Consider the following 143870-nt stretch of genomic DNA (forward strand, 5'->3'; position numbering starts at 1 on the left):
CCGCCCCCCGGTCCCGACGTTTGGAGAGGCTTGACTGGGGGGGGGGGGAGGAGGAAAAGTCTTTCGTGGAGCCCTAAAGCTCTCGCATTCGCAAAGGGCTGCACCGAGAAGACCGCCGAAAACGTGACACATAGTCTAGAAACGTAATATATCACATATAACGTTAAAGGGGACGAGGGGTGGACGGGGAGGGGGGGCCATACGTCTCAACTGGCCAATTAGCTAGCCCGCTAGCCAGCAGTGGTCACACGTCAAGCTGGCGAGAAGAACGTTAGCTTCGGGCGGCGGCGGGGGGGGGGGCTGCTACTCACCTTCGGCACCGAACTCCCGAGAAGGAAGAAAGAAAACCGTCCCCGAAATAAAAGAGCCGCCGCCGCGGAAATCTGGCACGTCTCTCGCCTCGGTCACCGGTCCGACTAGCGCGTCTGCGTCTGCGCTCGGTGCGCCGCTACGTCGCCTCTCGCGGCGCGATTAAAAGCTGCACCGTCGGCGAGGCGGCCGAGCGAACAGCGCCGCCGCAAAGCATTCTGGGAGACGGCGCTGATCGGCCGAGGTAGCGTTGGGGAAGCGCCCTATCTAGCGGCTGTTAGCGGACGGTCTCGTTTTCCACGCTCGTGTCGAGGCGCTTTTGCTGTGGTTTTTTGCTCTTCTCCCCCTCCCCCCCCCCCCCGCGCGTGTGGCTGTTTGATTTGTTTCTTTCAAACGTGCAAACACCGCCAGCTGCTTTGCATGCATGAAACAGATAAATATACACGTGTGTTGCACACCGCTTATCCTGCCCGGGGGTCGCGGAGATGCTGGAGCCTATTATTATTTTATTATCGTTATCTTTATTATTGTTGCTGTTGTTGTCATTATTATTGTTATTATTATTATTATTATTATTATTAGTAGTAGTAGTAGTGGTGCAGGTACTATATAAAACTATACATGCATGTCGAGGCCAAGCAATAAATATCTGAAAATGGTTTTGTCACAGTTTGATGCAGACTTCTGATGATTTTTCTCGTAAGATAAACCTCCTTGAAGAGGACAGCGTCTCAAACGCAACGCCTTCCGCGTCAGTCCGCCGCGACGCCGAGGGCGATCGAGCGCGCTCGGTTTCACGGCTGCGGGACCCGCTAGCGGTCGCGGGGTGATGACGTAGCCGTCGGAAAATGGAGAAAAAACACATGTCCGCTTTTGAATTGTATCGCATGATATCGGCGCCTTTACCCCCCGCCAAGAAGACTTGCTTGCAGGTACAGGTTCTTATTCAACACGGTATACACTAGACTGGTATGCTTGTCGTAAGAAGAGTGTGCCCACACATTGAGTGTTAGTTACGCAAGCTGCGTTGGGATCATAACCCAGTGAAACGCGCCGCATTCAAGTGATGGCAGAATTTCAGTGACCAGCGTCTCAGTCAAAAATAATCCGCTTTGCATTCAAGACACGGCGTTCAGCCTCTTGCTTCCAAACGTCTCTTTCAGGTGTCCGCTAAGAAGAAAAAGCGAAAGGAAAATGGTGTCGCAGCCAAGACAGCCAGCAGCAAAGCTTTCACCAAGACTGAAAAGAAGAAAAGGGGAAAGAAGATCTTAAAAGCTGCTCAGACGGTTAAGAAGACCAACAGAGTTGAAAATGTAAATGTTCAGGTCATATTTGAATTGATGTTGGGGCAAAGGGCCTTGCAAATGATTCTCCCTCACAAAGCCGAACGAGTTGTGTGTGAAATTCAGTAAACATTTCCTGCTACAAGAAACGCATATATAAGGAGTTGTAAAGATTTGGTGCTGTAACATTTCTTGTTTTGTTTATATGAATTCTTGAAATGATTGAACCGTTGGTCAAAAGATAAACCTTGCTTCTTCCAGGAGGAGGATTGTGAAAATGGAGATGATGAGACGCTAGAATCTGTATTGACTGACTTGGCAAAAGTCAACAACAGCAGGGAGCGAGCAAGCAAGATGTTCCAATGGCTTATTCACCCCATTCCCTCCAAGACCTTCTTCAGGTACTGATGGATGTAATGGCATTGTTTCCCCTGCACTCATTCAACAGTGGTTGTCTGTCAACCACATTATTGCCACTTTTGTTGGAGCTGTAACAAGCTTTGAAATTTCAGCCCTAGAAATCCAAATATTCATTTTACGCATATAATCAGCACTTTCAGAATCATGTTTATTGGCCATGTATGTTTACACATACATGGAATTTGACTTTGGTTTCGTGGCTCTCTCGGTGTACTTAACATAGAATAACAACACTACAACACAGCAATCTTATGATATATACACAAGGATTGAGTTTGTGTGTGTGTGTGTGTGTGTATATATATATATGTATATGATAGTATAAATGGTTAGATTTATTTGACAGTGTTAAGCTTTCATTTGAATGACAGCCTGCAGAAAAAAACTTTTTATACCTGATTGTTTTGGGTACAGTGCTCTGTAGTGCCTACCGGAGGGGAGGAGTATAAGTCCTGAATGGAGGGCGAGTTGGCATCAATGATTTTCTCTACAGACCTAACTGTCCATTGTAGTCTGTCCCTGTCCTGTTTGGTGGCCGAACCAAACCAGACAGTGATGGATGTGCAGAGGGCAGACCGAATTATTGCAGTGTAGAACCGAATCAGCAGTTCCTGAGGCAGGTTGAACTTCCTGAGCTGGTGGAGAAAGTACATCCTGTGCTGGACCTTTCTGATGATTGTGTCTATGTTGGATGCCCACCTTAGATCCTGGGAGTTCGTGGAACCCAGAAATCTGTAGGTTTTCACTGTAGACACCATACTGTTGAGTATGGTGAGGGGGGGCAGTGTTTGGGGACACCTCCTGAAGTCCACTGTCATCTCCACTGTTTTGAGCGTGTTCTGCTCCAAGTTGTCATGGCTGCACCAGAGGGCCAGCTGATCAACCTCTCATCTATATGCAGACTCATCACCTTCCCAGATAAGGCAAATGATGGTTGTGTCATCCGCAAACTTCAGGAGTTTAACAGATGGGTCACCTGAGGTGCAGTCATTTGTGTAGAGGGAGAAGAGTAGAGCACACATCCCTGGGGGGTGCCAATGCTGATTGTCTGGGTGCTGGATGTGATTTTCCCCAGCCTAATCTGCTGCCTCCTGTCTGTCAGGAAGTTTTTAATCCACTGGCAGATGGGGGCTGGTACAGTGAGCTGGGTGAGTTTGGAGTGGAGGATATCTGGGACGATGGTGTTGAATGCTGAGTTGCATATGACCCTGTGGAGTTGAGGTGTTGGAAGATGTAGTGAAATCCCATGTTGACTGCATCCTCCACCGACCTGTTTGCTTGGTAGGCAAACTGCAGGGGGTCGAGCAGGAGGCCTGTGATTTCTTTCAGGTGGGCCAACACCAGTCTCTTGAAGGATTTCATGACCACAGACGTTAGGGCAATGGGCCCTAAGTCTTCACCAAAGACTTAAGTGGATACACAAACAAGAACGTGAGTTTATGTAGTTGTTAGCATTCATTCATTCATTCCTTCCTTCCTTCATTCATTCATCATCAGCCACTTTTCCGGGGTTGGGTCGCGGTGGCAGCAAGCTAAATAGGGCACTCCAGACGCTCCTCTCCCCAGCTCCTCCTGGGGGATCCCAAGGTGTTCCCACGCCAGATTGTTGACATGTTGTCCCTCCAGCGAGTACTGGGTCTACCCCGGGGTCTCCTCCCAGTTGGCCGTGCCCAGTAAACCTCCAAAGGAAGGTGCCCAGGAGGCATCCTAATCAGATGCCCGAACCACCTCAACTGGCTCCTTTCGACACGAAGGAGCAGCGGCTCTACGCCGAGCTCCCCCCAGATGTCTGAGCGCCTCACCCTATCTCTTAAGGCTGAGCCCAGACACCCTACGGAGGAGACTCATTTCAGCCGCTTGTATCAGCAATCTCACCCTTTCGGTGAACAAAGATTGACAGGTAAATTGAGAGCTTTGCCTTCCGGCTCAGCTCCTTCTTTACCACAATGGTCCGGTACAACATCCTCATTACTGCTGATGCTGCACCAATCCACCTGTCAATCTCCTGCTCCATGCTACCCTCACTCATGAACAAGACCCCGAAATACTTGAACTCCTTCACTTGAGGCAACAACTCATCCCCAACCTGGTTGTTAGCAGTTAAACTAAATCTGTGACTAGAACAGGGATGGATATGGACCCAAACTCTTTAATAAGTAACCATGTAACACTGCCTCAAAAATAGGTTATAACGATGTTTGTGTATGCTTGTTTTATCATTGAAATATCCTCAGGCTAACATTTATTCACCTCTCTTAAGGGATACATGGGAAAAGAAGCCCATTCTTGTCAAACGTCAGAATCGAGATTACTACAAGGGACTATTCTCCACTGCAGTGTTCGATCAAATATTGAGACAAGTAAGAATCACAAACATTAACCTGGCACACACCTGACACGCATAGATCCTGTATGTATATATGTATATTGAGAAATTTGTTTGTAAACTGTGATGCCATGAACATATACTGTATTTGTCTCAAATGCCCCTTTTCCACTACATGGCACCAGCCCGACTCGACTCGACTCGCAGAGTGTTGTTTTCCTTTACGATAACAGTACCCCCTCAGTGTAGCTGGTCTGCATTGATTTTGGTACCTGCTCCAGTTCTTTTGGACCCTTGACAAAGGTGGTACCAGAAAAGTGGTAACAGTTACCAAAATGCCGGTACTTTCCAGTAATGGAAAACGAAAAAGTCGAGTTGAGTTGAGCTGGTGCCATGTAGTGGAAAAGAAGCAAAACTGTCATATATTGACTAACTGAACTGCATGTTTCTTTTGTTTGTGTAAGGATGATGTCCAGTACGGAGTGAACTTGGATGTCACTAGTTATACCAATGGCAAGAGAGAGACACACAATCCACCAGGGAGAGCCTTGCCTTACACTGTATGGGACTTCTATGAGGTAGAGGAATCTGCTGGAATTCTGACTATTCTACAGCAAGAATGAATCATTTAGAGATGTGATTTTATTTTCTGTAACATTATTTGTAATCCCTTTACCCTTATCACTATCTAATGGGAAACTCAGCTCCTCATGCTTTTTTCTGTATAGGACCACATCCCTGACAATGAGGTTCCGTACAAAGAAAATCCTGCAAAATCATTGTTAATAAGAACATTCTCGTGGGCGTCCGGGTATCGAAGCGGTCTACTCCGTTGCCTACCAACACGGGAATCCCGGTTCAAATCCCCGTGTTACCTCCAGCTTGGTCGGGCGTCCCTACAGACACAATTGGCCATTTGGAAGCCGGATGTGGGTATTTGTCCTGGTCGCTGCACTAGCGCTTCCTCTGGTCAGTCGGGCCACCTGTTGGGGGGGGGAGGGGTACTGGGGGGAATAGCGTGATCCTCCCACGCGCTACGTCCCCCTGGTGAAATTCCTCACTGTCAGGTGAAAAGAAGCGGCTGGCGACTCCACATGTATTGGAGGAGACAGGTGGTAGTCTGCAGAGGGGGTGGAGGAGCAACTGGGAAGGCTCGAAAGAGTCGGGTAATTGGCCGGATACAATTGGAGAGAAAAAGGGGGGGAAATTAAAAAAAAAAAAGCAATTTATGGGGAAAACAGCAGAATAACATTCACAAATCATGCTATGTCAAATGCAGGTATTTTGAAACCTTTCAGTCCAAGGTGTTGAAAGTCAATAGTCGTTGAATTTGAACATGAGCAAGAACACCAGATCTGGTCGTGCATTTGCCTTATAGCAACCAAAAAGCATGCAACGGATACCACAGAATGACGTCGGTAAGGAATGAAGTCAACTCTGATAGCCTGTTTGTTCATTTGATGCTGCCTCCTGCCTAGTTGCAGTTGGTACATCCATACACCTCACCGGTTAAATTATAATACTGACCGCTACTTTCAGCCAGTGGCAGGAAACTAAGTCAGTGTTTCCCAACCCAGTCCTCAAGGACCCCCCCCCTATCCTGCAGATTTTCTTTGCAACCCTGAATAGGTATCTCTTTGTAGTTATTCAACCAATTAGCAATGAATTATGTCAGGTTTTGCACACCTTGCATAATTAAGTGCTATGAGATGATTGGTTGAGTAAGTACAAGCAGGGCTACCTATGCAGGGTTACAATGAAAATCTGCAGGATAGGGGGTCCCTGAGGTGGCTACCTATGCAGGGTACCTTTGAGGTGGCTACCTATACCTATTCTTGAGGTGGCTACCTATGCAGGGTTACAATGAAAATATGCAGGACAGGGGATCCTTGAGGTAGTCCTTGAAGTGGCCCACCTTAGCAAGGAAAATCTCGTGTTCTTTCATTTTATGTTCGACATCCCAGTGCACAGTGTGACGGTACAATGTTTTTTGATAATTTTTACAGTGCAAACCAGAGGTGATTTTTATGTCTGATGTATTACCGGTGCCTGCACAACATCAGCAATTAAATTTAGATTTCCTCAATGAATTGGGGTTCTCCGCCTTTCCCCTTTTCTTTTCAGAGCGGCTGCTCCCTCCGCATGCTGAATCCCCAGGCCTTCTCCTCCATCGTGTGGAACGTTCTGTCCATCCTTCAGGAGCAGTTTGGCAACATGGCCGGAGCCAATATGTGAGTGCTTGAGTAAGGAAAAAAAAAACAAAAACAAAAAACTGATGGTCCAGGTTTCAAAAGTGCGGGGAGGGAGAGACCCTGGTCAAATAGGTTTTTATTTTTTTCCTCAATCAGGTATCTGACGCCACCCGGAACGCAGGGCTTTGCTCCACATTATGACGACATTGAGGCATTTGTGGTTCAGCTGGAGGGAAAGAAACGTTGGAGAGTGTACAGTCCTCGGTGAGTTAGAGAACCTCTGTTAAGCTCAGTGTTGATTCCCGTCATTGGATTTGTTGTTGCCAAACAGAAAAAAAGGCAAACGTATCATTATGCATTTGGTAGAGTAAAATTGCTTGGACATGGTCTCTGGTCAGATACATTGAAGTTGTTTATTGAGTCATGTAAGAATGGTGTTTCATGTTGCCTACCAACACGGGGATCCCCAGTTCGAATCCCCGTGTTACCTCCGGCTTGGTCGGGCGTCTCAACAGACACAATTGGCCGTGTCTGCGGGTGGGAAGCCGGATGTGGGTATTTGTCCTGGTCGCTGCACTAGCGCCTCCTCTGGTCTGTCGGGGCGCCTGCTTTGGGGGGAAGGGGGAACTGGGGGGAATAGCGTGATCCTCCCATGCGCTACTACGTCCCCCTGGTGAAACTCTTCACTGTCAGGTGGAAATGTGCGGCTGGCGACTCCACATGTATCGGAGGAGGCATGTGGTAGTCTGCAGCCCTCCCTGGATCGGCAAAGGGGGTGGAGCATTGACCGGGACAGCTCGGAAGAGTGGGGTAATTGGCCAAGTGTAATTAGGGAGTAAAAGGGGGGGGGGGTCCAAAAGAAAAAGAATAATGGTGTACATGTGACTTTTTTCCCCTGGTAAACATGGTTCTTGATGTGTTGCGTTAAAGCACAAAACCAGCTGTCGTTGACTTTTAGTGCTGAATAGCATCAATAACAATAATAAAAAGAATGAATAAATAAAAGGGAGAACAGAAAGAACAGTGCAAACTGCGAGGACAAACGCCAAACAGATATGACAAATGCAACACGAGGTCACATCAGGAGCAACCAAAAGCCACAGAGTAAAGGTGAGTTTTTAGGAGAGCTTTAAAAGTAAACAGTAGGGGGGGCAGTTCTGATACATGGAGGTAGACTTCTCCATAGACTCTGGGCAGCAATGGCAAAGTTGTGGTCGCCCTTCAGCTCCATCTGAGAGCCTGGAGTCGACAGGAAAAACTGCTTGGATGATCCAAGTGCCTCGATGTGGAAATGGCCATTGTCCGTGTATTATATTGATCTGTTTTAACCAGAAGCTCACTCCAAAGTCTGTATTTTTGTTACTTTTTTAGGACAGAGGAAGAGTTCCTGCCTGTGTTTTCAAGCCGTAAGTACAAAAACACTTTATACTTACTGGTAGTTTTGCTAATAGACTACAAGTCAGTCTCATAGCAGGCCTGAATGAAAGAGCAGTTTCCCATAATTCTCAGCAGCTGCTTTTAATTTGCTTGGCGAGGACACAGGTTTCACCAGAGGAGACAGGTTTCACCAGGGATACTTTGTGTCTGTTATCAAGTATTGGTTAAGCTTGATTTGATTGGCTAAGCTGGGTAAGATTTCTGGCATTTTCTTTTCTGCCACTTCATTCTATGTGGACAACTCCACCTTACTGGCACCTATGTATATTAAAGCACACTGTAAAATGTAAAATTGTGGCGTCCGGGTAGCGTGGCGGTCTATTCCATTGCCTACCAATAAGAGGCTCGCTGGTTCAAATCCCCGCGTTACCTCCGGCTTAGTCAGGCGTCCCTACAGACACAACTGGCCGTGTCTGCGGGTGGGAAGCCGAATGTGGGTGTGTGTCCTGGTCGCTGCACTAGTGCCTCCTCTTGGCAGTCGGGGCGCCTGTTCAGGGGGGAGGGGGAACTGGGAGGAATAGCGTGGAGATATATGGTAGTCTGCAGCCCTTCCCGGATCGACAGAGGGGGTGGAGCATTGACCAGGACGGCTTGGAAGAGTGGGGTAATTGGCCGGATACAATTGAGGAGAAAAATGGGGAAAATTCCAAAAAAAATAAAAATTGTAGCAATTTTTGAGTGTGCCGTCGTTCTCTCCTTGAAACCCAGAATTATGCGGGCCTGTCTTCTAATTGGCTCTTTTGTATTTTCTCTCAGCTAACTTCAGTCAGAAAGAGATTGGGAAGCCCATCCTTGAGGTGGTCCTGGAGGCCGGGGACCTCCTCTACTTCCCCCGAGGGTTCATCCATCAGGGCGACTGCCTGCCAGATGCACACTCCCTTCATATCACTATCTCCTCTTACCAGAAGAACAGCTGGGGAGACCTGCTCATGAAGGTTGTGCTTTCTGCGTTGTTCGTTGTGTAGATACCAAAAAGTCAGTAATGATCGCAAGGGCTCTTGTCGTCAAAGGTACGACAAAACACAACAACCCAAACAGTACTGGCAGTGTAAAGGCATGAGTATGACAATATTATCACATGCTAAAAGGGTGTTTTTGATATTAAGTGAAATTGCTCACATTATTATAATTCCCTTTGCAAAGTGTTATGTGCTAGTTCGTTAAATACAGGTTGGTAAGCACTTAATGATATGAATGATACAAAGACATTTGAGACATCATATATACTTTATAACATATAGTAAGGCTGTATAAGTGTATTATTTTTTATTAATTTTATTTATATTTATTATATTTATCCATCCATCCATTATACGAACCGCTTATCCTGCTCTCAGGGTCGCGGCGATGCTGGAGCCTATCCCAGCAGTCATTGGGTGGCAGCCGGGGAGACACGCTGGACAGGCCATCAAGCCATCACACACGCGCACACACACACACACACACACACACATTCATACCTAGGGACAATTTAGTTTGGCCAATTCACCTGACTTACATGTCTTTGGACTGTGGGAGGAAACCGGAGCACCTGGAGGAAACCCACACAGACCCGGAGAGAACATGCAAACTCCACACAGAGGATGACCCGGGACGACCCCCTATGGTTGGACTACTCCAAGGCTCGAACCCAGGACCTTCTTGCTTTGAGGTGACCGTGCTAACCACTGCGCCACCGTGCCACCTATTATATTGATATCTATTATATTTATTTATTATTATTTCATTATTTTATTTTATTCATTTATTATTATATTTTTTGGGTGGCACGGTGGTTAACGCAGTTGCCTCATAGCAAGAAGGTCCTGGGTTCAAACCCTGGGGTAGTCCAATCTTGGTGGGTCATCCCGGGTCGTCCTCTGTGTGGAGTTTGCATGTTCTCCCCGTGTCTGCGTGGGTTTCCTCCGGGTGCTCCGGTTTCCTCCCACAGTCCAAAGACATGTAGGTCAGGTGGCTCGGCTGTACTAAATTGTCCCTAGGTGTGAATGTGTCGGCCCTGTGACGGCCTGGCAGCCTGTCCAGGGTGTCTCCCCACCTGCTGCCCAGTGACTGCTGGGATAGGCTCCAGTATCCCCACGACCCAGAGTAAGGATGGGCGGTTTGGGTGATGGATGGAAATGCATTATTTTTACTGCTTACTCAGTATTCAACATGTAGTCTATTGCAGGGGTGAGACAATTTTATGTCACACGTGTATTGTTACAGGAATTAAGATGTTAATGATGAGCGTCTGTGGGAAATGAACTTCTAGCACATTAAGTCTAAACAGACTCTCTCAAACCTAAACCCAAATGTCTGCAGCAGTCTGCCGGTGTCTGTTCACTGGGTTACATTTATAAAAGAGCTTTCGGAGTTCAGCTGCTGACAGCCTCCATTTTGAATTCCAGGTGGTCCCGGCAGCATTAGAAGTAGCAATGGAGGAAGACGTGGAGTACAGACGAGGCCTGCCGCTGGACTACCTAACATACATGGGAGTGCAGAATTCTGACAAGGTACGTCACTCCACCGAAAGGACATTTCAGTTTGTCACTACCGACGCAACTCTGTTATGCGCCGGTTTCAAAAGACTTCCGCGTTTCCTCAGAGGAACTGACCCGAGTTTTCCACTGTGTAGGATGATCCCCGCAGGTCGAAATTCTTGTCTCAAATTGAGAGCTTGATGAAGAAGCTGGCAAGTTACGCTCCGGTGGATGCTGCTGTGGATCAGAAATCCAAGGGTTTCTTCCATGACTGCCTGCCCCCCGTGCTCACTCCAGGTGTACATCAGTGAATATGTTGGCATTAGAAAATGTCAGCTAAATTGTCTTAACGCAATGTTTGAATGTCAAAAATGAATTGCAACGAACTTTTGATGAGGTGTTAAAACCTTCATTTTATGGGAAAATATCTCTTAAGTTGTGTTGAAACCAACTGCTTCAATTGACTGAATTCACCCTAACCGTGAGATATTTATTGCATACATCAGTGTTAAAAGTGTTCCTGTTTCGTTGTCGGTCTTTCCGACCATGAAACTCATTTCATGCCATCTCTAACAGAGGAACTGGCCAGCAGTGTGCAGGGAGCCCCCATCAGATGGGGACACGACGAGGTTTTGGACGTTGGGGCAACTATCAGAAACCAGACCCGGGTCCGACTCATTCGCGCCGGGTGTGCCAGGTAACACGGTATTAAATGAAACCCTTGTGGGTGTCCAGGGGGGCAAGGGCACAGTATACCACCTGTCACTTTCTACTGTATACTGCGTTGTATGTTACTGCGTACTGACCGCCATCCATCTTTAAAGTACTCCCTGCTATAACAGGCCCTGCGTTAAGCAAACCAAAGGTGCTCATGCCGGGGTGCCTGCATTGCCGATACACAGCTCTGGATCTGTTTATTTTATAATCTGTTATCTCCTTACCTGGTTTTGTCATACATGTTGGTCTACGTGCTGAAGTAGTTATCAGGCATCTCAGCGTGGGAAGTTGGTCAAAACTGCCCGTAAATTCTCAAGTGACAAACTTTGGTCCTGTTTTTGCAAATGGGACCAAAATGAAATAAAAATATCAAAATGGAGTGAGAACATATTTTCCTAATTTCAACCCTAGGAAAGGACTACCAAGTCCATCAGTATTTAGAGGAGCATGAGAGGTGTCAGAACCCATTAGGCGTTCCCGGCAGATGGCGGTGAGATAAAAGATGCGCGCCTGCAGGAAGGGTGTAAAACTCCTACAGAAAATCTACGTCCACAGTGTTGTTGTTTTTTGTTTTTCTTGCCCTTTTGTATCTGTTTAAGTCGGAGAGTACTGCTGGCGTCGTGTGTGGCTGCCGCTTCTCCCTCTCGTAGCCCCCCCTTCCCATCCACCCCTGTATGTCTGCGCTATGTTTATCAGTTTTCTTGTTTCACCGCCATTTATTGTAAAGCGACTTTGAGTGTTAGAAAAGCACTATATAAGTTTAATTTATTATTATTATGTATTGGGAACACTTGGCAGTGTGGGAAAAGAAATTGATTTGATCCAAATGGAATACTTTTTGAGTGACACTATCCAGGGTGCAGTCTCTCCGTCAACGTGTAGCTTTTGCACCATCTCCTTGGAAACGAAAGTTCTTGCAACTTCATGCTTCTCGGCAACCGGACAAGCGCAGCAATGCGAGTGATGATTTAGGTCCCTCACAAACATCCATCAGTAGAATTATGAATCATAACTTTTTTTTGGGGGGGGGGGGATTTTTCCCCTTCTTTTTTTCTCCCCAATTGTACCTGGCCAATTAATTACCCCACTCTTCCAAGCCGTCCTGGTCGCTGCTCCACCCCCCTCTGCCGATTCGGGGAGGGCTGCAGACTACCACATGACTCCTCCAATATATGTGGAGTTGCCAGCTGCTTTTCAGCTGACAGTGAGGAGTTTCGCCAGGGGGACGTAGCACGTGGGAGGATCACGCTATTCCCCCCCAGTTCCCCCTCCCACCCAAACAGGTGCCCCGATCGACCAAAGGAGGCGCTAGTGCAGCGACCAGGACACATACCCACATCCGACTTCTCACCCGCAGACACGGCCAATTGTGTCTGTGGGGATTCAACCAGCAATCTGTGTTAATTGGCAACAGAATAGACTGCTATGCTACCCAGACACCCCATGAATCGTAACTCTTGACTGCCCTAATTCCTAGATTATTGGCCCAAGCAAAGATAAGGATACATTTGTGAATTGCAGGCGTTACCAAAGCAAACTATTGTCCATTATCGGTGCGGTTGCTAGGTGGCCTGGGTATAAGCCTGACTCAAGACAGCTGAGGAAGAGCAGTCTCAACTTTGAGAGCACTCACATAACCCCTGCAAGTCACTTGCTTGCTGACAGTGGGTATTTCCTTAAGGTCCATAATTATGAGTCACAGAGCATAATGCAGAGAAAACTACAATTTGCCATCGTAAGATCACTTTGCAGTTTGAAGCGTCATAAAATAATGTCAGTTTCTCTTAAGAGTAATTCCCCTCCTGGTTGGGTGTGTAGAAGGCTTCATAAGTAATCCCCTAGTCTTACTCTTAGGTAAGTATTTTTAGTCCTAATACTACTTTTAGTGTGATTCCTCTGAGTAACTTGAGACACTATGGCTAATCTATTACTTTTGTTATCGCTATGTTGGACCATTTTTCTCCTTATAGTAACACAATTTCTCCTGGAGGCTCATCGGTGTTTCATCTGACTCTCTCTCTCATCATCATCGCTCTCAAGCATCAAGGCAGAAATGTACTCTCAAAATTGTACACGTGCAACCCTATCTCTCTCTCTCTTGGTCTATCTAGGCTGTGTTGTGATGGAGAGACAGTTCATTTATACTACACCACTGAAAACTCCAGAGTTTACCACAAAGAGGAGCCGAAGAGTTTTGAAATAAAAACAGAGGTAGGAAAAATAATTCAACCTGCGTCAAGCCCTCACTTTGTTTTCTGTATTGTTCAACATGATGTTGGCTCACTCATACTTCTGGTGGGTGTTTTTTTTTCAGCACACAGACGCCGTTGAGTTTCTGATCCACTCATATCCCAAGTTTGTGACGGTTGGAAGTTTTCCATGTGATTCACCAGAGGACAAAGTATGTTTTCAAAATGGGAATTGTTGACATGTGATAACCACAAATGCATGCTCTGTTCAAACTAGCAGTGATGGCCGGGTCAGTATTCAGAGGAGTGTGCTGGGGCTTCTGAGATGACAGAAATAAAAGCCGGGCTTTATGGGGCCAGCAAGGGCCTCAATTGACCACAAATTCGGTACAAGGTGCCCACTAGATAACCCCATCTACATGCCTTCTTTTACCCGCCCCACTTTCTGCAAAATCAAGCCAGGTTTCAACATAGGGGCTCACAGTGGTTGTGTTGTTCAATTTAATTGCGTTATCATCCCCAGTGGTGCACCGGTTCTCATGGAAATGTCATCTTTGTTTGCAGATCACTTTGGCTGAGCTGCTGTTTGAGAGGGGGATTATCCACACCGCGGAGCCTCTGTAATGGACAGAGTTTCGTGACAGTATCTGTCAATAAACGTATCCAGATGAACGGATTCAACTTTCTGTTATCTGTTATGGACGTAGACATTTTCAATTCTGGCAGCTGCATAATTGCGGTTGTACAAAGAGGTTTTGAATTCAGAATATTTCTGGTGACAATTGACCTTTTGCAAAGTCCCGCCCCCCCCCTTAGTTACTGTTGCTATGCCCATCAAGCGTTTCAGAACCATCCAGGAAGTAGCCGGAAAACACCAAAACGTGAAGGAAGAAATCAGCGCATTCCCAGAGAAAATAAGTGATGTATTTTGGAGTAATTCATCCTTAATATCATCCCGTGAAAGGCAGAAGGGGTTACAGTATGCAGAAGGGATACTTTCAGAATATTAAAAGTAAAACTGACTTGCGTGGACTCCGGGCTGCCGGGTGCGACTGTAATTGAGAGTAAAGCTTACCGGTCGCAATCAGAGAAACCCCATCAACTAATTCTGAAACACACTGTGGACCAATTGCGCTCTTGCACTGTAGGGTAAGTTAAATATTTCAGCTATTATTGGTATATTTTTAATAATCCATTGTCAACACTGTATTACAGTGTTGACTTTGGCCAAGGTGCCCCATGGCGTTCTCTTATCCAGGCTTTTTCGGGGGTTCTGTACGGGCTCCTGGGGGTCGGCGGTTTGGCAAAGGACATGCCCTGGGGCCAGGGGAACCGCCCCATGATTTTTTTATTTTTTTTTACCTTCAGACCAGAACCGGTATTTTCAACAAAATAAGGCAAACGAGATGCCACCACAGGCGGGATGCCTTTGCCGAAAGGCCAGTCCCCACCTGAAGCTCACAGAGGGGGAGAAACCTTTAAAAGAGGCCAGATATGGGGAGGTCAGACTGGCCAGAGACCATCCCAGGGCCCAGCCAACCCTGCCAGCGGGTCTTTATGCTCTGAAAAGGTGGAACCTGGCTAACCTGGGGCTAGGATAACAAAGTTATGTTCATGGGCTAGCTATCATTAGCTATCGTTAAATTAGGTATCTCTGGCCACAGACTAGGCTGGTTACATTCAGCAGGTAACAGTAATAATACGTTAGCTATATGAGCTATCAATAATGGCTAGTAGCAAGCTTAGCTTGGAGCAGACAGGTATTTTTGTTGATTTTGGGTGGATTAAGCTGGTCATGGGGTCTGCTATACTGCGAAATCCATTGCCGGCATTGCGCTTCTTGCGTTCTGGGTTTCGGGAAGGGAAAGAAAATTACACCCCCTCCAAACTTTTCACATAGAGTATCCGATTTGCAGATCCCATAGGCACACCGTTTCAGCATTTTGCTGTCTGTCTGAAAGCTTGACGGACCTCCCTCACATAGGAACCGTTGCTAAGGTAGGATTGGACAAGCCCCGTTCTGGGGCGGTACTTTGCAAAAGGTCAATTACCCTTCATAAGATCATACATATTTTAAGAATTTACTGTCCCATTCAGCATCAAATAACAGATTTTTGTAAATCCGTTTTTTTTTTAAATAAAAACACAACAACAAAGATACACTGAATGTCTGGCATCTTTTGATGAGAAAGACATGTTTATGACTGGTTGAAACCACTCAACAATGAAAGCAAAGAGTTCGTCTTAAATAATCTGACTTGAGGGCCACCCAGCGTCCTTCACTTTACAGATGACGAAGCTTGGGGACAGTGGGACAGTTAACATTCCAGGGCTGGGTGATCTATCTCCAGGTGACTTCCTCGCCAGGCTTCAGTTCCCTGAAGAAAGGAAAAGATTAGAACTTTTCACTATGCTAAGCATAAATTGGTTAAAATTGCCATATTTTAATTGTTTTTAAAAATCTGTGGGTAACCACACCAGTATGTGCGCACTGTTTCATTATTAACCTTCAGAGAGCTTAAAAGAAGTGGCGTGGCTTTATGATGAAGTAGTATGTCCAAACAGTCATAGTTTTTACTCGCATACTAATAGTATGCTGGAAGATGGTACACATATGTATAAGTAGTATGCGATTTTGGACCTAACCTCTGATGTTAGCATAGCAGGATAAACCGATACAGCTAATAACACTAATAATGGCTCTATTTGATTTAGGTGTACCAGCACACTCATCAGCATTGACAGACAGAGCCAGAACTAAAAATTCTCAATAGTACTCTCAATGCTGGTTCTTTGACATACCTACGTCCAACAGAGCAATGTGTATCTGCAGCTGTGTTTATCTTGCTATGCTAATATCACAGTAAAGACTAGCCTGCCATGTTTTAACCTTTACATGGTTTTTAACCCTGCTTATCATACGCAGGGTCGCGGGAAGCTGGAGGCTATCCCAGCAGTCTGGACGGCAGACGGGGAGACACCCTGGACAGGCCACCAGCCCATCACAGGGCCGACACATTCACACCTAGGGACAATTTAGTATGGCCCTTTCACCTGACCTACATGTCTTTAGACTGTGGGAGGAAACCCATGCAGACACAGGGAGAACATGCAAACTTCACACAGACGACGACCTGGGACGGCCCCCAAGGTTGGACTACCCCAGGGCTCGAACCCAGGACCTTCTTGCTGTAAGGCGACCGCGCTAACCACTGTGCCACCCGATCTAGGGTATATTTACTTTTTAAAACGTAGGAATAACTTGTGGTGTGAGAAGACAGCCAATCTCTTGAGAAAGGGCTCTATCACATGAAATGGTTTACAAACTCATTGAATTGACAGCCCGGCCCCAGTGCTACACTTACAGCCCTATGCATTTGCTCAAGGCTGTTTGAGTTACACGATTCATACAATGACAAAATGGGCATAAATAAGACTATAATGAACATTTTTGCATTTACTTTGAAATATCTCCTAGTGTCTGGCATTAACGTGTCAACAAAGATCTGCTGTGCATTCTTGGTAGTTATTTAGCTGCTTTTTTGTCCTTACCTGCGGTACAAAATACTTTTGTTTCTGTAAGCAGTCAGTTTCTCATCCTGTCGTCGGTCCAGGTACATTCCAATCACGAAGCCCATGGGCACCAATATGTTCACCCAGTATTCACGCACAATTGCGCCGAAGTTGACCATGATTCTTTCAGAAACAAGGGAAACACAAACAGACAAAACACATATAGCTGGAAAAAAACGCTATGCTTCTATAAGCAGAATTCCTGTTCATAGATGCTAATAACATTTCTATTCACTGTACCAACAAGACTGACCCCCTCACATGGTTACAAACCAAAAACTGGTGTAATCTCACCAAACCTTATTTTTTCTCTTGCAGAAAATATTGATTTAATCTCTGATTAGCTCCTTGAAATCTCTGCTTCTATTAGCACCACAAACTTCAACTGATTTATGTTAACAGTTGGGATCATGTCCTGCCAAAATGTAAACGCAGTGTCGTTAAAAATTGGCAAGGGTTGTCGTTAAACTGCTTAACCTTGATCATTATAATTAACAACAATGTTTTGTCAGATCTGCAGGACTCTGGGGTAATTCTAGCGCCTTACACACAATCATTGACTCCATCGGGGAAACAGACCATTGATCCAGTGGCATATTGTACATCTGGAACTAGCTAGCGTGGAACAGCTGCAGCTACAAAGCAGCCTATATCATTAAAGTAGTCCCACACGAGAGAAGTAAAAATTCAACTTAAAAAAAAAAAGTAAATCCGCTACCACACACAGCATGCACCACGTAATCGTCTTCACACTAATATGCAGCTAGCTGTAATCACAGCAGCAAAACGCCAGCTCTCAACAAGCTAGCTAACGGACTAGCATTAGCGCATGGATAATCGATAACTATTTCCAGAAAGGTTCTATAACAGGTCCTACTGCAGCTGTACACTGGCAAGCATATTACAGCTAAATCGCACAATAGTGTGACAGAACACGTTACAGTATATACAGTCAAGCTACTACCTAGTATCTGTGCCAAGCCAACGTCTTTAGCAGCTACCGAACCAGGCAGAGGACATTGGACGATACCAACTGTGTAAACAAGGCGTGGGTGCCTGAAAAATATTACCACTATTTTTCGCCTTTGGCGTCTCTCTTCGCGTTTTAATGTTGATCCTATTTAAATATTTCACATAGTTATTGAAGTTCAAAACGCCAACGTGATTGTTTTCAGTTTGAGAAAAAAAATGTTTTTGTTTTGTACTTTTATATCGCCCCGCGCTTGGGCTGGAGGTACGCTCCGCTGACCTTTCACCTGTGACGCGCGACAAACATGTCTGGTTGCGAAAACTGTAAATCCCAACGCGGGGGAAATGTCGTAATATTGTAATTTATTGACTGTTTACGTCACTCTATTTAATTTTTAAAAAAGAGCTGTAAAGTTACATTGCCTTAAATATATGGTATGTTGCGCTTGCTTTTTTAAAACAAACTCACTTAAATATACGCGTTAGAGTGTTGCTAGCATGCTAAATTTGCTAACGCTAGCTAGCCAGCGTTGCTATCGAAGGGACCGTTCATATTCATTGAACCAGTGAGCTATATCTGGCTAGCTAACCAGTCCAGATCACAATGAGTGGATCTCGCCTTACTTTCACTATTAAGTTATATATCCAGATATATGATCTACCATGGTTATTATATGGTGCAATTAATCATAAGTCCGTTAGATCATTTTTTATTAAGTTTGCTCGTTACTGTAGGTTCGACTTTTAATTGATAATTGTGGCCGGTTTTCATGTTGCATCTTTTAAAATTTAATCAACCTCTTCATCCGCCTTATCGTATCATATTTATATATGCTACTGGAGGTAGCACGTGTGTTTCTAATGCTTCTCTTTGTTTGAAACATATACGTTGGTGCAGTATGACAGCTGAGGAGAATGACGTCCATTATCAAGTTGACAGCCGTGTCTGGAGTTCAGGAGGAGTCAGCCCTCTGCTACTTGCTGCAGGTGGATGAGTTCCGCTTCCTGCTGGACTGTGGGTGGGATGAGAACTTCTCCATGGACATTATCGATGCTATGAAAAGGTATCAACAGTAGCCACCATCTGACCACCATTAAGTTTGCTGACTTTCTGAGCAGAAACAAGAGCGTGTGCCTTTGTGTAATGTTCCTTTGTCCCACAGATATGTTCACCAGGTTGATGCTGTGCTTCTCTCCCACCCTGATCCAATACATCTTGGAGCTCTTCCATATGCTGTTGGGAAGCTTGGTCTAAACTGCACAATCTATGCCACAATACCTGTCTACAAGATGGGCCAGATGTTCATGTATGATCTGTATCAGGTGAGGTAGTGCTTGGGTAAATGTAATACATGCACTCAAGGTCACTTTTTAACTAGGCTTGAATGCAAGTCTTTCATTGCTTCCTCATTCCCTGTTGCCTCTTCACTTAGTCTCGAAACAACAGCGAAGACTTCAGCCTGTTTACCCTCGATGATGTAGACAGTGCCTTTGACAAAATTCAGCAGCTGAAATACTCACAGATTATTAATCTGAAAGGTAAGTAAATTGAAAATGACAATAGCTTGGAGGTCAGTCTCATGATGTGACCTGGTTTTTACTTTTATTTTACTCGACCTGACAGGGAAAGGACATGGTCTGTCCATCACTCCGCTTCCAGCAGGTCACATGATTGGAGGGACTATTTGGAAAATTGTGAAGGATGGGGAGGAAGAGGTAGTTTACGCCGTGGATTTCAACCACAAGAGAGAGATGTAAGCAGATGGAAAGGTTTACAAATTACACCTTTTCACTTTTATTTGTTTAACTGAGATGTTTTTCATGTCATGATATTTTATTGTTTTTCTGTTCTAGCCACCTGAATGGCTGTACATTGGAAAGTTTGAGTCGCCCCTCTCTGCTTATTACAGACTCTTTTAATGCTACGTATGTACAGCCCCGTCGCAAACAAAGGGATGAGCAGCTTCTCAGTAAGTCAGCTTTCAAATAATTTCAAAACTTAATCAAAGATGTATATTGTGTTTAAAATAAGCTCATGCTCCCTGAAAGATTTTTTTTCCCCAGTTCGTTTCAAAGGTTATGTTATGGTGTTTCTCAAATGTGCTTCTAAATTTCCCAACACCTCTTACATTTCCTTGAAAGACACCTGGATCGTAAACCACTTGCACCTCTGCTATGTCAGTCAGGTTACACTTGAACTTTTCCCTTCTTTTTATCTTATTCTGTATTTCTTAGTTAATGCCTTTTTTATACCTTATGTAAAGTGCTTTTAATTGCCTTTGTGTATGAAATGTGCTATACAAATAAACTTGCCTTGCCTCTTGTGAATCCACTTCTTTATATCATTGATGTTCCCCCTCTGTTTTAGAAAAAAAGAGAAGAAACTTGCACTGTCTGCACAAAGTCAGTGATTGTTCTTCCTTTTCTCTTTTTTTTCACTTTAAGCTAATGTGATGGAAACCCTCCGTGGTGATGGCAATGTTCTTATTGCTGTGGATACAGCTGGTCGTGTTTTGGAACTGGCTCAGCTTTTAGACCAGATCTGGAGGACCAAGGACGCTGGGCTGGGCGTCTACTCTCTGGCTCTGCTCAACAACGTCAGCTACAACGTGGTTGAATTCTCCAAGTCACAGGTCTCAGACTCAATCAATCATTACTTTTCTTTTTTAATAGCAAGTTTTGTACACTAAATAGAGTCCGCTTTACATGAAAACAAATAAAAATTCATAAAAAAATGTATCTAGAAAAAAGAGATGCATAGAATATAAAATACCATATATGAAAATATCTGCAAATAAAGAAATGCTACAAGAGAGAATACGAACACTGGTTAGGAAAGGGGCTAAATGCATGTACATATGCATGTGTACAAGTGTACTGATGGACAGGATATGGACTCAGGGTAGGTAAGAGGGTTGGGCTGTGCGTAAAAAGATAAGAACAAATACAATAAGCAAGGAAATGTACATAGAATAAGAGAATATACAAAGAATAATCATTTACAATATGCCAGATATATGCAAGAAATACACAGTCAGTTAAAACCAACCAACCACAGATTTTCCACCAAAATTAATATTCTTTGGTTTTTGTTTTACTCTTAGTTCTAAATCTGATCAAATTTCAGGATTAAGAAACAGATTGTGAACTGATTTTGTTTTATCAGCATTAATGAAGAGACAAATTAAATAGTATCAGGGTAGATAACACATAGTTACACAGTTTCCAACCTGTCCATAAATGCAAAGTACTGTAAGATGGGGCAAAGTGTACAAAAGTACATCAGGTTGCCATATCATAATAGAATTTGTTGTTGTTGCACCCTTTCTACATTTAAATGACTCACCCTACAGGGATCACTGAATCAATTGGTATGCAATGGTTTACATATGGGAATGGGATAGCATAAGTATTCATATATGTTTGTAAATGTGGGGGGGGGAAGCAAGAAATTTACAAATAACCTGAGAAATTTAAAGATTTCCAGGTGATGTGGGCCATCTGTAAATATCTGTTCATGTCTAGATTATAATTATAATGAAAGAATTAGTATAATATATTATATATTATTGGCCCTAGGCGTGTGTGTGTGTGTGTGTGGGTTGGCCCTGCCCAGTGACTGCTGGGGATAGGCTCCAGCATTCCCGCAACCCTGAGAGAAGGATAAGTGGTTTGGATAATGGATGGATGGAGGGTAGATAAGTAGTACGGTGGACAGTGTGATTCAGACGGTAGAATTGTCTCACTTGTTTCTTTTCAGTACCACCTGTGCTTTAATTTCTTGGTCAGCATCCAAAAATGATGACCCCTTGTCTCGTTGTAGGTAGAGTGGATGAGTGACAAGCTGATGCGGTGCTTTGAGGACAAGAGAAACAACCCTTTCCAGTTCCGCCACCTGTCCCTGTGCCACAGCCTGGCAGACCTGGCGCGGGTGCCCAGCCCAAAAGTGGTGCTGTGTAGCCAGCCGGATCTGGAGTCTGGTTTCTCCAGAGAACTGTTCATACAGTGGAGCCAGGATGCCAAGAACTCTGTCATCCTGACTTACCGCACCACACCTGGAACCCTGGCCCGCTATCTCATCGACAACCCTGGGGAAAAGACGCTGGATCTGGAGGTGAGACTAGGGCACAAGCAGCTGCGATGCTGGCTCAGTGCACCAGGGGGTTGGGATTTATCTCTTTGAGCAGCATGTTTCCCGTGGGCCTTTCCTGTTTCAGACGCTCGGTCTTAGATGAAGAAACAGCTTGACATGTCTCTTCAGCATCACAAAGTTTCCATTTTTCATTTATCACATCATTACAGATTAGAAAACGAGTGAAACTTGAAGGAAAAGAACTTGAAGAATACCTTGAAAAAGAGAAAATGAAGAAAGAGGCTGCCAAAAAACTTGAACAAGCAAAGGAGTAAGTCCCTTTAGAAACACACACCTCATCTGTGATATTTAAAGGTGTAGCTAACATACTAATAATGCCACCAGTCTTTTATTTATGTTATGCTGTTTATAATGTTGCAAATTAATGAATTCTTCCCATTTTACAATTTTGTACAGCAGATACGACAGGCTAACAAAATAGATATTTGAATTTTTTGTTGCAAATCTAAATAATCAGTTTGGTGAGAATCTTTGAACATGGTATGATTTCTAAATCTTCTAGCCCCCACCCCCACCCACACACACTACTAAACCCCATCTCCATCTGTATCTGTCTGCATTATATGTATTAGATGATAGTAACCCCTAAGGAATCAGAAATATGTTATGATCTGATTTTAGCCCTTGAGAACATGGATTTAGAGCATACTTGATGTGTGTTTGATTTGTTGTGCTTGTGGCAGGGTGGATGTGGACTCCAGTGATGACAGTGACAGCGAGGACGACTTGGATCAGCCAGCAGTAGTGAAAACCAAACACCACGACCTGATGATGAAAGGAGAAGGCAGCCGGAAGGGCAGCTTCTTCAAACAGGCCAAGAAGTCTTACCCAATGTTCCCCACACATGAGGAGAGGATCAAATGGGACGAGTATGGGGAAATCATTAGGTACTTCAATCTGCCAAAACTTGTCCTGTTTTTGCCAGGGTCGGATTGTTTAAATATCGCTTGCACAAATTGTATATATTTGCAATCCAAGTCCTCTACCAAACTGAGATCAGACTTCTCTGTTTTTACTACCATTGTCACATATACATAGGCCAGAAGACTTTCTGGTTCCTGAACTGCAAGCCACAGAAGAGGAAAAAAGCAAGCTGGAAGCTGGGTTGGCTAACGGAGAAGAGCCCATGGACCAGGACCTTTCGGTGGTACCCACCAAATGCACCTCCAGTGTAGAAAGTATAGAGATCAGGTCAGTGATTCTCTCATAATGGCTTTCTCAGTGAACATATCACTGACATTTACAGATTTTCTGTTCAGTCATATGAGACATGTAGGTCAGGTGAATTGAACATACTAAACGGCCCCTAGGTATGAATGTGTGTGTGTGTGTATGTGTGTGTGTGTGTGTCTCAGCCCTGTGTGATGGCCTGGCGCAGTGGCGCCAGCAGCCGTAATCCTGTACGCACCTGGTGGCCTGTCCAGGGTGGGCTCCACCATCCTGCTACCCTGACAGCAGGATAAGCGGTTCAGATAATGGATGGATGGAAATGGAACAATGCCTTCAGCATGGCTCCCTCAACTGCTTCACCTAGAAAGTATTGTAGTTGACACCTAATAGGTTTTAATGTGTAAGTGTATGAATGTGAAGGAAAAGTCTCCCGGATGGGTAAAAGTTTAAAAAAATTTAAAAATCTGTCAGGAAATATCCTTGATTGGTGGCTTTTCTTGCCATTTGCAGTAGGATTTGAGATATCAGGAATACCAATCACTTGTTTCCTTTTTTTTTCTTTTTTTTTGTTCTCCACAGAGCCAGAGTGACATACATAGACTATGAGGGGCGCTCTGATGGAGACTCCATAAAAAAGATCATCAATCAGATGAAACCTAGGCAGCTGGTCATCGTTCATGGGCCACCCGAGGCCAGTCTGGACTTGGCAGAGTCCTGCAAAGCTTTCACCAAGGACATTAAGGTCTATACCCCCAAACTACAGGAGACTGTAGATGCTACCAGTGAGACACACATCTACCAGGTCAGCCAAATTGTTTGGACAAATCAAGCCATTTGCTCATTTTATTTGTTACGAATCAGAATAAAACCAGAAGTATGACATTTGAACTATCTGCTCTCTTTTTGAACTAATAAAAGTAATCTTGAATTTACTTTTGGATAGATTGCTCCAAATAGATTGAGCCATACTCATTGTTTACCTCTCCTTTTTTTGCAACATGTTATACTATAGGTGCGTTTGAAAGACTCCTTGGTGAGCTCCTTACAATTCTGTAAGGCCAAAGACACAGAGCTGGCTTGGATCGACGGTGTGCTGGACATGCGGGTGGTGAAGGTGGACACGGGGGTGCTGTTGGAGGAGGGCATGAAGGATGAGCCTGAGGACAGCGAGATGACTGTTGACGTGACGCCCGACTTGGCCACTGAGCACAGCGCCGCGGCGGCAGCAGCACAACGCGCCATGAAGAACTTGTTCGGGGAGGATGAGAGGGAACTGACGGAAGAAAGCGACGTCATCCCCACTCTAGAGCCCCTGCCCTCACAAGAGGTGAGAGGAGAACTTCAGAGGGAGTTTTGCTTTCAATTAGCTGAGACCGCCATGGTGAATGAGATTAGGATGGGAGGTCTTTATCAGCCAAGCTTTTGTAAGTTTTACATGTGGCTGGTCAATTTTCCTTTTCTGTGTGTGATTTTGGCAGGTAACTGATTGATAGTTCAAAAGTGCCTCTCTATTTTGGCAGGGGAAACTAAAAATATGCTTACAAGTCACCAACCACTGCTGCTGGTAGACAAAAACGAGCAATCTCACCGTCCCGAGAGATTCATGATGTTTGTCAGTATGCCACTGAGTTGGCCTCCGGTGAACTAAAGAGAAGCGAGTTGATCTCAGGACAACTGACCTTGGGATTCATACCGGGAGGCAACCAGAGGTGGCACTGATAAGAGACTGACAGGAAATTGAATCAAAATAGACAGTAAGGGATGATAGCCTTCAGTCTTATTGATGGAGAGCAGGGAAGAAAGATACAAGCGCAGGGATTCTTCAGGTTTAAGATGATCTTTGACCATATGTTGTTTTTTGAAATCAGTGTCGTTTTGTTTTCTATTATGATTGTCAATGACTTTTAATGATTTTATATTGAAAACACAAGAAGAAAAAATAAACTTGAAACAATATTAAAAGAACACCTAAGTTACTATACTTGCCAATGGCAAAGTAATGTGGTGACATTCATGGAACGATGGAAAGAAGGAAGAAAGCCATTTTATTTTGTCATTGTAGGTTACAACAAAATTGTAGGCTACAATGAAATGTGTTCTCTGCATTTAACCCATCCTATTGTATAGGAATAGTGGGTAGCTGCAGCGCCCGGGGACCAACTCCAGTTCTTCTTTCCATTGCCTTGCTCAGGGGCACAGACAGGAGCATTAATCTCAACATGCTTTTTGATGGTGGGAGGTAACTGGAGCACCCGGAGAAAACCCACGCAGCCACGGGGAGAACATGCAAACTCCACACAGAAAGGACCTTGGGTGGCCTGGGGTTCGAACCCAGGACCTTCTTGCTGTGAGGCAACACTGGGCCCCCGTGCTGCCCAGTGAAGGCCTGAGATTATACAGGAAACCTGTCAACCTTTTAAAAATGTATGTTTTTCACCTGTGATTATCGTCCATATTGCCTGTGTCACCCACAGATCCCGGGCCATCAGTCAGTTTTCATCAACGAGCCTCGTCTGTCAGACTTCAAGCAGGTCCTGCTGAGAGAGGGCATTCAGGCAGAGTTTGTGGGAGGAGTGCTCGTGTGCAACAACATGGTGGCCGTTCGCAGGGTGAGTGTCCTTCCCTCCAGCGCAGTAAGCCTGCTGTTCGTCTGCTTTGTGTGACAACAGTCGTCAGTAGCCCTAGAAAGTGAGACTGGCTTGCATTTCTCCGAATGATGCAGTCACAAAGGTCATTTAACAGAATACCATATTTCTTGATATTTATGTTTTTTTTTTGTGAAATGCAGGGTATGTAGTTTATACTTTTTAAGTAATGAAGTGTCTCTTAAATGCTCAAATGAATGAACAAGGCTTCATTTGCATGGCTGCAAAGCTCTCATAATCCGTTGTGTATGCCAGTATACAAAATAATACAGCTACACTGGTCTTCTTTTGTTTTTGGGTCATTGTCAGCTACAGCAAAATTAGACCATTGTTGCAATTTAGGCTTTGCAGTCGGCCTCCCAGTGGGGCATTTGGAATCAGTTAATGTGTAGGTCAACACTGGTTGTAATAGCCTGAGCAAAATGTGTGTGTCAGAGAGGATATAACCACAGAGTAGCCACTGGAGGCAGTATTTCCCCCAACAACATTCAAACTTTTTTCTGCCGAAAAGAAATAAGCCAGCATCCAATAAAACGATCCAAAATAAAGTGGTTTGTTAAAACGTTAAGATTGCCATAGACTAATACACTGATACGGTTGTGTGGTATAAATGAACATTTTGAGACTATTCAGAGCAGACAAAACCTGCGTTCATTTGCCAGGTCAGTTTACATGTGCAGGGAATACGAATTAGTAGGCTTCTTAAATGCAAAACATCATAAAATTTGTATATCTAAGTAAGAAAGGGAACTAAAGGAATTTAAAGACAATTGACTCTTCTATATCCTGAACAACTAGTAGATAAGTGGTCAGTAAAAGTCTGGAGTATGGAATAGGTACAAGGATTGGGATCCAACATGTTTACAAGTGGAAAAAGAAAAAAAAATTAAGTAGCAGGTCTCTAAATTACAGGGTTTGAGAATATTGCAATGATTTTTTATTTTTTTTTATTTTGAGATACTTTATTAATCCCCGTGGGGCAATTCAGCGCTACATTTAACCCATCCTAGTTGTGTAGCTAGGAGCAGTGGGCAACTCCAGTTCATCTCACCATGCCTCGGTCAGGGGCACAGACTGGAGTACTGACCCTAACATGCATGTCTTTATGATGGTGGGGGAAACCGGAGCACCCGGAGAAAACCCACCGCAGACAGGGGGAGAACATGCAAATTCTTAAACCCTATGATGGTGCTGTAGGCCAGTGTGTGTGCGAGAGAGAAGAGAGGGGGGTTGTCTTTTCCCCAAGAAGTCCGTTTCATATATGATAGATCATGGCTAGGGTGAGCCGGTGTACCTCCGAGACCTCACAGAGGTCGGGAAGTTTTCGTTTGGAGATATCCTCTGCTGACTGGACATCTCATAATCTGGTGATGATGAAGTGGCTGACTCAGATCAGTTATCAAACGGGTGAATTTAGAGTCAGTAATGTCTGTGTAGACTCATGCAGTCCATTTACAGCAAGTTAACTTAATTAGCTGCTGTAGAAAGGGAGTCATCTGCCGGGCCCTTTTGATCATGCAGTCTGTGTTGTCTTACCACTTGAGGTCCTGGGGGACTGGTTTTCAGGGACTTGAATGACTCCACAAGGGGCACTATGGACCCATTGATGTTGAGGGTGGGGGGGCTTTTACATAAATGCCACAGTCATCTCTGCTATCTCAAGAGCATTCGGCTTCAGGTTGCTGTGGCTGTACCAGGAGGCTGCAGGCTCTGACCCCCACATCTGTATGCCGACTTACTACCGTTTCAGACGAGACCGATCAGTGGTGTGTCTTCAGCAGCTTTTGCAGAGGGATCTGTGGAGGTGGAGTTATTAGTGTAAAGCACAGGGGCAAGTCCTGCGTCTTCATGGAGCGTGTCTGATGGGTGCTTATGCGGTCGCAAAGGCTGGTGGAGGTCCACCCAACAGCCTGGCAGCTACTTATTCTTAATTTACTTAGCTTTTTTGAGTTTTTATGGATACATTTTTTTTTTTAAACGAGGACTATAAAAAGAATCCAACTCAAAAGAAAAAAAGAAATCAAAAAAGTTACAAAACTAAATAACAAAAAGAGACGAAGGACAAACCCAGCACAACAAAAGTAAAATCTATAAATGATGAAGAGAGACAACACAGGATATTAAAAACGGAGGGCTTTAATGAGTAGTAGGGTTTTTGGTGTGTGTGCAGCTGAGGAGACAAGTGAGAATGGGGGGAGATTGCGTGGCGCAGTCGGGAAAGTCGAAGGATTTTGGTGTCCAGACGAGCCGTGGGTCTGTAAATGTGTACGGAAGATGAGGAGAACAGAACACACTGTAAAAGTCCGGAATGTGCCGCATACAGGCCCCGGTGTCGGTGACGGCGAAAGCCGTGGTGTATACCGTTTCAGATAGGGTTGCACGAGGACCCCACTGACCTCGGCGTTTCTGTCCTTTTCTCTCTGCACAGACGGAGGCGGGGCGCATCGGCCTGGAAGGCTGCCTGTGTGACGACTACTATAAGATCAGGGAGCTGCTGTATCAGCAGTACGCCGTGGTATAGGAGCCGCAGCAGAGCGGGCGCCACTGCCATACAGAAACATTCCTTTTTGAGGACTTTACCCAGAGGAGGAGCATGTACCACACTTGTGCTCCCTCTGCCCCTCGGGCGGCTCCAGCTGTTTCATTTCAAACCTCATTGTACATTTTCCTTCTTTTTATTACTCCCCCCCCCCCCCCTTTTTAGTCTTTTTTGTCGACAGGCAGATGCTCATTTCTGACTGACCTCTCGATGTGAACACGCGCTGTAACCCTAAGGGTCTCCTCCTCACTCCTCACTCCTCACACTGCCCAGTGTCATCCTGCTGCAGTGGGCGGATGAACACACGGTTTCTTCCTCATGTTGTAATAAAACCATCATTTTCAAATGTGCTTGTGTTGTGAAAGGTTTGTTTCCAGAGTCGTCTCACGTGGTTCTCGGACAGTAACCCAGGCGTGATGTGTGGCGCTCGCTGTGTTAAGCGGTTCCGCATGAGCCGCGGTCCCTCCCAGCTCAACTAGTTCGCACAGCAACACCAGATGGAGACATTTTTCAGCCGTCCGCCTGCCTGCCTCAGACCGTCCCGTGTCAACTCCGTCCATGCAGCACGGCTGTCCAAGACCGGGCCGAGACTACAGCATCATGAGGGGATAACTGACAGCCGGTATGTCTCGGTCTACCGTGGAACCGTGAAGAGGAAGGGATAATGATACGCACGAGCGGTTTTGTTTTCTTATCCTTTCCGAACACGTGGATGTTGGGTGGCAGCGCTGCGCCCCGGCGAGGTGGCGTTGTGTCAGTGACTGGGGCGAGGTGGCGTTGTGTCAGTGACTGGGATGAGGTGGCGTGTCAGTGACAGGGGCGAGGTGGCATTGTGTCAGTGACTGGGGCGAGGTGGCGTTATGTCAGTGACTGGGGCGAGGTGGTGTTTTGTCAGTGACGGGCAAGTGGCGTTGTGTCAGTGACTGGGGCGAGGTGGCGTTGTGTTAGTGAGGGTGAGGTGGCGTTGTGTCAGCGACTGGGGCGAGGTGGCGTGTCAGTGACGGGCGAGGTGGTGTGTCAGTGACTTGGGCGAGGTGGCGTTGTGTCAGTGACTGGGGCAAGGTGGCATTGTGTTAGTGAGGGTGAGGTGGTGTTGTGTCAGTGACTGGGGCGAGGTGGCGTTGTGTCAGTGACTGGGGCGAGGTGGTGTTGTGTCAGTGACTGGGGCGAGGTGGCGTGTCAGTGACAGGGGCGAGGTGGCGGCATGTCAGTGACTGGGGCGAGGTGGCATTGTGTCAGGGGCGAGGTGGCGGCGTGTCAGTGACTGGGGCGAGGTGGCGGCGTGTCAGTGACTGGGGCGAGGTGGCGTGTCAGTGACGGGCGAGGTGGCGGCATGTCAGTGACTGGGGCGAGGTGGCATTGTGTCAGGGGCGAGGTGGCGTGTCAGTGACAGGGGCGAGGTGGCGGCATGTCAGTGACTGGGGCGAGGTGGCGGCATGTCAGTGACTGGGGCGAGGTGGCGGCATGTCAGTGACAGGGGCGAGGTGGCGGCATGTCAGTGACTGGGGCGAGGTGGCGTTGTGTCAGTGACTGGGGCGAGGTGGCGTGTCAGTGACAGGGGCGAGGTGGCGGCATGTCAGTGACTGGGGCGGCGTGTCAGTGACAGGGGTGAGGTGGCGGCGTGTCAGTGACTGGGGCGAGGTGGCGGCGTGTCAGTGACTGGGGTGAGGTGGCGGCGTGTCAGTGACTGGGGCAAGGTGGCGTTGTGTCAGTGACTGGGGCGAGGTGGCGGCATGTCAGTGACTGGGGCGAGGTGGCGGCGTGTCAGTGACTGGGGCAAGGTGGCGGCGTGTCAGTGACTGGGGCGAGGTGGCGGCGTGTCAGTGACTGGGGCGAGGTGGCGGCGTGTCAGTGACTGGGGCGAGGTGGCGGTGTGTCAGTGACTGGGGTGAGGTGGCGGCGTGTCAGTGACTGGGGCAAGGTGGCGTTGTGTCAGTGACTGGGGCGAGGTGGCGGCATGTCAGTGACTGGGGCGAGGTGGCGGCGTGTCAGTGACTGGGGCAAGGTGGCGGCGTGTCAGTGACTGGGGCAAGGTGGCGGCGTGTCAGTGACTGGGGCGAGGTGGCGGCGTGTCAGTGACTGGGGCGAGGTGGCGGCGTGTCAGTGACTGGGGCGAGGTGGCGGCGTGTCAGTGACTGGGGCGGCGTGTCAGTGACTGGGGCGAGGTGGCGGCGTGTCAGTGACTGGGGCGAGGTGGCGGCGTGTCAGTGACTGGGGCAAGGTGGCGGCGTGTCAGTGACTGGGGCGAGGTGGCGGCGTGTCAGTGACTGGGGCGAGGTGGCGGCGTGTCAGTGACTGGGGCGAGGTGGCGGCGTGTCAGTGACTGGGGCGAGGTGGCGGCGTGTCAGTGACTGGGGCGAGGTGGCGGCATGTCAGTGACTGGGGCAAGGTGGCGGCGTGTCAGTGACTGGGGCGAGGTGGCGGCGTGTCAGTGACTGGGGCAAGGTGGCGGCGTGTCAGTGACTGGGGCGAGGTGGCGGCGTGTCAGTGACTGGGGCGAGGTGGCGGCGTGTCAGTGACTGGGGCGAGGTGGCGGCGTGTCAGTGACTGGGGCGAGGTGGCGGCGTGTCAGTGACTGGGGCAAGGTGGCGGCGTGTCAGTGACTGGGGCGAGGTGGCGGCGTGTCAGTGACTGGGGCGAGGTGGCGGCGTGTCAGTGACTGGGGCGAGGTGGCGGCATGTCAGTGACTGGGGCGATAGACGCCCCGTGCTCAGCGGCGTGTCGCTGGCAGAGCCACGCGTCCGCTGCAGCAGTGGTGGCACGTTGACTCGGCTGATTAGAGTTGCAACGCCGTGTGAATCCCCCGGGTAGTCCCCGCTCGTGAGGCAGCTGTGGAATGCCCACTGTAAATGGCTACACCCCAACCACCGTCACCCCCACCCTAACACCCCAACCTCACACATGCACCGGCCGAGAGTGTGACATCACGCTAGATCACGGAGACTCCAACCCGCACCCACTGCCTGTTAGGCACGCATGGAGAGGAACACACACACACAAGTAGTGTAGTGAGAGTGAGCACCAGTGTAGAGTGTGTGTGTGGGGGGGGGGTGAGGGGAGGAAAGGGAGGAGAGGGGGGAGAGGGGGTGGTCCTGCACACAGCTGGAGGAGTTGGGCTTGAGCGCGGCTGGCCGGCCTGTCGTGCTCAAGCCCATTTTCATGCAGTTGCGTAACATACAGTGTTGCACTTTAGAAACATTAAAATTTTAAATGCTCTTTTTTAATCCGTGGCTCACACAGACGACCAAAAAAAAACAACTTTCATGTCGGGGAGGCCCCGGCAACGCCTGCCTTTATTTATTTGTTTGTTTTTGTTTTTGTCTGTGAACTGCGGTAACCTGTGACAGAAATGTGGAGGTTGAGCGTGAGATGGGGGGGGGGGGGGGGATGGAGACGAGGAGGAGACGACGACGACGAGGAGGAGGAGGAGGAGAAGAGTGGCTCCTCTGTGCCCCGCAGCGCATGGCAGCCCTGCCCAGTCGCCGCTTTTCATTTTGATAATTGACCGGGAACGCCAGAAATGTCCATCAGCTAATCCTCTTAGCTGTTCATAATGCTGACTCTGTCACAGAAGCCCCTGTTTTAATGTAACGAGCAGCTAAGCCTGGCGCGTGGGACACGGCCGCCTTGGGGGGGGGGGGGGGGCACTGAGGTCGCTCTGCCCCCTGGAGGCCGGTGAGGGAACCTGCAGCGAGCCTTGGGCCCGGTCTGTCGCTCCCTGCCGGAGGTGGAATCCATAAGCTGGCCTGGTGGTCTGGTGGGCTCACCGTAGACGTTTCCCACGGACCACTTAATGCCAATGACGTCCACGTAACAACTCGCAAGAGGCGCAGGACGCCGGGACGTCCAAACACGACATGAGGCATAAAAACGTCTGTAGAACCTGACAATGTAATAAATCCCCGATAATGTAATAACAATCTGCTCTTGAGTCCATTGAAAATGCAATAAAACCTGATAATGTAATAACTTCCTGATAATGTAATAAAAATCTGCTCTTGAGTCCATTGAAAATGCAATAAAACCTGATAATGTAATAACTTCCTGATAATGTAATAAACTGCGTTTCCCAATAACTTCGACCTGTTGGTGGCGCTGGAGCTAGAGTTGCCAACACGGTATCGCCGCTTGAACCCATTAATAGGTGGTCTGCTGTGAAATTATTACAGTATTGGGGAATTATGACATTATCAGGACCTGCAAAATGAAGGCTAACCTGATCATGTAATAAAATGCAATAAAGCCTGATAATGTAATAAAGTGCGTTTCCCAATAACTTTGACCTGTTGGTGGCGCTAGAGCTCTGGAGCTAGAGTTGCCAACATGGTATCGCCGCTTGAACCCATTAATAGGTGGTCTGCTGTGAAATTATTACAATGTTGGGGAATTATGACATTATCAGGACCTGCAAAATGAAGGCTAACCTGATCATGTAATAAAATGCAATAAAACCTGATAATGTAATAACTTCCTGATAATGTAATAAAGTGCGTTTCCCAATAACTTTGACCTGTTGGTGGCGCTAGAGCTCTGGAGCTAGAGTTGCCAACACGGTATCGCCGCTTGAACCCATTAATAGGTGGTCTGCTGTGAAATGATTACAATATTGGGGAATTATGACATTATCAGGACCTGCAAAATGAAGGCTAACCTGATCATGTAATAACCTCCTGTTAATGCAATACTTTATTACATTATCGGTAAAAAGTTTATTACATTATCGGGAAATGCGCTTCATTACATTATCAGGTTTTATTGCATTTTCAATGGCCTCAAGTGCATTTTTTTATTACATTATCAGGGTTATTACATTATCGGGGTTATTACATTATCGGGGGATTTATTACATTATCAGGGTTATTACATTGTCAGGGTTATTACATTATCGGGGGATTTATTACATTATCAGGGTTATTACATTATCGGGGGATTTATTACATTATCAGGCTAATTACATTACCGGGGGGGTTTATTACATTATCAGGGTTATTACATTATCGGGGGGGGGGATTTATTACATTATCAGGGTTATTACATTATCGGGGGATTTATTACATTATCAGGGTTATTACATTATCAGGTTCTACAACGTCCCGTAACATCGAGCCCCCGTCTTAAACGAGATTTAACGTAGCTTGACATCTGGCGAGGAGGGATAGTTCCCTTAACAAGAATAATCTGTAAATTGTTAACTTGCTGGGCCTTTAAAGGTTGTGAAGACTGTGATGAAGGTGATGAAGATACAGGTACCTGCATTTCTTGTTGCATCATGGCGTTGCATTGTCTGAAGGAGCGGACATTTGGAGGAGCTCCATGCTCGTGTTAAGCAGCCGCGTTTTTCGGACCTGGACATTCTGGATATAGATTAAGGAAAATCACTACGACTACTACTAGTACGACTACTAGTACTACGACTACTACTACGACTACTACGACTACTACTACTACTACTACCACTACTACTACTACTAGTACGACTACTACGACTACTACAACTACGACTACGACTACTAGTACGACTAGTACGAATACGACTACTAGTACGACTACTACTACTACTACGACTACTGCTACGACTACTACTACTACTACGACGACGACTACTACTACTACTAGTAGTACGACTACTACGACTACTACTACGACTACGACTACTAGTACGACTACTACTACTACTATGACTACTACTACTACTACCACTACTACTACGACGACTACTACTACTACTACTAGTACGACTACTACGACGACGACTACTACTACTAGTAGTACGACTACTACGAGTACTACAACTACTACTACGACTACGACTACTAGTACGACTACTACTACTACTACGACTACTAGTACGACTACTACGACTACTACGACTACTACTACTACTACCAATACTAGTACGACTACTACGACTACTACTACAACTACTAGTACGACTACTACGACGACGACTACTACTACTAGTAGTACGAATACTACGAGTACTACAACTACTACTACGACTACTACTACTACTACGACTACTAGTACGACTACTACGACTACTACGACTACTACTACGACTACTAGTACGACTACTACTACTACTAGTAGTAGTACGACTACTACTACGACTACAACTACTACTACTACGACTATTACTACTACTCCTTCGACGACTACTAGTACGAGTACTACGACTACTACTACTACTACTTTTGGCTGCTCCCGTATGTCTGTAAATGAGTGTCGGCCGGTGTAATAAGATGCAGACGTTGACTGAAACCCTGATCTTGGGCAGCCCAAACTCAAAACTCTCAAATTAACGGAAAACATTTTACGGAAAAGAGCAATTTTGGGAAATGTGCGGGTCGGCGGCGTTGCCTTCCAGAGGGTCGGAGGAGTTTCTCTGTAAGTGTGTGGATATACAGGCACTCTCACACGGGAGGCGGCCTGTGAGTCTGGCCGTTCTCTATGTTGTGGGCCTTCTGTGCCCCCCATTATCACCAGTACCATCTGAACACACACATACACACACACACACCTTCTTCCCCTCCTCCCAACTCTTGCTCGCTCTCCATATCTCCCCTAATCCCCCCCACCACCACCACCCCCCCCCACCCCTATGTAATCCCCCTTGTGGAGGGGTCTTCCTATACTAACGGTCCCCAGCAAGGAAACCAGTCATGCCCACCCACACACTAAAATACACACAAGGAAGGGCCGGGCTGAGTGAGACTCCTGAATTACACCGCTACTGAGGTGATCATCCTCTTACGTAACCTGCTCTTCACACCCAACCACAAAGCAGCACACTCACGAGCACAAACCCACAAAGGCCCTCGCAGTTAGATTATCCACGGTCCACCATAAAGCAGCTGCCATATTGCCTTTGTGATAAAACAATGCTTTCTGTTTGGTGCATTCCTGGCTGGGGCTGAGCCGGGCTGGCTCTCCGACAGATGTGTGCATGACTTAGCCAGTGTGTGTGTGTGTGTGTGTGTGTGTGTGTGTGTGTGTGTGTGTGTGTGCCCATGCATGCGTGTGTGTTTGTGTGTGCATGCGTGCGTGACGGGATATTGAGTACAGATCACAGGACATTGTTGTGCTTGGCTCGAACACAAGCGTCACACACTCCTCCGGTCGGCAGCGAAGCGGACCTGAGTGGTTGCCCTCCGCTACCTGAGGCGGCGGGGCAGCGGGACAGATTCCCGGACGCGGGCCGTTATCGGCTCGCGTTGCAAAGCTGCACTCGGAGGCTGCCCCGAGCCGGTCGGCGAGAAGCGGGACCTGGCCGGGCCTGCTCCGTCCACGGGACACGTCGGCGGGAACGAGGCCTATCTGACGTGACGGGGCTGACACCACCTCGAGAGCTGCGAGGGGACCCCCCGCCGATGATTAATTCAATCCCCGCGACATGACGAGGATTCGTTTACTGTGTTTACCCCTGCAGGAGTGTCTGCAGAACACAGGGCGGCCCTGTGTAGCCCTTAACACATGCCGCACGCCGACTCCGAATCCCCCCGCGCCGGCCATGTTGGTGTGGAGATGGACGGGGAACTGGTGACTCAGCAGTACAGCCATTAGTCCTTGTGCAGTTCATTTCCCCCGTGCTCTCGGAGATACGCTGGAGAGAGAAAAAACTGGATGGGGATAGTATTTTTGAATTATTCATTGTTTGATTTAACCTACTTTAAGTACAACATTGGTACGGTCCAGCCGCACCAGGGCAGCTCAGACCGGTTTCAGCTCTTGGTCCGCAACCACCGAAAATACCAAGCGGACTCTCAGATAGTTTAACCTTTCACGGCTCTTAAAGTCTGAACTATTTCACGCAGAACAATGTGGCGCCGTGCTGCGTGCCGGTCCCATCCATCCGCCACTGCAGGATGAGACAAAGGATGAATTATATGCAGATATATCGTTTGTCTCACTGGAGGGATCCTCGCAAGTCCAATCTGCACCATCTCGGATACCGGCTGACCGGAGGAGGCAATAAAGGAGCCAAGGCGGTGATGCACACAGCGGTGTCGAGGGCCGGGGATCTGGTTTAGCAGGGATACTTCTCCGTCAGGGAGAATCGTGAAGTGAATTTTGACCCCATGTGTCAGGAACATTCATTTGTACATGAAATGAAACGAAATATCGTTCCCCCCAGCCCACAGCCGTGCAACACAAAGACAAAAACACATATCCAAACTACAAAATAACTACAAAAACACGTATATCCAATATATATATATATATATATATATATATATATATATATATATATATATATATATATATATATATATATATATAAATCACTGTCCAAGAGAGCGAACACCAGGATGACTATCAGAACTGCCGGTCTGCGTGAGCTAGCAGTTAGCTTAGCCTGCCCCGCTTCCGCATCCTGTCAGACCGCCCTCGGTGCTTCCTCTTTGGGTGCAGCTCCAAGCAGAGCCGCGATCCCTGACCCCAGAGGACGCAGCAGACCAAGCTCTCCCAGCTGATCCCAGCGCCAGCTCTCCCAGCCGTCAAATGAAGACACAAACTTGGCAGATGTGGACAAAGACACTGCATGGACGGTACTGGGTGAGGCTGCTGCAAACGAGAAGTCGCGCCGCCGTCTTCCCGCACCCTGTATCACCAGCATCACCCTGCTACCTATTTTGTCCTCATGTATCTCTGGACTCTATGATATGTGGACCGTTAAACGTAAAGAAAATAATGAGGTGCAGATTTACGACAGTCCAATAAAAGGGACAAACTATTTCTTGTCATTTTTCTTTTCACACTTTCACCACCTAGGAAATACACAACAGCTAGAGCTACATTACAGTACTCCACGCAGAGGTGATGAGGGAGACGACGTTGGGTTTTTTTTCCCCCCTGCAGCCAAACTTCAGTGTAACTCGCCCTCCTTTATCATATTCAGAGGCTACAGTAGGTGGCCGCATTACGCCTTTGGGCCCCTTTGTCTGAGAACCGCGACGCTATCTCCCCAGAATGAATGGACCGTACGGCTCTGGCGGAGCAGCCTCTGTGCCCCGACTCAATGGGACTCTTCAGTGTGTCTTGCATGCTGAATAGGTCCCCCTTTTCCTGGCCTGCCCTTGCTTTCTGCTCAGCAGACAAAGGGGTGATGAAGTTATGTTTGCACTTGTCATTACAAACGCCCCGCCAGAGCCCCTCGCGGCGGGGCCTCCGTCCAATTTCACGCGGCCTTTAAAGCTTTCAATCAAACGAACGAAACCATTCTCAAAAGTCAAACGTGTGCCATTAGGCCCAGGGGACGGAGATGATATTTTGACGTTAACAAAGGCAGCAAAGAAAGTGTGCATCCAGTGGAGGGACGGGTGCCCGTAGCGGAGCCCCGTCTGCAGAGGCCGGGACTGGATGGAGACCCCAGAGTGTCTCTCCGGAGTGTCTGTCCGATGAACTGGAGGTCAGCGATGCGAGGTAAGAGGCAGGGCTACATCGGAAATAAAATCAGAATTTGTTTTCATCCCCCGTATAGGTTTGCACATTCGTTCGTATGATTTGGCGGGCTGGGCTCGATAAACACAGGGGGCGTACCGCAACGATCATAATATCTAAATACGGGTAGGCAAGGAGCCTACCCGTATTTGGGCGCATCGAAAACCCCGTTTGAAGTGTAAAATTAAAGGCTGGATTATCTCACCAGGGAGACCCGGGGCAAAAAATGCGCTTTGGGCCCCTTCCAATTATCAGCTCCCTGTTCACTGTGCGTGCACTGCAGAGTGGCTATGTGCCCCTCTCCATTCACTGGATATTGTAAACGGTGCACCGTCCCAAGCCAATCTGCAATTTAATCAAATGACGACGAACCACTCGACACGTGGTGAACTTTCGGGGCTCCTGGGGCAGCTGCCCACTCTGCCCTGTCAGCGACCCAGCCTCGCGTGCCGCCGGGACGAGGTCCACATTCCTACGGCCGCACACCGCTCGTTTAAGATTGCGGCGCCACAGCAAAGTAAATACCGCCACCCAGTCTGGCTGCAACCCCTCATGTGTTACGTAAGCTTCGGAGCAGCGGTGTCCAACCCGGCTCCTGCAGGGCTACCATCCTGCCGGATTTCATTCCAACCCTTATTTAACACCCGAGTCTACTTATTACCCACTGACCAAGCCCTTGATTAACTGAATCAATGTGTTAAATTAGAGTCGGAGTGAAGGCCAGCGGGGCGGCAGCGCCGCAGGAGCCGGGTTGGCCACCACCGCTTCGGAGAGAGACACGAGCCAAATCTTGAGCGAGATCTCGGCCTGTATTTTTTTGGCTAGTTGGTACGGCACTAAACACGATCACTCTCAGAGCCGTTGCACTGACGCAGGGCGCGCGGCCATTTTATCCTCCTCGTGCCGGAGACAGCTGGCGTGTCAAAAGCGCGCGGCTGAGTCTGTTTACCCCGTCCCGGTGCTGAAGACGCCACGGCTCAGCGGAGGATCGTTGACTCCAGAATACACAGATTAGGCCCTCTGCTGCTCCTCTCCGCCCTCTTTACCCTCGCCCACCTGAGCAGGCGTACAAATACAACCTGCACCGCCACCGCCGCCGCCGCCACCACGGAAAGCTTAACGCTGATGATGAATATTTTATTTGTTTTTTTTTTTTGTTTTTTTTTTGCTAACTGAGGAGCTTTCTGTGAGGAGTGGGAGGTGTTCCTCGGCGCCTGTGCACCAGGCTGTAGCGTGCTGCTTGTGACAGCCGGCTGATAAAGTGGCCTTGGCAACAGAGAGGAGCTGGAATTCCATCAGGTTACAAAAAAAAAACAAAAAAAAAACAAAAACAAAGGCCACCACACAGCACGGCCCGCATTGTGTGCCATTTAACGCAGAGCCGAGAAAGAGCGCTCCCTCCCCACGGGGCAGTTTGGAGGACACAGCAAAAATGTTGGTTATAAATACACACTACACAAATATTCAGGGTGTCAGACTGCCCTCCGCTCAGTTTCACCGGAGTCATCTGTTCAAAGGGGACACACCGAACATCTTGCACAACCACCGTCATCATCATCGGCGGTCGCTCGGGGTCGAGTATGACCGTCCTCCCTCTGGGTCCTTCTGGGTCTTCAGGTGGGTGTAGAGGCCGATCCTGGAGCCGCATAATGGGAGGACGCCCGTGCATGACAGCTTTTTACATGGAGCGGCTGATGCGCCTCATGCCACCACACGGTCCTTGGCAAGGGGTGGCCAGAGTCCAATGGCATGGAGAACCAAGATGATGGGGACCACCCTCTGTTGCAGCCTTCATCCACCTTCACTGCCGTTGTGACCTGGAGACATCTTCCACCAGTTCCACCGTTGAGGTCTTTGTTGGATCGCGCTTTGTCTGGAACCTCCCCCTTGACCTGTCCGCCTTGGGCGACCCTACCAGGAGCCGAGCTCCGGACGCCATGGCTCTTGGGATCATTGGTACATGCAAGCTTCTCCACCAGGGCAAGGTGGCGATCCAGGAGAACCACAACTACACACACACACACCCGGCCTGTTACTGCATGGGCTATCGGATAGCCGCCATCCCATCTCGGTGTAGTTGAGAAGTCCCTTTGTCGCCTCTCACGTCACACAAAGCAATGAGAGATGTTGAAGCTACAGCCCTGAATTCGTTTGATCATCTCAAATAAAGATGTTCTCCACACGCGTTCTTCAGGAAACAGAAAGTAAGCTCTTGAGAACGTTCCCAACCACAAATAAACACAAAATAATGGTTTACTTGTCTGCGCACAAACACACACAGACACAAATAAGCTTCATGAACAGGGCGTCCGGGTGGCATGGCGGTCCATTCTGTTGCCTACCAACACGGGGATCGCCAGTTCGACTCCCCGTGTCACCTCCGGCTTGGTCGGGCGTCCCTACAGACACAATTTGGGTGGGAAGCCGGATGTGGGTGTGTGTCCTGGTCGCTGCACTAGCGCCTCCTCTGGTCGGTCAGGGCAGCTGTTCGGTGTGGGGAACTGGGGGGAATAGCGTGATCCTCCCACGCGCTATGTCCCCCTGGTGAAACTCCTCACTGTCAGGTGAGAAGAAGCGGCTGGCGACTCCACATGTATGGGAGGAGGCATGTGGTAGTCTGCAGCCCTCTCCGGATCAGCAGAGGGGGCGGAGCAGCGACCGGGACGGCTCGGAAAAACAGGGTAATTGGCCAAGCACAATTGGGGGGAAAGGGGGTGGGGGGACTTCATGAACAGGTAAAACCTCAAGTAAAGACTCGGAAACTCAGGTTTAACCACCGAGCACGCTGAGGCCTGGGTTCAGAAGGTCAGACGCTGAAGTTCTGCTTAAAGACGTGGCCTCTATCCTAGAATCGGTACGCAAACAAAGTTGTGCATTTGACCCGTTCAGGGCGGGTCGTTAAGGTTGAAGGTCAGTCACGCCACATATGGAGTTATGATGGCGAAACAAACCTCACGAAGTGGCAAATTTGCAGGTGTTGCCGAGGTGCGGCCGGACGGCGTTTCGGTCAAACACGGCACTCGGCGAAGCGTTTGCGGTCAGCGCCAACACCTTTGCCATTCGGGTCGCTGTGATGACACAGCGCCATGCGCGGCGTTAACGCCAAACGACACGGTTGCATTCGACTGACGGTTCATACGGGCGGTTTCCGTCCTTCTTCTTCTCTCGCTCCCCACCACGTCTGAAGTGGAGCATCTTTGCTGGAGATCACTGGGTCCTGCAGGGAGCGACGGGGGCCGTGTGAGTGTGTTCGACCGAGCCAGCGAGTGTAAAGCAGTGGCTAAACCTCTGTAAGCAGCCCCTGGCGCAGGTCCCCGGCGGCCTGGCTGCAGCCTGGGTAGGGGCCTGACGGGGGGACTAATCCCTTGGCATGGGTGTGGGTCATACATGTCGATGTGCGCGATTGTGCGCACGCGGCCACCAAAGACCCAAGCAGCAGGATAAAGACGAGAAGCGGGGCTGGATTTAGAAAGCCCCCTATTAACACGCGACGCCCTCCGCACTCGAGCGGTGCAAGGTTTGCCGAAACCTTCTCTGGGGGGGGGGGGGGCTTCTCAAAGCTAGGCGCTGTTGTGCCGGAGGGCCGCCTTGCACCGGGCCAGCGGACTGCAGCTGGTCTTACTTTATCGTGGTGTGCAGGAGATTGTGGTCTGACGGTGCTGACCACTTGACCCCAACATCCTGCTCTGTGTGTGTGTTTTTTTCCCTAAGTGAGCAGCCATGAGCGGTGGTAGTCGACGAGCTGTTTAAGCCTCACTTACCCCGAACCGTTTCCTGCAATGGAGACCGCTTTAAAATGTTAGTCGGTTAGCTTGGCAATTAAGGTGACGCGACTCCCGGAAGGAGCAGAACAGAATCCGTTATACAGCCCTCACCCCCACCCACACACCCACCCACATCCAGCCTCATTCTTGCTCTTCTGGCACAAGTGTGGGCTGGTTGTAGTTGGGTGTCACGTTGGCAGCACCCAAGTTTGTCCGGAAAGCATCCGGATGCGGGCCACTTCAGGCAATGATGCGGCACTGACGGCCTTCTTCTGGCCCTGACAAAATGGATGTGAGCCTGAAGTGGCCCACATGTATTATAGCAAATATGGCCCAAATATGCCAAATCAGATGTGGGCCTTTTTTTGGCAAAGCTGCGGTGCTCTGGGCAACATGGGATCTGGATGTGACCCTGAAGTGGCCCCGTGTGGTAAATGGTGACTACGGCCCCGATATCACAAAATATGGGGCCACCTTTGACAAATATGCGGCACATGCGGCATTGCTACGGCTTGGTTCCGGCCCAGATCTGGCAAACAGGAGCGGACCGCCCAAGTGCCATCCTTCCACGCGGTATGTGGGCCGGGTGAAGTGTCGGTTGTGGGACGGGTCCGACCCACAGCGATTTTGCTATCTGGGAGCTGAATGCGGCGTGCCATTAAAAGATCCATAACAGGAAGTGAGTTCATTCTTACATGTGCAGTTTATGAATGCAGCTGGTTGCCAGAGGTGGCCTCTGCTCACTGCAGACAAGATCTGCGTGAAGGAGTCGGACGGAGCCAGTACCGGCAACTCAAATCAATTCAGACGTCACGACAAAGTGGTTCAAATGTTCATCTCTGACACATCCTCTCCCTTACACTATGCAAAAATCAACAGTAAAGAAGTTCAGATGGAGGCAGGTGTGGAGAGATCGCTATATTTATAGAGAAGCTTATTTGCAACCATGAAATTTACACACCGGAGCCTGCATGTTGCAGGAGGCCGACATGATTGACACCTTGCACTCCATATTGACTTGTGTGCGGTGCAATTTACAAAGCTTGCATGCATGCTGCACATGTTATTTCCAAGGTACTGTAATATGACTGACACGTTGAGCGCTGTCAACATAATTCACGCTCGGGAACAGCCTTCAGCGAACTGGACTCTCATGGGGCGAGGACTCAAGGCAACGCCGGCTAACAACCGATGGCCTCGGCACCCAGCGATGACTTTTGACCTCACGATTCATAAAGCAGCCTGCTGTCACCGTTGACAGCTCTGCAGAGCATCACTCGGCTGCTACGCCTCTGCACAGCGGAGGTGTGTTGGTGGACTTCTGTCAAAAAGCCAACTACAGAGTCCTGCGCAGCCTTTGCGACCTCCGCAAAACCTTTTAAAGCCGTGACGGCAGATTGGCCAAACTGCAGTTATGTGAGCTGGGAGGTATAATATCAACGATTTGGGGGGTGCACGGGGTGCCGCTGGAGGCCAGTTATTAAACAGGGCGGGAAACTCGTTGGGGTATGGTTTCATAACAGCAGCGGGATTCTGATGGTTGCCTCCGATTGCATGTGCGGGGCTTTGCCGCGCCGCTCGGTCCAAACCTGCACTCGGTCTCGACGGCGACGCGCAAGTGTGCCGCGCAGGGCTCCGCGGGGGGGGGGGGAGTGATCGGAGGTTCGGCTCTGCGGGATTCAAGGTGCGCCACCGCTTGTTTCACGCGTTGCTGCGAGCGAGTGCGGGCGGACGTGCTCGTTATTAAGAAGAAGAAGAAGAAGAAGAAGAAAAAAGAAAAGTTGCAGCTGGCGGTGACGCGTTTTCCCGTCGGCGGACGCACGCCGCTCTGCAGGACCGCAGCTGGCGCGAGGCGACTGGATGATCCTCCCATCAGCACGCGGAGGAAGACTTGATGTGGCGGTGGGGGAGGGAGGAGCGTGACTCCACGGTCCGAATTGAACAATTAACCTTGACGCGTCCAGATTGGTCTCGCTTAATAGGCTACCGAGCGTCAGCGCAGGTGCGTGCGGCGCGCCGCCCCGCGCGCGGTCCTACAATTTTCGCATTCGAGACGGGAAATTGGCTCGTTACACACCTCGCGCGGAAGTCAGGGCGGAGAAGGCGCACCAAGGGGGAACCGTAACACCAGGCTTTTCTCGGGACGACCCCGGAATTCTCTCTCTTCCCCCCCGCCCCCCCCCTCGCGTGATGCCGTGGAAGTCTGTTCGCTGACATTCCCAGGCGGACGGAATCCGGGATTTTGGAAAATCGCGAAATTGAGTGAAGAGCGAGCAGTAAGACCCGCACGCCCCTTGTCGTTTGTTTGGCTTTTTGTGTCTCTGCCAGACCGGTTCCGCCGTCTGACCCCCCCCCCCCCCCAGCCAGCCAGCCAGCCAGCCATCCAGCCAGCCGGCCGGCCGGCAGCTTCTGCACGGACGCGGGTCGTCTCGGCGGCGGCGGCGACAAGGCTGTCCGCTTAGTGTTTACCTCCCTCGTTTATTGTGTCCCGGCCGCTCGGAATGAGGACCGCGTCCCGAGTCTAGTCTAGTTGTGAGGAGGCGAAAAGAGGGGGGGGCACTTTCTCCGGTCTCTCGCTCTCTCTCGCTCTCTCTCTCTCTCTCCCGTCCGCAGTCGGGCAAGGACGAAAAGTGGCCGCCGGCCGAGCCGCCAGCATGGCCCAGGACGAGAAAACGAGCGCTTCTAAAGAGACGACCGTAGCCACGCTGTTCAAAGTTCGCAAGCGGAGGGAGATGCTTTCCGTGCAGGTGTGCTTCATCTGCAGCGTGCTGCTGGTGGCGTGGAGCATGTCAGCGCTGCTGACAAAGACAGGTGAGTGGTCGATGTGGTGGTGGTGGTGGAGGGGCGGGGGGGAGCCAGCAACTGCTGAGAAACGCGGGGCATGATGGAGGACGGAGTGACACGCGGAGAATTCTGCAGTGTAATCGTGCAGCCTCGAGATCTTGTCCGTCGTCCCGGCAGACGGGCACGGCGGAGGGGGGGGGGGAGGGAGGGAGGGCTGGTTTCTTTTTAACCTCGGCGCAAAGTTTGACACGCACCGCAATGCTCGGCTGTCCAAAATGCTTATATGAGATGGATCGATTTGGTTCTTTGGGGGGGGGGGGGGGAGTCTGTAATTGACATCAAATTGCAACGAATGTAAGGATTCTGGCCCATCACACTCAGGACGAAACTCAGATGTATAACTGTTATTTTGAGACGGTATCGATGATATATATATATATATATATATATATATATTATATATATATATATATATATATATATATGTATATACACACACGCACACATTCCAGTGCATGTTACGAGTCTGCGTGTTTGTCCGTATGCCGCAGTATGCGCGCGGTGGCGGCGACGGCACGTTTTGAAATGTAAGAAAGCACGCGCGATCGCACACGCACCCGCGCGCCTCCTCCTCCTCCTCCTCAGCGTCCCCGTCGTGCTGGCTGACGTGCCGCCTCGTCGCTCGGGTGTGTGGATTATGGGGCTGTTCTCTCTAGCGAAACAGTTTTTTTTTTGTGTGCCGAGCATCATCATCACACCCCCCTGCCCCCCACAACACACACTATTGCGCACCGGATCACCTCATAATCGCACGCGAGCGTCACGTTCTATGGTTCCCGCGTGGGGGTCGAGACGTGCCATCGAGCATTTGGGGCGAATAAACAGGGGAGCTTGCGCGCTACTACAACCCGATGCATTTTGGTGTGTGTGTGTGTGTGTGTGTGTGAGAGAGAGAGAGAGTGAGTGAGTGACATGCCCTCAGCCCCGCATACTCACAAGAACGTGCGCTCCCGTGCGCAGACGTCAAAACGCTTTCCCTGGGTGCACATGCGCACTGCCACGCGGAGCACCCCTACTTGTTTCACGTCGTTACGTAATCCGATGACCTAGACAATTAAGCCGGACGTACCGATGGGTATCCGTCTGATCATTAAAATCGCGACTTTATTTAGACGCGTCATAGCCTCTTAATTAGTACCGGCGTGCTTTTTAAGCGTCAACTTGGACGGCACAACAAAAAGGCCAGCCTTGCCATTGGGGAAAGCACACGATTCTGTGGTCACGTATGGACGAATAAAGACAAAATCTGTGCCGTCCTCGGAAGAGCTTTTAACCCCCTGGCCCCAACCCCAAACCCTGGCTGAGAGATCTGCCCCATCTGCATCCACTTAGTGGGGGGGGGGGGCGAGCGAGCCGAAATCGGCTGTAAATCACCAACGCCGTGGCCTGTATGTCCCTGTCGGATGTATTGGGAGTTTTATTAATTACATTAAAAACAACAAGAGGCTTAAAAGATTATTCTGGGATGATATCATACAGGCCAGCGTAAATCTTATCTGCGAAGGCGGGCTCTGGGACCCGTGCTCAGCCCCCTCTGGTCAGCAATGCCTTGCTTTTCGTTTCGTTTTTAATGGCGTCCGGCTGACCCCCACTGCAGTTGTCACCATGCGACGGTATTTGACACGGGACATACAAGGTGAATTCCTGCTGTGATGGACGGTCTGTCCGGCAGCGGTGGGTGCCGGTGGTGGCCTTTTGATCCGAGAGAAATGGAAGGCATGGACCTCTTGAGGCCAGCTGCCCACTATAATCAGAGTCCTCTAACTCAGTGTTTCTCAACCCAGTCCTCAAGGACCCCCTACCCTGCATATTTTCTTTGCAACCCTGAATAGGTACCTGTTTGTAGTTATTCAACCAATCAGCAATGAATTGTGTCAGATGTTGCACACCTTGCATAATTAAGTGCTGCGAGATGATTGGTCGAGTAAGGTACAAGCAGGGCTACCTATGCAGGGTTACAATGAAAATCTGCAGGATAGGAGTTCCTTGAGGACTGGGTTGAGAAACACTGCTCTAACTGAGCCCATCGGAGTAGGCATACACACAATTATCATCTCGTGGTAAGAACTGTCCCCCTCTCTGACACCTACTTGACAGAATAGCAGCCACGGTGGGGGTGGGTGGCAGCACTGTGCTGAATGGTCCAGATGGATGGGATTTGATGTATGACTCGTGGGTTGCATCTCTGTACAGAAGGTTGAGGTGGGTTATGGCATTTTATCCTGTATACTGATTGGGCATATGTGCACTGATGGACATGCACAGAATATGAACAGGTGTGTGTTGGGCGGGGGGGTACATATTTGACAGGTTGGTTGCAGTAGACTGATTGTGACGGTTCAGGGAGATTGAAATGGGAGGGTGGCAGACTGTGCAAGCAATGTTGGGGGGGGGGTGGCAGTGGGAGGCCATCAGAGAGGGTCAGCTCGTACACAGACACCATGCTCATGGCACACGAAGTGGCTTAGATTGATGGTCGTCCTTGGTCCATATCTCTCCCGAGCTGATCGGACACAGCCGGAGGAAGACATTTACCATTGTGCTACCTCTACCCTCTCCCGTCTCCCTCAGCTCCTTTTTGCTAATTTCTTTTTCTGCTCCCAGGCAGCAGACTAGTCTAGCACCGGCTGCAGTTTGTGTAACCTTCCAAGTTTAGGCACTGCAGTTATCCGAAATTTCACCTTGGCATCATTTTGTAGGAATGCTGCACAAAGGTATAAAAACATCTTGCAAAGATGGGCCGAAATCATGTGGTCACTTGATGTTCTCTGTCACTAAAGCTTTGCATGTCGATGGTATATATTTAGGCTCCAAATTGATGACGTGTTCTTGATCAAGACCTTCAGCTCGCCTAAATGCACTGTGCTGTGATATTGGCCTAGCAGCAGGGACAAGACGACCATATCAAGCCGTAGCTGGTAGTCCCCATAGACATGATCTGACAAAATCGATGGTGCTCCTGTTACAACGCCAACAATATCTGCCAGTCGGTGCCGACAGCGTGAACGACAACATGCAGTTTTAGAGGATGTTTGTAAAGGGTGACGAAGACCTGTTTTTAGACCGACTGGGTGGAGCCACTTTGTTGGAGATTTCATTGCTAAAACTGCCACCGTGTAATGTCATGAACTCTACTGTACACTCAAATCTGTCCTTCGTTTGAGACATCTTTGTCTTGTGCCACTGACACGCGTTGGGCGTGTCTTGTATAAAATGGCCTTCTGGGCGACAGCAGACGGTGGATTGAGTGTGGTCAGGAGGAGGCGCTGAGCAGCGGGTGTGAGGTTTGGCTGCAGGGCATCTGGCCTTCAGAGCGGAGCGGAGCGAGGTGGGCCTGTACACAATCTGTGTCCAGTGTGCGATGGCTTCATTATACTGGAGTGGAAAAGGTTTGGTGGGCATATTTTAACATCGACGTACGGAAACGGGCCATATAGTCTTTACTATGTTGTGGTTGAGCTGGCAGAGACCTTTTAGGGGGGAAATGCCATCTGGAAATTGGAGTTTAAGCTACCACGCAGTTGTGTGGGCCCAACCAATCAGGGAAAGCTGCACATTGACGCGGGACACAAACGAGTCTGGGCTTCAGGCAGGGCAGGGATTCAATAGGACCATTTCTGTAGAGGCGACATTTAGAGATCCTAGCATATCGTGAAACCCAATTTAGTTTCGTAAGTTTAATGATCTATAACCTGAAATCTCCTACAAAGGGAGGCCTAAACACATCTGTGGTAGTTTTGAGAATTTGTTTTGGGTTTTTGGTATCATGCTGTACTAAAACGGAGTCGTTGGTCGAGCGTCCCTACAGACACACCGTTGGCTGCGTCTGTGGGCGGGAAGCCGGATGTGGGTGTGTCCTGGCGCCGTGGCTAGAGAAGCTGGCCATCCTTTGATCTTTGCAACACGCGCTGCGATTGGCTGAGAGCCTGTCACGTGCTGGACGGGCGCCATGTTGACTACCAACGTCCGGTTCTCTCATCGCGACGTTTCAATGAGTTTCCCCGCGTTTTCGGCCCATTTCTCGCCGGTTTGTGGCAGTTGGAGGAGAAATGGTGTGTTGTGCGGCTTGGGGCTGTCCCGTTCGGCCGGGACGAGGTCGTATGATGCATCGATTTCCACAGGATGCACGAAGGAGGGCAGTTTGGACCGTGAAGATTCGCAGGCAGGGCTGCCCCCTCCCCTCAGCTTATTCCTACTTGTGCTCGGTGAGTTCGTTTCAGTGTTTTAAGATTTTATATAAACTAACTTCTAGAGCAGTGTTTCTCAACCGGGGGTCCGTGGTGTAACTGCAAGGGGTCCGTGAAAATAAAATATCTTTAAAAAAAGATCCTATGACATTTATAGAAATAGGATTATTTTACTCAGATGTGACTGAGACCTTTTATCTACCTAAACTATAAAGGGTAACGGGACTTTTTTCTCTAATTACATCTGTTTCACAAGTGTAATTTATTGTATTTTAATAAGAGATCTCGCTCCCGTTTGCATTGTTAAGTTACTGCATAAAAATTCTGTTGTTACATATATCTGAAAGTTACTGAATACAATTTCTGTTTTGTTACATATATCTGAAAGTTACTGAATACATATTCTGTTTTGTTACATATATCTGAAAGTTACTGCATAAGAATTCTGTTTTGTTAACTATATCTAAGTTACAACTGAAAGCTCTTATTTTTGCCCCAAAGAGTGAATAAATGCTGTAATGCAATTTAAAATGCAGTTTCTACTGTTTCTATCAAATTGCAACCCCCTCCCCCAAGATCAGGTGGAGGGGTCCTCAGGGTAGATCAAAAATACGCAGGGGGTCCAGGACCCCAAGAAGGTTGAGAACCACTGTTCTAGAGCAACCCGACAGTCTGTAAGGTATTGGTGTGTGGAAATCGGCTGTATAGCACATCCGAGCCACGTATGACCGTTGACAGAAATCAGGCACATGTAAACGGTGTCAGATCGTCATGTGGGATGGATTGAGTGACAGGCCTGAGCCTGCATGATCTTGGTTTTTGAAAATATGTTTGTATATTAAATAAATGAAGCAACCTGTGATATTACATCAGAGCTTCTGTCAGAGGCCTAAAGTGTGTGTGTGGTGGGGGGTGGGACTTTTGGAATCCTCCCTGCCATAAATTATTTTGGAGGGGGAATCTGGGCTATTTTGGACGACCTTGCATTTTGTGACGGGAGTCCAGCAATCGCATTAGCCACGAAGCCAACTTTGTAACATTAAATTTAACACGCCTTTATTTTCAGAAACGACACACTCCGGCTGTCAAACTTTCTGTATCTGTGCATCACACATATTAGTCGCCCGAATGTACACTTAGTGCTGGCTAACTGCTATTTGTGGACGACTCGCGCCCTACCTGCAAGTCATTTCAAAAATCACGAACTTTGCCTTTAAATTTAGAGACCTTTTATTGTGACAAAGAAACACACGACCTTGGGAAGACCGAGAAACAAACCCAGACCTTCGGAGTATCGATCTCTATACGGCAGTGGTTCTCAACCTTTTTGGGGTCCTGGACCCCCTGCGTATTTTTGATCTACCCTGAGGACCCCTCCACCTGATCTTGGGGGAGGGGGGTTGCAATTTGATAGAAACAGTAGAAATTGCATTATAGCATTTATTCACTCTTTGGGGCAAAAATAAGAGCTTTCAGTTGTAACTTAGATATAGTTAACAAAACAGAATTCTTCTGCAGTAACTTTCAGATATATGTAACAAAACAGAATATGTATGCAGTAACTTTCAGATATATGTAACAAAACAGAATATGTATTCGGTATCTTTTAACAATGCAAACGGGAGCGAGATCTCTTATTAAAATACAATAAATTACACTTGTGAAACAGATGTAATTAGAGAAAAAAGTCCTGTTACCCTTTATAGTTTAGGTAGATAAAGGTCTCAGTCACATTTGAGTAAAATAATCCTATTTCTATAAATGTCATAGGATCTTTTTTTTTTTAAAAGATATTTTATTTTCACGGACCCCTTGCAATTACACCACTGACCACTAGGGGTCCGCGGACCCCCGGTTGAGAAACGCTTATACGTTATCAACAGTAGTCGGGCGAAAGCAAAGCGTAAACAAATACCCGTGGGCGAATGTAACGTATTGCCATCCTTGTGCTCCTGCTGATGACGTATACCGACCTATATCCTGGTCAGAACCAATCAGAAGCCTCTAGGCCAATATGTTCTCCATTGTGATGTCGTTTGGGGGGGAAACATTTTAAACGGCCCGGGTGGGCCCCCTGGATCCGCACAACATGTTATAGGTATATCTAGTATATCACCAGCGCCGTCCAGTTCACTCACGCTGACTTCGACGCCGCTCAACACTCGAAACATACCCGCTTGACGCGTCCTTTCCATCATGTCCGCCGCGGCGTTTGTCACGCCTACCGCACCATAGCCACGCCCACCGTGTCTGAGAACCCCACCCCGTCTCCGTTTCCGCTTTTTTAAAGTGCAGCTTGAGAGATCAGGAAGTGAGCGCGATTTTGACTCGCGCGCGCATGAGACTGCCTACCAGTTGGTAGGCAATATGGCGCCCGTGTAGCCGGTTGGCCAGACTCTCCTCTGGTCGGTCGGGGCGCCTTTTCGGGGGGGGGGGGCGGGGGAATAGCGTGATCCTCCCACGTGCTACATCCCCCTGGGGAAACTCCTCACTGTCAGGTGAAAAGAAGCGGCTGGCGACACCACGTGTATCGGAGGAGGCATGTGGTAGTCTGCAGCCCTCCCCGGATCGGAAGAGGGGGTCGGTGGTGCAGCCACCGAGACGGCTCGGAAGAGTGGGGTAATTGGCCAGATATAATTGGGGGGGGGGAAGAGGGGGGGCCTTGAGTTGGACTCCTAAACATGGTGTTTTTGCACATGTAAGCGGATACTGTGATTGTGTGCAATTCGCTGTGATTACTGTGCTTGTTGTCCATGTCGCCCAGCACTAGCTTCTGAAAGTGTGTCGGCATCATGGAGTGTTTCATAGCTGCATGCTGTGCACCGCCCGGCTGGTGGGGATGGGGACTCCCTGTTAGGATAATGCATGTACACATTTAAATTTTTTTTCCCCAGATGACTCCCTGACACGAGCTCGCTGTATTAAAATGGCTGAGTTAGTTGCAGGTCATGCTATGAAAACTCCGGTCGACACTGAGGGGCCAGTGGCCTTGAGTTCGTGTGTTGACAGTTTTGGGCTTTTTAAAAATCAGTCTCTATGAAAAATTGCTTCCATACACTTGAACGGCACAAAGTTGCTCTGATTTAAAAGGACACTAATGTCGACGGTTGAAAAATAAGTCGTTTTTTTCCCCGCTTAATTTGTTGGTGCAAGGGTAGCCGCTGACTGTTGGGTCTGAGTGTGAAGCTGAAGTCAGATCAGCCCGTTGGGTCTTAAATCATCTCGGCCCGGACAGAATCGGACTGCCGTGTCGAAGCAGAGCTGCTGAGCGGACGTCGTCTGCTCCGGTCCCCCCTTGTTTAAAGGCTCAGCGGTTGTAGCGTTTGTATGCAAAAGAAAAGCTGTTTTTCTGTAGCGTAGGCCCCTTTCGAGTCCTTTTACACCGAGTGGACAGAAATCAAACTCATTTACTTTTCATTCCTCCGGAAAATCCTCTGGAAATTCTCCCCGCCGTTCTTTCCCGAGCTAGATTTGGGGGCTGCGGATTTCATGTCCGCATCATGGAGGCTTTAAGAGCACTTCATTAAAACACAACTGTAGTGTTTAATAATGGCACAGTGGGGTTTTCTGTTACTGCTTTTCCACATCCAACATGGAAACTTTTAAGGGATTACAAAAATAACCTCGTTAGGGGGCTTTTATTTATTTTTATTTTTTCAAAATTATTAGATTCATGTGCTGCATGCATGAACTGGTTATTAGGTCAAATAGATGTTAAGGAGGTTCACCACAGCTGCAAGATGTATTCTGGAAATGACAGGTTTTAGTTTCATTTTGGGGCGTAGTGGACACAGGGATCCCGGTTCGAATCCCCGTGTTGCCTCCGGCTTGGTCGGGCGTCCCTACAGACACAATTAGCCGCGTCTGCGGGTGGGAAGCCAGATGTGGGTATGTGTCCTGATCGCTGCACTAGCGTCTCCTCTGGTCGGTCAGGGCGCCTGTTCAGGGGGGAGGGGGAACGGCGGGATCCTCCCACGCGCTACGGCCCCCTGATGAAATTCCTCACTGTCGGGTGAAAAGCGGCGGCTGGTGACTCCACATGTATGGGAGGAGGCATGTGGTAGTCTGCATGCATATGGCAGAGGGGGTGGAGCAGCGACCGGGGCGGCTTGGAAGAGTGGGGTAATTGACCGGGTACAACTGGGGAGAAAGGGGGGGGGGGGTGTTTCATTTTTTTAACGACACTTTCTGGGATTTTCCTCTGTGCAGTACAGAAAACAGAAACCCATATCAATAAAAAAAGAAAAGAAACAAAGGACAACAAAGAAACAGGGTGTATTTAAGGAAAATAATGGATTACACTGCTGCGTCGCCAGCACAGCACATCTTAGCACTCAGTGAGAGAGGTGGACGGCACGCTGTGTATTTAGTGGCTGGTCAGGTTCAGTGTCGTACCGAGCGAGGTGATCCAGAAATGGCTGCCATGTATCAGAAAATGTATTTATACTGGCCATCCTGAACCCTCTCCATATGTAATATACCAGTGAGCTCAGTTTAAAACTGAGGCACAGTATCTGACTCCCAGAGCCTTAAAATGACTTTCCTTGTGAGTACCATTCCATACATGGTGGTGCTTTGCACGGAGACACTGGTTTAGTAGAGAAAGAGGAAACCCAAATCCTGCAATCTCTGGATCAGGCTCAAACACACAGCCGTACAGGTCAGAGAACCACTTGAATATGTCGCACCAAAAATGATTCAGTTGGGGGCATGTGCAGAAAAGGTGGGTTAGGGAGCCTTCTGCAGATCTACATCGATCACGGAGAGGAAATGGTAGGACAGATTCTGGGCACTTTTATAACAGTGACGCCTGTGCATCAACTTGAACTGGATTAACCGATGCCGAGCATTAATGGAACAAGATCAGGTCGTGTTCAGGCCCTCCTGCCAAACATCAGCCCCAGTCTGTATACCCAGTTCCTCCTCTCGGGCATTTTTCAGAGAGTGTGTGGCATAATTCACTTGTTCAGAAAATATATCTACAAAGTCTGAGACCAATTTTTTTTGTATTCAGGTGGGCCCAGTTCGCCCTAGCCGCGAGCTGTGTTCTGCAGACGACAGGTTTTAGCTTCATTTTTAAATTGGACCTCGGCCACCGCTTTTGCAACGTGTTGCGTTTTGATTTTTCCGATTTGTGCACGCCGTTTGATAAGACACCCCCTTCTGCATTGTGTTGACAGGCCACGGGATGTTGGTGGAGGGCCATCCCCAACATGAGCACTGGGGGAGGAGGCTGATGGCCTCGGCGCCAGACAACGAAACGGAGGAAAAGAACTGCACAGCGCCAGGTGAGCCAACCCAGATGGACCTCCCGAAGTTCATTCCCATCACATCTGTTGGCCCAGTGCTGGACAATGCATGCATGTAACCTTCAAACGCCCCCTTAATGCGGTTAAACTGATGCAACAGAAACGTGTGTTGCCCCAAAGTACACACACACACACACACACACACACACACACACTCCTTTGCAAGGATGGCAGCGGTGACACAGTTTGTTCATACAAGGTGCTCATATGAACACTTGGTCTCTTCTTGTTGGTGGGTTTCTATTGGTGCACGTGATGGAAGAGGCTACAGGTCTGTAATAAGTACAACAAGTAAGCGCAACAAAACACCGAGTCCATTGTTTTACATGTGATGATGTCAGCTGTTGACGTCACTCTACCAGCGTTAACGCAGGGTAGAAAATGTGGAAACGGTTGAGGTTGAAATTTGTGCAGGTTTTTTTTATTTTTTATTCTCGGCCGGGTGGAGTTATTTTAAATTGATTCCTGCCACAAAGTTGTGACGGTGCCACCGAACTGGTCCACAAACCAGTGAAAGCACTTTCCCGCTGGTTCTGAGCCTTCCAACATCACGGTTGGCCATCGGTGGACCTCGATGCCCTTGGAGGAATAATAACCCAAACAACACAATTTACTGATTACACAAGTCCCAAGTTAGTTGTGGTTTGCCACAACAAGAGGGAGTGATACTTAAATACGACTCCCAACAAAAGTCCCAATAACATCATGTTGTGTAGCCGTAAGTCAGGTCACTGTGAACAGGAAGGCTGACAGTCTGCAGACACTTGGGGGGGGGGGGGGTCACATGCTTATATATTCAAACTAGGGGCGTCCGGGGTGGCGTGGCAGTCTGTTCCACTGCCTACCGACACGGGGATCGCCGGGTCTAGTCCCCGTGTTACCTCCGGCTTGGTCGGGCGTCCCTACAGACACAATTGGCCCTGTCTGCGGGTGGGAAGCCGGCTGTGGGTATGTCTTGGACGCTGCACTAGCGCCTCCTCTGGTCGGTCAGGGTGCCTGTTCGGGGGGGGGGGGGCTGGGGGGAATAGCGTGATCCTCCCACGCGCTACGTCCCCCTGGTGAAACTCCTCACTGTCAGGTGAAAAGAAGCAGCTGGCGACCCCACATGTATCGGAGGAGGCATGTGGTAGTCTGCAGCCCTCCTTGGATCAGCAGGGGGAGGGGTGGAGCAGTCACCGGGATGGCTTTGAAGAGTGGGGTAATTGGCTGGCTACAATTGGGGGGGGCAGGGGGGGGGTATATTCAAGCTAACAACTTTTTCATTCCAAACGTTATCTGAATGGTTTTTTTGGGGTCACCTGAGCTTGACTGAAACTTGTTCTGAAGTATGTATTTTAGATATCCAGTATCTGAAATACTTTAAAACATTTTGTCAAAGGGTCGCATTGGGGTTTTATTGAAACGAGGGCCAGTTCAGATTATGTACTCCAAGTCTTCCACCTAATCTCAAGGATTACTTCTTTTTATATGTATACTAATATATGTATAGATGTAGGGGAAAAAAACTTGAATTCATAGCAGTACAAGCCTGTGTCGCGCATCACACACTCATCAGCTCTCTCTCTCTCTCTCTCTATATATATATATATACACACACACACACACACACACACACACACAGTCTTCCTCGCTGGAGGCGCCAGACTGTTACACTTCATTTCTCCAGTCCGTATCCACCATTGTTCGGCCTGGTGGGGGTGAACCGGCAAGAAGGCTTTTTTTCATACCCCCTATTGTAGTGTGACGATGGCCCCACTGACACTGCACACATGCATATGTGGACGCAGGGATGTTGCGTTACAGCCTTGAAATCCGTACTTAAGAAAAAGCCGTGGACCAAAACGCATTGGTTTGTATAGCAAAAATGCACAACATGGCCACCACAAATGATTGCGGAGGTGACTAACCGCGCTGCCCGTCTTTATGCGTCGGGTGAGCGGAGTTGACGTGTAGAGGAACGCACCGTAGCCGTGAGCACGTTTTACCTCATGGTTCCATGCGTTTGTCATTATTTGTCCTTATTTTTTTAACTTTATGGGTCCATGCATTTGTCATTATTTGTCCATTTTTGCCTTTCTGTTGTTTTTAGATAACTGGCTAACGTTCCCCAGCAGTAGTGCCAGGCCTGGGGCCCCCGGGGGGCCGGGGTAAAGCTGGCTCCGGGCGCGGCGTCCGGCTGGATGGATGAGAATTGTGTGGTTTTTTTTTTATGCTGAGTACATGCAAAGCTTCGCTTAATTAGACCAGTGTTTGTGGGATTCCTACTCGCCCCACTTCGGTCCCTCCCCGATCCCTCGTCATTACTTGTGTCCACAGCGAGAGAAACCTTTTCTGGATTCACGAGGTGCCGATGCTCGTTTCGTCGTGCCGAGACCTGTGCTGGCGAGCAGGCCGTTCGTTATAAGTAACAATTTTATTGGTGGTTCAGCAATAACTTCTGGAAAACACCATACCAACCCCCCACCCCTCCCCTTTTCCCTCCGGACGTGGCTTTAATATCCGGTTAATCACAAAATGTTGGGGTTTTTTTCTTCTGATCCATCCAGAACTGTGGCGTCGCCCCCAACACTTTATCCATCACATGCGATAGCAGTCATGCCTCCCCTGCGCCCCCCCCCCCCCCCCGGTGACAACGTGTGCAGAGATTTATTTCTCCTTGAGCAATCCCGTGTTGACGGGAACCGGTTCACGTGCTCGCTCAAGTCACGGTAACGGCAGGACGAAAGAAACTACAACTTTTTTTTTTAGCTGAAATGCTTTATTGGCTTCACGGGCCATTTGAGGAATATGATCTGACTTTGCAGAGAGGAGACTTTCTGCTGGGCAAGGAGGGACTCTGTTTTGCCCCCCCCACCCCCCACCCCTCAGCGTTTTCTAAGGACCAGCGAATCGGAGGCACAGGGAAGCGAGGAGGCGGCAGCATACTGTGGCTAATGTTCTGTGGGAGGAATGATTTGCCTCCTAATGAGGATGCTGCTAATACCGTATATTGAACTCCCACTCCAGCCATGTAATTGCCGTTCTTGGCGAATGGCGGAAGTGGACGGTACAGCGTAGCCCAACTGAGCAACAAAGCAAAAGGTTTCAGTGGCCGGGTTTTTGCGCAAAGCAATAATCTGCTGGGATTTCATTATAGTGGTTTAAGATACAGCATTACACTAATCTGCTCATGGGCCGAGAGTGCAGAGGTACAGATGTTTTGTTTTGAGAGGGGGGGGGTTGTGGGGTTTTCTCTCTCTCTCTGTGTGAGCAGCAGAGGTGTTGAGGGAACGGGTACCGTGACTCACTTCTGGCCCGAAGCCGTAAAGGTCATCGCGCTCCAGGTGCGGGAAGTTGAGTCCTCGGCTACGTCTGCGTTTTGAGAAGAGAGGTCGGCCGGGTGGGTTTGCGTGTCGCGAGGCCGCGCGGACGAAGGTGAGATTTACAGTAAGAGTTTAGAGCGGCGTCCAGATGTGTCCGCTTTAGTGGGATTGTGAGGTAAAGAAGCCTCGCCTCGTATGCTTACGCAGGTTTGTCAACTCCAGGGAGCGCCAGGAGGAGGCTTTTAAAAGGGGGGGGGGGGGAATTACACAAGAAGGGATTATGCTGCTCTGCATAATGGAAACTGACCTTGCTCTGCTTCTCGCTCGCATGCCAGCGTTGGGACAATGCAGCGGAGAGGAAAGTGCATGCCCAAGCACCTGCAAAAAGCGCGCGTTGTGTCGGGCTCGACGGTTCAACGCGCACAATCCTCGGTAACGCGTGAACTCGTTTCGTGCGCCGCTCTCGCTCGCCGGCCTCGGGAGTCGTTGCCTTCTGTAACTGATCAAGTTCAAATCCATCCAGCTGCTTTGCGGCGTGTAGTACTGCAGCAACGGCATGTGCTCATGCGAAAAGGCTAAAAATGCTAACTGCGTTATACAAAGGCGTGTAGCGCTGAGCACGCCAATAACGGATCTCCTACGGTGTGGAGGTAGTTAATGTTCCTGCCCTTCTGTTTCAGAGCCATATGTTACCCAGGGGAGAGCGCCCCCCCCTTTTTTTCTTTTTTTTTACCTATTGCTCTTTTCATACAGATGAATGCATACGTTTCACAGCAGTGTCCCCTTTAGGTTACTGAACCAGCAGTCTTCTGGTCCAGCAAATACGCCTCTTTAAACATTCCAGCTACTGCGGCACTTCTCCACATTTGGCCGTGTGGTGTGATGGGGCTTTACTCTGAGAGTGTGTACCTCAAAGGTAGGCGTGAGCTTTCATGTGCATGTAACCGTGTACATTAAAGTGCTTGCATAGCAATGTGAGTGACCTGTGTGTGGCTGTACAGTATGAGGTGATAAAGTGCGTCTGTTTGGTGAGGTTTTAAGTTATCCAGGCTAAATATATAGGCAGCGGGCAGGCAGGATGGGCTAGGGCAGAACAGATCTGTGATTTCAGACCAAGCTGCGTGCACCAACAATGGCCCTCTTGCTCTAACGGGGCCCCGGGTGCAAGGGCAGCATAATGGTGTCGCGTGTGACCCAGCGGTCTCCGGTGAAAGGACTCGCTGCGGTGACCCGACGTAGCGGTGTCCTCGTGTTTACATCGGGGCTGATGTCAGCAGCAAGAGGGGTCATGCCTCTCCATCATCTGATGCAGTCAGCTAATTAACTAATGGGCTAATGATGGCCTGGGGGAAATCGCTCCTCTGCGAGTTTTGTCAAATGAGCTGAAGTGTCACTTGTGTTCTGCAAATGACTCGGCTGGTGCGGGACCTATTGACACGAGGTGGTGCTCGGAAGTATGCACAAACATATCATGTTCATCATCTTTGTCAAATTTATTTGTGTTGCCCAAATTCACAAGGCAGTCTCGAAACGCCTTATCCAACTGTATAAACTTGCAGTGCACAAATGTACTGTAGAACTGGAGGCGAGACGGGAAACGCGGCATAGTGTCGCTATAGCTGTCGTGTACCCGGTGTATAGAGCCCAATGGGGGGTGTTGGGCTTTGTCCCTTCCTGTTCTCATACAGGGACAACAGACGGCATCCTATACAGAACTCTGTTATGTAATGACATGATGGCATACAACGAAAAGATTAACAGATTATGGAATAATTGCACAAATTTACGGCACAGCTAGAGTACCCTTAATGCATCGACAAATGAATTGTATCTGATTTAATCGCATGTGCAAGAGACCGTCTTTAAACGCAGCCATTAGGTGGGTTGCGCGTTGTGTTGCATGTAGAAAGCGAGACAAAATGTTTTTTTTTTTTAAATGGATGAACTCTTTGGAATCCCCTCCCCCCCTTTTCTCCCCAATTGTACTTGGCCATTTACCCCACTCTTCCGAGCTGCCTCAGTCGGTAAACAGCACGTGGAACGCAAATGGCCGTAGGGGGGGCGGGAAGATGCTGTGCTGACCACAAGTGAGGCAGTGACTCTGGCTTCAGGGCGCTGACGCGACTACCCGGGGTCTCCCGGTTCTGGCCTTCATAATCGCTCCTTGGGCTGACGAGATGGGGGTGGTGTGGTTGGCGAGAGGAGACAGATGAACAAACAGTGTTGCCAATAATTTTTTGCTTAAGCAGCAGAGTCGGGGTGTCCAAACGGAGAACTCGGGGGTTTATTTATAGATTTCTAGCGTCGCTTCTGCAGAGAAGTTGTTTTTCACTCTCCTGCTGTGCCAGTGTGAGACGCGCCTCCGTCAACCCCAGAAAGAAGTCCCATGAAAATACATCAGTAAGATAAACAAGGTCTTTTCCATTTCTTTTGCGGTCCGCAGAGGCTTTCCCCATTTGATTATACTGAATCTGAAAGCGTCTTGCTCAGTGCTGCAGTGTCGCACACATTTTTATTGCAAAGTTTACAACTGGATCTATAATTTCTTGCCACACTTGAGTTCTTAACACATCATTTTTTTTTTTTTATCAGGTTCTGCCTGACAGAAGTTGGCTCACTTTTGATGCAGTTTTTTTTTTCACACCCATTGATTGCCGGTCTGTTGATTATGGCAGTAAACGTCCGCGGCGCTGTGGTTTGGTCCCCTGCAGTGAATGAATCATAGACATCAAACAGATTGCTCCAGTTTGTCTTCAGACGAATCGCGCACAACCTTGAGCCATTTTAAGCTTTTATAAGATGGCCTGTTAGTCGATGTACAGGAGGCATGTTTTATTCAACAGCTATTTCATTTTCCCCTTGTTCGGCTCGTGCACCTGCTGACCTCTCCTCCTGGTGTGTGTGTGTGTGTGTGTGTGTGTGTGTGTGTGTGTGTGTGTGTGTGGTTGGAGGGGTAAAGGGAGTGGGGAAGCGTGTTTACGTTCAGATTGACCTCAACAGCGCCTGTTAAACACCATCAGCGTTGTCTGGTTCGCTGTTTCCAAGGGTCTGCAAGGTTGCTCGTGTGTGTCCATTATCTTCTGTCTCCCAGTGTCGGCACCCTTGAAAGCACTGGTGGTACCCCCATGTTTGGAGGGGGGAAACGCCCCAAAAGTGCCCTCTTGGTTTCCCCTGTGATAGATAAAGTGCCCTCAGGGTGCGACAAAATATGATCCAGTGCATTAATGGCGTGCAACCGCTTCAGTAGACCGGCCGTTCTCTAAACTGGAACTGATCAAGACCCAGCTCGGGAACAGATGTGGGGAAGGCAGGCTCTCAGATCTGCTGCTGCTGTCCATTAACGGGGACATCCCAGCCGACCCAAACGAGGTTACTGATACCTACATACACATGACCAAAAGAACTCTACTGATACCGCCGCCCTGACTAAACTCCTCAATATACAGCTCACTGACATCATCATGTGTGTCTTTGTGAAATAAAGGGTTAAATAGTCAATAGTCCCCTGTGTTTTATAACAGAGATGCAGTAGTTATACTTGCATAATAAGATTATTTTAATCTTAACCAGGGTTTGTAACCGTTTCACCACAAATGGATCATGACTTTGTGCACGCTGGTGACCCAACACATAGGGGTCTGTTTTCTATTTTTACACCCCTGACCCCTAAACAGCCTTAGTCACCACTGCTTGAAAGCACCTTTTGCAGCCACATATTCTCTCTCTCTCTCACACACACACACACACAAACCGCTGACAGACGCAAGAGCATCATTAATTAGGTGTATGGATAGAGGTGCACCAACATGCTCGGTAATGTTAAAGATGACCCTTGAACATAGCCTGGTACTGCGGCCACATAAATCTCTCACACACACAAGATCAGCATAATTGTGCACCCAACAAAAACTATACCCAATGCAGAATAATGGGCAATAGGCTACTACAGCCCCAAATTGTAAATTGGTCTACTTTTGATGATTACAGCAGGAGACGATGGGGCTTGGTGTTGAAACTATTTTGTTATAGTCCAAATATTCACTCAGTTCTTAAGTAGGAGAGCAGGGACAAAGATTTCAGTCTATGTCATCACTGATGCCAGTTTTTATCTGACTGACGGTTGAAAAGAGACTTTCAACGGTACAGCTGCTGACGGGGAAAGGCCTGGATTAGCCACGTACGTGTCGTTACTACTCGGCACTTACTAACTGGCGTGGGAGTAGGTGTCTGGGTTGAGAATGATGACTGAACTTGAGCTGAATTCTCTTCCTCCAGCTCCTCCTGTCTTTCTGTGGCGAACTGCTTTGTTTCGCCATGGTTTTCATCTTAAAGGCAGCTAGCTAGCTAGTGGAAAGTAGGCCTCTGCTCCTCTGTCCAATGTGCGCAACGGGATGTGCAGAGTGGAAGAGGAGGGGGCTGCTCGCAATCTGGGTGGGCCTGAGTGCCAAACGTGGTAGTGGGTGTATTGAGGACGTGGGCTGGTGCATAATCAAGGTCGTCCGATGACGTATTTCTCTCGCTCTCGTTTTTGTATAAGGCGCTGCTCGAGAAAAAAAGGGCTGCTGGAGCGGCCCACAGAGCACCCGGCCTACTGGCATTTCTTACTGATGGCCAGTCTGTCTATGTGGCTAACCCAGTAACTACAGCAAAGGCCTGCTGTTCCATTATCATTCATGATGGTGTGCTGATGTGTTTGGTGTGGACGTGGGAGGACCGCATGAACAGGCCAAAGCAGCAGGCGGGTCAGAGACATTTGGAAAGAAGAAGGCCATTTTATTTTGTTATTGCACAGGTTACAATGTGTGTGTTCTCTGCATTTAACCATCCTGTTGCAGTGGGCAGCTGCAGCGACCAGGGGCCAACTCCAGTTCTTCTTTCCACTGCCTTGCTCAGGGGCACAGACAGGAGTATCAACTCTAACATGCATGTCTTTTTAATGGTGGGAGGAAACCAGAGCACCCACAGGAAACCCACGCAGACATGGGAGAACATGCAAAATCTACACAGGACCTGGGATGGTCTGGGGTTCGAACCCAGGACCTTCTTGTTGTGAGGCAACAGTGCTAACCGTTGGACCACCGTGTCGCCTTTTAGAGTTTGTTTTGATGGTGTCCGGTCTTTGGTCCAACAGGATTTTCATTGTGTAAATATGGGGCTATAGAAAACATCCAAGGATGTCTGAAAACAACATTTTTGCTGATAACTGGTCATTTTCATGGTTGATTTGGCCGATACCAGTATTTTCTGTTTCACCGCAATACCACACAGTGTCTTAATAGGAAATTGCAACTGTAATGCTTTGTGCAGATGTCTTTAAAAAACAAAAAAAACAAACCCTGCTTTATTTATCATGGTACCTGTCCTGATTTATTACTTAGTGTCTGCGTTCACTGAAGCGGAAGAGCACACATTATTTCAACTTAAATGGAGAAAACACTTGTTTTATTTTGGCATAACGCTTTCAAACATCTTTCTTTCTTGCATTTCTTCTACAACAGGTCAGTCCTTACAAGCTTCTCTGTAAAATGTGACTATCACTGTCGCCTCAAAGGAACACAGGGTTTTGTGACTACCGAGAGGTCCTACATGTGTTTGTAGGCCACAGCACGACGTGTCTTTCCATCACTGCCTGTCGTCGCCTCGGCACATAATCGATGCATCATCATATCAGGCATGACTGATATATGTCCCGATATAGATAACCCATTTTAAGCAGTTATCGGCCACTACCGACTCACTGAGATCATGCACCCCTAAATCTATTACGATCATCACGGGGGATTTTAACTGGTGTGCGGCGTTATCTGCTTATATATGCATAAATACCACATAGAGGAATCACCGAGGTTTGTCACATTGAACCTTTTGGTAAGGTATAATATAAAACCACAATTGGTTTTCAAATAATACTGCCTCAGATATTCCAGACCTCATGTTGTGAGAAATTTTTGGCGGCGGTTTCTCTTGGATTATTATTTTATCCCAACGTCACCCCAACACAATACCCACTGAAAAGATGATAAATGATTTCGTTATTGTGCAGCCCTACTGAGATGTTTGTCCTAAATCTTTTGTATTTGCATTTGTTTTTTTCCCCAAAGCTTTCCAGGGCACAGCTGACAAATCCTGTGTATAATTGCACCTGTGACAAGAGGAGTATGGCGGGCCTATGGGACGCTTCATTCCAACACGCACAATAGTCTGAAATAAAAGTAGTATGTTCAGCCTGTCAGAGCTGCTGTTGACAAACTACAATTTCAGCCTTGTGGTAAAAACTTGGGGAGTTTTATTTTTATATATATATATATATATATATATATTTTTTTTTTAAAGAAACAATATTAGGGAAAGTGCTCAACAAATGAGCGAAATAATCCAGCGATTTCAAGTAAATTCTTTGAGACAGTACTGTCTCATGAAGAATTTACTTGACTCACTGGATTATATATGTATAAGGTCTTTCATCTAAAATATGTATTTCAAAATCTTTTCGCTGGAAATCTGTTTAACGATTCAAAAGGTAGCCACCACACCCTTGCAAATTAATGTCGTGGCAGAGTTCGTCGGCCAGCACCAGGAAGCATTGTGGCTTTTCGCTCGGTTGTCTACTGACCGGTGCAGAGATCTCATGGTAGAGGAGGAGTCAAGCCAATTTTATTTGTACAGCCCAATATTACAAATGTGCCTCAGGGGGCTTTCCATCAAGAAACCTCAGGGATCTCTCTCCCAACGCGGACAACGTCCAGTGGATGTTGTGTTTACACAATGCAACATTGAAAGAGGATAGCAGAATTATAATGGAATTATAAATCCTATGAAGAATGTGACGAGGAGGCCGCCAAGCAGTGTCCAGACGCCACCGGAACAGCCCGGGACCCGAGCCACGAGACCACCATCCTCATGTAGACGAAAAAAAATGAGTCGCACACCTTGGTGCGAGAAGGATGTAACGTTGAAACGGGATAACAAAATGACATGGATCCATCTATAAGACGTATAGAAAGAAAATGTGATGAGGAACAAAACTCCTCCGAGACGTACTGAAAACCATTACATCTCCACATGTGTGTGTGTGTGTGTTATGGGACTGAGTCGAGTTCCTGTATGTGTGTGTGCGCACACAGGTGCTTATATGGGCTAGGGCTGCATCCTGTGAACTGAGCACTCGACACGGCTAGCCTGTGCAGCGCTGAGTCGCTCATGCGTGCACACGACCGAATGTCGTAGGAGCGGCCCGGGCGACACTGGGACAGGTGCAGGGATGAGTCTCAGGTGAGCACTGTTCCAATTGAAGAGTCCATATGTGTCGAGGCTAAAAATTAGGGTTTTTTTTCCCTCTGATGTGAAGAGCATTTCCCCCCCCCCCCAACTGTTGTGGGTAAGTAGGGTAAAAGTAAAGCGGTGGGTACCCTGTCGTTCCGAGTTATTTCAGTTTTCGCACTACTGAGCTGTAGCTTGTGTAAGCGATGTACCGACGACCTTGGAAGCCTGTTGCTTTGTTGGGCTCCATCGGGAGTAGGTCAGCTGGAGGAGCGGGTGGAGGCGTTCCTTCCAGACGTGTGCTCCCTTAATAGAACTAGCAGGCGTCTGTCTCCGGCCGGGTGCGCCGATGTGGCTGCGTCCCGCGGATCTGAGCCGTGTGATGGTACCGTGACCGCACTCGTTTACAGCTGGGACTCTGAACGATGGATGACGAATCCTCCAGCATGGGAGGTTTTTCATTTTTATTCCTCTGTCTGCTTGCTTTAATGCTGGGTGACTCAAGGGTCTCAACATAGCCCGGGTTTCATTGGTGATGGTTAAGTGTTTTTCTTACAGTTTGGGGGGGGGGGGGTTGTGTGAATATGTATGAAGTCATTGGGTATTTGGGGATGTGACATACGTGGGCTGAAGACTCATTTGCCCCCCTCCCCCAAACTTTTTTTTCCTGTCATTCGCTCTGCAAAACAAATGTGAACCTGTGATCCCGTGACAATTTCTGTGGCTCTCTTCAGCCTTTTTGGTGACTGATCTCATCCCTCAGACTCTGCTGTAACGTTTGCATGCGATTCTGCTCTCATGGTCATTTTACCAGGCTCTCTGCCGGACACCCCAGGCCCGACACTGTTTGAGACTTGCACACATCCAGTCGTGGCAGACGGTTCGGGTAGGGTGGGGACACGCACTTCACTGTCATGCTGCTGCTGACGTGTGGTGACGGTGACATTTTTCTCTCTCCTCAGCAATACACGAGTTCCCCGATGACCTTTTCACCAACGATGAGCGAAAGAGCGGGGCTGTTCTGCTGCACATCCTGGCGGTAAGAAGGCCTCTCTTCTGATGATTTTTTTTTTTTTGAGTGTATTTTAAAATATAATTCCTATTTCTTTCCTTTACAATCTTGGTTTTGTTTTTGTAGCTTTTGCCATAATGCATATTGGCTATATCATTTTATACGCGTCGGCTTCATTTTGAAGATTTTGGACACGCCGGGATCGAACGACATGACGATTTTGTCTGTCACATGATCACCATGTCAGATTAGCCAATCGTAATGCCATAAACTCTTGCAGTGTGCTGGCCGACAGAGACTGGCAGCACTACAATGGTGACTCCTAAAGTAAAAGATTAATTTTAAATGAGATTTACCCCAAGAATGAGGTTTAACTTAGAAGCATGACCCCAACCAATCATCGTACGCTGCCTTTGATGAGCTTGTGAGTTCATAGGTCATCGGGGAGGAGAGTCAAGAAATTGTCATTCATGGCTACAGAAACACCATGCGTAATGCTGGCAGTCTTGTGCTGCGAAATTAAAAATAAAATAAAAAATGATTGCGGACGCTACTGGGGATGCTAACCTAGCATAGCTTAACCAGCTACTCACCGGGTTGCTGAAGTGCCTCCGCTACTTCTCGCAAACATTTAGCCCATCTTTTTTTTTTTTTTTTTTTTGCTCTTTCATGGTCCTGTCTCGAGGAAACGTCAAAAAAGGCCTGCAGGGGTGTTGTTGCCACTGCCCAGCAAAGCTTTCTTCGTTCCACCGGTTGGCGGCAACAGCAGCACCGCTTTCTCTTTGCCGTTTTTATGTATGTGCGTCAGAGAGCACGCTGTCATCCCATTGGTCAACGTCAAGGAACACGTCATAGATGTCGGACTAGGCGGGAAAATGCCAAGTATTCTGACGTGCTAGACTTGTGTTCTGGGTGTCACGGGGCATAGCTGTTCTCACATTATGTCACACTACACGGGGTAAAGACGCCCGTTCGTCGGGCCCGATGCTGGAAATTTGGCTGACAAAGTCGTGTCACATTCGGGCTGAAATCGTGTAGTCCAGGGATAGGCAACATGGTCCAGAAAGGTCCGGTGTGGGTGCAGGTCTTTGTTCCAACCAAGGAGTCACACACCTGAGTCTATAAATCAAGGTCCTTAGCGAAGACTATTGGTTGACTAATAGAATCAGGTGTATAACTGCTTGGCTGGAACAAAGACCTGCACCCACACCGGACCTTTCTGGACCATGTTGCCTATCCCTGGTGTGGTCTGATTCCGGCATTAAAGCTCAATAACTAGAAACCCAAGTGCCTCAGTTGGACTGTGTACAGGGTTTCCCATTATCCACGACTTCTCGGTTGCACTGGCGGGGCTGTCTATTGATGGTTACTCTGTTTGTCAGATCACCTTTCTGCAAGTTAAACCAGAAATGAGACATGCTGGGTTAACCGCTACCTAACCTTAACCTAAAAACATAACCACTATCTACCAGGGGTGGGCAGTCTTATCCGGAAAAGGCCGGTGGGGGTGCAGGTCTTTGTTCCAACCAAGCAGTTACACACCTGTGTCTCCTAATCAAGTTCCTCAGCAAATGCTGTACTGGTTGATTAGTGGGATCTGGTTTGTAACGGCTTGGTTGGAACAAAAACCTGCACCCACACCGGCGCTTTCTGGATAAGATTGCCCACCGCTGAAACCTGTATGTCATCACTATGTATATACCGCGGCTGGGTTTTAAAATTTGAGTCTATGGGACATCTGGCGGGTCTCTGTACAAATATGGAAGGGTACCTTGCATGTCACATTGACACCGTGTCAATATATAACTGGTGAGAAGGTGTCGGACGGACCATTAGCGATGATACTGGACATTTCTGGGTAATAATTGAACTTTCATTTTCACTTATGTGGTTTAGACTGGGCTTGTTAAAACACATCAGACACTTGTGTTCAGTTGCCCCATAAGAGGCTGTGGTAAAGCTGAGTCTTATATCAAAATCTCCACAATGAAGCCAGTGGGTAAAATCATATGATAACCAGTTTACACCAGAGTGATCCTTTAAGATTCAGATCTCAATGCAGTCCTGAACTTAACGACAGGATGCAGTTGCCAGGTAGTTTAAATGGCCTAAATGCTACTGCACTAATGTAGTCTACATGGCCAGACAGTTGTATCTGCTGTTTCAAATCAATATTTTCAGATCTTGAACACATTACTGTTTTATTTATTAATGTATTAATGTATTTATTTTTGAACGTTGGTTGCGAAGAAAATGCTCGTGGTAAAAAGTGAATGCACATTAAAATGAGCATGCACATAAGCTTTTTGCAAATAATTATTAAATGTGAGTTTAGATGGTACCATAGAAGAGCAGGTAATATTTTGGGAGGGCATTTAATGAATAAAAAGTCCAGGTTAAAACGGTGCAAAAGGCTCGGATGAAAAGGTGTACCAGCGTTTCAGGTAGTAAACGGTATCGGCGGATGGGGGCGGGGGAGTATATATAATCACTGTCACATCTTGTGTACCCCACGTAAAATAACTGTCACCTCTGTGGCAGCTAATGTGATTCTGAATAAACATGGAAAATAAATCTACCACTTCAGGAAATTGTACAATTTCATTCTGTGTAGGATTAGGACTGACAAATGTCTTTTTTTATTATTATTATTAATGTGATTTTATTTGGGGATGAGCTCTTTCATCACAACAAAAATCAGAAAGGCATCAGCCCCCTACGAACGTGAATGGTGCATTACTCCAACACCAGATAGTGTTCAGCGCCATTTATTTTTAGTGAGCGCCTGCAGCAGCTACCGGTGCACCTTGCTGGAGAATACCGTGCATGCGTTTCTGCTCAGGTCGGCGCTCTCGTGGACGCGCGCGGGAAACTTTATGGCCGTGCACGGGGATAACTTTCATAACTTGGGCGATGCACAGCTCCATACAACTGGGAATCTGATGGGAGTGACTGGCTAAAGGAGAGCCGGTTATAGGTCTACGGCCGTGAGACTTTTCCCCCCTTTGCCTTGACCTCACCATGCTGTATATGCACTTATCTGACCTGATGCAGGGTAGTGACCTGCTTTCCTTTTCTTCCCAATTGTATTTGGCTAATAATCCTACTCTCTTTTTTGGGGGGGGGGGTTCCCCCCTTTTTCTCCCCAGTTGTATCCAGCAAATTACCCCACTCTTCCGAGCCACCCCGGTCGCTGCTCCACCCCCTCTGCCGATCCAGGGAGGGCTGCATGCCTCCGCAAAAACATGTGGAGCCACTTCTTTTCACCTGACAGTGAGGAGTTTCACCAAGGGGACGTAGCGTGTGGGAGGAGCTATTTCACCCCCACCCCCCGGACAGGCGCCCCAACCAACCATAGGAGGCGCTAGTGCAGCGACCAGTACACATGCCCACATCTGGCTTCCTATCCACAGACACAGCCAATTGTGTCTGTAGGGGACGCCCGATCAAGCCAGAGGTAATGCAGGGATTCAAACCGGCGATCCCCGTGTTGGGAGGCAGCGGAATGGACCGCCACGCCACCCGGACACCCGAGACCTGTTTTCCCACGCCACTGTTAGACGTCACCTTGGACACCCAAGAATTTAGAATTGACCCGTAAGAACTTGACCTCACGTTTACAAAGATGAGATAAGTGATAACGGCTGGAGGGAATAGTAGTTGGTATATTGACTTGGATACGAGATGCTGACACAGACCAGATTTAGTCGTCATACTCCACATTGTGGTATTGTCGTTCAGTCAGATTCACAATAACTATCTGCACGGCTGTAGCTACAGCCACTGTATGACTATATTTCTGAGCAACTCCCTCCAAATATACCAACGCTGTTAGCCACAGTACATCGTGCACACACAGTCATTTCCGGGCCCCCCTCAACTCCACCCTGAGATGGGCTCAGTCCTGGCGATGAAGCTGCAGTAAGTAAAAGGAAACCAGTGAGTTGGGGATCTCATCCTACCACAGTCCTGTGCTGCCCCCTGTGGACAGCATAGAGCACGGCACGTCAGCCAGAGCTGGCAGGCTATGATGTCACATCTGATCTATAATTTATAGATCTCTCATCAGATCCTGACACGGGCGGCTTCTCTCTCCGTCTCTAATAGTGTGACAAAGCGACAAGATCTGCACAAGGAATGTGGAAAGTGGAATGCGACTTGACTTTTAGTGTGGCTGCGGCGCTTTTGAGCTTCTGCTGCAATTTCTGGCAAAAGACCATCTCTGTCCCGCCAACTTCTCCTCAACTCGGCTGCTTCTCGCGCTCTCCCCCCCCCACCCCCACCCATTTTGTACCTCACTGTGAATTTGCCTGTCTCTCTAGGCTCTCTACATGTTCCTGGCCCTTGCCATCACGTGTGATGACTACTTCGTGACGTCACTGGAGAAAATCTGCGAGGTAGGGGAAATCTGTCCCGTCTTCTCGGTATTTTCTCATCTCGGTGTTTTTTGTTAATTTAGCTTTTCCAACAATCGCCCACCTCCTCTTATCAACCTTCAGAAACTAGACCTGAGTGAAGATGTCGCCGGAGCCACCTTCATGGCAGCTGGCAGTTCTGCACCAGAGCTCTTTGCCTCCGTCATTGGTACACACACACACACACACACACACACACACACACACACACAGATGTTCCCATATGGTTGGTATTGGGGCTTATCCTGATTGGCTCCTCCCTCCCTGCAGGTGTCTTCATCACTCACGGTGACGTCGGGGTCGGCACCATCGTCGGCTCAGCAGTCTTCAACATCCTCTGCATCATTGGCGTCTGTGGAATCTTTGCTGGACAGGTGTGTGTGTGTGTCTGTGTGTGTGTGTCTGTGTGTGTGTGTGGTTTGCAGTTGTGGCTACATTCTGTTTGGGAACCACAGTGGCTTGCAAAAGCATTCATACCCCTTGAACTTTTTTACATTTTGTCACGTTACGACCACAAACAGATATATTTTATTGGCATTTTATGTGAAAGACCAACACAAAGTGGCACACAGTTGTGAAGTACAAAGAAAATTATACATGATTTTAAAATTTTTTGCAAATAAAAAACTGAAAAGTGCGGTGTGCAAAAGTACTCAGCCACCTTTTCTCTTAGTGCAACCAATTGCCTTCAGAAGTTGCCTGATGATTGCTGAATGATCGAATGTTGACCTAACGACTAGATGGAGTCAACCTGTGTGTAATCTAATCTCAGTACAAATACAGCTGTTCTGTGACGGCCTCAGAGGTTTGTTAAGAGAATACTGGGGGGCAAACAGCATCATGAAGTCCAAGGAACACACCAGACAGGTCAGGGATAAAGTTGTGGAGAAGTTTAAAGCAGGGTTTGGCTATAAAAAGATTTCCCAAGCTTTGAACATCTCACGGAGCACTGTTCAATCCATCATCCGGAAATGGAAAGAGTATGGCACAGCTGCAAACCTACCAAGACACGGCCGTCCACCTAAACTTACAGGCCGAACAAGGAGAGCCCTGATCAGAGATGCAGCCAAGAGGCCCATGGTGACTCTGGACGAACTGCAGAGATCCACAGCTCAGCTGGGGGAATCTGTCCACAGGACAACTATTGGTCATGCACTGCACAAATCTGGCCTTTATGGAAGAGTGGCAAGAAGAAAGCCATTGTTAAAAGAAAACCATAAGAAGTCCCGTTTGCAGTTTGCCGGAAGCCATGTGGGGGACACAGCAAACGTGTAAGAAGGTGCTCTGGTCAGATGAGACCAAAATTGAACTTTTTGGCCTAAATGCAAAACGCTATGTGTGGTGGAAAACTAACACTGCACATCACTCTGAACACACCCTCCCCACTGTCAAACATGGTGGTGGCAGCATCATGCTCTGGGGGTGCTTCTCTTCAGCAGGGACAGGGAAGATGGTCAGAGTTGATGGGAAGATGGATGGAGCCAAATACAGGGCAATCTTGGAAGAAAACCTGTCGGAGTCTGCAAAAGACTTGAGACTGGGGCGGAGGTTCACCTTCCAGCAGGACAACGACCCTAAACATAAAGCCCGGGCTACGATGGACTGGTTTAAAACAGAACATATTCATGTGTTAGAATGGCCCAGTCAAAGTCCAGACCTAAATCCAATTGAGAATCTGTGGCAAGATCTGAAAACTGCCGTTCACAAACGCTCTCCATCTAATCTGACTGAGCTTGAGCTGTTTTGCAAAGAAGAATGGGCAAAAATGTCAGTCTCTAGATGTGCAAAGCTGGTAGAGACATACCCCAAAAGACTTGCAGCTGTAGTTGCGGGGCAAAAGGCGGTTCCACAAATTATTGACTCGGGGGGGACTGAATACTTTTGCACACCGCACTTTTCAGTTTTTTATTTGTAAAAATGTTTTTAAATCATGTATAACTTTCTTTGTACTCAACAGTTGTGTGCCACTTTGTGTTGGTCCTTCACATAAAATTCCAATAAAATATATGTATTTATGTTTGTGGTCGAAACGTGACAAAATATGGAAAAGTTCAAGGGGCATGAATACTTTTGCAAGCCACTGTATAAAGACGGCACATGGAAGCGAAACTTGTTTTTATTGAGGGAGCGCTCAAGCCATCTGCTCCAATTAGTTTTTCCTGGAACTTGTTTTGGAGGAAACGTAGAACTGAACTCTGGACGTGTCGACCACCATACACCTCCCTCTCTTTGTGCTGTGTTTTGACTGTCGAGTTAAAAAAATCTGCGATCGAGAGCTCTTCGTGACTTGTGTGTCCTCTACAGAGCATGAAAAGCTAAACCAGGGGAATGACGGCGTGTCAGGTTAAAAATGTGCTCGTTTCAGGTCGTGGTGTTGACCTGGTGGTCGGTCTTCAGAGACTCCTTCTACTACATCCTCGCCGTGGTGGCTCTGATCGCGGTAAGACGGACAACTATTTTGTTGCACACGTTCAAATGTGAGCACCAAAAGCGACGGTGCTTAAAACTTGTATGGTCTTCACAATCCAAGATTTACTAATTTATTTATTTTTTGTGTGTGCTTATTATTCCAGTTCATCTACGATGACAAGATAGTTTGGTAAGTCCCCCACTTTCCCAGGAGTACGTCCTTCCTTCCTCATTTCATTCACTGATTCATGAAAAAAAAAAGTGACACTGATTTAAGCGATGTTTGACGGGCACTTAATCTTTTCCGTGTCAGCATTGGGTGCAAATAGGGTGACCGCCAGTTAACCTTTTACTGGTTACTGCCTGCAAGTAATTATTATATTTTGCTTTAAAAAAAACCACCATATGCAAATGAGTCAAAAAGTTGGAAAACAAGGGGCGTCCGGGTAGCGTAGTGGTCTATCCCGTTGCCTACCCAACATGTGTAGCTGCACTAGCGCTTCCTCTGGTCGGTCAGGGTGCCTGTTCGGGGGGGGGGGCTGGGGGGAATAGCGTGATCTTCCCACGCGCTACGTCTCCCCGGTGAAACTCCTCACTGTCAGGTGAAAAGAAGCGGCTGGCGACTCCACATGTATCGGAGGAGGTATGTGGTAGTCTGCAGCCCCCCCCCCAAAAATGGGGGCGGGGACCATAGATGCTCAAACTGTATTGATAATGGCCATTTTATTATGTCCTGCAGTAATGGGTGCAGAAGTGTGAAGGAACACTAATGGCTGGTTTGACTGTCTGTGTGGTTTTTAACTGCGGAGGGATTTGGACCTAATCATGTAATTGTCTCCATTTCAGGTGGGAGAGCTTGGTGCTGGTTTTGATGTATGTCGGATATATCCTTGTCATGAAGTAAGTCCTGAGCACCCCTTAACGATGTAGACTCTCTTAATTTATTTTTGTTATATACCCATTCAGTTTTGCAGACACCACTTCCTGTCTTGAAGCAACATCCTGGGAGAGGGATGCTACACCTGCTATACATGCCTTCATACTAACCTCTGGGGCTCCGATACAGCAACCATATTCTGATACAAACCAAACTGTGTAGATGTGTGTAGAGAGATGGTAAGGTTTTCCTCCATCCACGCCCCCTTGTCGTGTTTTTTCCCGGCTGATCAGCTTGGCAATCCTGAGGTAACCACCAAACAAAGCCACCAGGAACCTTAACTGGGTATTGGAAACGATGTATTAATTTGTAATTGTACTTATCTGGTCATAAAGAAACTTTTTAGTCAAATCACATGCTTAAACAACATTTCCGATATGGCACGGCCGCTTTGGTCTAATGCCCCATGTGCGAACGTAAGAAGACAGATCCACCCCAAGAGAGAAGTGGTCTGACCTTCTGCAAACATCTTGAGCCTCAACTTCGACTGATATGGCAACTTCTTCACCAACCGCTGTGACCGGACAAAAATCCATCCAGGGTGACAGTTTGGTGTCTTAAATCCAGACTGCAGCGTGGCGGCTGCGTGGCTCTGGCCCGTCTGCTGTTTCTGTTGCAGTTCAGCGGGGTCGCCCAGCTGGTAATCTGTGTCAGACTCAGCCTGCTCTCTCCATGCCGTAAGAGTTTAATCTTTTCCCTCTGCAGTGGCTAAGAGCACAAGCTTAACCAGATCACTTCTCTCCGGCTCATTCAGACAGAAGAAGTGCTTACTGTAGGCCGCACTTTCATATGGCTCCCTGGCCCAAAATACCCGCTGACCATTTTGTGGACCGTTTCAGTCAAAATAAGATACATACATGCGCACACACACACACATCTATGCACATAATACATATGCACGCACATACACAACGGAACAAAATTACTCCAATAATGCTGCTCTTGTCCCTCATTTCAATTTCTCAGATATAATGAATGCATTTTTTTTAAAATTTGGGCTTCATTATGCAACAGGTAAAACTTCGTCTTGCAAGTTCTGCGGGAATGTTTGTGTTCGTAGGTTGCAGCAGTCTATTCTGGTGCAGGGTGAGCCATTTTAAGGTATTGGTACTTGAAGTGTGGTCGGCCCGATTAGCTGATAAACAGCTTTTAGAGTCTTGAAGACGCATAAATTTGATACTTTCTATGTTGACCTTGTTATAAGAATCATAAAAGACCCAACTATAGTTTTTTTCCAATAGTATATCATCCCTATGAAATGGCTTAAACAGGTTAATGGTGTTTGGGCCGAGGCAGGTTCATGGACGTGTAGACTCGCTAGCCCTTAGCCAGCGGGTCGGACCCTTTAGTCGACTGGTTAGCGCAGTCGCTCATGGTGCGGATGACCCGGGTTCACGTCTTGGCTGCGGTTCAAGTTTTATTTTGGCCCAAAATGGTGGCAGATGTCAAGCGGTATGTCACTTCCTGCTCAGTCTGTCAGCTCGCCAAGTCAAAGAAAGGGTCTGACCCGTTAGCCAAGGGCTAGTGAGTCTACTCATTCATTATCGTTACAGTTGAGATGATAAAAGAATAGAAGTGCCTCTTCCATGTCACGCCTTAAGCCAGCGAACTCTACACTGCCAACTCTGTAAACGGTTGGTGCTAGATCCAACGGGGTGTAGGCACAGAAGTAGCTGTGATTGGCTGTTGCGTCAGCCAATAGACCGCGGAACCTCGAAGCGCACTGACTTGAAACGAACGATGCGCACTGAAACATTTAGCTAGCTAGCTTACAACTGATCTTAGCATTGCCAGATTCTACTGTAACGATGGCTAATGTTAACGCTTGCTAACAATGGAAATTCAAAAGGAGTTTAAACTCTAACCCTAACCAACAACCAATCGCATCTACTTCTGCGCCTACACTCCGTTGGATCTAGCATCAACCTTTGTAAATGGGCATGGCTGAGAGTGCAGTTTTTATCCACCGGCCCCCAGCCAATCATTTTCCGCTCATGGACCCCCTGACTAAACTTGTTTGCCCCTCCTTTCCCAGATTCAACTCCAGCATGCAGAGGTTCTTTTCTGGGAAGGGGAACAAGAATGTGGCCAACGGTAATGCGGCAGCCAGCAGTGAGATGGAGGATGGTAATACTAGTTATGACTATGTTTGGGATGACGACCCGTCATCGCCTTTACTGTCAGCAGGTAAGGTTATCCAGACAGGCTTGAATACCCGAGAACCCATTATGGGAGAAAATGCCTCAACTATGAGATGTAAAAGCAAGCTTTTCGGCTGGTGTTGATGGCTTGGGAGATTGACCTTGGCTCTTATATGCAGACTGTATTTTCTTCTCTTGTTCATTGGTCAGCTGTGGTCTGCAGTGTTATAAACCTTCCGCTTTCTGCTAAACTAACTTGAGATGGTCAAGCCCATCATATAAGGGAATTCTGCTGAATTTGTTATATCCTGCAAAAACCCATACTCTCCCCAAATATTAACTTTTTGACTTTTTGGAGTTTCCCCCGACCCTGCAGCATCCGTGAATTGCATTCCCTGATATCGTTAAACAAACTGAAATTTAAAAAAAAAGAAGAAAGAGTCGAGATGGCGTCCGGGTGGCGTGGCGGTCTATTCCGTTGCCTACCAACACGGGGATCGCCGGTTCGAATCCCCATGTTACCTCCGTCTTAGTCGGGCGTCCCTACAGACACAGGTTGGCCATGTCTGCAGGTGGGAAGCCAGATGTGTGGATGGGTGTGTGTCCAGGTCGCTGCACTAGCACCGCCTGTTCGGGGGGGAGGGGGAACTGGGGGGAATAGCGTGATCCTCCCACGTGCTACGTCCCCCTGGCGAAACTCCTGTCAGGTGAAAAGCAACGGCTGGTGACTCCACATGTATCGGAGGAGATGCGATAGTCTGCAACCCTCCCCGGATCGGCAGACGGGGTGGAGCAGCAACCGGGACGGCCTGGAAGAGTGGGGTAATTGGCCAAGTACAACTGGGGAGAAAAAGGGGGGAAAAGATTGTAGATATTCAAAATGAATCTGCTTTTGGCACTGCAATTTCATGCCAAAGTCATACGTTACTTGGTGTCTTCAACCTTGATTTGAAAAATGGTTTTTGTGGGGTGATAACACAGTAAGTTCCAGGTTCCCTCGTAGCCACAGGGCTCTCGACTACCTTGTGTCCTCCCTTCAACGGGCCAAAGGCTTTAACTCTTTCCACTGACCAGCGGTCGCCTATTGTCAGCTTTGAGTGCTGTAGCGTGACATGCCTGTCTGTTTAGCCTTACTAAACCTGCTCTTGCTTACTGTCAACAGGGCTGTGCTGTGTGCGCGTGTGTTTTGCATGTGAACTACTTTTGCCCTGCCCGGTCTCCGGGGTGTCAACCCCACTGACTCCAGGACCGGTAATGAATTTCTCCAGACGAAATGTTTGTGCTGGCTGTGTTTACAAAGTTTAATTTATGTGCATTTTTGCATTTATAATAAGTCAAATTAAGGCTGGCTAAAATTAAAAAGTGTGCAGTGGAAATGTTTTCATGCTACACAGCATTTTGCAGCTAGTGGTAAGAATACAGCGACTCAACAGTTTTGGAAACGTGTGTCCTACTTAGCTATGGCATGCGTGTTGTAAGCCGAAGAAAGTGTCAGCTCCCTGGATGGAGACGTTTTTCAGACGGCACAAAATGAAACTAGAATGCCAGCATAAAGGAGCAACATAAAGGAGCTATGCACTCTTATTGTCCTTGATACCGTAATGATGCTCGCTGGTCTGCTAAATAATACAGGTGATCGGTGGGCGCCAACTTTGACACAGCTCGTCGGATAATGTAGGCATTCATAAATATTCATTGGGTTCATATTAGTGGAATTTATGCATGTGATCCTGTTACACTTGTAAACTACAAAATGGTGCTCCATGTTCCCATGGCTCATGATGGCCTTGACCCCCCCTCCTCCTCCTGAAGAACTCATGAATGATATGCCATGACGAGAAACTTGATTTGCTGGTAACTTTTCAAAGCCGGGTTTCCGGGTAGTGCAGCGGTGTATTCCGTTGCTACCAACGAGGGGATCGCCGGTTCGAATCCTCGCGTTACCATCGGCTTGGCCGGGTGTCCCTACAGACCCAATTGGCCTCGTCTACGGGTGGGAAGCAGGATGTGGATATGTGTCCTGGTCGCCCTTTGGTTGGTTGGGATGCCTGTTTGGGCCGGAGGGGGACCTGGAGGGAATGGCGTGATCCTCTCCCGCGCTATGTTCCTGTGGTGAAACGCCTCACTGTTGGGAAAAGAAGCGGCTGGCGACTCCACATGTATCGGAAGAGGCATGTGGTAGTCTGCAGCCCTCCCCGGATCGGCAGAGGGGGTGGAGCAGAGACCGGAACGGCTCGGAAGAGTGGGGTAATTGGCCGGATACAACTGGGGGGAAATCCCGCCCCTCCCCCCCCAAAAAAAACCTTTTCAAAGCCAAAGTTATGAAGTGCTTCACTGTAAGGACAATACCAACTAAATAAATTCAAAACAAGTGTAAGTAAATCTGAATTAAATAGTTAACGCTCTACACAACTGCACGAATGTATGACAATCCAGTAGACTGATGTTGTGTAATGTGCATAACGCATTACGATGACCTTTTTCACGCATGTCCTCATGCGTCTCCACCTCTAGTCAAGCCCAGCAAGGCCTACAGTCGGGGTTCGGTGGTGATGGTGGATGAGATCATGAATGCCAGCCCGCCCAAGTTCAGGTTTCCAGAGGCGGGCCTCCGCATCATGGTCACCAGCCACTTCGGACCCAAGACCCGTCTACGCATGGCTAGTCGCCTCATCATCACAGAGGTACAGATTTTATTGCTCCAAATAGAAACACTTGGAGTGCTTTCGAAGTGAGGCGCTGTAGTTTTTATGTCCTTCACCTGACTCGCACAGATACGTAGTTTGCCTAGTTTGATCATTTGCATGTAATCGTAAACAACTTGTGGTCGTCACGACGCTAAGCCGGTCGGTGTTTTTGCAGCACGTGTGCCGTAGAGCTCCATGACTTAGTTTCTCTTTTCTGAAAGCGCCAGAAGTTGGTCCAGGCTGCCAACGGTGTGGAGACACAAATGGTGGACGGAAAGGTTGAGATTGAAAATGGAAACGTGCCAGAGGACAAACCGAGCGAGGCGGAAGAAAACGAAACCGTCTCCCCCTTTCATATTCCAAGTATGTGTGTTTGTGTGTATTGGCGTAGGTGGACAGACCTTGATTTTAATTTACTTGTGGAGGAAGCAATGCACAGAAATGTGATGGCAGAGATGAGTGAGATGGAAGCGGGGGGGGGGGGCAAAACTACTTTGACCAACTTTGGGTATTGACGTTTTTGACATTGCATGATATTTATAAATGTATCGTCTATCCCAAACCCCCGCAAATGAGTGTGCTCATTTAAAGAGCTCGAGTGCTCCATTAGTGTTAAGGAGTTTTTAGTTGACAGGCTGTGCTTCATCAGCCTCCAAATCTGCTTCCACATCAATAGCTGTGATGCCCTTCCTCAAATTAGCCAGTGACTCCCATAGTCTGACTAATGATCATTCACTTTGACAGCTCTGAACATGGCTGCCCTTTCATCCATCTTTACTTATTTGATATGGGGAAAAAAAAAAAAACTTGACAGAATCTGATCCACAACCAGTCTACATTGGTGAAAGTATCGGTACGCCGAACTGGTTCAAAAGGTTTGAACGCCATGCATTTTAAGAATCGATGCAGCTTGACACGGTTTAACTACCTTTTTTAATTGAACATAAATGTTTGAGGTGAATATTTCCAGAAAACGTTGGTGAGAAGACTGGAAATGACGCCAAGCTGAATCTTTCAGGAAAGGAGGCAGTGAAATGTTTGCCCTATCTCTGCCCTCCATGTTTGGTGCAGGGGGCATTGGCAGCAAGTTCAAGTGGTTGATTTCTTGGCCCCTGCTGCTGCTCCTGTTCTTCACCGTCCCCAACTGCGGCAAGCCTCGCTGGGAGAAATACTTCATGCTGTCCTTCATCCTCTCCACCGTCTGGATCGCCGTCTTCTCCTACCTGATGGTTTGGATGGTGGGTTTCTCTTCTGTCCATGAGCGCATGTTGGAAGTAGACACTCTGCTTGGTGCATGTGATTATTTTTTCCAGTAATGGAAAAAGTAATCACATGCACATTTCAGTGTTGAGATTCTTAAAACCTGTACTTTAACCTCTATATGAGTAATTTAAAGTAATTATACTCATCATGCTTAAGGTAAGATATCCTTTATTGTGCCCCTTAGAGAGTTTTTGGTAACACTTTCTATGACGCTTGCATCTACAATGCCCTATAAGCATCTATAACGCCCTATAAGTCATTATAAGATTCATTATACGCCCTCGCATCACCTCATAACCACCTTTACGATACATTGTCAATCTAAAACGCATTTATGCATTATACATGTCATCATTAGCCTGTTTATCTGTTAAATGTCATAATGCATCATAGCCAACTTGTTTTGTAGAGATGCATTATGACACTTCAGTGCTTTTTCACAGTCTTCAGCCATAGCTGTTAGTCATTGTGATACACATTATAGGAAATTATGGGCGTTATAGATGTTTATAGGGCGTTATAGATGCTTGTAGGGCATTATAGATTCAAGCTTAATAGAAAGTGTTACATTTAATACATACACCACAAAGTACATCTGCATACGACACAACCAACCACATTACATACAGACACACTCAAAGTGCCATATTACGAACAACGTATTGCAAAACTTGACTCTGCTCACTTCAATAAATTATTTTTCTTGCATATCTGCCACCGAAGTGCAGGTGGTGACGGTGTGGCTTAATTTTCCAAGCTGACATTTCACAGCAATCTGTTTGGCAGATAGCTTAAAGAGTAACTACATCCTACATCATTTTAGCGAGAGTACTGATATCTACAGGTTAAACTGTGTAAAGGTTAAAAACATAGCAGGTTGGTCTGGGTACTCTTTGGTGTTAGCATAGCAGGATAAACACAGCTGCAGATATTAACATTAATAATGGCTCTGTTTTGATTTTGGAGTGCCAAAGAAGCAGCATTGACGGTACACTGACAATGGTTGGCGCTGGCGCCACTGTCAGTCAGTGTTGACAGATGAGCTAGCACCAAGACCAGCCTGCCAAGGGTCCCCCCCCCCCCAATTGTATCCGGCCAATTACCCCGATCTTCCGAGCCGTCCCTGTCACTGCTCCATCCCCTCTGGCGATCCGTGGAGGGCTGCAGACTACCACATGCCTCCTCCGATACACGTGGAGTCGCCAGCCGCTTCTTTTCACCTGACGGTGAGGAGTTTCGCCAGGGAGGAAGAGCACGTGGGAGGATCACGCTGTTCCTCCTCCCCAGGCACCCCGATCGATCAGAGGAGGCGCTAGTGCAGCGACCGGGACACATACCCACATCCGGCTCCTCGCCTGCAAACACGGCCAATTGTGTCTGTAGGGACGCCCCACCAAGCCGGAGGTAACGCAGGGATTCGAACCGGCAATCCCCGTGCTTGCAAGCAACGAAATAGACCGACACACCACCCAGACGCCCCTACCTGCCATGTTTTGAACTCGTAGATGTCAGCAAACGCAGTAAAATGGTGTAGGGTTTAGTTTCTGTAAGTGTTTCTCGAGTCTTAAGAGCGGAACCGGATGAACTGCGAGCAGTCATGTCGTACGAGTGCAATGTGACATTTTCATTTCACAGTTGATGAGAGTTAATCATCAGGCCGGCCGCAGACGTGTCCCATAAGACGCGCTGATGGGGTTCTTATCTACTTTTAGGTGACTATAATTGGCTTCACACTGGGCATCCCTGATGTGATCATGGGCATCACTTTTCTGGCAGCCGGCACCAGTGTGCCAGACTGCATCGCCAGTCTCATCGTTGCTCGGCAAGGTAGGCCTTTCCTTCATGTTGAAATTCAGTTTCCTCAAGTTATGATGTCCTTTTTAATGTGATCCAGGACAACAACAAAGAAAAGTTGATATCTAGTCACTGCCGTATGCTGTCTGTTCTTCATCCCTTCATCCGCTGTATCTCCGGCCTCTGATATTTGTTTGTTCCAGGGCTTGGAGACATGGCGGTGTCCAACACTATTGGCAGCAACGTGTTTGACATTCTGGTGGGACTCGGCGTTCCCTGGGCTCTGCAGACCATGTGTGTCGACTACGGATCAGAGGTAATCCAGCAGCTCGGTTGGACTTGCATTTATTTTCTACGCAATGAATGCGTGATGAGCCTTTGAGGAACACGTCGGTTGCTGCCGCGGCCTCTTCCTGTCTCTCTCTCTGTCTGTCTCTCTCTCTCTCTCTCTCTCTCTCTCTCTCTCTCTCTCTCCAGTAACTTGGTGGTTTTCCCTTTTGTGGGTTGTAGGTGATGATTAACAGTCGGGGGCTGGTGTACTCGGTGGTGCTTCTGCTGGGCTCGGTGGCTCTGACGGTGAGCAACTGTCTCTTGTATTTGCACCAACACACAGTCGCACCAAAGTGCCGTGTTAAACGGCAGGAAATTGGCAGTTTCCCAGACCAGCGCCCTGGAATACCAAATATGGATATGTACACTTTTAATGTGGGTACAATACTTCCGGTTGATGGCAGTCACGGTTGGGCAACACCACCTGTTGAACAAAAAGTTGTGAACGTCCTGTGTTTGCAAAGTAGGTGTGCATCTGAAAATTACTTGGGGATTCTGACCAGCGACGACCCAACATGACCTTGAGATCTGTTTTAACACAAGTCCAGAGGGCTGGTCAGGAGTTCAGCGTCGTTCCGATTCTCTTATTTTGTCATACGGGGTGCACAATTTTGTCGTCTAATGATATTGAGAGAATCTGTTACAGAAAAGTTCTCACAAGGGGCGTCCGGGTGGCGTAGCGGTCTATTCCGTTGCCTACCAACACGGGGATCGCCGGTTCGAATCCCTGTGTTCCCTCCGGCTTGGTCGGGCGTCCCTATGGATACAATTGGCCGTGTCTGCAGGTGGGAAGCCGGATTTGGGTGTGTGTCCTGGTCGCTGCACTAGCGCCTCCTCTGCTCAGTCAGGGCGCCTGTTTGGGGGGAGCGGGATAGCGTGAGCCTCCCACGTGCTCTTTCCCCCTGGTGAAAGTCCTCACTGTCAGGTGAAAAGAAGCGGCTGGCGACTCCACGTGTACCAGAGGAGGCACGTGGTAGTCTGCAGCCCTCCCCGGATCGGCAGGGGGGTGGAGCAGCGACCGGCATGGCTCGGAAGAGTGGGGTAATTGGCCAGGTACAATTGGGGAGAAAATAAAAAGAGGTTTTATTCAAGGACGTTTCATTTGAGAGCTAGTCTTGGTACACGAGGAAATATCTAGATTGTGAGAACTGACATTCCCCATCACTCAGCATTATTGGGGCGTCACAGGATACTGGTTTAACCCCCTCATGCCAGGTTCTGGTGTTGATTTCCCATTTTTGCAACTCCTGCCGTCTCCAGCTCATTGGGTTAACCGTGAAAACCCTGTTTTCTTGTGCGTGTGTGTGTTTGTGTGTGTGCACAAAAGGTGTCGGGGATTCACCTCAACAAATGGCGGCTGGATGTGAAGCTGGGCGTGTACGTCCTGGTCCTGTACGCCGTCTTCCTGTGCTTCTCCATCATGATCGAGTACAACGTCTTCACCTTCGTCAACCTGCCCATGTGCCTGGACGAGTAGAGCCCAGCAGCATGCCTCGGGGAAGGAAGAAAAAAAAGAAACCAAAACCTCAACCCCTCTCCCACCCGCCCGCCCCGCTCGACGTTACTGGACCTCGGTCTGTCTGCAGAGACGCACTCCACGTCTGATTCCTGTCCATGCCTCCTCTCTCTTGCTGTAATATCCCTGCATTTTTCTTCTTCTTCTTCTTCTTCTTTTTTGGTTCATAAACCTGAAACATTTTTCCAGGACTTCCTCGTCTCTGGTTGGTTCTGTCGCACAGCATGGGATGATCCTTGGTGCCCTCGTTTTGGGCGCTCCCTGGTCCTGCAGCTAGTCCTCACTCCTCCTTTGTGCTCCTGCTCACCTCTCCCCGTCTCTAGCATGGCTTTAGATGTTAGATGTAAGGGGACCTGTGGGGGAACCATTGGGACCTCAGTTGACTTGTTGGTGTCTATTTTTTCCCCTCCTCACCCCCCCCCCCCCAACTCATCACACTGTAGAGTTTCCATTAACTGTCCCCCGAGCCTCCTCCCTGAACCAAATAATGCGTTTTGGCAGGATGACCGACCGACCGAAACAAACCCTGTGAACCAAAACTTCCCGTGTTGAGATATCCTCTTGAAGTCATGCGTAGAGGGAGGGGGGGGGGATAACTTTACCCATCACCCAAAGAGAAAAGTACTTACCCCATCCCCAACACACCCATACCCCCCCCCTTTCACCTTCTCCCCATCCTAACCCTTGGAGGGAGGACCATGTCTTTGGCAGCTCTCCTCCTCCATCTTGGATGTGACATCGGCCGGCTGAGGTGTGGCCTTCGGCATCGGTGACCCAGGTCCTGTTAACACGCCATTTAACCCCACCCTCGTCTTCTTGAGCCCTTACCCGCGTGACTGAATCTGCCCCGTTTATCTTTCCTCCCTCACTGTTAGAATTGATGTTGGGTCCAGAAGCGTTGTCTAAATGTGTCCCAGTCCAAATCAAAGCTGACTGAAAGGTGGGGTTATGTATATGCAGCACTGCACAATGTAAACTTGTAAACACTTTTTCCCCCCTTTTTTTTTCTTTTTGTATTTTTTTCAAACCAGTTTTGATTAGTATAAAAATACGAGAGCTTGTTCTACACAAGACGTCGCTTGTTTTTCCACTGAAACGAATTGCACATGGAAATGCTTTTTTTTTTTTTTTTTATATAATTTGTGCTGTAAGGAGATTTGCCCCTAAGAGAGGGTATCTGACTGGTGGTGGCGGCTACATGAGTTGTGCTCAAGCTCGGCATTCTTTTCATTCGGAGACGGAACGTTTCGCCTCCCCTCCAAAACGCACAACGCCAAGAAAAAGCCCCTCTCGTGACAGGTCTTGGGGAGGGGGGGGGGAGATGCACCACCGCTGTGACCTGTGCAGAGGTCGCTGGTTTCAACAACAACAACAGCAATCGCTAAGGAATAGAGTGGTGTCGCCATTAACCATCTGCTATAACACACTCTGACCACCAGGGGGCAACACAACCCCAGACCCCCCCCCTACAACCCCAAACCTGATGTGTGCATGACATGGTGGTCAACCACAGCCGTCAATTATCAGGGAAACTCGGAGCTTGACAACTCCAAGAAGTGGCAATGTTGTTTTGATTTGACTTACATGTAGATATTGCACTTTAACAGCCGTTCTGTCGTTCTGACTCAGCCAGTGCTTCCTTCCGTGTGTGTACTTTCAGTCTGTTCTCATGTGTGTGACTGTACGTATGGGAGGTGTGCGAGCGCGTGGATGTATTTCCGGTCTGTTTCCATGTGTGTGTGTGTGTGTGTGTGTGTGTGTGTGTGTGTGACTGCATGTGTGGGAAGTTTGTGTGTGTGTTCTGTACTGGCCCATGCTAGGTTTTTCCACACTGGGCCCACAACTTCAGAAGACTGGAACCCCCCCCCCCTTCACACCCCAACCCCAAAAAACACCACCATGAGCACACACCCGCCTGTGTCTGCAGTGCATGCTGGGACATTAAACGCAGCTCCTTCACAGCTCAGCGAAAGGCTGAGGGCTTTTTTAGGCGTCTCCATGGAAACCGCCTTGGCCCACTTTACAAAAATCGGCAGCTACAAGCCACACTGCAATCTGGATGTTTGACATCGTGCAAAAATGCCTGTGAGGAGTCAAAAACATTGAGGTGCAGAGACTAAGCCTCAAACTGTGGGGTGGGTGGGGGTTAAGTGTCGAGAGAAAAAAGAAAAGGAAAAAAAAACGTGTCTCTTCTTCTTCTGCCGCTTTTGGCAGCGGGTACTTGTATATGCAAAATCAATGTAAAGAATTCTATATGGCAGACGGGCCCCCGCGAGGTTGCCATATCGTGTCGAGGGGGGTCCTGTGGAGATGTGACGTGGGTTTGTCTAGTATTTTTTTTCTCGATGTGTGAGCTCACAGGTGTGTTCATGTGACGGCGGGAGGAGGAGGAGGGGATGGACGGGAGGTCTTTTCCCGGAGCAGCCCCCCCCCCCCCGCTGTTGTGCAGGACGTCGGGCTCCCTCTTGCGCAAAGGGCATTACTCTCCAGCAACTCCTTATCTTGTGTTGACGGGAGTGGAGGTGCGGGACTCCACAGCAGGGAAGGTTTCCTCGTCCTTCCTCAGGACTTTGTCGCCTAAGGACTGGAGCCGACTCCTCCGGGGGGAGGGGGAGGGGAGGTAATGTTGGACATCTCCTCTCAGTGGGACTTGTCTTTTTCTTTTTTTTGAAAAAAAAAAACAAACCACGTGGGGCCCCCTGCTCTGCTACTGTTAGGAGAGTCAAACCCTCTGTGTTCTTTATAGGAGGACGTGACCACACCGGTCCACCCCGTACACACCTTGTACCCCCCGCGTGCCCCGAGCTACGCCCTGCTACACTGTAAAATAAGGTTACTTAAAAACAAATTAGGGAGCCCGTTATCTTGAGAGAAGTAAGTAAATGAGCTTAAGTGTGTCAAGTTATGTGACGTGATTTTGTTGAATCGGTTCACGTAACCTGACACAAGTTCATCGGTTTCCTAATTTTTTTTCAATTAAACTTTTAGCATTTACGGTCGACGCCCATCTGCACCCAACTTTTTTTTAATTATTTACCCTTGTTTATTATTTGAGCTGTTTTTCTTTATTCGTGCCATTCTGAGTTTGTTTTTTCTAAATCAACTTCAGTTTTTTTTTCTCTCTCGAATTGGTGCAACGCGCAGAGCTAAATGATAGGTTGGTTTTCTTTAGGGGGCGGGGCTTGTGCCGAATACGTACAATATAAATTCTATAAGTTTACTTAAAAAACAAAACAAGTTTGGTAACCGGTCACCCTTTGGGGATAGTACGTAAAAGAGCTTGACTGTCTCAAGTTCATGTCACATAAAATCGTTTCGCATAACTTGACACGGGTTCATTTACGCACTTTGCCCCCCAAGCGTAACCGGTTTCCTGACTTTACGTAAATAACTTCTAGAATTTAAAGTGAACGTCGATACCAGACGTGACGTATCCGGATTTGAGCGGCGTAGCTTTTAGGCGCAGTGTGCGCATGCGTGCCCGGATACGCGGCCGCGTTTTGGTCGCCAGGTGGCAGCCCGCGCTGCCCCTCCCGTTGTCCTCCTTCACATCCGGCTCTCTGTTGTACGATCGCGCCGGATGTGACGCGCGTCTTTCACGGCGGCGAGAGGAAATCAGCCCCTCGGTAGAAACCGTAGAGTTCAGATGCCATAAACGTCGCAGCTGCGCATATAAATCCAGACTGTGTAGAGACCACGTGTACAGGATGAAGCGCACACGTTAATAGAGACTGACGGCTGAACACACAGGAGCGGACAGCCTGTATTTCTACTGAATGAAAGCGACCTGATGCACTGTGAGCTCAATGTGATGTGGGAGTCGTTTGTCAAGAATAATAATGATTAAAAAAAAGAAAAGATATATTTAATGTAAAGTTAGTTACTACGAAACATTACTGAGGACATCTGTATAACTTATATGAATGTATTGTCTTGCTATACTGGACATATCCAACTGATGCATTTTACTGTAAAGCAATAATGTGGAAAAAAAAATAAAATGGCAAAATAATTCCTGTACATTGGTCTCATTAGTTCTTGGGCTGTTTAATGTGGAAAAACTAATTAAATGAAGCCATTTGTACATGTAACCGGTGTGTCTGCTGTGCTTTATTTTTGTACATGTATTTAAACACGTTAAAAGGACATTTGAACTAAAGGCGTCTCAAATCTTCACTTCTACTGTCGGTGTGATCGGCCCTTCCACATCAAGCGTTACATTCCTGTGTCATTTGTTTTGATTTGAAACTCCAAAAAGGATTTATCGCTGTACTCAGTATGACCTACCCGATGTCACCGTGTTGGTGTTGCTACTATATTGTAACGTGCATGGATTAGTAGACACGCTGGCCGCTGGCTGGCGGGTCTGACCCTTTAGTCTAGCGGTTAGCGATGTCTCCAGCGGTGCGGGCGACATGGGTTCGCTTCCCGGCCGCGGCAGTTCCTGTGGTTGCGTTGTCCCCCGAATTCGCTAAAATATACATAATGTTGCGCCAGGACCATCACTGCCACTGACCAATCATGTTGTGACGTAATGCCTTTGCGACTCGGGGGGGGGGGGGGTTGTGAGTCAGCTATCGGTTGTTTTAAGGCAGATGCGGTTCCTCTCGGAGGCCAAATAAAGCCTGGCCTCCCCATAAATATAAATAAAGGAAACATATTCCCACGCCTGTGTCTGTATTGGGGTTTTCCTTCTGTAGCCGGTGTCGCGAGCGCAACGGCGCCCCTCTGCATGCATCGCAACGTGACGTCCTTTGCGTCATCTAGTGGTCAGTGAAACGCTACCATCGTTCGAAGGAGGCTAGCTTGCCTCGTCCTTGGTCGGGCGTCCCTACAGACACAATCGGCCGTGTCTGCGGGTGGGAAGCCGGATGTGGGTATGTGTCCTGGTCGCTGCACTGGCGCCTTCTCTGGTCGGTCGGGGCGCCTGTTCTGGGGGGAGGGATGGGGAGAATAGCGTGATCCTCCCGCACGTTACGTCTGTTGTGTTAGGTACTTATGGGCATCCGTAGGGGGAGCTGTGGGATATATGACTGGGCGGGGACATCATGCCTGACGGCGTTATTTTTCCCACCTGGATTCCGGGAAGACCCGCCCCTACTCTATCTCTGATTAGCTAACCTTAACCAACCTAATCAACGGAGGCAACGAGTACTAGCCAATCAGAGGCAGAGTTCCCGGAATGCGGGTCGGAAAAAAAACAAGGCTGCCTGACGCTTCTCCTTTATGCTCCGTGAACCTGATATAACATGGTGTCGGAAGTGGTCACCGTAAGCCACTTACATGAGCTGGGATGGGGATATCTCGGCATTTGTGCTAAAAGGGGGGGGGGAGGAGCTAGCAACTGGGCTAATAACCGGAGTCTCGGTGGTGTGGGCACGATAGCTAGCGAGCTTCAAAGCTAACTAGCGTTGGGACGCTGGTCACAGCCAACCGTTATATTGATACGTTCTTTTCGTATATAGTCACGAAATGTATTTGATTAAATTCGTGTGTATTTAACGAAAACGTGTGAGACTCGGTTGTCACAGCGCGGGCTAGCGTCCACGCGAGGGGAGACGATGGACCGGTTTCAAGTTCCTCTACCGGCGCAATTCAATGTCAGCAAGCCAGAGGAGGGGCCGAGATGGATTTAGAGATTCGAGAGGGTTCCGTATAGCTTCAGGCTTGGAGCTGCAGTCCGAAGAGAACCAGATCAACACCCTTATATGGACACGTCCCACGCCGGATGAAGCAGACGCGGACGGCGCGGTGAAGGCCAGGTTTGATGCGCACTTTGTAGTAGGGGTGGTGACTGTGATATTTGAACGGGCTGAGTTTAATCAAGAGACACCAAGAAGTAGGCGAGACAGCTGATAGTTTTCAGAGGTGGAAAAACCCGGTCCAGAAAGTAAAAACCCTAACCATGTCTTTACTCCATCCATGCATTAAATCAGCTGATTTGGGAAACTAGTCAGTGCAATCTGATGGTGCAGTGCATGGGTGGAGTAGAGACACAGTTAGGGTTTTTACTTTCCGGACCGGGTTTTTCCACCTCTGATAGTTTTATTACAGCACTTCATTGCCAAGCAGAGCATTGTGGTTATGGTGAAGTACACAGCGAGATGATTGGTGATAGGCTAGTAGTGGGGCTAAGAGATGAAAAGCTATCTGAGCAGCTGCACATGGACCCGGAGGTGACGCTAGAGAGAGCGGTCATTAGGGTGCGCCAGAGCGAGCAGGTCTAAAAGCAGCAAGACGTGCTGAGAAGCAACTTAAGAGCAGCAGAGGCGAGCACAGAATTGGATGCTGTAAGTGCAGGCGGGAGAAACGAGTCCAGAGTACGTCATAGCGTGCGCAATGCAAAAGATGCGCACGGCGTGCAACTATGTCCAGCTCGCGATGCAGTCTGTGACTTCTGCAAGAAAAGGGGGCGTTATGCAAAAGTCTGCCGATCAAACACTGTGGGAGAAGTGAACATGGCCGACAGTGACAGCGAAGAGGACGTTGCATTCTTAGGCTCTGTAAATGCAGAAGATTCTGAAGCTCCGTGGCTGGTAAAGCTGAAGTTAGCTGACATAGAGACAGAATTCAAGATCGACACAGGAGCTGATGTGACTGTGATCCCAGCAAGTCTGTACAGTACAGGGCAGTTTAGTGAGCTGGGGAAGACAGCTGGTGAGTTGTGGTTGGGTCAGGCCTTGTTCAGGTTCGGGCAGAAGCGGAAGCAAACTTCTCTGAATACCCTGACATGCACATGTTGAGTTCGACCTCAGCTCTGATCCTAACGGTATGTCTGGCGTGTCTGGCCGACTGCATGATGGACAACCCAGGGACATGTGTCATCATGGACAACCCAGGGACACATGTCATGATGGACAGCCCAGGGTCATGTGTCATGATGGACAATCCAGGGACACGTGTCATGATGGACAACCCAGGGACACTTGTCATGATGGACAACCCAGAGACACGTGTCATGATGAAGGACAACCCAGGGACATGTGTCATGATGGACAACCCGGGACAAGTGTCATGATGAAGGACAACCCAGGGACATGTGTCATGATGGACAACCCGGGGACACGTGTCATGATGAAGAACAACCCAGGGACATGTGTCATGATGGACAACCCAGAGACACATGTCATGATGTCTCTGTCCTGCCAAGCAGTTCGTTTCATCTGTTCCATATAGTCCAAACCATTTGACCAGTTTACTGTAGACCAGGTCCATGTATTAAATAACCTGGCACAACACCAGCAGAACACTAGCAGTGCCACTGCAGCACCTGAGCTGCCCGCCGACCTACCTGATGATCTGCAGATTACAGCTGCAGATGGTGCCCCCCCCCCCAGACCCCACACCTGTCTCCAGTGAGACCTCAACCCAACCACAGACTGGCTCTGCCCGAAGGTACCCTGTGAGGCAACGTTGTCCTCCACTCCACCTGATGGACTTTGTAACTTAGTTAAACGGGTGCTGTGGGACACACTGAGTGGTTAAAGGGGCAGAATAATCCCCTCACTCAGTTGAGGGCTGGAGCAGTCTAACCCCCCCCTCGTTGTTGTTGTCTGAGTTTCCGTCTTACAGATACTGATATGTTGATTTCTTGTCAGTTGTAATAATAGTAAAAACTGAACGTTTTCATCTCAGAAAGGGGGGTGTTGTGTTATGGGCACCCGTAGGGGGAGCTGTGGGATTATATAACCGAGACTGGGCGGGGAAATAAAGGATCTTTCTAGTTCCGGACATCATGCCTGACGCGTCTCCTTTATGCTCCGTGACCCTGATATAACAATGTCCCCCCTGGCGAAACGCCTCACTGTCAGGTGAAAAGAAGCGGCTGGCGACTCCACATGTATCGAGGGAGGCATGTGGTAGTCTGCAGCCCTCCCCGGATCGGCAGAGTGGGTGCAGCATTGACCGGGACGGCTCGGAAGGGTGGGGTAATTAGGCGAATACAACTGGGGTATATATAAAATAAAAAGGGGGGGTAGCAAAAACGGGAAGAAAGAGAGGGAGGCCAGGTTGAACCTGGCTTCTCACCAATCGAATCACTGTGTAATCATCAGTCTCCAACCAGCTAGCCTACTACACCTAGCGCGGGCAGAACCAATTAGGTATCTAGCGGAAGGGATGGGGACGGACCCTAGAGTTCCTTCACGGAGCTTGATTGCTGAGCTGCAGCTGAAGGTCAAACAGAACTGTAGGCCTAAGCTGTTAGTATTCCGCAGTTGTGATATTTATGTGCGGTTGGGTGTGTCTGGAAACGTTCAGCTATGTGTTTATTCTCTAGATCTGTTTCTCAACCGGGGGTCCGCGGACCCCTAGTGGTCCGTGGTGTAATTGCAAGGGGTCCGTGAAAAGAAAATATCTTTAAAAAGATCCTATGACATTTATAGAAATAGGATCATTTTACTCAAATGTGACTGAGACCTTTATGTACCTAAACTATAAAGGGTAACAGGACTTTTTTCTTTAATTACATCTGTTTCACAAGTGTAATTTATTGTATTTTAATAAGAGATCTCGCTCCCGTTTGCATTGTTAAAAGTTACTGCATAAAAATTCTGTTGTTACATATATCTGAAAGTTACTGCATAAGAATTCTGTTTTGTTACATATATCTGAAAGTTACTGAATACATATTCTGTTTTGTTACATATATCTGAAAGTTACTGAATACATATTCTGTTTTGTTACATATATCTGAAAGTTACTGAATACATATTCTGTTTTGTTACATATATCTGAAAGTTACTGCATAAGAATTCTGTTTTGTTAACTATATCTAAGTTACAACTGAAAGCTCTTATTTTTGCCCCAAAGAGTGAATAAATGCTATAATGCAATTTAAAATGCAGTTTCTACGGTTTCTATCAAATTGCAACCCCCCTCCCCCAAGATCAGGTGGAGGGGTCCTCAGGGTAGATCAAAAATACGCAGGGGGTCCAGGACCCCAAAAAGGTTGAGAACCACTGCTCTAGATGATAAGAAACTTGAGGCACCGTCATAATACTGCGGTAAAGTTGGTATGAGTTCCTCCCGAGCCCTTCCAACCCGTTCAGCTTCAGCCTGGTGGACTCACTCGCTTGCCAACTCTGTCAGCAAAGAAGTCCCGAAGGCCTTGGGAGGGGGGGCGGTATCGTTGGCGCCATGACCAAGTTCTGCGGGCAGTAGCAGACACCATCTGCACTGGGATCAGCTACAACAAGCAGCAACACCCAACAAAACAAACCGTCGCCTTTGTTCGAGCAGGGGAGAAGCCCCAGCCAAAAGGCCCAGGGTGGGATGCTCACAACAGCAAGGGACTGGCAGTTCCTGGTTGACCTAGGGAGACGACTAAGGTTCCCGGACACCATAGCAGCTACCACACTCGAGCCGGACATGGTCCCGGTGTGCGTGGCAACCAAGCAAGTGGTTTTGCTAGAGCTAACTGTCCCCTGGGAAGATCGGATGGAGGAGGCGCAAGAAAGGAAGGGAGCCAGGTATGCAGATCTGATAGCTGAGTGTCGGAGGTATGGGTGGAAGACCCACTGCGAGCCGGACGAAGTTTGTAGGCCAGTCTCTACACCGGGTCTTCGGATTCTTGGGGATTTGAGAACTGCGAAGAAGAGCCATTACGATCGAGCATCTTGGAAGCCGCTGAAAAGGCTCCCCGTTGGCTCTGGATGAAGAGGGGTGACGCGTGGCGTAATGCCTGATCACCCTCGGCTTGGTTGCTCGGGTGGGGTGTCTGATAAGACCCGAAAAACCTGGTGACTCGGGATTCATTACTGACAATGTGTCCAGGTTGCACTACATGGTGTATACAAGAACTCTTGGATATTCGTTTCATATTCAACTAATTGGTCTATGAGAGGCTTTGAGTTTGTGATGTCAAAAGAAGCCGATTTATACGCCCCCCCCCTTTTCCTCCCAAATTGTATCCAGCCAATTACCCCACTCTTCCGAGCCGTCCTGGTCGCTGCTCCACCCCCTCTGCTGATCCGGGGAGGGCTGCAGACTACCACATGCCTCCTCCGATACATGTGGAGTCACCAGCCGCTTGTTTTCACCTGACAGTGAGGAGTTTCACCAGGGGGACGTAGCGCGTGGAAGGATCGCGCTATTCCCGCTCCCCGCGAACAGGCGCCCCAACCTACCAGAGGAGGCGCTAGCGCAGTGACCAGGACACATACCCACATCTGGCTTCCCACCCGCAGACACGGCCAATTGTGTCTGTAGGGACGCCCGACCAAGCCGGAGGTAACAGAGGGATTCGAACCGGCGATACCCATGATGGCAGGTAACGGAATAGACCGCTACGCCACCCGGACGCCAGCCGATTTACACTCTTAATGCACCACAAAGCTTGGTTTGGGGATAAATATTTCACCAGTTTAATGTGTATTTCCCGGGCGGGCAAATGTGTAAGTACCTATGTAACTACGTCACCACCACCCTTCATGCGGTCATACGTGAGCTGCACAACACGTTAATTTTACATACATGCACGAGACACATTTTTTTAAATGTATATTTTCATGCCATACCAGATCTTAATATGTATGTTTGAAATGATATATTTATAAATATAGTAAACTGCCTCACCATTGTATATGCAATGATGTGAAACCAGAAGTACACAAAGGAATGTACTCGGGGAGTAAGATTCCCCGTCACGATGACGGATTGACGTCATTTCGAGTCCATAGAGGCCGTTTATGAGATCAGTGTGGAGCTGAAGAGGAAAGAAAGGGGGTGGTGGTGGTGGGGTGAAAGAAAGAGAGAGGGGGGGGTAACTTCCCATTCATTGGCTATCTCGTTTGTGGAGTTTGATGGTGTAAAAAAAAAGAAGAGAGAGAGCTGAACCCAACCAGGTGTCTGTCTCAGATTGTCACTAATGAGATTGTTTACAGTGTGTGTGTGTGCGCGCGCGTGCGTGAGACGGAGACCGTGTGGAATATTAGCACAGAGCATCTGTCGGCTTGAGCCAACAGATCAAACGCCGGAAGTCGACGTGACGAAATAAGGGTCCTCGTTCGTCAATCGGTCACGTGTCCAAATTTGTTCTTACGCACGCATGAATTTTTTTTCCCACAACTTTTTAATTGAAATTTTACAATCAAAATATTGTATAAACATATATGTAATCAATGTTTATGTTTACATAGAAAAGACAACAACCGAAATTCAACATAGAACAAACAAACAAACAACCTGTCCGAAGAACAAACACAACTTGTGCTCCCAAGACAAATAAACAATATTATTAAAAAATTAGAGACCTGTACAGAAAAAAAATAGAATGGCAAAAATATAGTTAAAAATAGTTAAGGGATTTAAGGGGGAGTTAAGAAATTTAAGGGACACACCCATATCACCACACATGTAAACAGATGACCCCAGGGCCAGATGCTTTATGGGATGTCCGCAGTTCCTTAACAGATTTACATAAAGGTTTGGCCCTGTGGTGGACTGGCGGCCTGTCCAGGGTGTCTCCTCGCCTGCCGCCCAATGGCTGCCGGGATAGGCTCCAGCATCCCCGCCACCCTGAGAGCATGATAAGCGGTTTGGATGATGGATAATGGATGGAAGGATGGACGCCATGTTTTATGGAATCTGGTTATTGAGCCCCTTGTGACACATCTTATTTTCTCCAGCTTGATGAAGTGCAAAATGTCCCTGAGCCTCATAGCGTGAGATGGAGGGGTGGGTAATAAGATGAGGCATCTGGCCAGAAGAGTTGTGAGAGCTACCAGGTCTGCTCTATGTGACGGTGATGGCAGGTCAGCAGGAGGGACACCAAAGCAAGCTGTTAAGCTGTCGGCCTAATTGGGATCTCAGCACTATTTGAAGTTGTTTTGAACATTTCCGGCCTAAACTTGAATAGGGAAGGGCAGGACCAGAACATGTGACTCTGTATGTGGCCTGGGCCTGATGGCATCTGTCACAGGTGGGGCCAATATTATCATGAATCTTGGCTAACCTAACATTAGTTAGACATGTACGGTGTACAATTTTACATTGATGCAGTCCATGTCTAGCACAAACTTAAGAGGAGTGGACCAGCCGTCGAATTACCTCCCACTGGTCTTCTGTGATCTCTTCTCCCAGCCCCCCCCCCTTAATATTTTGTAATGAAGAGGGGTGCAGCGAGGAAATCGGACCATAGATGAAATATAATCCCCTTTGTACCCATGGAAGTTTTTAGCCCTGAAGTTTGTCTCACAACCCTGTTCCACCAAGGGAGTCTGAAGGCTGGTTCGGAGCCGGTGCCCAAATCTCGAGCCAGTTCTTCGCATCTCTACAGCCAAAGAACCGGCTCTCGGCCAGGAAAACTGGTTCCATAACGGCACCAACTCTTTGCTGGGCTAGAACCGCTTACGTCAGGGCGGGATTATCATGACTAAAAAGACCAATAGGGGATGCATTACTCTGTAGCAACAATCAGGTCTCGTCTCGTCTCGTCTTGTCTCGTCTCGTCTCGTCTCGTCTCATCTCATCATCAGCCGCTTCTCCGGGGTCGGGTGGCGGTGGCAGCAAAGCTAAGTAGGACACTCCAGATGTCCCTCTCTCCAGCAACGCCCCCCAGCTCCTCCTGCGAGATCCCATGGTGTCCCCAGGCCAGATTGGACATGTAGTCCATCCAGCGAGTTCTGGGTCTACCCCGGGGGTCTCCCCCCAATTGGACGTGCCCGGTAAACCTCCAAAGGAAGGCGCCCAGGAGGCCTCCTGATCAGAAGCCCGAACCACCTCAACTGGCTCCTTTCGACGCGAAGGAGCAGCGGCTCTCCTCCGAGCTCCCCTCCGGATGTCCGAGCTCCTCTCCCTATCTCTAAGGCTGAGCCCAGACACCCTACGGAGGAGACTCATTTCAGCCGCTTGTATCCGCGATCTCCCAGAGCTCGTGACCATAGGTGGCATGCATGCAGGGCAGGACACGTCGAATGAAAGTTTGACAGGAATCAACTGGTTTCATTTGATCGACTTTGACAGAGTGAATTTGAAACCCCACATTCACCCCCCCCCCGCATTTAAAAAACCCCAATTTCAGTTCAACTGAAATCCAATGCTTAAAAAAAACACATCATAGACAAACAACATAGAAGGGTTAACCCTATAGAGATGCTGAGAGGTCAATCAAGGAAACCCCAGGAAGTTTAATCAGATCGCCAGGACACAACGGTGAGTGGGGGAAACGTTTCATCACTCATCTTCAGTCTCAGCTGACTGCGGGCGTCCCCACCCCCATAAACAGCACAGCTGCCTTACGACCGACACCAACGACCCGCACATAACCGGAACCACTACCTGGAGTTACAATGGCCGTGTGTGTACTACTCACAGAGGACTGGGGACTGGCTGCAGTCACGGCATTGCAAGACGCTGACAGATGCACTCCTGTAACAAATTTAAGTGTTAAATCCTAGCCAAGCGTCTTAACTTTTATGAACATTTTCAACCGCGAAATTAAACACTTGTAAACCCCCGTAATCTACCCGATCTTCGTTTGTACGAGCTGCATTCAAAACAGGCAACACATGCTGTCAAACCAACCCAGTCGAACGGACTTTCGTGATGGCATCACGTTAATGAATCTATCGTGACACCATCACGATTATGACCTGATTTACGTGACGTGGTCACGATCTGATAGAACCCTAACCCTAACCCTGACCTTCGTGACCACATCACGTAAATCAGGTCACAATCGTGATGGTGTCACGATCGAAAGTCCGCGCGACTGGGTAGTGTGTTTTACTGTTCTAGAACCCCGCCCATGGAGTGCTCGGTGATCAGTACCCATGTGAGGACACTGGTTGGTGGTGGAGGAACAGCACAGCGTTCCACCACTGAGTCCCCCCGCTGCTTTAAATCCGCATAGGCAAAGGCCGGCACCAAGGTGTTTGGCGAGCTTGTTAATGTGGGTGAAGACCTTTGGTGCTTGTCTCTCCTTGGCCTCCCGGGAGTCTGCGCAGCCTCGTTATTTCTACTTAGACCAGGTGACGAGGGTGTTATCCTCCAAAGCAGCCTCAGCTGGATAGACAGTTACCACCTGATTTGGTGTGCCCCTTTGAGCCTGATTCGCTTTGATTCTCATCCCTCTGTGGCACCGGTCCCTCCCTGGACTCAGACCTGAATCGTTAACGTCCTCCGTTTCAGTCAGGTCTGTGTTTTCCTCTGCCTGGGACTGCATTGCTGGTAGAGGTTGCCCTGGCAGGTAGCAATACCAGACATCTTCATCATCTCTGCTGCTCTTAGGCTGTGCTGCATTGCTTTCTTCCTTGTCTTTCCTGATGCTCTTCTTCTTTTTCTTTTTTTTTTACATCTCCATATCCACTACACGTACACTATGTTGCTCTGTTTGTACCGGGGGACCCGATCCTTGGGGTGGACCAATTTCTGGCGGAGCGTGTTTTGGGGTTTGAGGGCAACGTTGGAAAATACGCGTCTCAACTGTTCCGATACGCCCGCCCAGGGGCGTTTCCAGGATTTCGGGACATTTGGGGCTTAGCCCGGACTTCTGTAAGGGGGGGGTCCGGGGGGATAATCCCCCTGGGAAAATGTTTTTGGTAAGCAAGCTCTATTTTGATGGGTTTTTTTAAATGCACTCTGGCACCTTATTTACATTCAAAGTAGTTGTCTTAATCATTGAAAAAACGAAATGTGTACCTCAACAACTGTTGTTTACTCTGCAGATTAATTATGAATTGTGACGTTCAAAATATTAGTAGTCGTTAGTAATTAGTGTTGAGTAGAATACTTCACAGCTGCTGTCATTAAACATTTATTGACATGCAGTACCAGACTAGAGAAAAAAAAGTTAAATGTATTTATGTTAGCATTAGTTTATTGCAATATAACATTTTCTTTCTCACTCTCTCTCTCTCTCTCTCTCTCTCTCTCTCTCTCTCTCGCTCTCTCTCTCTCTCTCTCTCTCTCTCACACACACACAGACACGGAGTTGACAGGCTGTTATGTTAGTGGCCGGTATGACCACTTAATCATTCATCTTTACTGTTTGGTTTATCACATTATAGCTATACACAGTTGTTAAATAACGGTACATTTGTCAAAGGCTGACGTTTGGAGCTGTTTGATGCATAGCAAAATATGTTTATTAGCTGCGGCATTAGACATGGGTGTTGACAGCTGTGTGCCAAAGACTCTTAAGATGCTAACTAAGGCCTTCCTGAAGGATGGGGTGTACAGAAACAGCCATGGTCACAGTGGTTTCATTACACTGCAGCTGCCTTCTGGAATACATATAGCGGATATTTACCCCCCCCCCCCCTGTTAAGTGACAGAGGCTCACATTGTTTTGTTTCACTTTGGCGTTAATATAAATAGAAATGTATCTACAGAAAAGTTATGTAGATGGTTGGTTATTTGAAAGAGTAAAAGCTGAGAGAAGATTTGCAAAAAAGTGTTTTATTTCATAGATTGAAAATGGCATCGAAATGACAAAAAGAAAAGAAAAGTGGCAGTAGAAAAGCTGTTCAAAAGCATCTTCTTCCCTTAAAAGATGATTGGTGTAAAGGATTTAAATTTGATGGCTGCGTTAGAGAACTGTAGCAATGGTTACGTGTGGAGTGGTGCTGAAATCCCATCATTTTATGTCTTGTGTTATTTGTTTTGCAGGTGTCAAGTAATGTTACCTTTAAAATGTTCTACAAATTGCAGATGGGTCAATATGACTTGGCTGCGGCTTGAAAAATGTTCAGTCAAAGGATTTTTTTTCTTTAACCCCCTGTGTACTGCACAGTGCCTTTCAGTGTTTTTATACTGACTTATTTATACCTTTGATTTTATTAAATTGAATTACAATCTGAGCAAATAGTGCCAAAACACATATACGACACAGAGATGAATACTCTGTACATACCACAAGGCTTGTTTTAGGCTCAGTACTTTTCAGTGTTTTTATATTAAAGTGTCGGTTTTCTCACACCAAGATATTACTGAGATATATTATTTATTGTTTATTGTCGTGCCATTGCAACAAGTGTTACCAGCTCTTCCAATGAAAGTAGCCAGCACCAGCTCCTCAAGTCGCTAAATTTCCAGATGACGTCACGTGATAATTTGCATATTGATGGCTCATCTCGCATTCATTTGCACAAATCTTTGTGCATGTGTCGGTTTCAGCGAGGAAGGGGTCACCTTAGGTCGCATAAAAGGTAGACAGAGAAATCTTGGGAGAAATAATCGCAAACTCACTACAGGGACATTGTGTATTTGAAGTAAAAAAAAGTGTTTTAAGAAAAAACAGCTCCAAAGAGAAGGAGAAGATCAAACGAACTATTTACATATTTACAAGCTAGGAACACCCTAAACCAGAGATCAAGAGAGAAGAGTGAGAGAAGCTCAAACGAACTATTTACATATTAGAGAAGAGTCAGAGAAAATATTATTCTATACTGTGTATGTGTTATAGGGAGTCAATTATTTATCATCTAAAACTATGCATTTACTTATTTATTTGTTTATGCAAAACCATTTATGAATCAGTATCCATGTACAAGAAACAGTATGATGCTGGGTGTCATATTCTTTATTATACTGTGACAGAAATGAGAGCAACTTACAGCTTCGCTGAATTAGATCCAGCAGAAAGACAAAAAATCCTCGGCAAAACATTTGAATGGCGTGAGAGCCACGACTCCTACACTATAAGTGCGCCACCTTATCGCGCTACGAAAACGGCCAATCCAGAGAGAGTTTCAGCGCGCGAGCGTCAACGTAACCATAGAGACTCACTATGCTTTAACTCCCACTCCAGGCGTCCTCCTGCCTGCCCCACAAGCCACGCCCACTGACTGCGAAGGATGGGAGGGAGCGGCGTTGCCAGGTCCGCGGTTATCCCGCGGAATTGGCTCTGCGCGTCACGGCAGTCCACTGACTTCCGGTCTACCGCAGCGGTCATACCAGTTTCCTGTTTGTTGGCCGCAATAATGAGGATGAGCGGACGGACGGACGGAATTGTGGACGTAACTTGATATGTACAACTTGAAACGTTTCACCCGTTTGCTGGCAGGTGCAGGTGAAAGTTTGTCGACGATTCTGTGCATGTCGTTGACATTTGTCCACGGTAAATCTTGCAGGCATCGTGAAAACTATGCTATTGTCAACAGCACACACCAACAAAGAGGAAACTGGTATGACCGCTGCAGTAGAAACCAGAAGTCAGAGGTTTTCAATTACGTTTACGACACGAGTTCTGAGACAAAAAAGCAGGTATAGTGAACTAGCCCCAGGTAGATGAAGCCAAGCTGACAGGGGAGTGTGGACAGAGAAGCCTCTCTCATTGTTGGCTACACAAGCAAAACACAAAGTGTCAGAAACTGATGCAGAGAACAGCCGTGTTGTGAATGGTACAAGACAGAATTAATCCCAATAGCCGATGCATTCATTTTAACATATACATCGTTTTTGTTATGCAAAACTATGGTATCTGATCAGTGTAGTGCTGGGTGAGTAGGAGAATGGGTGTTGGTGAGAGAGGAGAAAAACAATTACAGTGAACATTTTGAGGATGCCACTCAGACTGAACAGGCCTCCAAATCATGTTCGTCGTGATCAGTTTTAGTGCATCCTAACCCGTTTAGTGGGGAAGACCAGAACAAGATAATGTTGACCAACGTAAATGGCTGAATGAAAGAGAGAGAGAGAGAGAGAGAGAGATCACTCACATTGAAAACAGGCTTCCAAACTTGGTACATCTTGGTCCATCTTAACCTGTTTCGTAGGGAAGACCAGAACAAGATTAAGTTGACCAGTTTAAATAGGTAAGCTGAAGACACGTGGGCGAGTGTGAGAGGTAGTCTACTCACATTGAACTGGCTCATATATATCAAGATCATACGCGATCCATCTTAAACTGTTTACTGGAGAAGACCATAACATGCTGTAGTTGGATAACATAAGTAGTTAAGCTGAAGATTAGTGAGATGGAGAGATGGAAAGAGAGCGCACAATTACCCACAATTGTTTTGAACCCATGGCCCACCAATAGGGACATTGTAACCTGCATAGTATTTTACAAAAAAATCTGGGGAGGGGCACAGGCTGAATAGTACTGAGTCTAGATCAGATTCCTAAAGCAGCAATTATTCCAATACGGAGACATTCAAGTCATGGATCAGCAATCCTACTCCAAGACTCCTACTCCAATAGAGGCTAGATAAACATGAACAATTTGAACAGTTCCAGTTCAACAACTTTTTTTTTAACGAAGCTGAAGTGTGGAGTGTGGAAAAAAAATCTAAAAACAATGATACACTATTCTCATGAAATATGACTCACCTTAATTCAAATGAAGTCCATGACCCATACATTTGAGTCGAGGAGCTGGCCAAACTCCTCAGCCATCTCCATGTACTATGAAGTGTAGGCGTTGGCGATCTCCAAAGCACAGCCACCGGTGTACGCATAGGCGCTTTGGACAAAGTTACCGCATAGCTTGATAAATTGCACATGGATGGTAGACGACACAAGGACATTTGCACCTAGAACATTAATAAAGGTGTAACCCTGTCTTTCAGGCAGTGAGCCCCGGTAAAGTCTCTGTATTGTGTTAGGCGATGTGTGCCAGGGCCGGGAAGACAGACGGGGAACAGGACTCCAGGCAGCGATTGAGGCAGAACAGAAAGCATGCATCAAGTGTGTGTGTGTATGTGTGTGTGTGTGTGTTCACTGCTGACACAAATTGTGCAATATTCTTTTTTTTATGTATATTACTCTTTGGCTCAGATGATAAAGGAAAAGTCCATTTCAAGAAGTGACACTTAGAAAACGTATACAGTGGAGCTCAGTATACACCACTTAAAAAGTTACCTGTACAGAAGCACAGAAATTGCTCCAGGCGAGTTTCAGAACAACTGCGTATGTACTTTCTTAGGTAGTCAAAAACGGTCTGCTCCCTCTTCCCCAAACTTTCAGCTAGTTGAAGAACAGAAATAACCATCTTGCATGACAGGCGAAGGTTACACAGCATCTCATCTAAAGCCCCAGTAGGCAGTCTCAGCTTCAGCTTCTTCATCTCTCCAGCGGTCAGATATGTAAACAGGATCTTGGATGATGTCTTTGTGGGCAGTTTCAAGTATTATTTGCCTAAACTTCAGCTCAGTGACTTGGATCCTAACGTCATGGGCATCCAAAAAATCAAATATTCGCTGCCAGCAATAAAGGAGAAGTTGGTCATTGCTTGCACAATTATTGTTGTCTCCTCATTTGGAAACGTTTCCCAGAGATCTTCTGGCATTGCCCCTTTCCCCGGACAATGCAGCATGAATGGTTTTGCTAAAGCAATGGGGAAGTAGCCTGCAAGGTTATACCCTGGGACCAACACTTTTGCTGTGTCTTCCCATGTGTTTCTCATGTCGTGTCGAGTCATAGGAACTCTAACCTTACTGTCTGTCGTACACTTCATCATAAATGTGTCCCAATATTCACTCAATGCATCTCGAAGCACACCGGCATTGTCTTCCCCCTTCTCCCTAGAGCCATTGGGCAGAACCATTTCTATCTCAAGTAGGTCATAGGCTGACACAAGACCACTCTGGAAGGCTGCATTCAGGTCTTGAAATGCATATCCTCTATGTAATTGAATCTTCGCAAGTCTTGGTTGTTGGGAGGTAGCTTCCTGTACTGGCACAAAGCTAATGGGCACATTATCTGGAACAACATATTGCATTTCAACGTCCTGATCAGTAGACAGGTCAAACAAATAGCCTTCACTGGAGACAGTTGAAGATCCGTTAATTGGTTTAGATGCTTCTGTAGGCGGAATTTCTGTGTTGACAAGCACAACATCATCACCCGTTCCTCCGAAATATTTTGGCCTGTCTTCTGGATTCCACACCACAGTGTCAGATTCAATGGAGTCTTCTGTATAGTGCTCTAACTGAGCACCCGTTCCCTGTGTGTCACCTTTGTTTCCCTCCACATACTCCACCTCCTCATAGGCAATTGTTTCATCAGAGGATTCCTCCTCTCCGCCTATCTCATTTGTGCAGATATCAAATCTAAACATTCTATGTTTCGTCTCCTCATAAAGTTTGCCAGTGGTGTCGGTCATGGGAATTGGGTCTTTTTGGGAATCACACACCAAAAAAGTGAATTCAGTGGCTGGCCCTTCTGTGGAGTGACCATTTGGGAAAAAAAGTTTCTTCCCCGTTGTCAGAACATGTGGAATGGTATCCTTTTTATTCATCGCTACTCATCTTGCACCTCCCACCATTTCTGGTCTTAAACTGATGATATTCATTGGCTGCAAAATGAAGCCATCCAATTTCAAGTATTCGGGTGGGTTTTTTTTCTTCTTCTGCATTCGTTTTGTGCTGACCCACTTGCATACCCTTCCCTGGGAAACTCAGTGGTCTAGGTCTCCTGCTTCTTTTGATCTCTTTTTCTTACACTGATCTTGTCTTTCAGTGTTTGTAGAATGTCTTCTTTATCCACCCTGGACTGTCTTTGTTGGCAAAAGGCCAACACGGCCACTTGGTCACCATATGACCCAATATAATTTGGGCAGCATGGTGGAGCAGTGATTAGCGCTGTCGCCTCACAGCAGGAAGGTCCTGGGAGGTTGTCCAACCTTGGGGGTCGTCATCCTCTGTGTGGAGTTTGCATGTTTTCCCTATGTCTGTGGTGGGTTTTCTCGGTTGCTGTGGTTTCCCCCACCATAAAAAAAGACACGCATGTTAGGGTTTATACTGCTGTCTGTGTCCCTGACCGAGGCATGGCGAGAAGAACTGGAGTTGGTCCCCGGGTGCTGCACGGCAGCTGCCCACTGCTCCTAGCCACGCAGCTAGGATGGGTTGGATGCAGAGCGCAATTTCCCTACGGGGATCAATAAAGTATCTCAAAAAAAAGAAAAAAAAATGCTGATCAGTCATCACCACCAGCACCAATTTGTCAATCTGCACAGAAAAAGAAGTAGATGCAATTAATTTGTTCTGAATAGAGTTTTTTTTTTTACTCTTCCCATATGTGGGACAAGAGGGCAGGCACATTTGTCTACATATAGCAGTTGACATCTACATGACCAATGAAAACCTGATATTTCACACTTATTTTCAACTAGTATTTGATAAAAGTGAATATCTAAACCACCCCACACAGCTACCACCCTGTTACCATTTGGAAAAGTGTCAGACTTGACCGGAGTTTTTTTGGCCCTTAATATCTTGGTGTATTTTGACGTGCAAACGTGAAGATACCGTTTACTATCAATTCGCATGAATAGGAGGTGTAACCTTAAAAGCGCTTGTGAGAATTTCATCTCTACTTTACCAGAAATATCAACTTTCCCCAGGCCCTTGTGAAAAAGGCCCAACAACGCCTGCATTTCCTGAGGAGGCTGAGGGGCACCCGTCTGTCCCCGAAAATTCTCACCAACTTCTACCACTGCACCATAGGGAGCATCCTGACCAGCTGCATCTCAGTGTGGTACGGCAACTGCACCTCAGTAGACCAGAAAGCCCTGCAGCGGGTCATCAAGGCGGCCCAGCACATCACCGGTACCCAGCTCCCAGCCATAAAATACTTTTATCACAAACGCTGCCTTCAAAGGGGTCTCAGCATCAGCAGAGATCCCACCCACCCCAACCATGGACTGTTCTCCCCCCTGTGCTCTGGGAGGCGCTACAGGAGCTCAGAGCCCGCACTACCAGGCTCAAAAACAGCTTCTTTCCCCAAGCTGTTGTCCACCTGAACCTGGCCACCCATTGAATGTCTGTAGATACTTTTAAATATTTTATACTCTTGCTCTTTTTTAACTTATTTTTAGCTTTTGGTCGCCACGTGTGTATATCTTATATTGTGTTTGTCTGTGTTTGTCTTGCACTGTTTGGCAGAGCCGCAGCCCTTATTTCATTTTTAACATGTGCCTGCAGATTGTTTTTAATGACAATAAATTGAAATGAACTGAGCTGAATTGAACTTCCTTGTATTTATGTCTAAGCAGTTCAGATCGATGATTGACAATGACACTGGACAGGGCAGGTGTTACGCCGAATTCTGTGATCCGTCAGATTATGCGACCATGCTTCTAAAACACGCTATTTCAGACAGGATACAGCGGTCAGATCGATGCAGTTAAATTTAGGCATAAAATTAGAAATGGTTAAGATTAGGCATTCTGTTGGAGACCTCTCCCAGGGGTCTCTCTTCATGACTGAGTGGACTTGCACTCTGCAGATTAGGCCTGAAAAGCTAGCTTATATATATAATATATAATATACACACTTTAGATCTAGGCAACCAACACTTCCATTCCCATTCCCTTCTTCACAACTCAAGGTTGAGCAGAGAACATTATATATATATATATATATATATATATATATATATATATATATATATATATATACACTACCGTTCAAAAGTTTGGGATCACCCAAACAATTTTGTGTTTTCCATGAAAAGTCACACTTATTCACCACCATATGTTGTGAAATGAATAGAAAATAGAGTCAAGACATTGACAAGGTTAGAAATAATGATTTGTATTTGAAATAAGATTTTTTTTACATCAAACTTTGCTTTCGTCAAAGAATCCTCCATTTGCAGCAATTACAGCATTGCAGACCTTTGGCATTCTAGCTGTTAATTTGTTGAGGTAATCTGGAGAAATTGCACCCCACGCTTCCAGAAGCAACTCCCACAAGTTGGATTGGTTGGATGGGCACTTCTTTGAGCAGATTGAGTTTCTGGAGCATCACATTTGTGGGGTCAATTAAACGCTCAAAATGGCCAGAAAAAGAGAACTTTCATCTGAAACTCGACAGTCTATTCTTGTTCTTAGAAATGAAGGCTATTCCATGCGAGAAATTGCTAAGAAATTGAAGATTTCCTACACCGGTGTGTACTACTCCCTTCAGAGGACAGCACAAACAGGCTCTAACCAGAGTAGAAAAAGAAGTGGGATGCCGCGTTGCACAACTGAGCAAGAAGATAAGTACATTAGAGTCTCTAGTTTGAGAAACAGACGCCTCACAGGTCCCCAACTGGCATCTTCATTAAATAGTACCTGTTAGAGCCTGTTTGTGCTGTCCTCTGAAGGGAGTAGTACACACCGGTGTAGGAAATCTTCAATTTCTTAGCAATTTCTCGCATGGAATAGCCTTCATTTCTAAGAACAAGAATAGACTGTCGAGTTTCAGATGAAAGTTCTCTTTTTCTGGCCATTTTGAGCGTTTAATTGACCCCACAAATGTGATGCTCCAGAAACTCAATCTGCTCAAAGAAGTGCCCATCCAACCAATCCAACTTGTGGGAGCTGCTTCTGGAAGCGTGGGGTGCAATTTCTCCAGATTACCTCAACAAATTAACAGCTAGAATGCCAAAGGTCTGCAATGCTGTAATTGCTGCAAATGGAGGATTCTTTGATGAAAGCAAAGTTTGATGTAAAAAAAATCTTATTTCAAATACAAATCATTATTTCTAACCTTGTCAATGTCTTGACTCTATTTTCTATTCATTTCACAACATATGGTGGTGAATAAGTGTGACTTTTCATGGAAAACACAAAATTGTTTGGGTGATCCCAAACTTTTGAACGGTAGTGTATATGCTGTCTTTCTGTGTCTGGCATTGCTCTTTGAACACAATCCCTTTTGGCCAATGACTATCATGGAGGATTTAATCATCCCACATTATCCCTTGTATGTATTTGAGGATGTTTTTCTGTAAGACTATATCATCCACCTCAAGCTGCTCTGTGTGTTACATTCTGAAGACTGAAATTTTAAAATACACAATTAGCTACTATGAGGCCATCAAAGCCCAATTAGGTAGAAAACTATGTAATTTCTGTAATTCATGCTAAACCCATCAGCAACAATTTAAAGTACAATACACAATCTACAGAACTGACATAAGGTAACCTTCATGACCACTGTGCGTTGAATTCAGTATGCAACCAAATCACAAACAATACAATATACTATTCACCAACGCAACGCCCACAGCAAACTTACCTGTTTTCTCTCTGGAAAGTTGAAACGACTGAAGCCATTGTGGATCTGCTCACATTAGGCTGACCTCTGTCTTCAGCCTTTCTCAGGGTGAAGCCATGATTGATGAGCTAGACAATTAGAGTTGCTCTCAACTCATCTGAGACTTCTCCCTCTTTGCCTTTTGACTCTTCTCCATTTTCTATTTCTCCTCCCCCGTGCCCTCTTTGTCTCCTCTCGCTCTTCCCTACTCTGTCTCTCCTCTCCTCCTCGTCCTCTTCTTCTTCCTCTTCCTCGTGCAACTCTTTGTTCCGTCTGCTCCATTACTCATAGGGCAGTCGTTTTATACACAACTGCATGGTGACTGCTGTGTGACCTATTCAACAATCAACATTTCCTGCTCTGTGTTGTTGTTTGAACTTTATGTGGAGTTTTGTGTGTAGTGTGTGTTGGGAAATGGTTTGTGTGCAGTTTTTTTTTAATTAAAAAGTTTGAGTGAAAACAATGAAACTATGAAAACGTACCAACCCCCTTTTGCAAAATTGCCCAGGGTCCAGATGGCTGTGTTGACTGCTTTGAGAGCATGAACCTTAGTTTGGAGAAATGTGTCAAATCAGTTGAGAAAAAAAATGCAAGAAAGCACGCCAAGAACAAGGGAATTCAATGATGATCGTCTGGGAAGGGTTACAAAGTGATCTGATTAATTGGCTCATCATGCAGTAAAAACTGAGAAGATTCAGCACAGTTGCCAGTCAACCCATTGGATGTGGCCAACAAAGTCCCCTATAGATCAGACTGGATGATCTGTATGAAATACTTAAAGGACCATACCGGCGTCATTACAAGCCATCACCAATTTAGAACATCTGCCACATGGCGCGCATAAATATAAACCGCGTGTCCCCGACTCGCTTTATTTGTTAGATCTCACGCATGTTTACATTTTCTCCATATTCATTAAAACCTTACGGAGTTTACCCGAGAAGCTGTGTCGAGGCTAGCTAGTGAACAGTCGGATTTGAACAGGCTCTCGTAATGAGAACATATGAGTTCTGACTGCAGAAATCAAAGGATGTAGAGCCGAAGGAACGGAGAAGACCGTAGGTTCACACTTTAGCCGTGTAGGCAACTTTCTTTAATCCACGGTAAATCAGAGAGCAACCAAACCACAGCTCGACTGAGCGGAGGTGGCAAGAATAATCAGAAAACTGGCTGGACAACCATAACTTAACCCTGCGTTAACCTGCCAGGGCAACCATGACTTAACCCTTAGTTCCTGGGTTGAATTCTGTCCCCAATACGTGTCCACCACATGAGCCCCCCCAGAATTCGCCCTAGTAATCGAAGTCAGGCAGGCGCGGGGGGACAACAGGCCGTCCGCGGCGGCTCCGGATAACAGGGGCCGGAGTGTCTCTGGGAGGCATTGACGCGGGCCTGTGGAGGTCGGCCTGAGGAGCAGAAGAGGCAGCTCGGGCCTCCACGGGGGGAGGAGGCGGAGCCGGGGGACGACCGCGACGAGGAGGTTGGGCTAACTCCAACGGCTGCGTCAAGTCCAGGTGTGCGGGTTTAACTCGGTCCACTGAAACATGCTCGGCCGTGCCCCCAAAATCCACCACCAGGTGCTTAGTTCCCCGTTCCAGGACGCGGAAGGGGCCGTCATAAGGGGGTTGCAGAGGGGGGCGGTGTGCGTCGTGACGGATGAACACGTAGTCCGCTGACTGCAGACCTGGGGGCACCTGGGACACCGGCGCGCCGTGTTGGGCGGTAGGGACGGGTGTGAAAGCTCTGACCCCGTCCAGCAAGGAGGCTCGTTGGTCCACAGCTGACCAGGGACGCGTTGCATTGGGCATGAAATCGCCTGGGACTCGCAGCGGCGTGCCGTACACCAGCTCCGCAGAGGAGGCTTGTAGGTCTTCCTTCGGGGCGGTCCGCAGGCCCAGCATGACCCATGGGAGCTTGTCGACCCAGTTGCAGTCCTTGAGAGTAGCCCGAAGCGCAGCCTTCATGGACCGGTGGAAGCGCTCACATAGGCCGTTCGCCTGAGGGTGGTAGGCGGTAGTGCGATGAAGCTTGACGCCCAGAGCCTCACCCACAGCACTCCATAGCTCTGAGGTAAACTGTGGCCCGCGGTCAGATGAAAGGTCGGAAGGCGTACCGAAACGTGAGACCCACGACCCAATAAAAGCCCGGGCCACATCAGCAGACGTCGTGGATGCCAGGGGAACAGCTTCAGGCCAGCGCGTAGTCCTGTCCACCACAGTGAAGAGGTAGGTGAACCCATGGGAGGGGGGTAGGGGACCAACCAGGTCGACGTGGACATGGTCAAATCGTCTCTCCGGCACTGCGAAGCGTTCCAGGGGCGCCTTAATGTGGCGGTGTATCTTAGCCCGCTGACAGGCAACACACGAGTCGGCCCACGCTTTCACGTCTCTCTTAAGTCCCTCCCACACAAACTTAGCAGAGGTCAGGCGCACGGATGGCTTACCGCCTGGATGAGAGAGGCCGTGCACAGCTTCAAATACGGGGCGTCTCCAGCTGTGCGGGACGATGGGCCTGGGCTGTCCTGTGGAGACGTCACACAGGAGGGTGGCACCTGTGTCGCTGAAAGGAACGTCCTGCAGGCGGAGCCCCGTGTCGGAGGCCCGGAGACGGAGGATGCTCGGGTCCGTGGCCTGGTCAACGGCCATCTGTGCATAGTCAAGGCCTAGGTGGACCGCTCCAATCACTGCCCTAGAGAGGCAGTCAGCTACCTGGTTAGACTTACCAGCGACGTGCTGGATGTCGGTAGTGAATTCCGAAATGTAGGAGAGTTGTCGCTGCTGGCGAGCGGACCATGGCTCGGCCGTCTTGGACATGGCAAACGTGAGGGGCTTGTGGTCCACGTACGCAGTAAACTCGCGGCCCTCTAGCAGGAAACGGAAATGCCGGACAGCGAGCCAGAGACCGAGGAGTTCCCTGTCAAAAGTACTATACTTGCGCTCTCGGGGTGTAAGCTGGCGACTGAAAAAGGCCAAAGGCTGCCAAGCCCCCCCCACCCACTGTTCGTGAACCGCACCAACAGCATAGTCCGATGCATCCGTGGTTATGGAAATAGGCGCTGTAGGTGAAGGATGCGCTAGCAGGGTAGCCTGGGAGAGCGCAGCTTTAGTCTCGGTGAACGCACGGTCCCGCTCTGCTGTCCAGTCGACCGCCTGGTTGGGGGACATGCCTTTCAGCGCCTCGTACAGTGGCCGGATGATAAAGGCGGCTCGGGGAATGAAGCGGTGGTAGAATGTCACCATCCCGATGAACTCCCTGAGCGCACGAGCTGTTTGGGGGCGCGGAAAGGCCGCCACCGCTTCCACCTTTGAGGGCAGGGGGACTGCCCCGTCCCCAGTGATGCGATGCCCGAGGAAATCAATGGCTGTCAGCCCGAACCGGCACTTCGCCGGGTTGACGATCAGCCCATGCTGGCTGAGGCGTGTGAAGAGGGCATGAAGATGGGACAGGTGTTCTTCCTTGGAGGCGCTGGCGATGAGTATGTCGTCCAAATAGACGAAGAGGAAAGGAAGGCCACGGAGCACTGAATCCATCAGCCGCTGAAAGGACTGGGCCGCGTTTTTGAGTCCAAATGGCATTCGTAGGAATTCAAATAGGCCGAATGGGGTAGTCACCGCTGTCTTGGGGATGTCTGAGGGGTGCACGGGAACTTGATGATAACCACGGACCAGGTCGACTTTTGAGAAGACGCATTTGCCAGACAGGTTTGCAGAAAAGTCCTGGATATGCGGGACAGGATAGCGGTCGGGCGTGGTGGCGTCATTTAGTCGGCGGTAGTCCCCGCATGGGCGCCAACCTCCATCAGGCTTAGCGACGATGTGGAGTGGGGACGCCCACGGGCTGTCAGAGCGGCGGATGATCCCCATGCGTTCCAGGTGCTCGAACTCAGACTTGGCAATGGCGAGTTTGGCGGGGTCGAGACGCCTGGCTCTGGTGTAGACCGGGGGCCCCTTCGTAGCAATGTGATGCTCCACCCCATGCTTAGCGGTGGGTGCAGAGAAGGTAGGCTGGGTGAGGTCAGGGAACTCAGCGAGGAGGCGGGTGAACTTGTCTGCCTCTGAGAGAGAGTTGGCTAGACCTGCATAGGCCGCTTCCCTCCGCGTACATGCGAAGGAGGAGAAGGTTAAGGCATCGACCAGACGGCTGTTCTGAATGTCCACTAGCAAACCGTAAGCGCACAAAAAATCAGCTCCGAGGAGGGGAAGCGTTACATTGGCCATGACGAACTCCCACGTGAAACGTTGTCCACCAAAACACAGTTCTACAGACCGCACGCCGTAGGTGTGGATAGGGCTGCCGTCAGCCGTCGCCAACTGGGGGCCCCGCTCCCCGCCCATGATGTCGACGTCAGTAGCAGGGAGCACGCTTCTCTGTGCGCCCGTGTCACAAAGAAATCGCCGACCGGAGATGGTGTCGAGGATGAAGAGTAGCCTGCTCGTATCGCCAACACTCATGGCCACTACTGAGTGTTGGCCCTCTCGTTTCCCGTCGGCCTGTAGTTGCAGGGGGAACGGCACCGTTTAGCTTTCGCACCAAATCGAGCGTGGTACATACAGAGTCCAGAGGGCTTGTAGCGGTCTGATGCTGTGGCGCCACCGTCGGGCCACGCCCGCGATGTCGGCGGGGGGCCAGTGAAGGTAGGAGCCAGCACCCCGGCATGGGAGGAACGTTGTGTAGCGACGAAGAATCGGTCAGCCTCCTTTGCCAGCTCACGGGGATCAGTGATGGTGGAGTTAGCGAGCGCAGTCTGGACGTGGGGCGGCATGTTGCGCAGAAACAGCTCCATAAACAGGAAACATGGCTTTTCTTGACCCAGTAGGTTTAACATCCTGCTCATTAGCTCCGATGGTTTGCCATCTCCCAAGCCCTGAATTGCGAAGAGGCGACGTGCTCTCTCCGTTGTTGACAGTTCAAAAGTTTCAAGGAGGAGATGTTTAAGTGCGGCGTATTTACCATCGGCCGGTGGGTTGGTTATGAAACCGCTTATCCTGGAAGCCGTAGCGCACCCCAGCGCTGCCAATACGTAGTAGTACCTGGTCTCGTCTGCTGTTATGTCTCTGAGCGCGAACTGTGCCTCAGCCTGCGCGAACCATGTAGCCGCGGAAGACTCCCAAAACTCCGGCAGTTTAATTGCAACGGCGTTCGTAGCCATAATGTGTGTGGTTTCAGAAAACTTATCCGAAAACCGACGTCGGGGTCACCAGTGTAGAGCCGAAGGAACGGAGAAGACCGTAGGTTCACACTTTAGCCGTGTAGGCAACTTTCTTTAATCCACGGTAAATCAGAGAGCAACCAAACCACAGCTCGACTGAGCGGAGGTGGCAAGAATAATCAGAAAACTGGCTGGACAACCATAACTTAACCCTGCGTTAACCTGCCAGGGCAACCATGACTTAACCCTTAGTTCCTGGGTTGAATTCTGTCCCCAATACGTGTCCACCACAAGGAACTATTTTCTTGGCGTAAGACAAGTCGATAGCGCCTTACGCCTCTGTTTTGATCGACAGCTCCGGGTGGCGGAACAAAAGTACAGTAGAGGTCAACGATTGGTTGAAAGTTACGACTCGTTATTTGCGCAGGATAGCAAGTTTGCGTACCCGGACGTCTGTACGGTTTATTAAAAATGGTGCTCGGTAATCCGCTGAACCACAGGAGAAGCCGAGTAAGTCAAACGTTTCTGTCAGTAGTTGGAAAAATAGAATGCTGTGAATTTCAGAAAGAAATTTAAGCAGAGTAAATATATTTGACCGTTCGTGTAAATGTCAGTTCGAGATAAGCGGTTATTTTCTTGCCCGTTGCGGGATTCGATACGGGTGAACTGCACCACAAGGCGACGTCACTAACCGCTCGGCTAAAGTGTCAGACCCGTTAGCTAGGGGGCTAACGTGTCTTATTACTAGTTTACAGTCGTCACCCTCCCCGGAAGCGCGCCCTCGCGCTATGTTTTTCCCGCGCTCCGAGGAGACTTCTGAGGATCTGCACACTTCCGGATCCCACCGCTGCCACCAATGTAACCGCTTATTTTCTTGCGCGGTGCGGGATTCGACACGGGGTGTACTGCGCCACAAGGCGACATCGCTAACCGCTCGGCTAAAGGGTCAGACCCGTTAGCTAAGGGCTAACGTGTCTTATTACTAGTTTACACGGGGATGGGTAAGATACAGACCACATCTAAACCTGACTATCTGTCCACGATCAGCCGAAGACGCGGCCTGCATGGTGCCGCTACAGCCGCTCACCGTCAGTTGGACCAGGCGAGGTAAGGACGGCTGATGTCGTGACACACATTACAGCCACAGCATAAGAAAATACATGTAGTACTGTAAACTACTAGTAAGACACGTTAGCCCCCTAGCTAATGGGTCTGACCCTTTAGCCGAGCGGTTAGTGATGTCGCCTTGTGTTGCAGTATACCCCGTACCGAATCCCGCACCGGGCACGTAAATAACCGGCTACAATACTAAATATCAAATGCACGTTTCCAAACTGTCAGAGAAAATAACGTTAGCATTTTTATTGATACTAGTACTTTGTCATTTAGGAAACCGTTTCACTTGGGCTCGTCTGCGCTACTGCTGGTTGCAGGCGTGTGTCGGCCCTGTGATGGACTGGCGCGCTTTTCCGGGGGGTCTTCCCGCCTTCCGCCCGGTGGCTGCTGGGATACGCGGCTTGGTTCAGGGAATGGCTGGATTTTAACGAAAGATATAGAAATGGCGGCGTTTTAAAAAGGTAAATTATGTATACTTAACGATTTTCAATTGTCATTAAGTGTTCTGCATCTTTTCAGCATGAATGGAAGTGTGAATTGAGGTGGGCTACTTTTCTCCAAAATTAATTGTGTACATCTATTCCGACGAGGTTTGTTAAAGATGTGAGCCACCTCTGGTAACGGGTGACAAGTCAAGATAACGCCAGTGTAGTTCTTTAAGTCCATGACTTTAACGTTTGGAAAACCTTGAACCAGTATGGTTTTCATGGAAGTATGGCCAGGGAATCACTCTCGGGAAAACTCTGTCCTTTGGACATGAATAATTGAAGGGAAGTTGTTTGGCTGTAAGTATACCATGTTTGGCAAACACCAAACCCTCTTCCAATTGTCAGGCATGGTGTCAGATGGTTGATGATTTGGCTGTTTTGCAGCCACGGGACCTGGATGCCTCCCAGTCACCAAGTCCCCCATGAATTCCTCTCTGTAGAAGAATCTTCTAGAGGAAAATGTGAAGACCATCTGTCTGAGAGACATGACTTGGGTGGGAGTGAATCATGCAACAAGACAGTGATCCAAAGCACACATACATTTACTGAATTGGCATTGAAGAAATCAAGGTTTTGCAATAGCCAAAAAGTCCAGGTCTCAACCCCATTCAGTTTGTGACTAAATCTTGGATAAGATGAGATAAGATAACTTTTATTCCTCCCCGAAGGGAAAATTCAGGTGTAGATAGCGGCAAAGAGGGTAAAAAAAAGAGAGACGTGAACAGGGTAGATAGACAGATAGTAGAGGTCAGTCACCTCGGGATCAGAACAACACTAAACCTAACATTAATGCTAACAATACTAAACATCATCATAGATATGAGATCAGCATATACACATATTCTGTGTATATATGTATATGCATAGCATATACACACGTGGCATAGCATTTACAACATATACACTCCACCAGCAGTATGCTCTATCATCAGTTCCATAAATAAATAGCAACTTGTGCATTTTAAATAGTGCACAATGTGAGATATGCAAGGTAATATGTCATATGCAATATGTGAACAGAAGCAACTTGTACACCGTAAAACAGTACACCATGTGCAATATGCAAGGTGCGGTACAGTCAGGTGGGTCACTAGGTCAAGTCAGCCTAATCATAAGTCAGAGGGCTCAGTGGCGGTCTATGGAGGTCAAGGAGTCGGTCCTAGTCAGTCCTTGTGCGGGGGTCAAGAAGTCGGTCCTAGTCAGTACTTGTGCGGTGGTCAGGGGGTCAAGAAGTCGGTACTAGTCAGTCCTTGTGCAGGGGTCAGGGGGTCAAGTCAAGGAGTCGGTCCTGGTCAGTCCTTGTGCGGGAGGTGGAGGAGGGGGGGAGGTAGGAAAGGGGGGAGGGACGACGTTGGGGTAGGGGGTGGGCCTTGTGGCGCCTGATGGCTGTTGGTACAAAAGACTGGCCAAGGCGTTTCATGGTTTGCTTGGGGGGGGGGGGGTGAGTCTGTGTCTGAATGTGTTCCTCCTCCCCACTGTCTCGTCGTGGAGGGGATGGGAGGGAATTCATCAAGATGGTGGAGCCGCGTCTAAATGAACGCCTTCGAACATCAACAGACTGAAGCAGTTCTGCGATTAAAAAGTCGATCAGAATTCCTCTGATGTGATGTGAAAGAGTCCGGACAGGGACTGACTGTTTCAGGTTACTGTTGCTAAAGAGGGTTCTCCAAAGGTACTGGATACCGAGGTACATTTACAGTGCCTTTTTTTGCAATGTGCATGTGCATTTTGGTTGAATAGATAATGACAAATTAACTTTGTTAAAAGAAACACCCAACGGTAGGGGAAGTGCTCAACAAATGAGCAAAATAAAGTATAAATGGAAGAATATACTTGACTCACTGGATTAATGACAAAGTATGAATTGCATGCAGTTAGATTGTTAGTTCGTTAGTACTTGTTGAGGTTTGGGTTAGTTACATCCAGATAAACGCAACCAGAGAATTTAAAGAGGGTTCCTTGTTGCAAAATCACTGGATAAATGAATCCTGTGTTTTCTCTTCTAAGTCACCATTGGGGGGCGCTGTAGCAATAGCGTTTCCACCCCTGTGCCAAAGCTCAATGAATGATATAATTGGAACTCTGTCACCACAGCGAGTGATGCATTCACTGGGCACACAGTGATGTAAATGCTGCAATGGTGTGCTATAACAAGCCAAAAAGGAAAAAAACAAAAACAAAAACACCCAGCCACCATGCTCAGACCTTCTGATCATAAGGTATTGTGTACAGTAAGACATGCAGGTCTGAAAGCTAACACGTCATCCGCCATCACGTCACGTGTTTTGATATATTTCTATTAAATCTAGCCACGCGAAGGCCATCTGGATTAACCAGCATGGCCTAAGCAGCTCGAGGTGTTTTTCCCCTTAATGAGCCACCTCTTGGCCAGCGCGGCTGCAGCTAACAAGCTTCTCTGTCAGCCGTGATCTTGTGCTGCGATGACTTCTCCTCTCGGCCCCCCCTAACAAGCCTTCTGTTTGGACAGCTATCTCTCATGAACAACCGGCTTAGCCATCCACCGCTATTTATTTTGCCAGACTTGGAGGGACAGGCCCACGCGTCCTGGCCTTGGCGTGTGGTAATCCTGCTCTGAAAAGTTGTTTACTTGCTCATCCGCCACCCCCACAATAGCAGCTTGAGGACATTATGTTCCTTGTTTGTTCCTTGCCAGTATTTTTGACACCACCCCGCTGTTTGGGTAAATTGCTGTGCCGCAGCGATGGATGCTCGGCAAACTACCTCCCTGCTGCCTGTTGCAGGAGGTCCCGTTCTGCAGTCCCGTGCATGCTGGGCTGCCCCCATGCCGAGATTAGTTTACTACACTGGTTTGGTTTACTGTGCTGATGTCAGCTGGTCGACACACTCGCTTTGTGCCGCTGGATGTTTCAAAGCCGTGTGCGCAAGACTCAAAGGGAAGCGCAGCGTTTGGAGTATTTGAACAGTAACACATTGAATTCTTTGAAGGGGATTTTGTGATTTGTATGCTCAACACAGAGGCTTGTTTAATCCGGAATAAAAATTGAATTCGAGGCCCACCAAATATCTCACTGCCGCTGCAGAACCTGGGGATTTGGACTCATATTTGTTTTTGCTTGATAACGTGTTTCTTTTTTTTTTTCTTTTTTTTTTGCTCTGAAAATTTATAATTTTTTCCCTTACCGGGGTCTTGTGTTAGCATCCCTCCATCCTAGAATAATTGTAATCCATCCTATCATTACCATTTGACCTTACCCTGGTATTTAAACATTGTCTGGGAATTTTTTTATAATTGGATAATGTCCAACGAAACTGGCTAATAATGAAGTCAACATTATGTGTCACACTTTTAATGGTTAACACAATTACCACTGGAACCCATTCACAGAAGTTTGAGCTGACATCCCTGCGTCGGTTCGCCATGTTATCAGGCCTCTCAGCATCACACACCCTCATCCCGGTGACCCGGCAGAGGTTGAGACGTCCATGTGGACAAACAGGAAAACTTGTAAAAATAAACTTTTACAGTGGGCAGTCTGCCGTTGAACAACTAACGGTGAGATTTTCGGCAAGGATGTGCTTTCATTTCTCATTTGTGCTTATGGTTTTTTTTTTAGGGGGGGGGGTTCCCCCTTATTTCTCCGCAGTTGTATCCGTCAGATTACCCCACTCTTCCGAGCCGTCCCGGTCGCTGCTCCGCCCCCTCTGCCGATCCAGGGAGGGCTGCAGACTACCACGTGCCTCCTCCGATACACGTGGAGTCGCCAGCCGCTTCCTTTCACTTGACAGTGAGGAGTTCCACCAGGAGGACATAGCACGTGAGAGGATCACACTATTCCCCCCCAGTTCCTCCTCCCCCCCCGAACAGGCAGACCAGAGGAGGTGCTAGTGCAGCGACCAGGGCACATACCCACATCCGGCTTCCCACCCACAGACACGGCCAATTGTGTCTGTAGGGACGCCCGACCAAACGGGAGGTAACAGGGATTCGAACTGGCGATCCCTGTGTTGGTAGGCAATAGACTGCCATGCCTCCCAGGCGCCCCCATGTTTTTTTTTTTATGACAGCTGCCATGGCCTGTTTTTCTATGCATTCAGACCAGGCTGTGGCTCAATAATTCATCCCTCGTAGCAGCGGTATGTGAAGGTTACACAGTGACTTGTTAGCTGTGAAGATCAAATACGGGGACCTTGGGAAGGAGCGGTGAGTGCTGAGGATTGATATCTCTGGTTTGGTTGCAGCACAGTGTTGGAAGGTCAGGTTTAAGTTGGATGACGGCGACTGGTGAACTTGGCTGTTAAATCAGAGTTGGACGTGGAGCGTCTGGCTTCCCATAGGCTCATGCTGTCCAGCGTTCAGTAGGTCTGTTTGGTTAGTCCAGAGACATCCATCACGACCAGCGTAGGAACATTAGCGTTGGATAGAGTCCAGAACGTGCATTTAACTTTACCTTGATAATGTTGTACTCAGAATGTCTTTAAATGGAGAGAGAGAGAGAGAATAGCTGACTTAGATACTGGGCTTGGGTCTCCAGAGGAGTCTTGGTTTTGATCAAGTGCCACAATTTCAACACAATATTTTAACTTTTGTTAGGTGGCGTATGTCTCATTTATCAATTCTGTTTTTGCAGTTTGAATTTTGCCCTCTCTTGGCTCACGAAGGGGGAAGTAATGTGAATAAAACGCTGGTACTTACTGTGGACCAGGACATATGCCGCCCCATTAAGAGGCCAGAGGAAGCCCCCCAAAATTATCACTGAAAAAAATTTAACCTTCAACGAAATCATGATTTATTTTTTTTTATATCTGGAAAGACACAGGACAGCGGCCCGGAAGCAGGGACATTATTATTATTATTATTTCTTCACAATTCATAAATAGTGTTTTTCTTTCTTGTTATGAATTTTGTTTCTGCTCGTTCTATTTTGGTACCAACCAACATAGACTAGTGTACAATAATATACACTGAACACTCACATAGCTGTACGTTTCACTTCGTATCTTGTGTACTGATAGATACTCGTAATACTCTAGTTGTTGAGGTGGGGAAATCTATGACTACGTTAATTTTCAACTCACTATGACTTATGTCTATAATGTAAATATAATATAATATAATATAATATATATATATATATATATATATATATATATATATATATATATATATATATATATATATATATATATATATATATATCTGTGATGGACTGGCAGCCTGTCCTCTCAGAAATTGAGGCACAGAAGAGGTACCCTTCTGTGCTCATAGGTACATTACAGCAACAGAGGTACAATATTGTACTTTGAAGGATCAGATATGTATCTTTCCATAAGCTGAAAGGTAAGAAAGGTACTTAAAAGACAATGAAGTGTCTTTACATGGGTACATTATTGTACTTCAGAAAGGTACTGCCCCAGCGACAAGCATTTGTACCCACTTAGGTACACACTGGTACTTGTTTTTCTTAGTGTCCAGGGTGCCTCCCCGCCTGCCGCCAATGACTGCTGGAATAGGCTGCAGCATCCCCGCGACCCTGAGAGCAGGATAAGCGGTTTGGATAATGGATGGATGGATGTGTGTGTGTGTGTGTATATATATTCATATAACTTTGTTAAAAGAAACATTCAACAGTAGGGGAAGTGCTCAACAAATGAGTAAAATAGTCCAGTGAGTCAAGTAAATTCTTTATGAGACAGTCTCATGAAGAATTTACTTGACTCACTGGATAATATATATATATATATATATATATATATATATATATATACACTACCGTTCAAAAGTTTGGGATCACCCAAACAATTTTGTGTTTTCCATGAAAAGTCACACTTATTCACCACCATATGTTGTGAAATGAATAGAAAATAGAGTCAAGACATTGACAAGGTTAGAAATAATGATTTGTATTTGAAATAAGATTTTTTTTACATCAAACTTTGCTTTCGTCAAAGAATCCTCCATTTGCAGCAATTACAGCATTGCAGACCTTTGGCATTCTAGCTGTTAATTTGTTGAGGTAATCTGGAGAAATTGCACCCCACGCTTCCAGAAGCAGCTCCCACAAGTTGGATTGGTTGGATGGGCACTTCTTTGAGCAGATTGAGTTTCTGGAGCATCACATTTGTGGGGTCAATTAAACGCTCAAAATGGCCAGAAAAAGAGAACTTTCATCTGAAACTCGACAGTCTATTCTTGTTCTTAGAAATGAAGGCTATTCCATGCGAGAAATTGCTAAGAAATTGAAGATTTCCTACACCGGTGTGTACTACTCCCTTCAGAGGACAGCACAAACAGGCTCTAACCAGAGTAGAAAAAGAAGTGGGAGGCCGCGTTGCACAACTGAGCAAGAAGATAAGTACATTAGAGTCTCTAGTTTGAGAAACAGACGCCTCACAGGTCCCCAACTGGCATCTTCATTAAATAGTACCTGTTAGAGCCTGTTTGTGCTGTCCTCTGAAGGGAGTAGTACACACCGGTGTAGGAAATCTTCAATTTCTTAGCAATTTCTCGCATGGAATAGCCTTCATTTCTAAGAACAAGAATAGACTGTCGAGTTTCAGATGAAAGTTCTCTTTTTCTGGCCATTTTGAGCGTTTAATTGACCCCACAAATGTGATGCTCCAGAAACTCAATCTGCTCAAAGAAGTGCCCATCCAACCAATCCAACTTGTGGGAGCTGCTTCTGGAAGCGTGGGGTGCAATTTCTCCAGATTACCTCAACAAATTAACAGCTAGAATGCCAAAGGTCTGCAATGCTGTAATTGCTGCAAATGGAGGATTCTTTGACGAAAGCAAAGTTTGATGTAAAAAAAATCTTATTTCAAATACAAATCATTATTTCTAACCTTGTCAATATCTTGACTCTATTTTCTATTCATTTCACAACATATGGTGGTGAATAAGTGTGACTTTTCATGGAAAACACGAAATTGTTTGGGTGATCCCAAACTTTTGAACGGTAGTGTATATATATATATATATATATATATATATAATGCCTGCACAGTGGTGCAGTGGTTAGCGCGGTCACCTCACAGCAAGAAGGTCATGGGTTTGAGCCCCGGGGTAGTCCAACCTTGGTGGGGCATCTCAGGTCGTCCTCTGTGTGGAGTATGCATGTTCTCCCCGTGTCTGCGTGGGTTTCCTCCGGGACCTCCGGTTTCCTCCCACAGTCCAAAACCATGTAGGTCAGGTGAATTGGCCGTACTAAATTGTCCCTAGGAATGAATGTGTGTGTGTGTATGTGTGTGTGTGAGCCCTCTGATGGACTAGCAGCCTGTCCAGGGTGTCTCCCCGCCTGCCACCCAATGACTGCTGGAATAGGCTGCGGCATCCTCGCGACCCTGAGAGCAGGATACGTGGTTAAGATAATGGATGGATATAAATGTTGGTAAAATAATGAGCATGAAACCATCCAGACCCACGATGCACCTGATGTGAGTTGCGAGCGCGTCCTACATACTATATATATATATATACACACACACACACACTTAACAATATAGTACTATTCACCAAAGGGAAATCCACACAGACACGGGGAGAACATGCAAACTAAGGATCTGGGACAGCCTGGGGTTCGAACCCAGGGCCTTCTTGCTGTGAGGCAACAGTGCTAACCACTGGGCTATCATGCCGCCTCACGACGTATATCTGACATGATACAGGATAATGATCACTCCCAGTAGTATAATTATTTATCATGTACTTCTAACGAACGTGGACCTGCCAATGACTTGAGACACCAGCTAAATCCAGAACAGACTGGCATTCTGAGTTTATGTTAAGTCTTGTGTAGGAACCGTCACTTAGACACACCAGACCTTTCACTTCCACTACCATCCCATTGTTATCCATTTTGTCTCCTCCCCACAATGCATTATGGGTGTTCACACCAAATTTCTCTCCTTCATGGCCATTGTAAGTCTAGTTAATGGTAACGGTAATTTGCATATGAAACCAACTATTGGTTTCGGTGGTTATGCCACTGGGTTGTTTATAAGGGTGGGGATACCTGCAGTCAGTCGAGACTGTTGAGGTCACTGAGACGAGTGATGAAGCAGTTCTCTGTCAATAAACGTCATGTCCAGATGAACTGATTCACCCTTCTGTGATGCCTTGTCTATCTTACTTTAACCGTTACAGCTGGGGATGGAGAGCCGTTCTGTGTTGATCAAGCCGCCGCTGGACAGGGAAAACACTGCAGTTTTATGACAGCAGCACAGGGAGCCATTTCCATATAGATTACTGTGTGCACTGGATAGTGCAGTTCAGGGGTTGTGTAGCTGGAGAAGTGATTAGTGTGAGAGCATGAAGACCTATATTGACAGGTTTGAGGCTTAGGGCTTTCCAACCAAATGAAAACACATACACACACACGTGTGTGTGTGTGTGGCTAAACCTAAGTTTGGTCAGCATTGAAAGAGATGGGCCACAAACACTGGTTTTGCCACCATTGCCCAATTAGTTCTGAACTGATTTTGTGGAAATCGAACGTTCCGGGAAGTTATCGATTCAAATATCAGGCTGGGAAAAAATGGGTTTCACTGTGTTATTACACAAGGGCAGACTGCAATTAAATCCTTGATGCATTCTGCAAGTGATTTATGAATAAATCTCACACCGAGGGGGTTCTCCGAAAGGTGATCTGTTGGGGGAGCAGCCACAGGTAATTTATTCTATTCCCAAGTCTGGCATTTTCTTTCACCCCCTATAAGCACTTGTTCCGACAAGATATATTAAAGTGGAGACATGGCACTGCAGGCGGAGCGGTGAGCACTGATGCAGCACACACAAAAGGTTTCAATTACAGACCATACAACCCAAAAAGGTTTCCTAAAGTTGGGATTCATCTGCTCCTATTTTCTTGCTTTTTGGGGGATTTCCCCCCCCTTTTTCTCCCCAGTTGTATCTGGCCAGTTACCCCACTCTTCCGAGCCATTCCGGTCACTGCTCCACCCCCTCTGCCAATCCGTGGGAGGGCTGCGGACTACCGCGTGCCCCCTCTGATACACGTGGAATCGCCGGCCGCTTCTTTTCACCTGGCAGTGAGGAGTTTCGCCAGGGGGATGTAGCGCATGGGAGGATCACGCTATCCCCCCTCCGTTCCCCCCGAACAGATGCCCTGACCGACCAGAGGAGGCGCTAGTGCAGCGACCAGGACACATTCCCACATCCGGCTTCCCACCCGCAGACACGGCCAATTGTGTCTGTAGGGACGCCCGACCAAGCCAGAGGTAACACAGGGATTCGAACCGGTGATCCCCGTGTTGGTAGGCAACGGAATAGACCGCTACGCTACCCGGACGCCCCATTCTGCTCCTGTTTTCATCCTGGTCATTGAATGGAAAGATGGGAGCTGGGTTACAGAGCCGGACTGGTGTCATGTCAGTATGCACCAACGTCTGTACTTCTAACAAGACACCTGAGATTTACTTGATACTTACCAGCAAGCACAGCCAATATTATTTCACCCGGATTCAAAGAGGAGAGACTCGTAACTGGCAGAGATAGACTCAAAATGGCTGCCTTCATCCCTCAACGGCCTCGACCCTTTGATGGGCTTCCAGCAAAAGACATTTTGTTTAGTTGGAAGTGAAATGGGGGGGGGGGGTCTCTCTGATCGTCCCGCGTGCGTTTGGTTTCTCACGCTGCAATCATTTCCCCAGACAGTTTTGCAAAATTGCTGCACTGTGTGTTTTGCATATCTTTATAAAAAAACATCGCTGCTCATTAGCGAGCAAGCAAATGGTGATACAAATACAATAATACTGCTTGATAACGTAACTGGCGTCTCCGCGCAATTTACCAGATATTTGCACGTTTGAAAAGGGTGCATAAAAAAGCTCGGCTGAAAAGGGCCTCTTGAAATACAGCGAGCAGCAGAAGCTGTTACTCGCATTTCTTCTTATTGTTCAGATCTGCCTCACAGGTCATTGAGAAACAAACCATCTCTACAGGAGTCGCATCTCTGAATCAAATGTTGCGTTATTTGGAAAATGAGCACTTCGCCAGCAGTGTAACGAGACAGCGCCGCGCCCCGATGCAAGATGGTCGGAGCGGCCCCGGCCTGCACATCGCACCCGGACGTAGTAGGTCTGGGTGTGATGTATAAGTCCAAACCATGTATTTGCTCCACTCGTGCACTACACCAGCAGACTCTAGTCACCAGCACAAATCAACTAGGTAGGGAAAACTAGTCAATGAAATCAGCTGGTTTAGTAACATGGTTGGAGCAAATACACGGTTTGGAGATTTACTTTCTGCACCTGGTTTTTACACCTCTGGCGTCTGGGTAGCGTGGCGGTCTATTCCATTACTTAACAACATAGGGATCGCCAGTTCGAATCCCCATGTTACCTCCTGCCTGGTTGGGCATCCCTACAGACACAATTGGCCGTGTCTGCGGGTGGGAAGCCGGATGTGGGTATGTGTCCTGGTTGCTGCACTAGTGCCTCCTCTGGTTGGTCGGGGGCATCTGTTTGGGGGGGAGGGGGAACTGGGGGGGGGGGTAGCGTGATCCTCCCACGTGCTACGTCCCCCTGGCAAAACTCCTCACTGTCAGGTGAAAAGAAGCGGCCGGCGACACCACATGTATCGAAGGAGCCATGTGGTAAAGGGTCAGCAGCCCTCCCCAGATCGGCAGAGGTCAAGTACCAACCGAGAAGGCTCGGAAAGGTGGGGTGGGAAAAAAGGGGGGGGGGAAATAATAATACTAGCAAGGCCAAGATAGCGATAGAGTAGCCTACTTAACTAAATCTGGTGTTGGAGCACCATAACAGATGAAAACCTCATCGTGACAGCACACCTGCGCATCAACATTATTCATTTCTGAGCATTTTATGATTGATACTAGGCCTTGTAAACACAACACACGAGTGTGTAGGTTGATTATTAGTCACATAAATAATAGATAAGTTCTACTTACATCATAGGCGCACTCTCCGGGCTTTTCGCTGTGTGAAGCTGTCTATTCTACTGCACAGTACACGGTAGTACGCATGACCATAATTACATGCAGGGCACATTTTCCCCACATACCGCATACTGGAGACACCGTGCCGGAGATCTTTGATACGATGGAGGGGAGAAGAAGACGGGTCAGTGTGTGCGGGCCCCAGTGCAGCTGCTTTAGCTGCATATATGCTGGTTTCACCTCTGCACTTCTCAGCTGCGTGCTCGCGAGTTTATAATTGGGCTTGCGGTGGTCCTACCAAGCCGGTCAGGATCAGCGGTGATGAATATGATCATTACTTTGCAGGATTCAATCTGAACGTTCAGAGTTATTGCCTCCATTTAGGTCAAAATGTTCCCCAAGACAAAGGACCAGCCGTCCATCCGTCCATCCACCAATTACCCAAGCTGCTTATCCTGATCGGGGTCATGAGATGCTGGAGCCTATCCCAGCGGTCATTGAGCAGCAGGCGGGGAGACATCCTGGACAGGCCGCCTGGCCATCACAGGGCCCACACACATGCACAACTAAGGACAATTTAGTACGGCCGATTCACCTGGCCTACATGTCATTGGACTGGGAGGAAACCAGAGCACCCGAAGGAAGCCTACCACAGAAACGGGGAGAACATGCAAACTCCACACAGAGGACGACCCGGGACGACCCCCAAGGTTGGACTACCCCGGGGCTCGAACCCAGGACCTTCTTGCTGTGAGGCGACGGCGCTAACCACTGCGCCACCAAAGGGTCTATTTCCCTTTTTTCATAACCAGCCGGCCTCTTGATACTGTGCTGCTGACAGCTGCTGTTAACATGCGAGTGTGTGTGTGTGTGTGTGGGGGGGGGGGGTTATTTTGGGGTACCTCCGTTCTTTTCTGGATGTTGAGGCGTGTAGTTAACCTTTAATATCTCCCACTACGGAAGAGCGACTTCCTCACGGTGCTGGCCTCCCACTCGCTGCACCGTAAATCTGGCATCAGTTAATAAACGTCAGCGTGGAAACATGAGGAGGGTTTTATTGGCTGTGGAGGTTATATTTGATACATGGCGCGATGCCGCCGTGGACGGGAACAAAGAGCGGACGGTTAGGCAATAATGAGAGCTGGGGGAAATGGCAGAGACGTCTGCAAAAGGTTCATGCATTTTTATAACACTTCTAAAGATAAAGTCGTCGCTAGTGCTCATGAAAGCGGGAGCCCGAGGGGTGGGAAATGAAAGCCGGGGCTCAGCCTGTAGCTGCTGGGCCTACACATCTACGTGCTCCTGAGTGCCCTAAAATATAATGTAAGATATAATGGAGACGGATGAACTTCCGTTTGTCTTCAGTTGTAGCACATTCACAAAGAGCACAACCGCTTTCCAAAATAATGATAATAATAATAATAATAATAATAATTTCCATTGTAATCAATGGGGAAAAGCAAGAAAAGAAAAGAAAAGAAAAATGTATGAAAACAAGAAAATACAAATCAAATAAAATATATAATATAAAATATGAAGTATATAATATGAAATATATGATATAAAATATAATATAAAGTATATAATATATATAATATAACATTAAATATAGAATATATAATATGGAATATAAAAAATATATATAATAAAATACTAGAAAAGAAAAGCAAAATATAACGGAGATGGATAAACTTTCATTTGTTTTCAATTGTAGCACACCCACAAAGAGCACAGCAGCTTTCAAAAACAAATAAATAAAATAATAATAATAATAATTTCCATTGTAATCAATGAGAAAAAGCAAGGCTGTTCTCCTTATTTTTAAATTACTCTTTTATTAAAACAGTACTGGCTTCCAACAAGTAAAGAATGTGCATAATAATAGTAATAATAATCATAATAATCATAATGAACAGGATAACACAAGGACGAAAGTAACCCAGTTGTTTGCGTGTTGTTTTAGCTAGCTTTTTTCTAATGTTTGTTTGTTTTTGTCAATTTTTCAGCAAAGTGATCTCCCGATTTTGATTTCTGCATTCTCGGACTTGAGGCTAGCTGGAGAGGAATGTACAGTACAGTAAGTTCTAAAGAAGATTGTCCCCCCCTCCCCTGCACACACACACACACACACACACATCAGGACATAGTTTGTGTTGTTGGCAATTTATGGCACATGTGTTTGATATGCTGCTATTTGAAAAATCCATTTGACATAACCACTGCCTTCTCATACTGAAACACACACACACACACACACACACGCGCACACACTGTAATGCCTGGAGTGGATGGTGTAGTGCTGAGCTGGGGTGCTTTTTTATCTGGCGTTTGGTCGTTAAGTGTCACACTGACAGAGGCAGCAGCTTTTCAGATAGCTCCCTCCTCAGCAGAACCAGACACGTACTGAGATGCGTTCTCTCTGCTACCGTCCTGTTTTCCTCCAAACACAACACCGACAAGACCCTTCCGGCTCACCCTCATCGCTCTTTATCCCTCTCCTCCTCCTCCCCCTCCTCCTCCTCCTCACCTGAAGGTGGTTCATGTCCTTTGGTGCTGGTATTCAAAGGAAATGCCACACGTGCACCGTCGAAAAAGTGACCTTTAAAAAATACAGGGCATTCTGCGGAGGAACCAGCTGTCCATCATACATGACCGAACTCGCACACCCAGCGGCAGCGTACGGAGATTGTCTCTTCATAAAGTTTTCAACATTTAAAACATTTCAAACATTTAAAAACACAATGGCACGATAAAAACATTTTTTTTCCCTTCTTCTTTTAAGTTCCGTTTCCTGCTGTCAGATGCAGGGTTAGGCTTATTCTCTGACATGTGTTGGGGGTGGGGGTGGGGGTGGGGGGCTGACAATCTCTTTGACTGTTTCACAGCAGTTCAGGTGGGCTTGACAAGAGCAGAATACCACACTGTCATGCAGCTGATTTCTCTACTAACCGCCAGGGCTCTCTCAGGGCTTTCTTGGAAGCGGCCCGGAGAGAGGCCGGGGTTCAGGTCGGTAAGTCACCGTGTCCAGTGCAGGTCGAGTCTGGCGGTGTGGCGGTCATGTGTCGATGACGTCCTGCGCGGGCGAGGGTTCGTGGGGCAGGCTTGTGGAGTTGGGCAGGGGCTGTGCGTGGCTGACCGAGTTCTGCTGCAACTCCAGGGCCATGGCATTCTGCGGGTGGGGGAACTCCTTCACCTGCCTGCGGTACTCCAGGAACGTGGAGGCCTTGGTGGCGATGGCCACCACGTTCTTCCCCACAAAGATGGTGGAGACGCGGCTGTCCTGAAACAGCACCATGTTGACGCCACGTATGAGGATGGTGACCACGTTGATGGTGACCAAGCTCAGGACCGGGTACAGCATCATCTTCTGGGGAGAGACGTGTTCTCCCTGCATGCTGATCTCGCTGAGGGACACACAGGGCAAGATGAGCAACAGGATGTAGCAGTAGAAGAACATGAGGCCCTCGGCCCAGATCGGCAAGCCTGTCCGCTGGGGCTCCCACAGGTTGGCCTGGATGTCCAGCAGGTCCAGCAGGTCCAGAGCGACCCAGAACAGGCGACCCCGCATGTCCTCCTTCTTCCGGAACGTTCTGACGTACTCCATACTATCCAGGGCCACCAGCACTAAGTAGAGCCCCGGCACACACACCGACAGCAGTAACGTCAAGGCTTTCCTGGCCACCGTCTCCAGGCTCTTCCTGTCAGCTTTGCAATTCTGGAAGACGAAGTAGAGCTTGATCTCCAGAACAAAGATGTAGAGGAACCAGAGGATCATGGCGTACCCTCGACGGGCCGTGCGAACTTCGGCGCCCACCCACACGGCAACGTAACGCAACACGATGAGGAAACACACGTCCCCCACCAACACTATGATACACACGCCAATCTTCCTAGGGCCCTGGTTCTGCTCCACCAGGTAGGCGTCCATGAAGGCCATACTGGTCATGATGACAATGGTGGTCAGGCACACGTGGCGTTTGTCCGGTGGAGGCAACACCATGGCGAGGGTGCCTGCTGGCTCTCAATCAGTCTACGGCTTTCCAAAAAAAAACAAAAAACAAAAAAACTGAAAAGGAATTGTTCCTAAAGAGAATATACTCCTGTGTCCACTCGAAACCTTTACGGTTGGGGGAATCAGTCTTTTACTGAACACTGACCCTTCTGCTATTTCAACAAACCGGCGCCTTCCTGCCGTTATATCTGATATTATGTTAATTCAAAAAAGAAAAAAAATCTACTGAAACAAGTAAGAAATGGAGTCCGTCGAGGCGGAGGCTATTAGAAGTGGTATGAGTGGAGTCAGAAGGAGAGACTCTGACTTCTTATCTCGCCGAGACCATATGGAAACTGGACCGTCGACACATTACTCAGCGCACTTCCATTGATTTGCCTGTCGCTTTGAGCGGCAATTGCACCGAGGGCTCTACCTACGCCTGACAGGCCATGACCGAAATTATGACAGCAATCCACACACAGTCAAATGGAGGTTAGCGTGGAGGGAGGCCAGGGAACACGTGCTCGGACCGTACGATGCACAGATGTTTGCTTTTTGTCCGGGCCTCTTTGGAGAAGAGCGATCCTGTCCGAGTGTGTGCGGCTCCGTCGCTCGGTGTGTGTGCGAGGAGTCGCGCTGTGGATTCTCCCGTGGTCGGTGCTGCGGTGGGTGTGTATGTCCGGAGGAAAAAAGAGAAGTCTGCAGTGGCCAAAGGCCCCGGCCGCCATAAATCACAAAGACAGCGGGGGTCAACGGCCCGTAAGGCCCTGCGTCCGATGTTGGCTTCCCCGGGGGGAGGCTGTCACACTGGGCAGAAGATCCATCCTCTCCCCCCTTTCTGACCACCTGCCAGCAGCTCCAAAGCCTGGGGGAGAGAGAGAGAGAGAGAGAGAGAGGGGGAGAGAATAGAGAAAGAGACCTGTCAGCACTGCTGGGCTATATAACATTGTTTTCACCGCTAACGACTCTTTTCATATGAGGAGCCAGCTCGTGTAGCCCGCTATCTGTCTCACTGTTAATTAGGAGGGAACATATTGCACAGGTTAAGAGAGTATCAGGCTGTCATTATCTCATTACTGTATTGTGCTAAATTGATATAGCATCACCAGGCATCTGGTTACCGAGTAACACTGTCTGTTTCATAGGTTTTGGACCATAACGCCAATTATATTTTGGCATTTGCACGATGGAGTGGTTATCCTTAATTTCTTCACATTTGGCGGATAATCTGGTGGTCACAGTGGTTCGTTTGACACCGCCAAATCCCGGCTTTCCATTTGAAACCAATGTGATGCTGAACATGCGGGAGTTCTGGTGCAGGTCACAGTTTTTGATGGTTGCAGATTTTGGTGCAATGCTGGCAAGATAATCGAACGGTAGCACACGCAATTTGTTTAACGAAGACCGATCAACCTATTAAGCCATATCAAAATGTAATTAAACCTAATAAAACATTGGAAAGCATTTCACTTTGTATCCTAGTTCTTATCGCTTGCTCTTCCGCATTAGGCATACAAGTTCCGTCTTCTTCCTTTACTTTTGTGGCAAACTCGACGTATTTCCTTTGCGTGCCACATTACATTTAAACACTTGATGGGAATGGTGGATCTGCCAGCACTGTAGGAAAAATAGCATATTACAGAAGACTTTAAATGGCTGTTGCTATGAAAATGCCAGCGGGGGGAAAAGTATGAAATATGGCCTTTTTAATATAATGAAATTATGGATTATATCTTTAATAAAATATTTATAACTAGAAAACATTTTTTTTTTAGAGTTGCTATGATGTTTGTTTGGTTTTTTTTTTGGAGTTTTGTTGACTTTGCCTGTCCCGGTGGACAAAAGTGGCAGCGGTCTTGTCTGATGGAAGAACGACTGACTCCATTTCACATAAGCATTACCTGTTGTCACAAATATGTCTATTCATTATCTGGTAGTTTGTGCGTTCGTTTCGAAGAGAGAAGTGACAGATGTAGTCCAGCATCCCCGCGACCCTGACAGCAGGATAAGTGATTTGGATAATGGATGGATGAAAAACAGGATTTTGCAAGATATATCAAGTTACGTCCACAATGATGAGGATGAGGATACTCAGTTTTGAGGACGTAACGATTTGTACAACTTGAAACTTTTCACCCGTTTGCTGGTTGGTGCAGGTGAAAGTTTCTCGACAATTCTGTGCATGCCGTTGACATTTATCCATGGTAAATCTTGCAGGCATCTCGAAAAATATGCCATTGCACACGCCAACAAACAGGAAACTGGTATGACCGCTGCAGTAGAAACCGGAAGTCAGTGGACCACAGTTACGGACCCAAGATGGCGCCACGGATAGCAGCCTCGGTTTGCTGGTGCGCATTGTTTTGTATTGTTTTGTTTGCAAACTCAGTGTTTTTGTACAGTAACCGGAGCTCTTTTACCAGAGAAGAGCTTATGACCACAAGGGAAGCAACTTCTGCTGATTTATTTCCCAAATTTCTCTTCCCATCTGCGGAATTACTGGACATTTTGGTCAAAGGTGCACTCACCTTTGTTCACGCAGTTAAACGCCGGAGGACAGGGAAACGTGCCGGCGTGCTTGTGTGTCTCCGCAGACGTGGAGTACACACTCTGTTTCCGGGAATATTTCTCTCTAACGTGCACTCACTGTGCAACTTCTTCTACTGGTGGGGAAGAATAGGGACTTTTCTTCATCATGCACTTTGTGCTTCATGAAAACTTGGCTGTGTGGATCAATACCGGACTCTGCGCTGCAGATGGCAGGCTTCCAGTTGTTCAGAGTGGATCACGACACTGAGCTCTCCAGCAAGTCAAGTAAATTTTATTTGTATAGCCCAATATCCCAAAAGGCGGAGGTATTTGTTTTCATATTAACAGCATCCCCACGACCCTGAGAGCAGGATAAGTGGCTTGGCTAATGGATGGATGGATGGACAGTAGCTGTTGTAAAGATGTCTTAGTGATTCTGCAGCACTGTTCTCCTGTTCTGGAAACTTTTTTCATCAACTGTAAATCCTTCTCCTCCCTCCATGAGTTTGCGTCATTCATTCTGGCCGGTGTTTACATTCCACCGCAAGCCGACGTGCGGGAGGTACAGTGCATGCTTGCCAACCAGATACTGTACGTAGAGCGAACAAACCTGGACTCTTTTGTTATTGTCCTTGGCGACTTTAACAAAGGGAATCTCAGCCATGAACTACCTAAATAATGTCAGCTGATTAAATGCCTGACCAGGGAGAACACTTAGATCACTGTTACACTACAATCAACAGTGTCTATCACGTGGTCCCCCGCGCTGCACTGGAACAGTTTGATCATGTCATGGTTCACCTGATTCCTGCATACAGGCAGAAATTAAAACCTTCTAAACTTTTTTGTGAGGACATCTAAGAGGTGGATCAGTGAAGCTATGGAGGATCTTTGCATGTACTTGGGCTGTACTGACTGGAATGTTTTTAAGACTGCCACCAACAGTCTGGATGAGTACACTGAGGCTGTGACATCTTACATCGGCTTCTGTGAGAACAGCTGTGTACCATACCGCACCAGGTTTAGTTACAACAATGACAAATCCTGGTTTACAGCTCAACTCAGACAGCTAAGGTTGGAAAAGGAGGAAACACTTAGGCGTGGGGATAAGGTCCGGTTTAAAGAGTCTAAATACAGGTTTAGCAAAGCAGTGAGTGGTACTGAACGACTGTGCTCTGAGAAACTTCAACAACAGTTCTCAGAAAACAATTTGGCCTCTGTCTGGAAGGGCCTCAGAGACAGATAACCAACTACAAACCGAAAGCCCCCCACTACACTGATGACTTGCGCCTGGCCAATGATCTGAATGAGTACTGTTGTTGATTTGAAAGACAATGGGACTGTCCTGACACCATCCCCCATGACTCCATCCACCAGATTCAGACCAGCAGCTCCCCCTCCCCCACCTCAGCAGGAGTGCAGGCCTCTCCACTACTGCCCACCTTGGAGGCCCCCCTCCCCTACCCCAATAAAAACTCTCTCCATCCTGGAGTGAGGCATCAACGGTTGTTCACAGAGACAGAACACCGGCAAACTCTGTCTCTCTCTCTCCACCCTGAAGGACTGTGCCGATCAGCTGTCTCCAGTGTTCACTGACAGTTTTTAACACCTCCTTGGAGACATGCCACGTACCAGCCTGCTTGAAGACCTCCACCATCATCCCCATCCCCCAAAACCAAGGCCCACAGGGCTCACTGACTACAGACCTGTTGCCCTGACCTCTGTGGTAATCAAGTCTTTTGAGCGCCTTGTGTTCTCCCACCTTAAAACCATCACCAACCCACTCCTGGATCCCCTGCAGTTCGCCTACAGAGCCAACAGGTCTGTGGATGATGCAGTAAACATGTCACTCCACTTCATCCTCCAGCACCTGGACTCTGCAGGAACCTATACCAGGATCCTGTTTGTGGATTTCAGCTCCACCTTCAACACCATCATCCTGTATCTGCTGCAGGACAAACTCTCCCAGCTGCACGTGCCTGACTTCACCTGCAGGTGGCTCACTGAATACCTATCTGGCAGGAAGCAGCCCGTGAAGCTGGGGAAACACATCTCTGACTCCCAGCCCATCAGCAATAGTTCCCCTCAAGGCTTTCCTTTCGCCTCTACTCTTCTCCATGTATCCAACCAGCTGCACCTCCAGTCACCAGTCAGTCAAGCTCCCTGCTGATAACACCACCCTCATTGGACTCATCTCTGGTGGGGATGAGTCCAGCTACAGGTGGGAGATTGACCATCTGGTGTCCTGGTATGACCAAAACAACTTGGCACTCAAGGCTCTGTAGACAGTGGAGATGGTTGTGGACTTCAGAAAGAACCCAGCCCCACCCGCCTCCATCACCCTGTGCGGCTTCTCATTCAATACTTTGAAATTCTTACACTTCCTGGGCACCAATCATCACCCAGGACCTCAAGTGGGAGCTGAACAATTGCTCCCTCATCAAGAAGGTACAGCAGAGGTTGTCCTTCCTTTGGCAGCTGAAGAAGTTTAGCCTGCTAAAGTCAATGATGGTGCACTTTTACACTGCCATTATTGAGTCCAACCTCACCTCTTCCATCATTATCTGGTACGCTGGTGCCACTGTCAAGCACAAGGGCAGACTACAGTGTATCATTTGCTCTGCTGAGAGGGTGATTGGCTGCAACATGCTGTCCCTCCAGGACCTGCATGCCCCAGGAACACTGAGGCGAGCAGGAAAGCTCATGGTCGACCCTTCTTACCCACGCCATGATCTCTGGAAAACACTGCCCTCTGGCAATAGGCTAAGGTCTATAAAAACCAGAACCTTGCGCCACAAGAACAGCTTCTTCCACACAGCAGTAGGCCTTTCCAACATGCCCTCAGATACCCACAGATACTGACACTGCCCCCTACCCACCACCCCCTTTGACCCTCTCGCCACACCACAACATGACATATACCTACACACATGCACACACACTCACATGCACAAACACAGTGCAATATATCTAGCTGCCCTACTTTACCTTCTGTATATGAACACTTTGTATAAAGCCCGCACTACCCTGTAAATAACTTATTCTACAAGAACTTCTCCTTCTGTAATTAACTTCATATTCAAAATATTCATTTAACATTTTGTAAATAGAGCACTTGCCATATTCCCAGTGTTTCCCCATTATTCCCACCTTATTGTACCTGTTTTTTATTTAATTTCATCTTGTATATATCTTTTATTATATTGTATTATTCTTTTAGCTTTTACCTTACTATTTTACCCTCTTGCACCAAGATACCAAGTCAAATCCCTTGTATGTTCTTGAACTACATGGTAATAAATATGATTCTGAGTCTGATTATGGTTATGTAGCCATCCCGTGCGCCATAAATTGTCACGTCAGATTTCATAGGAAATCCAGCCTGGAGACAAGCATTTGGAATCATTATATAGCAATATCTTATCTTCCTGCTGAGGATTTCATTTGCGAATGTCAGTCATAATGATCATAGCAGCTCACAGAGCAGCTAACCACTTTGCCATTTGGTCTATGACCTCTGCAGTACAGGCTACCACTTCGTGTTCATCTTCAAACTGAAACAGGGACGCCATTACCAAGTTCCACGCATCACCTCTGGAAGAATAATGGTTTTAAAAGAAAGAGCCTCGGAGTTTGTGGACTTTGATATTTCGCAAAGACCGCCGTGTCCAATTACAGTATGACCTGTGTTTCCTTGAATAGTGTTTCAAGGTGTTTCGGGTTTGACCTGCTTAGTATTCCAGCGGCTGTGCGCAGTGAACCATGTGACAGGATGGGCCGGAGACAGGGCCCTCATCAGCAGTCCACTCCGCCATTTATAGCAAGCCCTTGATAAAAAAAACACGATGGAAGTCACACTGCAGGTGGGAGCCCACCTTGTGCACAAGCATTATCCATAAATAACCATCACATACAAGCATTAGCAAAGGGGGGGGGGGCAAGGCACATTAATTGAACAACAACGTCTTCTTCAGCCATGTTTGGCAGTGCTTCAGCGAGCGTGCGCTGTCATGGTCAACCAAAACAAGCATTTATCTGCCTTCCTGCTCCCCCCCCCCCTATTCTGCTCTGTCTGCCTGCACCATCACCGGGATCCGTCGGGCAGAACACAAATAAATCATATTAGTGTTTCTGTCAACCCAGTTACATCGACAAATCAAGATATGAATGCATCATTCAGAGCATGCTGGCAGCCCTCCAGACCAGAGTTGTTTGCTAAGACAGAACCACCCGTCAAACTTGCATGTGCCTGTTTAGCCCTCCCCAAATAATTTAGTCAGAAAACAAATAATGCATTCGGGGAAATGAGCAAGATGGTCAGATAGGAACTTACAATAATCAATTTAAGATCCAGCTCTGAGGGGAAAAAAAACCTTGTTTTGTTTTTTTTCTTCAAAGGGTTAGTTAAGTAAGCACTCGTTACTCACATGTAGAAAAAGGGGTGTAGATGGAAAGGACAATGACGGTGGTGTCCGTGCATAAAGGACAGAAAGGGACAAGAAATTAATACTTAAAAAAAAGAAGAAAGAAACAAACTAGATTAGATTGCACTTCACTGATCTCCTCAGCGGATGTTTGGTATCCATTTCAAAAAATAAGCAAAATTTGAATTGAATTATTGCACTAATTAATTATCGTGAGTCCACACTGTCAGAGTCAAGTCCGACTCGTGTGCTGTGAAGTCTGAGATGGGGACTGAGCCCATACTGGAGTACTGCAACCCTAGTGATGCGTTTTGTTTTTGTTGACCTTACCACGAGGGCAGTCACGTTTTTGCAGCTCAAAAGTGTGAAAAAAGGCTCAGAAAATAAAGCAAAGTGCGTGTTGTATGATCGTAATTGTAACTGGATTGTGAACTTTTACCGTGACACTGATCTAATTCTACTCATAGGAAGCCTTCCTCTCATAAGGAGAAGAACTGAGTAATATATTCACAAAACTGGCAATTAAGTAGCCGGATAACACTGACAATGTACACTTCTAAGACAGACACGGCCCAGAATTCGAATTCTAGACTTTGAATCAAGACTGTTGGCATGGTGGGGGGGGGGGGGGGGGGCGTCCGGGTAGCGTAGCGGTCTATTCCGTTGCCTAGGGCAGTGGTTCTCAACCTTTTTGGGGTCCTGGACCCCCTGCGTATTTGTGATCTACCCTGAGGACCCCTCCACCTGATCTTGGGGGAGGGGGGGTTGCAATTTGATAGAAACAGTAGAAACTGCATTTTAAATTGCATTATAGCATTTATTCACTCTTTGGGGCAAAAATAAGAGCTTTCAGTTGTAACTTAGATATAGTTAACAAAACAGAATTCTTATGCAGTAACTTTCAGATATAGTTAACAAAACAGAATATGTATTCAGTAACTTTCAGATATATGTAACAAAACAGAATATGTATTCAGTAACTTTCAGATATATGTAACAAAACAGAATATGTATTCAGTAACTTTCAGATATATGTAACAAAACAGAATATGTATTCAGTAACTTTCAGATATATGTAACAACACAGAATTTTGATGCAGTAACTTTTAACAATGCGAACGGGAGCGAGATCTCTTATTAAAATACAATAAATTACACTCGTGAAACAGATGTAATTAGAGAAAAAAGTCCTGTTACCCTTTATAGTTTAGGTAGATAAAGGTCTCAGTCACATTTGAGTAAAATAATCCTATTTCTATAAATGTCATAGGATCTTTTTTTTAAAAGATATTTTATTTTCACGGACCCCTTGCAATTACACCACGGACCACTAGGGGTCCGCGGACCCCCGGTTGAGAAACACTGGCCTAGGGGATCGCCGGTTCGAATCCCCGTGTTACCTCCGGCTTGGTCGGGCGTCCCTACAGACACAAGTGGCCGTGTCTAGGGGCGGTAAGACGGATATGGGTACGTGTCCTGGTCGCCGCACTAGCGCCTCCTCTGGTCGGTCGGGGCGCCTGTTCGGGAGGAGGAGCGGGGAGGAATAGCGTGATCCTCCCACGTGCTACGCCCCCCTGGTGAAACTCCTCACTGTCAGGTGAAAAGAAGCGCCAGGCGACTTTACATGTATAGGAGGAGGCATGTGGTAGCAGCGACCCGGACGGCTGGGAGGAGTGGGGTAATTGGCCGGATACAACTGGGGAGAAAAAAAGCGGCGGGGCGGGGTATTGTTGGCGTGTACTTCATTAAAACAAAGACACTTTCTTCTAATTCGAGAAAGGTTATGACAATGAAATATGACAGCAGTTTTCTCTTCCACAAGATCTAAAATATCCGAATAGTCTCTTCGGAGACTGTCGTATTAGAGGCTATACGACCTATGTGGTCGTATGGGCTGGACGCAGTGTTTCTCAACCGGGGGTCCGCGGACCCCTAGTGGTCCGTGGTGTAATTGCAAGGGGTCCGTGAAAATAAAATATCTTTAAAAAAAAAGATCCTATGACATTTATAGAAATAGGATTATTTTACTCAAATGTGACTGAGACCTTTATCTACCTAAACTATAAAGGGTAACAGGACTTTTTTCTCTAATTACATCTGTTTCACAAGTGTAATTTATTGTTTTTTAATAAGAGATCTCGCTCCCGTTTGCATTGTTAAAACTTACTGCATAAGAATTCTGTTTTGTTAACTATATCTAAGTTACAACTGAAAGCTCTTATTTTTGCCCCAAAGAGTGAATAAATGCTATAATGCAATTTAAAATGCAGTCTCTACTGTTTCTACAAATTGCAACCCCCCTCCCCCAAGATCAGGTGGAGGGGTCCTCAGGGTAGATCAAAAATACGCAGGGGGTCCCGGACCCCAAAAAAGTTGAGAACCACTGGGCTGGAGGACTTGTTGTTTCATGGCCGCTGTGCTCGTATATCTTTCTTTCAGCGGAGAGACAAGTTACACTAAACACGTTTAAAGACAACGTGCGGGACTTTTAAATATGAATGAACGACATTCAAGTCTTTGCTAAACGAGTTCGTGCAATGATGAATAAGCCCATCACCACCAGGCGAATCTCTCTGTATTTTAACTCTGGTGTCTGGTAGTGATGTGCGAGTCATGAACGAATCGTTCGAAACGAATGACTTTGTACTGACTCGGGAGTGACAACTCCTCGTCTCCATTAAATCGTTCGCTGACTCCCCCCTCCCGGTCCCGCTAGCTAGTGCCAACTACGAAGACGAGGCGAGTCGTCTCCATCACTGTAGAGCCCGCTTTGACCATCTTGGCATTAGGGCCCGGTGCTGAGTCGTTACGCCCCTGGTCGCCTCTATTGCGCAACCCGTATATTAACTGTACTTGTGGAAATGTGTCAAGTTGATTACTGTATTAACCGAGCCCTGCGAGAAAAGCAGCCACTTCGGCGCTTGTTTCAGCTAAGCACTCGCTCTCCCAGCCCGGAGCTGAAGGCCTGGCTCGGGCTGCATGAATCACTCACTCGCCCACAAGGTCCATGCCACCGCCAGTAACCGTCCATGAATCTTAATTTGCCCCTTTTAGCAGTTCACCACTACTCGATTCTGACTGTTCAGTGATGAAATTCAACGGTGTAATTTCTGAGTAGCAGACTTGCTGTGGATGCCGTCCTGCGATAGGACTGACTGCTGTTCAGTAATTTTAACAATTATTTCAGTTATTTTATGTTTGCCAACATTTTGTATAAGAGCTATTTTCTTTACCTCAGCGTTGGTTCAAGGCAGTGTTTCTCAACCGGGGGTCCGCGGACCCCTAGTGGTCCGTGGTGTAATTGCAAGGGGTCCGTGAAAATGAAATATCTTTTTAAAAAAAAGATCCTATGACATTTATAGAAATAGGATTATTTTACTCAAATGTGACTGAGACCTTTATCTACCTAAACTATAAAGGGTAACAGGACTTGTTTCTCTAATTACATCTGTTTCACAAGTGTAATTTATTGTATTTTAATAAGAGATCTCGCTCCGTTTGCATTGTTAAAAGTTACTCCATAAAAATTCTGTTGTTACATATATCTGAAAGTTACTGAATACATATTCTGTTTTGTTACATATATCTGAAAGTTACTGCATAAGAATTCTGTTTTGTTAACTATATCTAAGTTACAACTGAACGCTCTTATTTTTACCCCAAAGAGTGAATAAATGCTATAATGCAATTTAAAATGCAGTTTCTACTGTTTCTATCAAATTGCAACCCCCTCCCCCAAGATCAGGTGGAGGGGTCCTCAAGGTAGATCAAAAATACGCAGGGGGTCCAGGACCCCAAAAAGGTTGAGAACCACTGATTTGAGGTGTTTAATGCTGCACAGTATACTTCACGTTCGTCTCCCAAAGATAATTAAAGGCTTGCAGCGACTGCCTTTGCTTGGAAGATGAGCTACAACTCTTGCGTGGGCTGCACTCCTTGCAGTTGAGCATTTTTCAGGCACACAATCGTGAGAAACGGAGCGGTTGTAAAACGGTGGATAACATTTTTTTTTTGAGCGTCACAATCCCCCGCGAAATGACCCGCTTCTTTATCAGAATTTGGTCCATTTGGTCCGATAACATTTGGAAAGCCTAGAAGAGCCCTAACAATTAAATTATTTTATCCCATTCAATTTAGCGGAGGAGGGCTTAACCGGAAGTTAGCCGGCTCGGCTGGCGCCGGTGGGAGACTCTGGTGCGCATGCTCTATAGGCGCTGGAGCCGGTGGGTGATTCTCCAGGCTCTGTCTGGGGGGACTGACTGACTTGGTGACTCGAGTGACTCGAAAACCAGACTCTCTTTAGTGAGTAACTCATACAAACTCGAGTAAGTAAAAAGAGTCAAACCTCCCATCACTAGTGTCTGGGGCGACATTCCCGCGCTGCACCCCCCCCTCCGCTGGCGCACCGGAGGTGATGCGTTGTGATTCCTTTTACGTCAACCAGCAATGATGTCTTGACAGAGTTGAACTTCCGTGTTACAAAAGCGCTCGCATCCCTCTAATTGACTGGCCTTCAGGGCTTTCTGCCAGAAAGCTTCCAGGATTGGAAGCTATATGGCGGAAAAACCTGAGAAGCGTCGAAGAAAAGTTTCTGATACGCCAGAGAAAAAGGAAACTCGGCGTTCAGAGGAAGGATTAAAGTGAAAACAGACAGCGATTGACGGTGAGGACGAACACGGATAACCATTGGTGTAGTTTTTCCTCGTTGGAGAGCACGGAAAGAAGAGGAGTAATCACTCTCACTGCCAGAAGGGGGAGACAAAACGTTCACTCTGCGGGTTTAGCTAAAGGCTTCATTCTAGAGGCTGGCATTTTTTCAGGACTCTTGCGGGATTCCCGCGGGATGGGAGTCAGTTTCTCTACTCATCACGTGATTTGGACGGGACAGGAAATAAGTCAACGGGAGTGGGCGGGACAAGGAATCGTAATAACAATAGGTGAATTTTTAGGTAACACTTTAGTATGGGGAACGTAGTCACCATTAATTAGGTGCTTATTAGCATGCAAATTAGCAACATATTGGCTCTTAATTGGTCATTATTACGTACTCATTAATGCCTTATTCTGCATGGCCTTATTATACAACCAGTAAGCCATTAACTATGAGTTTTCCCTCTATAACCTCAGAATTATTGCTTATTAGTAGTACCATCTCAATATGCTTTGCTTAGTATGGACTTTATAAGGTGGTAGTACCACAAGAAGAGTTATTCTCCCTTACTAACACTTAATGAATATGGTCTGTTCCTACATAACAAAACACAACACTACAAGTGTTCATAGTGTTAAATTACTGTAAATTAAGTTTTTGTGACTTAGAATATGTTCCCCATACTAAAGTGACATCTTCATCATTACTAATTCACTAGTAATAAAGTTTTTTTATGTTCCCCATACTAAAGTGTTACCAATTTTTATATATAAACATACAGTTGTAATTTTTTATTTTAGTGCTAATTCGAATAAGCTCTTTCTTTATTTTGAAGATAATGATAGATTTTCTGTTGTCTCTTTTTACTCTCCTCTGTCTGCTGCGGTGGCTGGTTGGTTGCAGCCAGCCACCTGACCAGTGCGTGACGTGTGTGGACAGATGGTGCGTGGTGCAGCCACCATTCAAATGCCAACGATGGAGACGGAGTCAGATTGGGGAAGACAGTGTTGCAACGCAGAGTAGAGGACAATGATCCGTGTGTTACACTGACGGAGCTTTCGGGCAAGCCTGAAGTTTTAAACAAGTCCCTAAGACTCGAGAGTGATGGCGTTAAAACTCTGTTCGCTGCTTGTAAGTTATACACCACCGATTCGGGGATGAGTGGTCTTCAGAGACACACTTGTAAAGCAGGTGTTGGCTAAATGCAGCCGAATATCACTTTTTTTTTGTTGTTGGGTGAAACGTAGGGTGCCAGTGATGGCCAATAGTGGCTGACATTTTTTTTTTGGGAATCCTGTGGGTCATGGGATTCCCATGGGATTCTCATGGGATTCCCATGGGATTCCTCGCGGGATGGGAGTCGGTTTCACTACTCTTCACTTGACGGGGACAGGGCAGGATTTATCTATTTATTTATCTACTCTCGTGGGATTGGGACGAGACAGGAACATTTCTGTGGGAGTGGGGTGGGACAGGAGTGAAATTCCAGCCCCGTGTCGCCCTGCCTCGTAGCCCCGTCTTTGGAAAAGCCACTCCGGGACGAGCGTGCCATCAGTCTCATCTCTGTCTGGCAAGGATTTGAATGTTTAAAACCCATTATGTAGAACAGCGCTTGAGTAAGAGATTAAATTCATAAGATGCTGATTAATTGACTGATTAGCTGACGCTGCGGATCATTAACACGCTATAAGGACGAGCGCTCCCACATATACGTCGCTTCACATTTAAATACTGCTAATTATCCGCAGAAAGAGCAACAGATTGTTTCCGTAATGAACGGGATTTGACTGCCGCCGCCGTGCTAATAGAGGAGCGCGCTAATGTGGACGGCTCGGAGCTCTCGGGACTGCTAAACTCGTCTTTGAAACATGGATCCTGGGACGTCAACGGGGACGGCGTGGCTCGTGATGGGCACCCTGCGTGATGGAGTGGAGGCCCGTGATCTTGGGCAGCGATGGGTATTTCTTAATCCTCTCTCGTCACATCGCGTAGCCCAGTGTTTCTCAACCGGGGGTCCGCGGACCCCTAGTGGTCCGTGGTGTCATTGCAAGGGGTCCGTGAAAATAAAATATCTTTAAAAAAAAAGATCCTATGACATTTATAGAAATAGGATTATTTTACTCAAATGTGACTGAGACCTTTATCTACCTAAACTATAAAGGGTAACAGGACTTTTTTCTCTAATTACATCTGTTTCACAAGCGTAATTTATTGTATTTTAATAAGAGATCTCGCTCCCGTTTGCATTGTTAAAAGTTACTGCATGAAAATTCTGTTGTTACATATATCTGAAAGTTACTGCGTAAGAATTCTGTGTTGTTACATATATCTGAAAGTTACTGAATACATATTCTGTTTTGTTACATATATCTGAAAGTTACTGCGTAAGAATTCTGTTTTGTTAACTATATCTAAGTTACAATTGAAAGCTCTTATTTTTGCCCCAAAGAGTGAATAAATGCTATAATGCAATTTAAAATGCAGTTTCTACTGTTTCTATCAAATTGCAACCCCCCTCCCCCAAGATCAGGTGGAGGGGTCCTCAGGGTAGATCAAAAATACGCAGGGGGTCCAGGACCCCAAAAAGGTTGAGAACCACTGGCGTAGCCGGTCTGTAGGGTGACGGGGGGTGCACCGCTCAGGTGTGCACAGCACTTGTATTAAACATTTACACCATACAGTTCAGCGCCGCAGATTAACTGGTTGGCATCGCAGAATTAGAACAAAGGGGGGGGGGGGATGTGCCGCTCGATAAGCGACGTGACAGCTGTGGAGACATGGTTTCTGCCTCTCTGTCTTGGTTTTCATAACTTTAGAAAACAGGTGCATACTCCTTGAGCATTGTGTAAGGGTCTGTTTCCTTTATATTCCCCACTTTAACTGTGATCGCTACGGTAGCGAGACTAGATGCTATGGGAAGAGGTTTCATGTCGCATGTGGTTAGGCGGGAATGCGTTGCACAGTCAACTGAAGACTCGTCATTGGTGGATTCAAATGTCAATCACAGAGGCACCAGTAATGGCATGTTTGGGCAACCACCTCCAACCTCCAACTGCGCAGGCTCCAAAAAGGTCACTTAATTAATGGTCGAACCTGAAATTCACAATAGATTGGAGATCAAAAGATAACTTTTATTAGAAGGATAACCCCCCCCCCATTTCCTTTATTTCATTTCTTTCTGTTTGAATATCGTTTAAAAGTAATTGCACTGACTTGATCGGGACACGAATCGACTAAGCGCCACTTAAAGAGCAAGAAGTAAGATCTCTTTTTAACCCGAGGACACCTCGTCCCATAGAAAACCCTTAACTCAGAAGACATGTGGGTGGTCTGCTGAGCAGCGAGCTGGATGCAGGATTACTGGCCCGCTTTCTGAAACGTGGCGCTCATATTACATCTTATGTTGTCTCTTGTTCAGGGTATTCTTTTTTTTATTATTTATATTTTTTGGGATTTCCCCCCTTTTGTCGCCAATTGTGCCTGGCCCTCTTCCGAGCCGTCCCGGTCGCTACGCCACCCCCTCTTCCCAATCCGGGGAGGGCTGCAGACTACCACATGTGGAGTAGCCAGCCTCTTCTTTTCACCTGACAGTGAGGAGTTTCGCCAGGGGGACGTAGTGCGTGAGAGGATCACACTACCCCCCCACTCCCCCCCCGAACAGGT

At 47.6% G+C, this 143870-nt stretch overlaps 5 protein-coding genes across 6 annotated transcripts; 3 read left to right on the top strand and 2 right to left on the bottom strand.

Annotated features, from left to right (window-relative positions):
* The first annotated feature begins 1119 nt into the window (after positions 1 to 1119).
* Positions 1120 to 15464, top strand: riox1 (ribosomal oxygenase 1). Its single transcript, XM_056294575.1, has 15 exons — positions 1120 to 1241; positions 1473 to 1622; positions 1854 to 1993; positions 4273 to 4372; positions 4803 to 4916; positions 6463 to 6569; positions 6687 to 6794; positions 7902 to 7936; positions 8724 to 8902; positions 10355 to 10459; positions 10582 to 10723; positions 11003 to 11123; positions 13255 to 13354; positions 13458 to 13544; positions 13897 to 15464. The coding sequence occupies exons 1-15, from the start codon at positions 1158 to 1160 to the stop codon at positions 13954 to 13956; spliced, it is 1632 nt and encodes a 543-aa protein (XP_056150550.1). The 5' UTR covers positions 1120 to 1157; the 3' UTR covers positions 13957 to 15464.
* Positions 15465 to 15508: 44 nt separating this feature from the next.
* Positions 15509 to 17940, bottom strand: LOC130125117 (NADH dehydrogenase [ubiquinone] 1 beta subcomplex subunit 1-like). The gene is made up of 3 exons (XM_056294576.1): positions 17870 to 17940; positions 16885 to 17028; positions 15509 to 15710 (listed from the first exon to the last, which is right to left on the bottom strand). The coding sequence occupies exons 2-3, from the start codon at positions 17022 to 17024 to the stop codon at positions 15674 to 15676; spliced, it is 177 nt and encodes a 58-aa protein (XP_056150551.1). The 5' UTR covers positions 17025 to 17028; positions 17870 to 17940; the 3' UTR covers positions 15509 to 15673.
* A 243-nt stretch (positions 17941 to 18183) lies between these two features.
* Positions 18184 to 28727, top strand: cpsf2 (cleavage and polyadenylation specific factor 2). Of its 2 annotated transcripts, none has more exons than XM_056294805.1 (15): positions 18184 to 18309; positions 18773 to 18938; positions 19038 to 19197; positions 19308 to 19413; positions 19499 to 19628; positions 19729 to 19844; positions 20320 to 20507; positions 21698 to 21988; positions 22177 to 22277; positions 22711 to 22914; positions 23066 to 23218; positions 23777 to 23999; positions 24210 to 24524; positions 25672 to 25806; positions 28271 to 28727. In XM_056294805.1, exons 2-15 carry the CDS (start codon positions 18790 to 18792, stop codon positions 28361 to 28363), a joined length of 2364 nt encoding a protein of 787 aa, XP_056150780.1. In that variant the 5' UTR covers positions 18184 to 18309; positions 18773 to 18789; the 3' UTR covers positions 28364 to 28727. The 2 variants fall into 2 exon arrangements, with proteins under 2 accessions (XP_056150780.1, XP_056150781.1); XM_056294806.1 differs by having other exon boundaries at positions 18192 to 18232.
* A 15546-nt stretch (positions 28728 to 44273) lies between these two features.
* Positions 44274 to 82953, top strand: slc24a4b (solute carrier family 24 member 4b). The gene is made up of 17 exons (XM_056294782.1): positions 44274 to 44397; positions 53798 to 53905; positions 65451 to 65527; positions 69823 to 69897; positions 70000 to 70084; positions 70186 to 70289; positions 72281 to 72355; positions 72489 to 72514; positions 73171 to 73224; positions 75297 to 75388; positions 77917 to 78086; positions 78311 to 78452; positions 79161 to 79327; positions 81065 to 81179; positions 81350 to 81462; positions 81657 to 81722; positions 82804 to 82953. The coding sequence occupies exons 1-17, from the start codon at positions 44319 to 44321 to the stop codon at positions 82951 to 82953; spliced, it is 1698 nt and encodes a 565-aa protein (XP_056150757.1). The 5' UTR covers positions 44274 to 44318.
* Positions 82954 to 127664: 44711 nt separating this feature from the next.
* On the bottom strand, positions 127665 to 128609 carry tmem121ab (transmembrane protein 121Ab). The gene has a single exon (XM_056295067.1). The coding sequence runs from the start codon at positions 128607 to 128609 to the stop codon at positions 127665 to 127667; it is 945 nt and encodes a 314-aa protein (XP_056151042.1).
* Between the last annotated feature and the right edge of the window lie 15261 nt (positions 128610 to 143870).

Source organism: Lampris incognitus, chromosome 15 (assembly GCF_029633865.1).
Source record: "Lampris incognitus isolate fLamInc1 chromosome 15, fLamInc1.hap2, whole genome shotgun sequence".
Lineage (NCBI taxonomy): Eukaryota > Metazoa > Chordata > Actinopteri > Lampriformes > Lampridae > Lampris > Lampris incognitus.

Excerpts from the sequence above, each read along its gene's own strand:
- riox1 (XM_056294575.1), top strand. The coding sequence starts at position 1,158 with ATGGAGAAAAAACACATGTCCGCTTTTGAATTGTATCGCATGATATCG. Across the intron at positions 7,937-8,723 it reads CCTGCCTGTGTTTTCAAGCC|CTAACTTCAGTCAGAAAGAG; the intron begins GTAAGTACAAAA and ends ATTTTCTCTCAG. Across the intron at positions 10,460-10,581 it reads GAGTGCAGAATTCTGACAAG|GATGATCCCCGCAGGTCGAA; the intron begins GTACGTCACTCC and ends TCCACTGTGTAG.
- LOC130125117 (XM_056294576.1), bottom strand. The coding sequence starts at position 17,024 with ATGGTCAACTTCGGCGCAATTGTGCGTGAATACTGGGTGAACATATTG. Across the intron at positions 15,711-16,884 it reads AAAAGTATTTTGTACCGCAG|GGAACTGAAGCCTGGCGAGG; the intron begins GTAAGGACAAAA and ends TCCTTTCTTCAG.
- cpsf2 (XM_056294805.1), top strand. The coding sequence starts at position 18,790 with ATGACGTCCATTATCAAGTTGACAGCCGTGTCTGGAGTTCAGGAGGAG. Across the intron at positions 19,629-19,728 it reads TTCAACCACAAGAGAGAGAT|CCACCTGAATGGCTGTACAT; the intron begins GTAAGCAGATGG and ends TTTCTGTTCTAG. Across the intron at positions 22,278-22,710 it reads AAACTTGAACAAGCAAAGGA|GGTGGATGTGGACTCCAGTG; the intron begins GTAAGTCCCTTT and ends TGCTTGTGGCAG.
- slc24a4b (XM_056294782.1), top strand. The coding sequence starts at position 44,319 with ATGCTTTCCGTGCAGGTGTGCTTCATCTGCAGCGTGCTGCTGGTGGCG. Across the intron at positions 53,906-65,450 it reads AAAGAACTGCACAGCGCCAG|CAATACACGAGTTCCCCGAT; the intron begins GTGAGCCAACCC and ends CTCTCTCCTCAG. Across the intron at positions 78,453-79,160 it reads CTCCCCCTTTCATATTCCAA|GGGGCATTGGCAGCAAGTTC; the intron begins GTATGTGTGTTT and ends TGTTTGGTGCAG.
- tmem121ab (XM_056295067.1), bottom strand. The coding sequence starts at position 128,609 with ATGGTGTTGCCTCCACCGGACAAACGCCACGTGTGCCTGACCACCATT.